This window comes from Hemicordylus capensis, chromosome 4, assembly GCF_027244095.1.
Source record: "Hemicordylus capensis ecotype Gifberg chromosome 4, rHemCap1.1.pri, whole genome shotgun sequence".
Taxonomy (NCBI): domain Eukaryota; kingdom Metazoa; phylum Chordata; class Lepidosauria; order Squamata; family Cordylidae; genus Hemicordylus; species Hemicordylus capensis.
In genome coordinates, this window is record NC_069660.1 from 114159200 (window position 1) to 114303378 (window position 144179).

The 144179-nt window shown below is 44.1% G+C and overlaps 3 long non-coding RNA genes across 4 annotated transcripts; 2 read left to right on the plus strand and 1 right to left on the minus strand.

Moving 5' to 3' along the window:
* Positions 1-25933: 25933 nt before the first annotated feature.
* Positions 25934-65121, minus strand: LOC128325387 (uncharacterized). 2 transcript variants are annotated; one of them, XR_008307415.1, is made up of 4 exons: positions 64994-65121; positions 64063-64108; positions 39647-39799; positions 25934-26371 (listed from the first exon to the last, which is right to left on the minus strand). It is a non-coding gene; the product is annotated as an uncharacterized LOC128325387 (long non-coding RNA). The 2 variants fall into 2 exon arrangements; XR_008307414.1 differs by lacking the exon at positions 64994-65121 and adding an exon at positions 64783-64886.
* On the plus strand, positions 41276-52070 carry LOC128325390 (uncharacterized). The gene is made up of 3 exons (XR_008307418.1): positions 41276-41364; positions 41492-41526; positions 52017-52070. It is a non-coding gene; the product is annotated as an uncharacterized LOC128325390 (long non-coding RNA).
* Positions 65122-65491: 370 nt separating the features above from the next.
* On the plus strand, positions 65492-86205 carry LOC128325388 (uncharacterized). The gene is made up of 4 exons (XR_008307416.1): positions 65492-65532; positions 67389-67579; positions 70792-70870; positions 85953-86205. It is a non-coding gene; the product is annotated as an uncharacterized LOC128325388 (long non-coding RNA).
* The last annotated feature ends 57974 nt before the right edge of the window (positions 86206-144179 follow it).

The following is a 144179-nucleotide window of genomic DNA, read 5'->3' on the forward strand; positions in this document are numbered from 1 at the left end:
GTGCCACATTTGGAAACTGTAGAAAATGAAACAAACCTACACCTATAAGCCACTGCTGTGGCAGGGGAAAGAGAGTTCATTATGGACATCACTCTCCCAGGAGTCCAGATGTCTGCCAGAATAAGCAGAGGAATCTGATGTGTTTTTGGAGCTAATTCCTGAATTTAGAACACTGTTGTGTGACAAACATCCACTATCCTTGTGTTAGGGTTGCCATATTCTGGCTCTCCAAATCTGGATACCCCAATCTGCATATTATGTAAAGTGGCTTGCAGATAATTTGCATATTGTGTAAATTAGCAGATGCACTTTCCAGTTGACTTGTATTTGGAGATCTACCAAGAATAGTTGGCTCTGGAGATCTACCAACAATAGTTCAGGTGGCCATTTTGGAGGGTCATGACCCAGTCATGCAGAGGCCCATTGGGCGTGTGTGGTGGCCTCCGAAATGGCCACGGCATCTGGGGTGAGGTCCAGAACAGGCTGAAGGCAGAATGAACAGGGAGATTAAAGGCACAATGGCTTTGGAGAAGCCCCCCAGAGGGGATAAGTACAATAATAATTATTATATATAATATCCCTCCCTGAGATGAACTTTGGGGCAGTGTACAAATTTGATTGATAAATAAATAAATAAATAAATAAATAACTATGTAGATAAAGCTCATGAACTCCCCGAACGGACGGTGGGGTTCGGTCAGATGTCGATCCGAACCAGGATGGGTTCTGCTCAACACTGAGCCATCAAACCGAACCTGTTTGCACATCCCTAATATTAACAGCAGCAATAGAACAGAACAATGTACAGCTTTTCAGTTATAGCTGCAATTCTATACACACTTACTTGAGAGAAGATCTGATTGAAACCAACATGCATAGAATGTAAAGGCAAAGTCCTTAAAGATTACAATACATAGCATGGTACGCAGGCAGTGATTTACATAAAAAGCAAGCTATCCTCTCAACTGCCTGATAGAGATCCCCTGCTGATTAAAAAAAAGAAAAAAAGGCAACATTCCTTAGGGGATTACTGTTCTTGTGAACCCCTCCCAGTTAGCCTCCTGTGCTTTACCTATCTTAAACCAAGCCCAGCAGATGAGCAGAATAGTGACCACACATTTTGCTCCATAACTCCACTTCTACACGGGCTAAAGCTTAGCTTTTTTTAAAAAAAAAAAAAGGAAGGAAGGTAGGAAGGAAGGAAGGAAGGAAGGAAGGAAGGAAGGAAGGAAGGTGACATCCTGGGGAGGCCAGATGGGCCAAGCAGCCTGGGTGATATGCTTAAAATCTGGGTACTACCCAGAAAATTGGGGGAGATGGCAACTGTACCTTGTGTTCACCCCCAATCTTTAGCATGCTGTGCATACAATGTTGAATTTCAGGCGTAGTGACAAAATTCATTCACCAATGACATGACTCCATGAGACTGGATGCTGATTATTACAATCTATGCTGGATACTGATTATTATAATCTATGTCATGCCAAAACACCACTGCTCAGCAGGAATACCATTCAGAAGCACACCACTGCCCATGGCAATAAACTCCCATGCCGGCTGAACCAGCTACACCCCATGACTTGAAAGCCTTCCTCCCAGCACATGGGTTCCCTCCATAGGGCAACCCATTGCAGTGTCTCAAAAGCCCTGCCAAATGGCCAGGCCTTCCTGAAAACCTTGAGACAAGAGGATATGATGGGGGAAAACATTTTTGCCATTGCATGTATACTTTAACATCCTTCCTTGGAGGAAGTGTGACATGTGATGCTAAAGCATACAGGCTCTGCCTGGTGCCCCCACTCAGCAAGCAGAATTGATATGGCCAGCCAGCACTTAGATTTCTTTCAGGATGGCCTTCATGGAGCTCACTAGGGCTCTAACGGGCTTCAGATTACTTTCTGGTGATCGAGATATCCCGCCCCCTCCGATTCAAGTTCAACACCAAAAGATCACAAGGTCATAGAAGGGTCCTGTGTGTATTCCAGGGTGAGTGGGACCTCCCCCCACCTCAACTCGGCCCTAACAACAGCAAAATGATGGAAGGCTATGCCACAATAATCCAGTTCAGCTGGTCCCACCAATAAATTTCATCTAAATAATGAGGCACTAACTTAAACTAACTTAAACAAAAACCCCAGGGCTCATTTAGGAAACACCCCCATTAGAGAAATCATAAAGTTGGATAAAAGAGGGCACTAGTGCGACCAAGACACTCTAGTGGCATCAGTTTCTTCAAATAGCTTAGCCCACACTACAGCCTCCACTTAACCACTAGTTTCAAGGTCCAAGAGAGGCAAAAAGCCCTTGGACCAGCAAACTAGATTCTGGAAAGCTGTCTTGAAAGCCCTCTAAGAGGTATTGTTCACTAGACCAGCCAAGGTAGTGACCAGACAACTAAGCAGGGCTCCCAACCACACTGGCATTGGGGCCCTTTGACGAAACACCCTGCTGGTGCTGCTTATTTATTTTATTTATTTAACATATTTTATACCACCCAAAATGCATGTCTCTGGGTGGTTTACAACCCACTCCTTATGCCCACTCCTTCTGGACTGCATACCCATTGGCTTTGGGCAAATCATGGGATAAGACACCTAGTTATTCTCACAGAAGACAGCATCCATGTAGCATCCACAGCCTGTAGTAAGTGGTGTATCTGCCTAGTATGTATGTTGAAACCCCAGACCCCAACCCTGGGCCCAGGTTTTGAGTATAATTATCTGCTGGAGGATTAACTTCAAAGACCCCCCCCCCCCCGCCACCAGTAGCACCTGACTCCTGCAAGCCCATCTTGGCTTAAATTTGGCCAACCCTTCCTGGTGATCTCTGTGAGGTTTTGGACACAGCCCTCCACTTCTTGGGTGCCATATCCAAGAGTTGCTAGGGACCCCAACTGTCCCAGCCAGAGCTAGTTACAATATAGGACCTGTTGTGTGTGCTGGTTCCTGAATGAGTGTGTATGTGCAAAAATCCATTCATACCCATTTTCCCCGCTTCTGGCAAAATCTCACTATAACTAGTCCTTTCCTCCTCAAAAAAACAAACGGGCCCTCCACTGAAGCCATCAAACAATGCTAGTGTTTTCCCCATGTCTGTACTGATTCTTCTGCAAAAGGTGTGATGCAATTTTTAAAAAGCAAATTGTCAAACAAACCAATCAATCTTGGCAGAATTAAAACCTGATCACTTAAGAGAAAGAGACCCAAGGAGAAACATGGTAGCACAATGGTCAGTCGGGACTAATATGAACAATTCTTTCTTGGTTCCTTTTAAAGAGCAACCAGCCTGAGAAGGCAGGTACCTTATTATCTGCCCAAATCAAGTCTTTACATGCCCTTAGGTAAAGCCTCAGAAGACTCCGTTTCAGTTCTGGGTCTCTAATGAACTGAGAGATGCAGGCCTCACAACTGCAAAGCCTTCAGAACTGATGTCAGTTCTCCCTGCTTCTCCTTGCCAACTTAATCATGGTGCCCAGGGGTCCTTTTTTCTTGTGTTGCCATAATAATTGTACTTTAGGATGGCACAATGTCAGAGAATATTTCCTGCTTAAAAAATCTGAAAGTAAAGATACATTTATTAGTTCTGTCTTGTTGTACTAATGGGTTTTAGCAGCTAAATACAAATTTGAGAAGCCATGTGATATGTTCTAGGTGGAGTATTCTAAAAGGAATCTATGGAAAACTTCTCAGTAACAAATACATTTATTTTCATATTTATTCTCATGTTTACACATGTGAATATGTAGGCAGTTAGCTCAGTTATTGTCTCTATGTGGGCTTCCTTGCCAAGAAGAATTTAGTCTGCTTAATAAAGGTTTATTTAGGACCACAAGAGAATTGTCCAATTTCAGCAAATGCTGTTACTTTTTAATCCATGCCAGTAGAAACAACATTAGCAGTGAGATTAGAAAACTAGGAAATCTGCCTGCACCCTTTTTAACCAAAGCCTTTAAAATAGTGATGCAAGCATTTTAAATAGAGTTAAGGGGAAACAATGACGTTATATCACTATAAGGATTATTACAGAGAAGTTATAGGAGCTGAGGAAACAGCCCAGTTCTGCCTTCACATATGGAAGAGAAGCAGTATAGTTAAAGTGGAATAAGGCAATTTTTTCAGCTCTTTTTCTTGTAAACAAAAATATGTTTTTTTTCCTTGTCAGAAATGGAACTCTGATTAAGTTTAGTTTCTCTTTCAAGCATGTAAGCATTTTCAGTGGATTTTGTTTCATGAAATGGTTGAATGCTTTCTGCTATTTTTGTTATTCCCATTCCTTGGCCATGTTGGTATAAGGATATACACAGGAGAAATAAAGACTTCCATTTGGGCATTCTAGCAGAGATATCTAAAAATGCCTTGACATCAGAAAAATACATTGTAACTGACACAGAACAAACTCAAATTGAAGATGGGTGCATTATCACTTACAATTTAGCTTCCCGCGTTTTGTTTACATCATGGATAATACACACTACTTTATGTTTATAATTTATGGCCAGTAGTCCCATTTCCATATGAAGCATGAAGTACTTGGTGCAAAACTAAGCTTATTATTCTCTGAGATGCTGAAAAATTCCTGACTTGCAATGTGTTAAATTCCGAGGATTTCCTATGGATTTCGGGGCAATCAGTGTCTTACCTCTAAGTCCACTGGTGGGCTATGTGAAATATTTTCCGGGAAGTGTGCAAGCAAATTCATAAATTTCACTCTAGCACAAAAGCTTAATGTTGTACTTGCCAATGAAGTATGTGCTAAACCTGTGTTAAAACAGCCTATCCAGTGATGAAAAACCCTCCTCCCTTCACTTTCTCTGGCCCCTACCTAACTGAATGAAAACACTCTAAGACTATTCACACGACATGAGCTGTCTGGGGTAACCCAGGCAGCTTTTTCTGTCTGGAGTGCCAGGAGCTCTCTGCTCCTAGGTGCTCTAGAATGTGGTAGCCCCCCCCCTTTTAAATCCAGGGTTTTACTGAGGTAAAACAAACCTGTGGTTCATTTTATCTCAGAAGGTGATCATGTGCACAATCACCCCTGGGTAAACTGGCTTCCACTTCGGCCTGCAGTGAGCTGGAGGGAGAAACAACTGCACTGAGAGTGGCAGCCGCTCCAATGAGAGCAGCCATTAGGCTCATGGCGTGGGCCACTCTGGGATGTGGGAGGAGGAAATCCTTCTGCTTCCAGCATTTGCCTTTACTGTGCCACCAGTCATATGGGCACACGGTGCGTTGAAGGCAAAAATGACAAAAGACAAAAATGAGAGGAGAGGAGAGGAGAGCTGGTCTTGTGGTAGCAAGCATGACTTGTCCCCTTAGCTAAGCAGGGTACGCCCTGGCTGCATATGAATGGGGGACTAGAAGTGTGAGCACTGTAAGATATTCCCCTTAGGGGACAAAGCAGCTTGGGAAGAGCAGAAGGTTCCAAGTTCCCTCCCTGGCATCTCCAAAATGGGACTCCTGCCTGCAACCTTGGAGAAGCTGCTGCCAGTCTGTGAAGACAATACTGAGCTAGATAGACCAATGGTCTAACTCCGTATATGGCTGCTTCCTATGTTTCTATATTCCTATGATAAAAGACAAAAATGACAACACTAGTCTGCCGGGAAAGGCAGGTGAACTCCTGCCTTCTCCACAGACCTCCCCAGTGTCGGCATGAGGTCACCTAAACGACTTCTCTGTTTTTCATCCTATACAGAACCCTTGGCTTTCCCTACCTTCATATTCTTTGTACAGTGTGATTTTGCAATAAGATAGGGATGTGCATGAAACGCAATTCATCATCTGAATCAGACCACATCCTTTTAAAATGCTGGGATTCAACATCCTGTTTAGCATGGAGGAGAGCAGGTCCATACCTGCTTCTCTAGTGTTTACTGCCATTTACTTAAGCGTGGTGCTCCCCCCAACTATCAATGCGTGCCAGCAGCACTCTCCTCCAGCTGCCCCTGAGCAGTACCAGCATGCACATGGCCACTGTGCATGTGCGGTGGCCATTTTTGTGACCAGGAGGGTTACAGACCATGTAAATGGCCATCACACATGTGCAGAGGCCATGTGCATGCTCATGTTGCGCCAGGGCAGCTGGGGGATAGCGCCGCCAGAGTGCGCTGATAGTTGGGGGGAGCACCACACTTAAGGAAATGACAGCGAGCACAAGAGGAGCAATTATGGACCTGCTTTCTTCCATGTTAAAGAGGATGTGGAATCCCCCTGTTTTAAAGGGATGTGGCACGATTCAGACTCTGAATTGCCTTTCATGCACATTCCTACAATAAAATAAATATTTATGTGCTTATCTATGAGCATTCAGGAATAGAACTATCCAGTTTGGGGGTTGTCAGCTAGTTCCCGATTTATTTAAAGAGAGTGTTGTATGGGGCAGCCATCCATTATGGTTGTCTACTCATTCTGGTCTGTTTTGAAGTTGAAATCTCACCTTTTGGAGACCAAACCAAGCAAAAAAGAACAGCTTAAGGCCAAGTAGTTTATTTCACACAGTAATCCATGTGGTAGCTTCTGTGTGGCACTTGAACCTTCAGGAGTTCAAACCTAAAAATATGGGATGATGAAAACAGATAGCTTCTGCATTGTTGTTAAAATGAAGAAGGCTTGCTCTGTTTGGTATCCAAATTAGGACATAGTGAACACCTCCTCCCTTTGCCACTTCTCTACTGAAAACTTGCCTCTTTTGACTATGAAAAACAGCAATGAATGAACATTTAGCACTGCCTTCAGCTTTGTAATGGAAGACTGAAATATTAAAAACAATGAATAAGCATTTCCTGCAATTAGATTTGAGGTAACACCAGAAATATCATAGTGGTCTAGCAGAAGTGATCTTATCAATGGCCAAAATGAGCTACACTCACCTTAGTTTTCTCAGTCAGCCATGTAGTATCTGCCTCCATTTTGTGTGCCTACTGCCTCCCTCTGTTGTTCCCTACTGCTATTGTCTGTAGCCTGCTGCTGCTTTAAGAGCTGTGAAGTGGGTAACGGTAGCACCAACGTCAAACACTAAATGAAAAGCCCCAGATCTTTCAAAATATTAATATTAATAAGGCAGGAGCCAATAAGTATGCTCACTTTTGTTTTTGCAAAGTGGGCAGTTCAAGGACCATCCTATAAACCAATCAGAGCATGGCTAGGCCAACTGACTCCTCAGGCAGTCAATCAGAGTGACCAGGGGGGCATCTTTTTCTTTTAGGTACTCAGACGAAACCAATCACCATTTTGGTTAAAGAGCATGCTGGCTGGCTGGCTCTTGGTAAGTCTGATTTTTTTGCTGGCTTCTTTGTGTTTGTTTGGAGGAATGCAGCCTCTGTTTTCTCTCCCTTGCTCTCTGATCTGATCTGTATGCAAAGCATTATGGCCCATTTCCAAAATGACATGCCATAAAACATTGGAAGGAACAGCAAACTGTAAGAATGGACTAATTAGATTAGAAACTTGCATAAGAAGGTAGAAAATTATTTCAGGGCATATGCATGAACTTCTGTCTAAACTGCATTTCAATTAATGGCAGAAATGGCTTTCTATGTGGGCATGGTGTATGTAGAGAAGGAATTGATTCTGTTGGAAGGATTATAATTTTTAAAAATCCATTTGCTGTGCAGAAGCTATGTTAAGCATGTTTTCACTGGATTGTGGCCAGTATCTTTAATATTAATATGTCCAATGGGAGTTAAAGTTTATTGGGCAAGGTTTAAGGAAGTGATCTCTATTAAAAAGAAATTGTTGCTTGCTAGGATGGACAACCAGGTTAAGTGGTGGGCACCCAAGGTGGGCAGAGAGTGGCACTCCGCTGTTCAACAGGTATGGAGTAGAGAGAGGGTGTCTCCATGCATCTTTGCTTCCCATGGTGTCCTCTAAGTTAAAGGAGTTGGTTCATATCTGTGACAAGCATCACTGAAAAACCAATGATGTACCTATTATTTATGTATGCATTTTCAAATAGGCAGGTCCTTGTAACTTCAGATTGCATCTGTTCTCCACTTTTGTAGCTTGTGTCTCTGCTTTCTCTGTGTTGTATATAAATTAGGGATGTGCGAATCTATTTGGATACAAATCGATTTGTACCCGAATCTCGCTGATTCGGGTGATTCGGAGAAAAAACGAATCACCCCTGTGGTCCATTGGCTAGATTCGGATACAAATCGAATCACGGCTGATTCGATTCGAATAGATTTGGGTTTCGGATCTGTCCTATTAATTCAACCAGATCCTCAGCTTTCATTTTTTTAAAAAAAGCTAAGCTCTAGCCCTTATAGAAGTGGAGTTATGGAGCAAAATTTGTGGTCACTATTTTTCAAGTGTTCGGATTCTTTGGTGTATAATAACTTTCACTCAATGAATCCTTATGAGGATTCATTACATACCTTCATTTCTTCTATTCATTTTGACTGTCTTTTAGACAGTGCCAATTGTCAACTGCCATGTGCCAACTACACCCCACTCCCACCCACAAGGCAATGGGGTACTACTCAGTTTAAGTAAAGTGCCTAATGGGTGGAGGCTACCACCCAAATTGCAGAGGAATTGGACAAAGGGCTGGTTTTTGGTGAATTCGTTTTCCATAGGAAATCATGTAGGTTTCAGCAGCCCCATAACTGTACTTGGGGGGTGCTGGGGTGGCCCAGAGTGAGTGGTGGTATAGTGTACAGAGGGTGCCAGCCACCCCCATGGGTTTCTAGCCCATGGGGTTCAGGGTTCTGTTGTTTCTGAGGTGTTCTGAGTGTAGATTCTCTGGTAGCCAATGAGATTTTCAATACAAACCATGAATCCACTCTCATTGGCTACCATAGAATCTACACTCAGACCACCTCAGAAACAACAGAACCCTGCACCCCATGGGTTAGCAACCCCATGGGAGTAGCTGGCACCCTATGTGCACTACACCTCCACTCACTCTGGGCCTCCCCAGTGCCCTCCAAGTGCACTAATGAGGCTGCTGAAACCTCCATTATACCTTATAGGGAAAAACCTTAAAGATGAGTAAACTTCAACTATTCACCAAAAACCAGCCCTTTGCCCAATCCCTCTGCAATTGGGGTGGTAGCCTCCACCCATTAGGCACTACCACCTCACCACACTCTTCCACCCCAGATCCCACTTTATGCCCCAAATCTGCCCCAAAGACACTAAACCTTCAACAATTCACCAAAAACCAGCCCTTTGTCCAATTCCTCTGCAATTTGGGTGGTAGCCTCCACCCATTAGGCACTTAACTTAAACTGAGCAGTACCCCACTGCCTTGTGGGTGGGAGTGGGGTGTAGTTGGCACATGGCAGTTGACAATTGGCACTGTCTAAAAGACAGTCAAAATGAATAGAAGAAATGAAGGTGTGTAATGAATCCTCATAAGGATTCATTGAGTGAAAGTTATTATACACCAAAAAATCCGAACACTTGAAAAATAGTGACCACAAATTTTGCTCCATAACTCCACTTCTATAAGGGCTAGAGCTTAGCTTTTTTTAAAATGAAAGCTGGGGATCTGGGGGAATTAATAGAACAGATCTGAAACCTGAATCGATTCAATTCAGATCAGCTGCAATTCAGATCCGAATTGAATCTGGGGTGATTCGGATGGGTTAGATTAGGATCCAAATCGAATCAGAGCTGTTCCGATTCAGTAACAGATCAAAACACAGAAAATCCGAATTGCACACCCCTAATATAAATTTATTTACTTTCACATATATAGGACCGGGTCTCATGATCCATGAGACCCGGTTTGGGGCATTGAGCGGGCTAAGCCCACTCTCCCTGCTCACAAGCGGGGAGGGAGCCCTGGGTACCCGGATCGGCTGCCCACACGATGGGGAGGGCTACAGGAGCGGGTTAGCCTGATTTTTGCTGATCATCAGAATAGCCCCATAGTCTGTGCTGCACATGGTTACATTCATCCTCCCGGCAGCCCTATGAGGAAGGTTATGCTGAGTTATAAGTGATTGTCCCAGAGTCACCCAGTGAGTTTCATGGCTGAATGGGGATTTGAACTCGGATTTCCCTAGTCCGGTCCAGCACACTAACCACAGCACCACTCTGGCTCAGAGTTCTTTCTTGTTATTTATTAGTAGTAGTATTCATTTTTTAAATAATCAGGCAGATAGAGCTGCCCTGGTGACTTCATAATGCATTTACTCTCCACAGAAGCAGCCTCTTGTAGCTGGTCTTTGCTTTACTTGTGGCTTGTACAGTTCTTTCGTGTGTGTGTGTGTGTGTGTGCGCTTGCGTTTTGGTTCTGCTGTGTTAGATACAAATCTACACACTACTGTAGTCCTCTTAAACACTCTCTGCTGATGAGCAATTGAGATGTGTGTGCTTGTGTGTGTTACCAGCCGCACTTATTTTACCCAGTTCCCAGAAGCCTCCGTTTGCAGTTGCATCCCCAGGCTTGGAGATTGCACATTGGATATGCTTAGAAGCTGCACGGCAAAGTGAGGTCTCAGTTTATAGTACACATGGGTACAGATCACTTAGTTGGCTATGGGCTAGTTGCCCCTAGATCTGGCTACAACCAGTGCAAATTGGAACGGGATCAGATCCACACCCCTTCCCTATTTGGGAGTCCCAGATAAGTAGACTCGAGAGTTAACTATAGTGAGTTAACGGGCATCCAAGGCCACTCTAAACTTAGAGTGAACCACCTTGTTCCCCTCCCTCCTTTCATAGGAATTAACCATGTGCTAATGAGCCGATTATGCCAAGCAGGAAGAAAGTAGATAAGACAGTGAAGTAATGTCCTCCCGGTCACAAAGGAAATGAGTCAGTGATGTTGAAATAGAGATGTACGCATTGAAATTATTGATAGGATTACTGGAGAGTCCTTCCCAGCATACTCTGATTTCCATCACAACCAGCCCTGCATACAGAAGGCAAAGCCCGCATTGTGACACCCAGGGAGTTCCATCAGTAATAATGCATTCTGCACAGGTCCACCTGGACAATTCTAGAAAACAAAGCATGACAGTAGGAATGTGCCTCCAAGACACGTTTTGGGATATAAATATCCCCAGTTCTATGACCCAGTGTGTTCCCTCATTCCTTTTACTTGGGACTCCACTGCAACATGCTCTCTTGTGCTCTACACTGGAGACTCCAACAAGAACCCCAACATACAATCTTGGTGCTCCCCTCTGCTTCTCACTCAGGACTCTAACCAGCAACCTTCATGCTCCCTCGTATGCTATACTTGGGACCCCACTGGGCATTCCATATGCTCTCTTGCAACCTACAAAGAGCTTGAAATCACTATATGGATTGGTCCTTGTGCCAAGCCCCCCAGCTTGCCTCACACCTATAGGAAACTGGACCCACGGAGAAGCCATTCTTGTGGGCATCCCTCCTTATACAAATCCTTGCACTCCTCTGGCTTTCCACCATGCTGAGAAGCGAGATTCTGCAGCCCAGAAATCTTGTCCAAATCAGCGGAATATGAGCCTTTGCCCCTCCTCGGGCCCCGAAACTCTCTGCTCCCCTTTCTTAAATCCAACCCCCTCTACATTTACCTCTCAAGCCTCTTTTCTCTTGCCCACCTGAGATCTCATACAAATTAGACTTTAAGCGAAAACACCTTGTTGCATTTGGTTTACCTGGAAACATACTTTGTTGCTCTTTTAGAAACACCTCATTGTAGTTAGTTTGCTTAGTAATATATTTTTATTGCTTTAGCCACACAATTCTCTTCCTGTACCTCCTCAAATAAATTCTTCTTTTTAATTTTGAAACTCTATCCTGTCTCAATCCAGTCATTTCTTGAGTCCAAACATTTGCACAAATTAAAACTGGTGGAGCTGACCCCTTTAACAGCTACTTCCCCACACAATCCAAACACTGGGGTGCTGACCAAACACCCCAGGGCCGGTTCCATTAACATGTTTGTGTTTGTATTTCGATCTCATTCATTAGCTACAAATCTGCACTTTGCCGGTTATTGTTAAGGCACCTGACTAGTCCTGCCTCCATCTCTGCAGCTGCCCACAATTGGCTCCACTTCTCACTATCTGTGGCTCCACACATCACCTGCCCTGCCTAGTGCCCTGTCCCCAGTCCCAGGAATCACCAGCCGCCACTGTGGTCTAGTACATCACTGTGTAGTAAATCAGCTGTAGCTTAGTGGTAGATCACTGTAGCGTAGTGGTAAATCCCAGATACGATCCCCAGCATCTTCAGGTAAGGCTCCAAAAGCTCCTGTTCTTGAAACCCTGGAGAGCTGCTTCCAGTCAGTGCAGACAATATTGAACTAGATGGACTAATGATCTGATATGGTATAAGACCACTTCCTATAAGAAATAGGACCTTGCTATACCTAATCTAAGCTATCTGAATTTGTACAGCAGATAATGATTCTAAAAATCTTAAATCCAAGTATTTCATTCTAACTGGCACATGGATTTACTGTAATTCAAGAAAAAAATTGTAAAAAATATTTATGAAAAACTTCCTGTTCCATCCTCTCAGAATTATTTAAAAAGCTTCAGCAAAAGTAAAGATAATTAAAAATAAATTTAAATGTTTTTAAGCCTCTTACACTTAAAACCAGATGTTGATTTAGCATTTCCAAACCTCCTGGAGAGGAGATGATAGTACCATAGTCATGTGATATACAGTAGGAGCAGCTGGTGATCTGAATATACATTTGTAAACATAATGCTTCATAGTTTTCATGAAATAGATTGCACTGGTTCATTATAAGTACTATATCTCCCTTGGGAATACTAGTAATTACATGCTAATTCATTTTAATGCTACCACATTATCTACTGATAACGGTGCAATTAACTCAGGACACTACCAAGGGGTGTGAAGAGGTCAGGAAAAAAATCAGAAGTTATTTCTGTAAGTAAAAAAAAGATCTTTAAATCAATGGAGTATTTTAAGAAGAGCCAATGGAGAGATTTAAAGGAAGGCATAATATACTGTACACTAGACTAGACTCTAAATTAAGGGTGGGGGGGAATACTGCAGGGAGTTTACAAATAAAATATAGCAGACAAGGCACAAAGCCCAATATTATTTAACTTTTTACTAGCAAAGCCATGACCAAATAATGCTGAAAGATTAAAGAATAAGGAAGCAGACTGCTAACATGCTACCGCCTGTTCCCCTTCTCAAGGGTGAGTAACACTGTCCAGCACCCCAAAAGTACCTGATAGTTTGGGGAGAAAGGCCTGCTTACCTTACTCACTATTTAGATGACTGCAAATGGAGTAACTCAACACTGGGAGAGAAAAGCAGAACTGTGCCAGTACTGCTCCACTCTGTACTGTACAAACACAGGTCATGTGTACAAATCACAATTGTTTTGTGGAGACTGGATGTGGATAGGGATGTGCAAATCAATTTGGGTACAAAATGATTTGTACCCAAATCTACCTATTTCGGGCTATTTGTAGACAAAATAAATCAACCCTGTGCTAGCTGGCCAGATTCTGGTCCAAAACAAATTACCCAGATTTCAGATCCGAAAAATCCATAGATCCAGACCTCCATTTTGTGACAATCTCTCTTGCTGCCTCCATTTTGTCTCCTACCCTCCCAAGCTAGGTAGGACTTAAAAAGTCCTACCCACCAAATGATTGGTGACTTACATTGTGCAACAGTTGGCTGATGATCCCCCCAAACCCCGGTTCCAGATTGGTCATTTCCATTCAAATCTTGGGTTGCCAAAGATGACTGACCCAGCATTGGCTAGGGAAAGGGTCAAAGAAAGGACAAGGGTGAGGGGAGTTCAAAGGGGGGGTTCCAAATGTATTTAAGGAGGCAGGCAGCCACCATTCTGCCTTTCTGCCTCGTGGGAGAAGAGAGAGCTTTGCTTTGCTTTGCTTTGCTTTGCTTTGCTTTGCTTTGCTTTGCTTTGCTTTGCTTTGCCTGCCTGCCTGCTGCTTGGAGTGGATTCTCTGCTTTTTGTTCCTAATTTTCTGATTGAGGAAAAGAGAAGAGAATTTTTTTCACCCCTTTCCTGCTGCTGAGAGAATCACTGCCTGCACCTGCTGTCTCTGCCAGCCAGCCCCAGAGCCCCTGTGGCCACTGGCCACGTGGCCAGCCCCACCCCCACACTTTTTTAATTTCCCAGGCTTTAGCCCCTGCCCCACAATCTGAAGAATGAAAGGCGAAGAAGAAGATTGAAGAAGACTGAACTAAAGAGAAGAGCCCAGAGACCATACAGAAGTGGACAACTGGACACAATGTTGGTGAAGTCCTAGACTGTGTGAGTACCACTCTCCTCCCCACCCCCCCGCAAAGATACGCACACATACTACATATACAGACACAAAGTATTGAATTGTGTATGTTGTGAATGTGGGTTTTTTTCTGGTTGGAGGGAGGTTTGACTTGGTTTTTATACAGGTTTACATTTTTAAAAGTTGTGTTTAGTTTAAAAGGAGTTTAAACAGCAGTTCTGTCTGTGGGAGGGATCCCCACATTAGCTAGGTACTTAGGTGGTTAGGAAAGGGAAGGGTTGTTGGAAATTCTCTGTGGTGAGAGAATCCCTTTTTCAATATAGCAGAGTGCACAGAGGCACAAACACAGCGGATTTAGTTATGCATGCATGTGTGCTAAGAGTAAAGTAACTTGGAGCCAATTGCTTGTTTCAAATCAATATAAAAGGTATTTATTAAGGAACTCCATTCTAGATAGGAAAGTGAGGATTTAGGATCTCTAATCTATCTATCTAAATGGATGCAGATGGATTCACCATCTTCTCTGCACATATGGTGCAGGGCAAGAGACTTGCCATGTTGCAAGGTCAACAGCCAGGTAGGAAGAGAGAGAAGGAGGAAGGAAGTTGAATCCCCTAAGATTAGCAATCTACATTTCAAAGGGATAGCATCAGAGCAGCAGGAAGTGATGACCAAATGTCTTTGACCTTCTAGCCCTCTGACTTACTAGTCTGTCCTCCACTGTCTGAGGCAAAGAGACAGCGCAAAGTCCTTTCCTTCCAACACCCCCTCTCGTTGTCTCGTGACTCAGTTCACAATATTCATTTTCTCTCTCAGCTTTTCAAAGCAGGGTCTTGGTAGTGGCTTAGTGAGTAAGTCTGCGAGCATTTCATTTGTCGGGCAGTAGAGCAACTTGATTAGTCCATCTTTCTGCAGACTTCTCACTACATGGTACTTCACATCAATATGTCTGGTACTCCTCTTTACATCTTCTTGTTTGGAGAGTTGAATGCAGCTTTGGTTGTCTTCATACACTGGTATGGGCTGTGGTACATCTGTACCTAGGTCCTTCAGTAGTTGACACAGCCATTGTATCTTGTGACAGCCCTGTGCAGCTGATACATATTCCGCTTCAGTGGTTGATGATGCTACTATGTCTTGGTTTCTGCTTGACCAGCTTATCGCTCCATCTCCATAGAAAATTATGTGACCACTGGTGGATTTCCTGTCTGTTATATCTCCACCCCAGTCTGCATCTACGTATGCTTCTAGTTTTGGTTCACTATTAGCTGGCAGCTTGAGCTTAAAGTGTGCAGTACCCTTTAGGTACCTAACAAGTCTTTTCATTGCATTCCAGTCCTTGACTGTTGGTGATGCAGTCTTTCTACAAAGTAAACCAACTGCTGTACTAATATCTGGCCTAGTGAGTGTACTAATGTATAAAAGCTTACCCAATGCTTCACAATATCTATGGTTGTCAGATAGTGGCTCAGTTTGATCTTCTTGCTTTATGTAGTTCACTTCCATTGGAGTTGGTGTAGGATTTGCATTTTCCAGTCTGAGCAAGTTTATCAAGTCTTTAATTTTCTGTTCTTGGTTGATCAGGAAACTTCCATCTTTCTCTCTTTGTACTTGAATGCCCAAGTAGTGTGCAATGTTGCCAAGTTGCTTGACTTCCACTTCTTTGTTCAGATGATCCATTATTTCCTTGCTGTCATCTGGATTTTCATAGGCAAAAATCAAATCATCAACATACGCCAAAATGTAAGTCCATTTCCCATCTCTGCATCTCGTGTACAGGCAGGGATCAGCTTCACTTCTTTTGAAGTTTGCTTGAAGCAGCATATCATTCAGTTTTATATTCCATGCTCTGGCAGCTTGTTTTAAACCATAAATGCTCTTTTGCAGTTTGCATACATAGTCCTCTTTGCCTTCCTGTAAGAAACCTGGTGGTTGTTGCATGTAAATGTCCTCTTCTAGTTCACCATGCAAGAATGCAGTTTTCACGTCTAGGTGCTCAACATGCATTCCTTTGCTAGCAGCAATACTTAACAGAGTCCTTACTGTGGTATGTTTAACCACTGGTGCAAAGGTTTCATCATAATCTTCTCCATATTTTTGTGAATATCCTTTTGCTACTAATCTGGCTTTGTAGCGCTGAATCTCACCATCAGCATCATGTTTGAGTTTGAAAACCCATTTGCAGCCAATAACTTTTCTTCCTTGTGGTAACTTAGTAAGAGTCCAGGTTTTGTTTTTCTGTAGAGCCTCAAGCTCTTCAATTGCAGCCTGTTTCCACTTCTGGGCTTCTGGTTGTGGTAGCTGGGATATTTCCTCCCATGATGAAGGTTCTGGTTGTTCCGCTGTTCTTGCGAGGTAGGACAGCCTCGGAGCTGGAACACCTCTGTTTGAGCGCGTTGATCGCCTCACCTCACCCTCTGTAGTCTCTTCTATCACCTCAGGTGCGTCTGGTGGATCGCTGGGGGTCTCTGTGTCAAGTGTGGTTGGATCTGGATCTGCTGTCTCCTCCTCCTCCTCAGTTCCTCTGAGATCAGGAAGCATAATCCAGTCATCAGGGTGCTTGGTCTGGTTGCTTGCTTCAGTGTAGGCCCCCTCTGAAGGTGTAGCTCTTTCATCCTCTTCAAAACACACTGCTCTGCTTATGGTTATCCTGTTGGTGTCAGGATCCAGAATTCTGTAGGCTTTGGATTGTGCTGCGTAGCCTACAAAAATCCCTTTTGTGGCCCTAGGCCCTAACTTAGTCCTTTTTTCCTTTGGGATGTATGAGTAAGCCGTGCTTCCAAAGACACGCAGATGCGTCATGGACGGCTTATGACCATGCCAAAGTTCATAAGGTGTTGTTTCAATAGGTTTTGTGTTCATTCTGTTGTGTATGTATGTAGCAGTCATGATGCCTTCTCCCCAGAATTTCTGTGGGAGGTGTGCGTCAGCAAGCATGCATCTTACCATGTCCAGTAGAGTTCTGTTCATTCTTTCTGCGATTCCATTTTGGGGCGGGCAGTAAGGCACCGTAGTTTGATGCACAATTCCATGTTCTCTCAAGAACTGCTGTGTAGCATTGGACATGTATTCTCCTCCATTGTCTGTGCGCAGGATCTTTGGCTTCGAGCCAAATTTGTTGCTTGCCATCGCCACATATTGTTTTAATTTCTCCAGCATCTCTGATTTTTCCTTCAGTAAATAAACACACGTGTATCGTGAGAAATCATCTGTTATAGTTAGAAAATATTTATGATTACCTATGGTTGCTGGTAGTGGTCCAGATATGTCACTGTGGATCAGATCCAAGGGTCCTTTCGTCTTCCTTTCACTCTGCTTTGGGAATGGCTTGTTTACTGCTTTGAACTCGAGACAAGAAACACAGTTAGTTACAGTGTCACATGGTACAAAATCAATGCCATTAGCTAATCCCTGTTCCTTCATGTTTTGAATTGATTCAAAACTTCTGTGTCCTAGTCTTCTGTGCCATAATTGTAAGCAGTTTCCATGCTGACACAACTTGGCTAGGTTCATTACATTAGGCTGGTATGCCTCAGGTCTGGACTGGGCTGGTCTTTCTCTGTCTGTAAATTGCTCTTCCACATGATAAAGACCTTGAAATTCCGAGCCCACAAGGCAAACTTTTCCATTCTGGGTAACAACACATTGTCCATTTTTAATATACAATTCACAGCCTTGTTGCTCTAGCTTGGATATTGAAATCAAGGAGCTTGAGAATTCAGGGATATACAAAACATCTCTCAGAAAAAATGGTTTAACAGATCCATCCAGCAATTTGCAATATAAAATTCCTTCGCCCTTTTTCTTTGCTTTAATTGTAGTATTATTGCCCAAATAAACGGTCTCTTCAGGAATATCAAACAGTTCAGTATAGAAACTTAGATTTTTAGAAATATGGACAGATGACCCAGAATCTAAAATCAGCTTTTCATTATTTTTCATTAAATTAACACTATAGTTCTTGTTGAAATGTCTGTCTGTATACTTGGAATCTCTATTTTCATTCTCCTTTGTTTGACTGATATTCCCAGACCTCCTGGTCTGATTCTTGGGACAATGCGCCACCCGGTGGCCAAATTCGTTACATAGGAAACACCTGAAGGCTTTGTTTCCAGCTGACCTCATTTCAGCACTGGCGGTCATGTGACCTCTCTCTCTGGGCTGAGTTTCTCTGGTGTAATCTGCTCTCTTTGTATGCAAATGTGAGGTGCCCATGCGGTTCCCTCTTGCAGCATTTCCTCCAGCATTCCCTCCCCATCTCGGGTTACGTCTGGAATGATCAATTGTTGCTTTAAGAGCAAAGTTGCTAGCCAGTTCACTTTCATAGCGTGAGTTTAAAAGGTTTCTTCGGTTAGCCTCCGAAGACAATGTTTCTACAGCCTTTTCAAAGTTTAGATTGGTGTGGGTTTCCAATTGCCCAATTATAGTGCTATAGGAAGCAGGCAAGCTCAAGAACAGAGTCTCCAGCTTTTGACTCTCTGTAAATTCCTCTCCTGCTTGTCTAAATTGAAAAAAGAAATCTTCCAAAGTCCCAATAAAAGTAGAGAAACAGTCCCCATCTTTATACTGAAGATCTTGCAATTTTCGGCGTAAATTAAACGTGTATGCCCATCCTTTCCTCATATGCATAGAATCTAGCTTGTTTAGCATCTCCTTTGAGGTTCCAAGATCACAAATAGCATAAAGGAAAGTTTTACTCACGGAAGCTGCAATCATCGCTTGTGATTTTCGGTCCTTAATTAGCCAGAGTTCCTTCTCCTTTTTCTCAGCATCCGAGGTTCCATCTGGCGGGGGGTCTCCCTGAGTAACTTGGTGGAGTCCCTCTGCTTTCAGTGCAATCCTCAGTCGAGTCTTCCATTCCAAGTAATTATCCGCTTCCAGGATGGTAAGCCTGAGTTTTCCCTCCAGGTATGCAGCCATGCTCACCGGCTCCAAAAGGCAGTTGCTGTAGATTAGCAATTCAAAGTGTCCACGCTAGATCTCAATGGATCTCCTGGAACAAACCTAACTCTCTAGTTGCAGCACACGCAGCTCAAAATACTGCTCCCATAACTGGCTGGAGCCCATAACCTGTTGGAAATTCTCTGTGGTGAGAGAATCCCTTTTTCAATATAGCAGAGTGCACAGAGGCACAAACACAGCGGATTTAGTTATGCATGCATGTGTGCTAAGAGTAAAGTAACTTGGAGCCAATTGCTTGTTTCAAATCAATATAAAAGGTATTTATTAAGGAACTCCATTCTAGATAGGAAAGTGAGGATTTAGGATCTCTAATCTATCTATCTAAATGGATGCAGATGGATTCACCATCTTCTCTGCACATATGGTGCAGGGCAAGAGACTTGCCATGTTGCAAGGTCAACAGCCAGGTAGGAAGAGAGAGAAGGAGGAAGGAAGTTGAATCCCCTAAGATTAGCAATCTACATTTCAAAGGGATAGCATCAGAGCAGCAGGAAGTGATGACCAAATGTCTTTGACCTTCTAGCCCTCTGACTTACTAGTCTGTCCTCCACTGTCTGAGGCAAAGAGACAGCGCAAAGTCCTTTCCTTCCAACAAGGGTAACCTAGCCTAGTAGTAGTTGTTGTTTTTAAATGTTTTTTTTCCAAAATCCCCCCACCCTAATAGTTTTTTTCAGTTTTTTAAAGATAAAAGCCTCCAGCCCTCTCTGCCCATTTTGTTACCCCACCATCTCAAACCTTAAAACAAATCACAAGCCTATTTTCTGCCCACCAGCCTACTGGCACTGGGTGGGCACACTCTCTGACCCCCTCTATGCCCTTGTTTCTCACCTACCTATCTCAAACCTTAAAACAAGCCACACAGATAGATTCTCTCCAGGGTTTATAGATTACTATGAACATATGTTTGCACAAAAGTAGAACCATTTTGCCATCACTCTGCATTGTGATGTGGGATTGGAAATACATGCACATATATGCAGCCAGCAGAGCATACTTTGCTGTGATGCTGCCCCCACCCTGCATTTTGAAAGCAGTTCTGATGTATTGCACAGAAGCCACTGCTTAACTCCAGAAGCACTACTGCTTGTGTGAATCTTGCGATAACCATTATCAGTGAGTTGAAGGAACTTTGTTTTGATCTCTCTGGTATTTTGGAAGGGGTATAAAGGAAACAATACACCTAACTTTAACTTTACTGTCATCACATTTTTGTGTGTGTGCGCACTTATTTTGATAAAGAACAAAATATAGCAAAGAAACAAGTATTTTGACAAAACTGCAAAGAGAAATGTGCAAACCTCTCCAGGTGTATAACTTTGCTAAAACAACCTTTGAAAAATAGCAGTGTGTGCTTTTGGAGAGGCTGAAAGAAGAAGGCATCACTCTAGTGGATGCTCAGCACCGTTTAGGCCCCCAGTCAACTCTGGCCACCTTCAGGCATAGCATGAAACCTCGAATAGACAAAGCTTTGGTTAATCTGTGAGCCTGAGAAACATCCCACATACGATCATTGGGACGCAATGTTGCAGCCTCTGGCTTATGGGCAGAGGAGACTCTAGGGCTTCCCGGTCCGCTGAGGCCGCACCCCAGTAAGCTTTGTAGTGTTCACACTGCCAGATGTGTCATCATATCATTAAGGTGTCAGGACATCAGTAAAGTGGCAACCATTGCCCATGATCTTCGAGGGGGCATGCCCAATGCGATCATGTTTTTTAGCATCGATTGGCTGCCTTCTGCAGGGAAAGGGCATTTAAACCCATTCCTTAAACGACTTGCACCGCTGCCCTTGCAATGGCCCTGCAACCATACAATCTCGCACAAACACAACTACTAGTATTGAGGGATGAAGAGAGGCACTAGTTTCCTGTTACTCCTGGAAGGGGTCATGCCGACTTCTTAGGAGGGAACATGTATATGAGGGCAGGCAAAGGATCCTGGGATTTGGTCCACTGTTGGGGTGTACACAAAACCGGTTTGCCCGGTTTGGTCTGAGTCCGAACTGGAATCAAACTGAACTGGGCATGTTCGGTTTTGTGGCACTGACCACCCCACTACTGCGACAAAGGATGCTCTTGGAATGGTAGACCCAGGCCAAGCAGTCCAGGAAGCCCCAACACACTTACACCCGTGTTGGCTTGCTGGCCAGGCATTGGCCCTCTCATGAGAGGACTGGTCCACTGGGGTGGACCAAAGGCTCCATGAGTATCAGGTCTCCACTGGACTGCATTCTCATGAGGTACACCATTCAACTCTAAGGGGCCCTGCTGTGTCCCCCCCCCCCGTATCTCCAGTTAATAATACAACTTATACTCCATACCTTTCCATCTCCACTCAACCCTTCAGGTCTCCTAAGGATTTCAGGCCACTCTGTGTGTCCAGGCAGTATTAGGTGGGCAGAGTAAGGAGACACTGGGGATAAATCATAGACCACATTGAGATGTCCCAGGCTGGGACCGGCACTGTGGCATATATAAATTGGTTCCCCAGGACTTCCCATGGCAGGGCACCTGCAGATTAGAGCAATCCCTGGGAAGCCAGTTGGCCATGCAGGGCAAGAAAACCACATGGGTATGTGTTGTGGGGAGACCAGACTGTCAGAAGAAGAGCTTGGGCTCCTGCATTGTACAGCTGCCAGGACTGGGAAAGGTTTTGTCCAGGTACCCTTCCACTGGGCCTGCAGGGATCTAGCAACCAGGCTGGGCATAAATAGCCCTCCAACCTGCATGCGTGTCTCTATGGCTTGTCTCTCTCATGAAGAAACCGGTACTTGGGAGAAGGGAACATACATTTATTGCACATTTTATTGTCACACTGGGCTTTCGAGCCTGTCCCTGCAAACCACCATCCAGGTATCACCACGATGGTTCTTCTCATGATGTATGACCAAGACTGCATGTTTTCACCCAAGGGGAAAGGGGCTGGCCCCCCTCCACCTCCAAACTTGTACAACAGAACAAGTTGTACAACTTGTTATATTGTAGAGCATAACCATTTAAGAATTCTAGGGACTATTTTTTAACCCACACTTTGGCTTATTCCTTTGAGGGTAGACTTTCCTTTGCCAGTGCAATGGTGCCACACCAGTCTGGGGCAACTCCAAGCCAGGGATCCAAGGCTGAACATTTGGATATACACACACACATGCTGGGCAGCCACACTTAATTAATGCACCTTTTATTAATAGCACACTTGATCAGGCATGCTATTAATGAAAGGGTTCCTTGCTGATGTGCCCCCTCCCCTTCCCCAGATGGAAGCTGTCAAAATGTCTTGTAAGAAACTGCAATTAAAGGTGCTGAATACCAGGCAAAGTATGTTTTTGAGGTTGCCCAAGTAACACAAGCAAATGGACAGATACAGACAGGAGATTTGTGGGGATACATGTTGTCTCTTTCGTATATAACTGGACAGTAGGAAGGTTTCCATGGTCAGGGTATCTGCTGGTTTCTGCACTAGGTCAGCACATTGGTATTTCTGCCAAGCAACATGGTATCACTCTCCGGTATGTGTGATCGGGAAACAACCGAGTTGCCCAGTTCCTCATGTCACCGGGGCTCCATGGGTTTGTGCACATACTTCTGCAGACCTTTATTGCCCTTGTCATTCCATCCTTTTTGTGCAGATTGTCAAAGGGGGGACCATGAGACACAGTGGAAAGCAGAGTTTCCCCAATGTGATTCTCTTCCTTTACATGCATTGAAGCTTGGAATGCAGCAACGCAACATCCCTGTTGCCGGGCAATGGCAGGAGGAGTGCGGAGACTGTGGATGGCAGGGCAACTGTTTGGAGAGTTGGCCAGTAAGAAGAGTAAGAGTTGGCATGGCAGGCATAGAGCTGAGATGTTTGTGGGCTGGTCTGAGCCACCCTCTCTATGGTTTCGGGTTTAGCCACAGCACAAAACCTGGTTATGATGGCAGAAGAATTCGGATGACACAATGCTGCCTTCAAACCTGAGGTTCTAGCAGCAAAACGCAATACAAACCAAAGGTTCAGATTATGGTTTAGGGTCAAAACCTTGGGTCAGTTGGGTTATGAAACCATGGTTTCACACATTCGGACAGCCACAAAATTGAACCTCTGGCACAGTTGTCTCCGGTTTGGCATTATGTCTGAAGGTGGCCTCTGTGTGGTCATAATAGGTGGCCTTAACATTATGTTCAAAACAGTTTTACATATAAGGTAGATTAATGGATGGATTATTGGGTGGACAGCAAATATTTTCCTAAGTTGTATCCAGTTCAAAGGCATGCCTTTTTATTTCCTACACTCACACCTACTGTAACATAGGAAAGAAAAAGACTGATACTCCTTACCTTTGTACCATAAAGATCAATATTCCAATATTAAGTGTGTGTTCAGACAACGTGTCCAAAGCCAAGCCTCTGGTTCCCAGAGTTCAGCAGAGAGCCTGACTTCCAGTAGGGGCTGTGATATGCCAACTTTGGTTATGTCATCCAAACCTGCCAGTTGCAGCATATTCAGCCTACAGCTGTCAGGTCTGGAACCCCTAGTAGGGCTGAATATGCTGATATTGCTGGGTTCAGATGCAGAGGCATAGCTGTAATTGGACAAGGGAGGACAAATGTCCCTGGGCCTCTGAGGGAGAAAGGGCCACTGACTAGGTGACACCTTGCTCGTTATTCTCCCCCTTGTGTCTCTCTGGAGAGAAAGTGGTGGGGCAAGGACCCAGCTTCACTTTTTGTCCCAGGTCCACTCCAATCTTGCTACACCCTTATTCAGATGACATGACCAATGTTGGCATATCAGGTGAACCCTACAGAAGTTGGGCTTGCTGCCAAACTCCAGGAACTGGATGCTTGGTTTTTGGTGCATCCTTAACCCACTCATAGTTCCTCCAACCTACTGATGATTGTGGCAAGCTTCACACATGCAGTGGAGTTTCTTTATTTAAACAGTGCTGCCTCTACAACATATCAAAAGCTGCTTCCAAGATGCACAGGCAGGGGAATCAAAAGGAGTTTTTGACAAGGCATAATATGTTCTGCCAGCTGCATATATGCATTTTTGGACAGAGAAATTTTCTTCAGAAAGTTAGTTTCTCCAATCAGACTAAATACAAAAAAGATGATAACAAAGATACATAAGTATGAGCTACTATTTGATTTCTTCCTTCCTTAATGTTACTGTTTCATTGTCCATGTGAACCACACAGGAGTTTAGCACAATGGTCTAGATGAAGTAATTAATCCTTAATTACGGCGGAAAGTCAATTGCGGTATCTATATTACTACCAAAGGAGTTCATGGTGATTAATGCCACTTAACAGATAGCAAAGGAATTAATATTGATTAGGTACTTATTTTAACATGTGGCCATTTACTGTAATTTATACCAGCTTCCGTTTTACAATTATTTTAGTACTGCTCTTGACCCAGTGCCAGTTAGTCTGAGATCTACAGCTGCCCTGGGAAGTTGACATGACATTTTTTTCAACACCACTGGCTATAACTCATGCTGCCCATTGACGGGCATTGTGTCTGAGTCAAAAGCCTGATAAGCACCTGTCCTCCCAGTAGATGGCAAGTTTGCTTCATAATATAGTTGTAGTCAGGGGAAGCTGCATCTTCAGTTGTTTTCTTTCTTAATGAAATCTAACTATACACACTGTAGCTTCCCAAACACTGTAGAGAAATCTGTGGCTAATAAGGGTAACACAGACAGTAATCCAGACAGTAAATACAGCTTCTACTTATCTGAATTAATTATAGTTACTGCAGTAAGCACAGTTTTCAATTAATTACAGTTATGTGCATTAAAAGTGAAGACCATAATGTCATAACGAAAATGTCATTACAGTGGGGAAATGCTGAGGTTCGTACACAAGGAAGTGTGTGAGTCTATATGAATGGTGATCATTGCTTTCTGTTGTAATAAAGGGATGTGGTGATGACCACTAGCTTGGATGGCTTTAAACAGGGCTTTGACAAATTCATGGAGGACAGGTCTATCAATAGCTACTAGTTTGGTGGCTTTAGGCCACCTCTAGTCTAGGAGGCAATATGTATCTAAATACCAGTTGCAGGGAAGCAACAGCGGAAGAGAGGGCATGCCCTCACCGCTTGACTGTGGGCTTCTCAGAACTTCTGATAGGCCACTGTGTGAAACAGGATCCTGGACTAGATAGGCCTTGGGTCTGATCCAGCAGGGCTATTCTTATGTTCTTATGTAAAGAATGTGAAGCTGGACTGACAGAATCTTAGCATTTTAGACCTAAAAGAACCATTGATTCGACAGATTCACTTCATTGTTGTCCTTTTCTTCTAGGTCCATAGACTTCATATTCGCATTATTGTTAAAGAAAATCTTGTTGCAGAAGTGTTGAGGAAATGTTCTTTTCTCAGTAAAGTATTGTGACCCCACAGTCAGGGTCATTGGGACTCAAGGATGGAAGGCGAATATTACCCCTAATTGTGAATTATGTAATTATGCAGTTATATGGGGGAAAGAAAAAAAGATCTAAATGTGCTCTTCAGTCTTTGTGTCCTATTTTTGTTGTCCCTTCGTACAGATGGGGAAAAAATACAGAAAAAGCCAAAGTGACCTTCATTACAAGAAAAGACAAAACCAAAAAGTGTAGGGCTTAATTTTTTTTTTTTTTTAGGATGACTAAAGGGGGAGCATGATCAAGTTCTATACAACCATGAATTGTGTAAAAAAAGAGGAGGACATGATAAAGACTTTATAAAATAGTGAATGGTGTCATGTTTCCCCCCTTTCTTTTAAAACTAGAAAGCAGTCACCCAATCAATTGGCAACAGAGCTGGGAAAACCAAAAGAAAACAGATTTAATATATCAAATTAATTTCCATAAGATGTGATGCTGGATTCTAGCTTAATTGGCTTTTGAGAGCTTCATAGTGGATAGGTCTTTCAAGTTTTCTGCACTAACAAGGGGTTGGATCAGAAGATTTCAAAATTCTATGATGCTATGAAATGGCCACAATGGACCTATTAATTGAACAAAAAGTACATGAGTAGAAGCAGTTTATCTCTGAGTACAAGATGCTCAGACAAACAGTGGTCTGCTAGACCTCCAGAATCCACTTATTGGTTTGCCAGCAGCATCTGGCTTTCCATTGTTGGAAACTGTCCACTGGATTGGATGTCCCTTGATCTGCTGCAGCAAGATGCTTCTTGTGTTCTTACAGCTATGGAAATGATCCAGACAGCTCCACCTCCGCGTACAGTAGGCTTGGATGATTTCTGGATTGGAAACAATGTTACAATGATACAATGTTCCAATGATAAGCAAAATGTTGTCCATGGGTCAGGTTATTAGTCCAAGCTAGAAATCCAGGCTATGTAACACCGTAGCATAGATAGCACTTATGAAAAACAGAGCAATCCAATTACCACATCAGAAGGAATGCAGTGCTCATTATATGTAAAAGAAATCCAAATCAGCCTTTTTGTAATGACTGGAGCATGAATCTTGCCAGGACATCACTCACTGTGGTAGAGAACAATGTTGACATTATGGGAGCGTTATTTAAAACATGAATTGGGCACCCTTGAAAGCACCAACTTATTTAGCGAAAAATTGGCACCATTGGGTTTTGTTAGACCACCGAACGTATTTCATCTGAAGTGAAGTGACTGCCCCCAGGGGAAATTACTTTCTGTGCAAACGCCCTGAGCTCAGAGGCTGGTTTCTCAAACAGAACTCTCTGAGCACTGTCATAACCACATCAATGTCTTCCTCAGGCAAGCAGCTGAAAACTATCAAGCATAGTAGGCAGTGAGTAACAAAAGATTGCAGAGACACCAGTCTACCTGAGAGAGTTCACGACAGGAGGAAAATGCTGCCAAATGAAACAGAGCTGCTTAGAAACCACTCTGACAAAAAGAAGGATGAAGGGTCATTTGGGCCCAGCTGTGGCCACATTATGCCGCAATTTTACTCTCAGGCTTGCCAAGGTACTTTCAGGCATTTTACAATCACCCTCCTGATAGAGGTTATTTTGGTGATTCTGCTGTTTGAGAGCTCTACATTGCTCCTTGTTGACTACTCATTAACCTCTTTGATAGCTCCTGGGATGTCATTCCAGAAAATTGTAGGGCTCTCACAGTTAACATATGGCAGAAATGTTGAGCCAGTATCAGGGAGCAGAACGACTGGACAGCTTCCTAGGAACAAAGTCATCACAGCAGGCTGATCCCATATGCATATATGTGGCTGGGATGTGGCAACGTTTGGTTTTCAAGTATTTTGGAACTACTTTTGCCTGTTGTGTGGATAGGCTTAGAAATCTTACTGTCTTTGGACTAGAAGCTTTAATGATGTATCTCCTTCACAAAGTATCTGAGTGCTAAAACAATGTTTTAAAAATAGTATTTTGAAAAACACCCTTACCCAGGTCCCAGAATGACTGCTGCCAGCTGGGAACCAGACTCTATCATGACTTATCTGTATAAAATCCACTATGTATATGGATCAGGTGCTTCAGTTTAACAGGGGGTAAAATGAGATATGAGTAAAAAGAGGGTAAAAGATAATTCAGAGACTTCCAGTAATATCCAACAATCAACTCTCAGCTTACAACAATTCTTTGCAACACTGAGTGTGAGCTTACAATTTAACATGTTAATGCTGAGATAAATTTTTCACGCTTTATTGGAAATGAATTATATGCGATTAATCCCTTTAATTCAACTTCATCCTCTACCCCGCACCCTGCCCCCACCTTGGATTGGATAGCATGTTTATGTAAATGACAGAACTAGTGCTTGTAGGACATGCATGTTTTATTCCATTGTGACTCAACACTCACACAGATACAATCTATTATATTAATTCTCCTGGGTGTGCCTTGGAATGTGTGTCCTAGAGCCCAGCTGATTGGCTGGGCGGTGGATGCGCCTGATTAGCTGAGGTGCACCCAGGAGGATTGGTCGACCTGGTGGTGGTGGGCCCGGCCGCGGAGGCCAGAGGCGGGCCTGGCTGCAGAGGCTAGGCCCGGGGGAGAAAGTGGGGGGGGAGAAGGGGGGGAGGAGAGGCGGCTGGGCCCAGAAGCGGAGACTGGGGCAGAAGGTGTGGGGGAAAGAGGTAACCGCCGGCCCCAAAGAGCGCACAGATGCTCTGTGTGGGGTCGGCTAGTTCCCTATATTACCTGTGACATGTAAGTGTGATTGGCAATCCACAGATCTTTTTACCTTCATTGACAGCAGAATCCATTATCAGATTACACTAACCTTAGCACCACACTAACCCCCCAACACATATTTACACAGTGGCATCCACAGTGAGTACAGTTGCTAGAACTATTTCATTTGAGGCAGAGAGATGAATATTATTTTAGTCATTATTATCACCTATGTGCAAAGAATGGAATATGTTTTATACCTCCACTTGTATAGTGGCTGACATCCTGTCTGTTGAAGCATGTGTGTAAACAGCAGCTTCACACATGTAGCTGCTGGACTGCCTGTAATTTCCCTTATGTGTGTGTTTTGGTGCCATAGAGCCAGCAGGCACTTCTCCCAATGTGCCCTCCTACTCTCCCAAAGCCCTCTGATGCAGCAGAAGCAGGTCGATACTCTCAGAATAGAGCATCTTATTTATTACATCTGCTGAAACTATACTCACACCCCTACACACAGTACACTGTAGAATGTATGAAAAATGCAATCTATATTTATCCTTCGTGTAAATGAAAGGCGTGCTCAAGGAAGGAGGCTATAACCCCATAACTTTGATGTTTATGTTCATGGAGGTCTGTATTATAAATAAAAATTGGGGAAAAGTTAAATAATATTTATCCCACAAGCAAACTGATGGATTCAATGAGCTTTGAGTGCATTCATATACACAAGAGATTTATTACCATATAAATGTTTTACTAAGTTATCGTTATTCATATTTATAGCCATTGTCTCAGAGTAAGGTACCTCATCAAAAACTCTTTATCTTATGAAAAATAGAACTAGTGATAAAATTACAGATACTTTTGATGTTTGGTTTTTGCAGTGGTGGTTTACATGGGATATAATCCAGAAAACAGTGGGATGTAGTCCAGAAAAATATAAGCAGCCATCACCTCTGTTGAAATAGTGGGCTTTCAATGGAATTTAGCAAAACATATGTTCCAAGTATCAGATCTGAATTACATATGTATGTGTGTTTGCCATGTATGCCTATATAACTTTAAAACATCTGTACAAAGACTGATCCTTCATGAAAAAGGCTAAAACCACAGAGGTCCTAATCCAACTGTGTATGCAGGAAACCACTGGGGTTATGCATATATGATTACTACTGGGGAGCATCCACAGTGGCATCAACAGAAGCACTTTTTGCAAAATGACTAGTAGAAGAGGAATTCCCCATTTGCATGTACTGTTTAGAGGTTTGTCTGACAAGTTACACAAGCAGTTTCCACTTTGAAGGTATGTATGTATATATGTATACACACACTTGTGCAATAAGTTGTGCAAAATGTAACACTAGCACAAAACAGAGGTGAATTTCATGCTACATCCTGATGCTAGTGCAACAGCATTTTTGCTAGCACAAGATTAGTCTGAATGCTACTCATAATTGATGAGATTTTTATCTCACTCTTCATCCATGGAGTCAGGGCAGTGTACAAAATTTTCTCCTTTCCCCCAATGTTTTATTCTCATAACCATCATTTCAGGCAGATTAGGCTGAGAGATAATGGGCAGCATCCAAACTAATACCACCCCCATATTAGAAGGAGGCATCAGGGATATACAGGAGGACTTCATTATTTGCAGGGGTTCTCTTCCACAGTTGTACAGAAATATGCCTCGTAAATATCGAGGTTTTATTTCAATGGGGAATTGGGGGTTAGGTTAGTTACCTCTGCTAACTGAGCAAAGAGACACCTTTTAAAAGTGGGGATTATTAGGGGTGTGCAATTCGGGTTTTCGGCGATTCGGTTTGGGATCCGAACCGAATCACCCCCGTTCTGAGGTTTTCTGAGTGTGGATTCTATGATAGCAAATTAGAGTGGATTCATGGTGTCTCACTGAAAATCTCATTTGCTATCATAGAATCCACACTCAGAAAACCTCTGAAACAACAGAACCCTGTACCCCATGGGTTAGAAACCCATGGGGGTGGTTGGCACCCTATGTGCACTACACCACCACTTGCTCTGGGCCACCCCAGCACCCCCTAAGTGCACTTATGGGGCTGATGAAAGCTCCATTATAACTTATTATGAGGAAAAACCTTAAAGACGCGAAAACTTCAACAATTAACCAAAAATCAGCCCTCTGCCCAAATCCTTTGAAAAAATTCAGGTAGCTTCCTTGCCCCAACCCGGCACTACCACCAACCCTACCCCACTCTAGGACACCCCTTTCCCCCCGACGTGAAGCAATATACCCTTCACGGGGAAAACCCTAAAGACGCGTAAATTTCAGAAATTCACCAAAAATCAGCCCTCTGCCCAATCACTCTGCAATTGGGGTGGTAGCCTCCAACCATTAGGCACTACCACCCCACCCCACCCTTTTGGCACAGATCCCACGTTATGCCCCTATCTGCCCCAAAGAAACTAGAACATCAGAAATTCACCAAAAATCAGCCCTTTGCCCAATCCGTCTGCAATTGGGGTGGTAACCGCCACTCATTAGGAACTACCACCCCACCCCACTATTTTGCCCCTGGCACCCGAAATTCGAGCAGATGTCACATCCAACCTTTTTGCATTGAAGTCAATGGGATGCAAAAAGGCGGGAAATTCAAATAGACGTCATAGCTCAAAACGGGGGGGGGGGGGGAAGAAGGCAAAAAAATGGAGGTCCAAATCACCCGAATTTTCGGGCCCGAAATTTGGGTGATTTGGCTCGTGCCCGCAATTTCTCGGATCTTTTCATGGGTGATTCGGTTTGGCCCCGAATCACCCGAAATTCGCTGTTTCGGGCACAGATCGTTCTGTGCCCGAAACGTTTTGCACATCCCTAGTGATTATCTTATATTTAGCAGGGGGAGAGCAACTGGCCCTATCCAACCCCAGCACAGTATCCCTCCAGTGAGTGTTGCTGGTGTGTGTCTTATGTTTCTTTTTAGATTATGAGCCCATTGGGGACAGGGAGCCATCTTGTTTGTTATTTCTCTATGTAAACCACTTTGGAAAGGTTTGTTGAAAAGTGGTATATAGATAATTTTTGTTGTTGTATATACATATTTGTTGTCGTAGTTGTCATCGTAGAAGATTCCCGGTTGCTGGGAAAATGTAGGAAAATGTAAAATTCTGGCCAAATTTTTTTTGGGGGGGACTGTGGGGGGAAACTCCTAACCATGCTTTGCTATTCCCTTGGAATGCCCCCAAATTGCCAGGTTTTTTTTGTTTTATTTTTAAAATGGGAGCCATTTTGTGGCTCCAAGAAACAAAATGGCAGCTGGAAATGACCTCCGCATTCATATGCAAGGTCAACGTGGGGTCTTTCGGGGTCTTTTTTGTGTATGCCGAGGTCAGGTGTCTTTTACCCAACTGTGGATACACAAATCTGTGGATAAGGAATCTGCAGATAACGAGGTTTCCCTATATTTTTAGGGGACCTTGGAGCAGCATAGGGCAGGGAGCGTTGGGGAAAATGATTGTGTGTGTGAAACATTACATGAGTCAGAATTAATCTGGATGCTGTTCAATGACTGGCTGAAGGTCACGAAGTAAGTTTCATGACTGAGTGCGAATTTAGTCTCCTACTCCTAATCTCACTTGCTAACTGCTAGCTCTCAATATGTCTCTGACAGATAATCCCCACTGATTGCATAGTAGGGTTGTGCACAAAACTGGTTGCCCAATTCAGTTTGAGTCCAAACCAGACTCAAGCCAGACTAGGCGTTCGGTTTTGGCACCACCTGTGCGTACCTCCCTGTTTCAGTTCGGGATGGTTTGCAAACTGTTTTTTTTTAACTTAAAAAATTAAATTCTACTTACTGCCACCCAGTCCGGGGGCTTAGATTCAGCTGTGTGTGTGCTGGGGGGGGGCTCCAGAAGTTCCCCTCCCCACCCAGACACCATTTACAGGTGAAACTCGGAAAATTAGAATATCGTGCAAAAGTCCATTAATTTCAGTAATGCAAATTAAAAGGTGAAACTGATATATGAGACAGACGCATTACATGCAAAGCAAGATAAGTCAAGCCTTAATTTGTTATAATTGTGATGATCATGGCGTACAGCTCATGAAAACCCCAAATCCACAATCCCAGAAAATTAGAATATTACATGGAACCCAGAAGACAAGGATTGTAGAATAGAACAATATCGGACCTCTGAAAAGTATAAGCATGCATATGTATTCAGTACTTGGTTTGGGCCCCTTTGGCAGCAATTACTGCCTCAATGCGGCGTGGCATGGATGCTTTCAGCCTGTGGCACTGATGAGGTATTATGGAAGACCAGGATGCTTCATTAGCGGCCTTCAGCTCTTCTGCATGGTTTGGTCTCATGTCTCTCATCCTTCTCTTGGCAATGCCCCATAGATTCTCTATGGGGTCAGGCCAGGCGGGTTTGCTGGCCAATTAAGCACAGTACACCGTATACTTTTCAGAGTTCCGATAGTGTTCTATTCTACAATCCTTGTCTTCTTGGTTCCATGTAATATTCTAATTTTCTGAGATTGTGGATTTGGGGTTTTCATGAGCTGTACGCCATGATCATCACAATTATAACAAATTAAGGCTTGACTTATCTCGCTTTGCATGTAATGCGTCTGTCTCATATATCAGTTTTCACCTTTTAATTTGCATTACTGACATTAATGGACTTTTGCACGATATTCTAATTTTCCGAGTTTCACCTGTATGTACAAATCACCCAGTTCGTGCAGTTTTCAGGTCTGCCCTCCATTGCGGCGACCATTTTGGAGGCCGGCACACATGCCCAATGGGCCTCTGTGTGGTCTGGGTTATGACCATCAGACAGTCAAACCTGATCTATATCTAACCTGTTGCGCATCCCTATTGCATAGTGGGCAGGGGGAAATAATTCTGCTCTTGAATATCCACAGCAGTTGAGTGTCTAGCTGGAGCCACAGATGCACAGTGCTGGCTCATGGATTGGGCACAAGAAGTGCTTACACAGCACTTGTTTATTTACACTGTTTCATATTCAGGGCGAGGTGGCCTTATATGTGTGAAATCTAATTTCTGCATGGGTATTGCTTCAAACTGGATGGGCTAACAGTGCACAGTTAGGAAACAGCATAAACTAGGTATATTTTGAGCTCAAATGAGTAAAATATCCAGTTTTACTCATCAAAACTCAAATGTTCGAAAACAGGGACTATAGTTTCATAAAGCTTTTGGTGACAAGCTAAAAAATTACTAACGATCTGCCCCTGAAATAGTTGAAGAGTGCAATTTACTTAACACCGTTGGGGGGAGGAGGTTGCTTGTCAGGACTGAATATTTAGGTTTCACACTCATCTGCACATCTTTGAAGTTAAAAAAATATATTACAAGAGAGCAGGGTTCTGCTATGCATCCAAAATTCATATAAGGTAATAGTTCCAGTCATAGATGATAAAGTGGACCATAAAACATATTCTGTTGACAGCCATCTTCAGAAACTTGCACAGGCTCTTGGAATGGATATAATTCACCCTGTTTCCTGTCTCTGTGGAATACAAAGTAAAATTTCAAGATTTTCCCCCCCGTTCCATACTGGGAACATGGAATTATGGTAAGAGCTCCATTTGGATGACAAAGATATTAATTCTTTCTAGCAAGCTAGCAGAATCTTCTGAGATGCTTTCATTGGGCATATATATTGGAGGATTGAGCAGCTGTGAAAATGCACAACATTGCTGCACTTCTATCTCTCCCTATAACTTGTCCATTTTCATGTGTCTTTGCATAATGCAAATACTAATATTTCCTTTCTTTTAAATATATTCCTGATTCTTATTTACTATGGAGCATCAAAAAAGGTATTATGTTTGCTCATATGATAAGTGTCCTACCCAGATTTAGGAGCTGTGCATACTCCGAATTTTCAATCATGTGTGAGTAAAAATCAAGGTAGGGGGCTGGTGAGTGTCTGCTAAGTGTCAGCTGGGTAGGATGGTCTTTCCACCTGCCTCCTTGAGAAGCTGGAAATGGAATTTGGGTAGGGCTAGTCCTACCCAGCTGACATCATCATCATCACCATCATCATCATTATTTCTTATTATTATTTCGATTTCTATGCCGCCCTTCCAAAAATAGCTCAGAGCAGTTTACACAGATAAATAATAAATAAATAAGATGGCTCCCTGTCCCCAAAGGGCTCACATTCTAAAAGGAAACAAGATAGACACCATCAACAGTCACTGGGAGTACTGTGCTGGGGGTGGATAGGGCCAGTTACTCCCCCGCTTCTAAATAAAGAGAATCACCACATTAAAAGGTGCCTCTTTGCCCAGTTAGCAGGGGTAACTTAGCAGATGATCATGCTCTTTGACTCTTACCTTGATTTTTACTCACACATGACCAAAAAGGGAGCATGCACAGCTTCTGAAACTGGGTCTGAAACTGGACCTACCAACTTGTCCTACCCAGTTAGCAGTGATGTGATCAAGCCTAATGCATTGCCACTGCTGTTTTTGGTTCCTCCTACTCTCCACCAGAGAGAAGCACCATGACACTTGACAAACCATCACTGAAACTTCTGTGTATGGTTCAAAAATGGTTCACAGTCAGAGATGGGCAGTATCTAAAATACAAGTATTTAAAATACTTTTGTATTTTGTATCTAAAATACTTTTCAGGAAAGTATTTTTTAATTTTGTATCTAAAATACATTTGCTCAAGTGTTTTTTTAATTTAAAACACTATGGGGCTATTCTGACGATCAGCAAAAATTGCAGCCAAGCCCGGTGGTTCTGGAGCGGCTAACCGACTCTGGAACCCCTGGTAAAAAGCAGGTTTGTGGAGCGAGCGCTCCGCAAACCTGCTTTTTATAATTGTGAGTAGCCCCTCGGCTGGAAGGCAAAAAGCCACCTCCAGGCTTGGGGGTCTCCCCAGAATGCCCTGCGCACTTGTGCAGGGCATACTGGGGCTTGTGGGGGCCGCATGGCCCCCGAGCTCCCCAGCCCCACCGGCTCCGTCTCGGAGCCGGCAATCGTGTGGGTGGCCAATCTGGCCACCCAGGGCTCCCTTCCCGCTCACCCCAAGAAACCTGGTCTCAATGATCGTGAGACCCGGCTCAATGAGGTCATTCACACAATTGAAAACTGTGTTCTACCTGGGTTTGGGAACTGTGTGTACTCCCAATTTTTGATTGTGTGGAAGCAAGGTTAGAGGAAAACCTGGGTAGAAGTGATTGTGTGGAAGCAAGGTAGGAGAAAAAGCTACCCAGGTTTTCCTCTAACCTTGCTTCCACACAATCAAAAATTGGGAGTACGCACAGTTCCCAAACCCAGGTAGAACACAGTTTTCGATTGTGTGAATGACCTCAGAGACTACCTCACAGGAGCAGATGACTCCAGATACAGAATCCCAAGTTTGTTTTCCCCCATGTTATCCTCACAACAATCCTTTGAGGTAGGCTAGGCTGATAAAGAGTGAGTGGCCAAAATCACTTAGTGAACTGACTGAGTGAGGGCTACATGACTGAATGAGGGCTTCAACCTGGGTCTTCAAGTTGTCATCCAACAATCTAATTACTACACTACATTGAGGAGATTCTCACGATCCACTAAAAGCGGGCTAAGGGAGCCTAGCCCACTTTTAGTGGATTGCGTGCTGCCACAGGAGGTGCATGGCTCCCGGCAGCAAACTCCACTAATTCCCCCTCCCCGTAGCCGAAGTTAGCGGAGTGAGCGCTCTGATAACTTTGGCTTTTGGACAGTGTGTTGCTGTGGCATGGTTCTGAGCTGCAGCAACTCATGAGTAGACCCTCAACCGGGATGCTAAAAAGCAGCCTCCCGGCTTGGGGGTCTCTCCAGCATGCCCTGCGTGCTTGCTGGAACTACCGGGGGCCATGCAGCCCCCGAACTCCCAAGCCCCTGCAGGCTCTGTGACAGAGCCAGCAGTCGTGTGGGCAGCTGCAGTGGCCACGCAGGCAAGGCTTGCTGCTTGTCTGCAGGGAGAATGGGCTTAGCCCACAAATCTTAGCCCACAAATCCTCTGGAGGCGGGTCCCATTGATCGTGAGACCCGCCTCATCGTCTTATTGGGCAGTTAGGATGTTCTTCATTTCCTGATTTTTAGGAGTATATACAAATAAATACTTTTGATTTGTATATAAACTACGAATATGACAAATATTTATATACCGCTTTTAAACAGAAGTTTCCAAAGTCGTTTAGATAGATAGATTAGATATCAGAAGTACCTTTTACCAACTACAGCTGGTATGCCAACTGCGACCCTACTTGGAGAAGTCAGACCTGACCTCAGTCACTCATGTGTTGGTAACATCCAGATTGGACTACTGCAATGCACTCTATGTGGGGCTGCCCTTGAAGATTGTTTGGAAGCTTCAGCTGGTTCAGAATGTTGCTGCAAGGATGCTCGTGGGTACAAGTCGCTTCACAAGTTTTACACCCATCCTGTGTCAACTTCATTGGCTACCGATCCACTTCCGGGCTAGATTCAAGGTGCTGGTATTGACCTTTAAAGCCCTACACGGCTGGGGCCGGGGTACCTGTTGGACCACATTCGCCCATATGAATCTGCCAGGATCCTCTGATCATCATCTCAGGCCCTACTCATGACTCCGCCACTAACATAGATCTGGTTGGCGGGGACTAGAGACAGGGCCCTTTCAGTTGTGGCCCCTCGGCTTTGGAACGCCCTCCATGAAGAGCTTCACCATGCTCCCTCTCTCAGTGTTTTTAAAAAACATCTTAAAACACACCTTTTTAAGGAGGCTTTTTAATGTCTTTATTTTGTTCTATCTGGTAGGTTCTTTAGCTTCTTCAGCTTTTTATAATTTTCAGTTTTAATTTGAATCTAATAATTGTTTTTAATCTGACTTAAAAAAAAAAATTATTAGTTGTACCTGTGCCTATGTTATTGTTGTAAGCTGCCCCGAGCAGTATTGCACTGGAGGGGTGAGGTATAAATATTTTAAATAAATAAGTAATAAAATAAATATAAAATAAAATGGCTCCCTGTCCACCAAAGGCTCACAATCTAAAAAAAGAAATATAAAACCACCAATAGCCAGTGGAGGAATGCTGTGCTGGGGATGGACAGGGCCAGTTGCTCTCCCTCTGCTAAATAAAGAGAATCACCACTTTAAAAAGGTGCTTCTTTGCTCTGTTAGCAGGGGTACTAGAAGCTTTCTTTAGCTTTCTTACTGAGTAACACCTTGGAGTTATTCTGACGATCAGTGGAAAGTGGGCTAAGGGTGCTTAGCCCGCTTTCCACCGATCGTGGGACTCACCGGGCTCGCAGCCAAGCCTGGTTGAGTCAAAGCAGGTCACCCGCTTATGTAGCCTTCCCCTAAGCCCAGCTTAGCAGAGCAAGCACTCTGCTAACCTGGGCTTCCTGATCATGAGTTGCTGCGGTGCAGCTCTGCACTGCAGCTACAAGTAGACCCCCAGAGGGGAGGGTGCCTCCCGGCTCCAGGGGTCTCTCCAGCATGCCCTGCGCACTCACGCAGGGCATGCTGGAGCTTCTGGGTCCCCCCAGCACCTGACGGCTCCGTTACAGAGCCGGCAGTCCTGTGGGCGACCGTTTTGGCCATCCAGAGCAGACTGTCTGCTTGTGTGTGGGGAGAGCGGGTTAAGCTCTCCCCACTCACCTTTACAAAGTGGGTCTCACTGATTGTGAGACCCGCCTCCTTGACTTTAGGGGAATCCTTCTGACTTCTCCAACACACAATCCCCATTGCTCTCTCTGTGCTTCAATAATTTAATAGAGAGAAGGGAGACAGGATTAATTGAGGTAAAAGGAATTGTTCTCAAATCATGATATGCTTTGACCTTATGATTGTTTCATCATAAATACAACTTGCTGCTCATATGACTAAACCACAGCTATTGGATTGCAGCCTTCATCATGACTATCAATTATTTCAATGGGTCTACTGGATTAACATTGGATACGTCCTGTTGTGTTTTTATTTCTGTTGACATACTTTCTGTATATTTTGCCCCCACCCCCAGAAAAAACCCTGCAGATGCCCATGGAGGATGGAGAGAATGGAGAAACATATACCAAAAACAAACAGGATATTATGTGGTTTTGGAATTATTGATCTGAGTGAGTGTTAGAAAAGCTGCAAATACTCCAGTTTTTGCAGGACAAATCCAAGCACATTAGTATCATGGATCGGTATCCCATTGTCCGATGGCTACTTTTTTAGATATGATACAAGTCTAACATCAAGTGGTCCTGTAGAATAGTTATTTTCCTTTGCTGGGATGATTCAGCCTCAGAAAGCACAACCTTTGTGACTTAATCTTTGAAAAACCTGTATTGCTTAAAGGAAATGGGGTTCTTTTTAAAAAAAATTGGTTTCTTTTTTTAAGGCATTGTATTTTAAGATGTATTTTAAAATAGTATTTTGTATTTACAATACTTTTTAGAAGTATTTTGCTCTTCTCTGTTCACAGTACAGTGTCGTTTGAAAGGAACCTACTAATATAAAATGAACAGCTGTAGCATATATCTGCAGTTCCTTCCTGTACATATTTATTAGTATTTATTTATGTATCATGTTTCTGTACCACCTGGTGTGTATCTCTAGGTAGTGTACACAATTCAAAACAACAAATATAAAACATTTAAAAACAATTAAAACAATTTTATGGAATAAAAAATTAAAACCATTTCATAGGATAAAAACAATTAAACAGTTTGATAGGGTACAGTCCAACTGGATCTGATGCAAGGATGACAGATATGCCTTTTATCATATCAGATTGGATCAGTGTGGGGTGGGGTGGGGTGGGGTGGGGGCCTTATCTGAGGGCTGCACAGCAGGGGGCTCTTTTCTTTCTTCAAAAGGTTGTTCCCAAAGTTTAAAAGCTCTGTTTTCTTTCTCATCAGCTTGCTCTGAATGCTAGAAGTAACAACACTGTCCTTGCCCTGGTGCTTACTGGGAAAAGTTGACTGCTCTAAAGGGTGTTGTCATATTGTTACCTCCGTGCACAGAGTGTTATGGCTGCTGGGGACTAAAGCACACTTTTTTACACTCATCTGCTGCAACCATTTTCTGGTTATGATCACTTTTTGTTATGAGGGTTTTGCTTTCTTAAAATGATTGAAAAACATGCATTTTCAAGCAAAGCCATTTCCTGCTAATAATACGCATTGTGATAGTCAGGGGTGTCACTATAATTGAGCAGCTGGGTTCAAAGAATCTGGGTCTCCCAGCTTCTGAGCCCCACCCCCAGCTCCACCCCTCCCTATATTCTCCATTATCTCCCTCACTTTGAGGGGCCGCCGAGGTGAAGGGAGAACACGGGCCTCATCTCCCCCAGCTATGCTCCTAGTGATGGTGTTGCCTCTCATTCTGAAGGCAAGAAACCAAATGGCTGCTTTCCTTAGCAATAAAGCACTTACCTTTGTGTTGTGATGTTAATATCTGAAACATGATGCTTCCATTTTTCTGAAGCAGTGCAACAAGATATGTTCCTTGCCATGTGTCATTCCATGTGTCAAAACTTTTGTTATGAGTTTATTTTCTTAGACTTGGTGGAAACTATTCTTTTTTTCCTTTAAAAAAAAAAAAAAGCTTTTCCAGATGATTCCCCAAATGAAGGTTGTTTTATTGTTGTCCATTTGTCTGAAGTTTCCTATTCAAATTGCTCTGTTTCCACGCTGAATATATTTCTCCAGGCAATGTAGAATTCTTTCCCCTACTCTCTCTAGAATTAAGCTTTGGCAAAGTTTTCTACAGAGCCAAAGAAAGGAAGTAAAAGAACTGGGTATTTGGAGATGCTGAAATAATTGCCTCATTTGTTGGATTGTTTGGTTTCCAACTGCCTCCATCCATTACTACAAATTCCTGTTCTAGAACAGACAGATACTTCTTACCCGACAGCTTAATGCTCATTCGTATATTTAAGAAGTGCACAAGTGCTTTGTCATGATTATCCCATCTATTACTGGAAAACGAGGAGAAGCAAGCAGCCCCATGAGATGCTGTTTCATCTTCTGCATCATTCACACCACTGAGTCTGGCCTTTGAGCTTTAGCCACCAACAGGGAGAAAATGAGTGCATCATAATAGGAAAAGCACAAGTGATGTCATAATTGCCAGCTGCAGAGGTGGGGGCAAGGTGTCATCCTTCAGCACTGTGGTGGGCACCTATCTACACTACAAACATGTATGTGTTTTATACTAGTCTTATCCTGGGAGTTCTAGGTTTATGCCCAGCCACTCTGGAGTTAATAACCTTTTTGTTTCCCACTGATCCCTATGAGGAAATGATCTGCAGGGGACCAAAGTTCAATTCTTGCACATAGGCCCCTTCAGAGCTCGTTACACCACTGCACCCAGGTGGGACTTGCTACCTTTGCAGAGTAATTATTTATCCTCTATATGTAATGGAACAAGAAGCCAATTTTAACTGAGAAACAAGGGTTTGATATTTATCACTAACTAAACATAGGCTTAGAAAACAATAAACAGACTAACAGTCTCTTATGCTGAGAAAGGGAGAACCTGTCAGTTTGAATTCAAAGCAACAAGTGAAGAGCAAACACTGTGACTTCACCTCACAAGCCTGTGCACTGATGCATGCAAATAGAGAAGCATGCCCCCTACAAATAACTGAGACCATGTCTATGGAAAATCCCAACAGTAGCTGCTTTTGGCCCTGTTATTGTGAATAGCACTTTGCATTTTAATGCCTGAATAGGGCTTATTAACAAAAATGTAAATAGAGAACACTCAGTCATATGAGCCTTCATCTGCAAACTGAAATAATACATTCCAGAAATAGTTTTGTCATATTATCTGTTCTTTATCAAAAATCTTTCCTGTTCTTAAAATATTATATTTTAAAAATGCATTTTTCAATTAAGAAAATGGTGCTATTCATAGTTTGAACCCGCTTAGTATAAGTTTTGTCTGAGAAATCAATACCTCCTAAAGAAGCTGCTATCTAAAGTACATCATAAGAACATAAGCCTTTTCCACTCAATCAGTTAAGAATTTTTAAATTTCAAATGTAACAGAAATTCTATTGTCAATAACCTCTCACAGTTCAGGTTACTGATATAGACAGTAGGCTTGAGGAAATTTAATAAGAAAAGCTAACAGAAGAAGAACAGAGGTATCCTTTTCTGCTATGAAATCATTTAACAATGAAACATCCTTCCCTATAAAATCTATGACTTTTTTCGAAAGAATAGTGTCATCATAGTTTCACATACAAAAAGTAATTCCTTTTTCTTTTTCAGATAAAAATAACAGTGTGAAGCTAGCAGTATTAGAGGTGAGAAATGCTAGGAGATTACAAATACCAATAAATAATAATAATAATATTGTTATTATTATTATTAATATTAATAAACTGCATTTCAACAAGAACATTCACAAAGTGGTTTACACAGAAAAGGAAGTAAGTTAGTTGGTTCCCTTTCACAAAAAGACTCGAAATCTAACAACAACAACAGCAGCATAAGGTAGACACCAGCAACAGCCATTAGGAAAAAAAAAAACTGTGCTGGGGTTGAACAGGCAGAGTTGCTGTCTCCGCTAATTATGGCTACAATCCTCCTCCTAATATTTATATTCCACTTTTCAACAGAAGTTCTCAAAATGGCTTACATAGAAAACTAAAATAAATAAATAAGGCTAGCTGGGCCAGGCATAAGGCATCTGCGCCTCTGCTGGCCCAGCCGGCCTGCTTCTTCCTTCCCACCCCGCTTCTCCACCCCCCCCCCGCCAGTCCGCGGTTTCTGGCTAGTTGGTGGGCCGGCTGGAAATTCGGCCCGCCATCTCCTCCCATCTGTCCACCAGCCAGCCAATTCCTGGCAGCTGGGCTGGCCCGCCGCCGCCTCTACCGCCCGGGCGCCCGCTGGTGGCTGGCATCCCTATTTTCTCCCTGTCCCCATCGCTAATCAATGGCTACTTGTGAACTCTCGCGAGAGCTGCCACACATGGAATTAGCAACAGGTACGCCTAGGATAAATAAATATATAGATTCTTCTCTGTCCCCAAAGGGTTCATAATCTAAAAAGAAACAAGGTAGACACCAACAACAGCCACTGGATGGATGCTGTGCTGTGGTTGGGTAGGGCCAGTTGCTCTCCCCCATTACATATGACAGAGCCAGCATGGTGTAGTGGTTAGAGTGCTGGACTAGGACCGGGGAGACCCAAGTTCAAATTCCCATTCAGCCATTATACTTACTGGGTGATTCTTGGCCAGTCACTTCTCTCTCAGCCTAACCTACTTCACAGGGTTGTTGTGAGGAGAAATGTAAGTATGTAGTACACCGCTCTGGGCTCCTTGGAGGAAGAGCGGGATATTTTAAAAATGTAAAATATAAGAGAATCACCCCTTTAAAAGGCAATTTATCAGGGAGTGAGCCCGATTAATCAAAATGCAGCTCACTTCTGACCAGAGAGGATTATACTGTAAACAGTTCTTAGCATGGCACGTGTTACTATGATAAATAGATACCGAATGACAAAGCTTGTTTTTGTAAACACTGGGGCTGTTGTATTGTGTCCTGTGTCCTGGAAGCACACTCTGAAGTCCTTCCCCTGTTGCCCATGGTTACAAAAACAAATGTGTAACCATCAACAACAGGGGCAGGGCTTCTGAGCACAATAACTCAGGAGTGGAGCTTCAGGGTATACTCTCAGGGAAATGGCACATGAGTATAGATTCCCAGTTTTTACAACACCCAAACAGTACTTAAATCTAGGTCAGAACCTCACCAATTCCTAGATTTAAAAAACCTCACCAGTTAAATATTGTGATATGAAATCATGTTTGTATATGCCATATACATGTCATATCATAAATGTAATGTTGAAATATAAGAAATTAAAAAGCCTTCTTTTGTATGAAAGAAAAAGACACATGCCCTAAATCTGGGCAGAAAAACCTACCTGTGGAAGAAGCCTAAATTTCTAGTCAATGTGGTTACATATGTGCACAGGCAATACACAGGCTTCTGCTCATGCACAACAGACATTTGTGTGGTGGTGCTGACCCCACAAATGCCTGCTGTTTGTGCACAGAGGCCAGAAGAGCACAATTTTGGAGTCCAAAATGGCACTTGGTATGTTTTTAGTGTTCCAAGTCGGGATGGGGTCATTCCATTCCAAGCTCTGAACACGTTGTTCACTTGAAGGGCATCCTGTTCCAATCGCAGAACATTCAAAACAGCCCAGTTCACCATCAGAACATTCTGACCGTGAACCATTCTGCACATCCATACATTTGAGGGGCTTGTACCAAGGTTTGCTTTTTTAAATGAAGCAGGTACAGGCCTCTTTCACACATAATGTCAAACCATAGGTTGACTAACCTGAATTAGTTCATTAAAAAAAAAAAAGTAACAACACGTAAGGAAAATACCCCCACACCACCCCCATCTAACTTCCCTCCCCTCCCCCACAATACTTTTGTTTTATTTTTCTATTTTCTATTTTTATCTCTATCCCTGTTGGCTTTTAGGAAACAACTAGAGACACATCTCTTCTTCAGCCAAGCTTTTTAGCTATTTGGTAGTTTTATGGGTATTATGAACTGTTTATATGTTTTAATTGTTTTGAACTTCTTGGTTTGTTCTATACTCATTGGGCAGTATACAAATATGTTAAATAAATACATATTTTTTTTAAATTTTTTTTTAAATATTTGCAATTATGTGCAATCCTTCAACAGTGATTCTAGAACAGGTTACATTTTTTTTTACTGCTTGATCTGAGGTAGCACTCGATACTAGGGATGTGCACGAACCTGTTCTTTTCTTAGAATGCTGAACAGGTTTGGAACCCTCGCATTCAAACCGGTTTGAATGCGGGGGTGGCTTTAAGGATGGGGGACGGTGCTCTTAGCTCCCTCCATCGCACTTTCCCCTCTGGAGCTCTGTGTAGAAACAGTTCAGTGGGGTGGCAGCGTACCTCCTTGCTGCCCCGTTGTTTTCATGACCGGAAGTGACTGCACGACATATGCTGCTACCCCACCAAACTATTTCTACACAGAGTGCTGGAGGGGAAAGCATGGTGGGGCGGGGGAGTGCACCCTCCTCTGTCCTTAAAGCCACCCCGCCTCACCATCGGCTTGAAGGGAGCCAGTTCTGTGCACATCTCTACTCAATACACATATCAAGGAGGATATGGTGTTGCTTTCTGCTGGTTTTAGCGCCATCCTGCTGCATATTTGACTGTTTGGGTTAATATTTTAATTGCTATATTTGGTTTTAATGTGCCTTTCATGCAAAATATTGAATATTTAAAATATTTTCATATTTTCAGTATCCGTATGCACTTTTGGTTGTGGGATTATTATATACCACTTTCCAATAAAATGTTCTGAAAGTGGTTGACATTGGAAAGATTTTTTTTAAGATTCCCTGTCCCCAAAGCCTACTGTCTTTACAGGATAAGAGCAAGAAGCAAGGATGAATTCAGATTTAAACAAATAAAACTTAGATAACAGGGAGTTATTTATTTACTTTTATTGTTTTGTTTTATTTTGAATTAAATAGTAGAATTGTAACATACACTTCTTTCTTTCCATATTTATGGTGTCTGTATGTGTGTACGTGCATGTGTGTGTATGTGCCTGGTATTATAGTGCCATATAATAAGGCACATGTGCACACACTGCCTTGATACTGCTGCCTAGAAGAAAACTCATTCCGCTCACTGATGAAAAAAAATTAGAGGGAACACTGCAGAGGCGTAGCTAGGGGAGAGTGGGCCCGTGTTCAGCACTCTCTCTGGCGGCCCCCCAGAGTGAGGGAGATAATGCAGAAAATAGGGAGGGGTAGAGCTGGAGGGCCCTCAGGAGCTGGGGGCCTGTGTTCTTTGAACCCTTTCGCTCAATTATAACTACGCCCCTGGAACACTGATCCCATATGTTGGCTGACAAGCCACACAGGCTTAAAAGTTTGGAACATGGTCTCTATTTTTCGAAGCAGCAAGGAAATTAATTGCACGCAAGGCTTCTTGCGCAGCACTGGACGGGATTTTCTCTTCCTCTCCTCCCTGCAAAAGCCTACTTTGGATGGCCATCATGGACATATTCCTGGATGCAAAATGGGCTTCTGTGGGGAAGAGAGAAAAGTGAAAATTGCTTTACCCTCTGCCTGCCCAATGCTACACGCAAGCCTTGAACACAATTAGTTTCCTGGCTGCTTGCAAGGATGGAGCTTTTGTCTTTGGCACACTTTTGCCATTATCTTCACCACACTTTTAGCAGTTGACATGGTCATTGTCAACACATGGTCAGTTTTAGAGAGTTTAGATAGGAGATTTCTACATCTACCCCAGTTACAGCGGATAAGGGGAGCACTACTAATTAATATTATCTGGAGACATGGAGTTGAAGTTCTAAATAAAGGTATTAGTGGGAGAAGGGGATGTTTTTCTGCTTGGCATCATTTCAGATTTGCCCGGGCAATTCTCTCCCCTCCCCTCTGATGGCCCTTCTCATGAGCTGTCTGAGGGTGTCTCTGTGGCCTTTCACTCTCATGCCTGGCCAGTGAGCCCTGGGTTGGGTGGCTGTATCCTTGAAGAAGGATTTCAGTCGACTCAAGAATGACCCTGGTGACTGGCCTTGATCATGAGTAAGCTGGGGGAGCAAGAACGCCTGAAAGGAGAAGGGTTTGGGCCTCTTCCCCAACCTTTCAGTGAGAAAGATAGAACTTGGCAGCTCCAGAATCCCTGCTTGTGGCAGCCCCTCAAACCCTGACAGGAGCCCCCCACCATATTTGCTCCCCAGCCAGAGAGGGGATGCCCTACTTATGTTGGCTATCCTTTGCCAGGGCATACCCACTTGCATGGATGGTATAGATACAGGGGTCAACAACAACAACAACTTTATTACAGCCAACGGCCTCTCATTGCAACAAAACCACACAGAGAACTATACATCTCATCACATCAGTAGTATCAAACGAAACTACAATAGGGACAATACAATAAAAGCTACAGTATCATACATAGGAAAGTTTCAAATAGGTAAAATCTGTTCACCCTCCTAATGTGCTATGCCCACGTCTACCCTCTCTACATATCTTATGCAAAGTTTACTTGCAATGCAAAAAAACTTGGCAACTCTTGCCGAGATGAAATCATCCGAGTCTGCAAGTAAAAGCTCCACTCTCTTCTGTCCTGAGGTCGATCTATGATCTCTTAGAAGGAGAGGAATTAATTCTTCTCTTAGATCCTCGTAAAAACAACAATTCAGCAAAACGTGTTCAGTAGATTCAACCTCTCCCGCTTGACACGGGCACAATCTCTGGAGATAGGGGATTTTCCAGAATCGCCCTTCCAGGACGGCAGAATGAAGGGCATTGAGTCTGGCCGCAGTCATTGCTCTACGATGATCAGCAAAAGATAACTTTATCAGGTATCTAGGCGGAAGCCGTCTACCAATTTGGGCTCCCATAAAAACCCCAGATCTTATTTTGCTAACATCCTCCTGTTTGGCAATGTCCATTATACATTGGTTTATGGCAACTGAGGCCTTCTCAAGGCCTATCCGTCTTATCACCGGAAATGAAAAACCCAACCTTCTTAATTTATTGTTGATGTCCTGTTTCCAGTGGGTCTTGAAAGAATCTTCCAAGACTAGCAGGACTAGCGGGGTATAGCTACAGGAGTCAAGCATGGCCCTTCAAAGCTCCTGGGCTCAGTCCAGTGTTGCACTGTATGCAGAATCCTGGGAGAGGAGAGCCTCAGTTTCCAGCTGCCCCAGGACACTGTACTTGCCCTTCAGGGCCATGGGCAGGGGCGCACATCCCCACATGGGCATGAAGGTTGGCAGGGTGTAGGGTTTGACAGCAGCCTGTTGGCAGATGCCAAGACCAGGACAGCACTCACCCAAGTACCCATCCCCATGGCTTTCCTGCATGGAGCATCCTGGCTCAGTATTGAGTACCCTTAGGCTGCTACCCTAGTGAGAGAGTGGTTGTGAGATAATGGTCTAATGTTACAGCATGGATCAAGAGTACTATCTAGTACAATTAGAGTACCATCTTGTGCATTTTACTTCAGTCCTTAGAGATGGTTCTTCTCATGAGGAAGAACCCTAGGCTGTGGCCCCCTTCTCCAACCTATATGTGAAAAAAAAAAGAACTTTGATGCTCCAAGTTCCCTGCTTGTGTCTGCTTCTGGGTCCCCCTCCCCTCCCCTCCCCACCCCAGCCATTTTCTCCCCTCCCAGTGCTGTGTTGGAATGCCTTGCTTATGTTGCCCCCTACAATGTTTGTGCTCGTGAACATACATCACTGTAGCTCTCTTATCAGTAAGCAAAGCACGTAGTGCACATCCTGACATCCCGTCCCCTTTCCCTACCACTTGCCAGGTTGGGCGGGGGGGGGGGGAGCAAGGGACAGAGTGGGAATCAGAGCTGCTCCCAAGTGACTGTGCAGCTTGACAGGCTGACATGTCTGCGTTGGGGAATGGTGGCATCCCTGTAGCCTGGCAACTCCATAGCTGCATAGGAGGAGTGGGGCTGGTTTTCCGAGAGGCTGCCAGTGAGACACACCAAAAACATGGAACAGCCATGTCCTTGGGCTGGCCTGCGCCCCTGCTTCTTTGACTGAGTTTTGAAAATTAGCACAAAACCGTGGTTATAGCTGTGCCAGCAGCTGGACATAACGCTTCAGTGGCAAAACAGCAGTTTTTGTGGCGAATCTTAGAAATAACCAAAGGTTCAAATTGGAGATTGGCAAGGCTAACTGGAGGTAGCTTTTGGCCCACAGTTTCACACATTCGGGCTTAATGGAGTTACAACCTCAACCATGATTAACTGCAGTTAGCCATTAAGTCTGAATGTGGCCAAAATGTTTGAAGTTTGTGTTTCCCTATTTTTTATTGTTCTGAATCCACTGGTATAACACAGCCATGTTATGTTGATTTATATAACTTATTCCACCTTAGTTTTACAGATCCCTAATCCAGCTGTGTCACTGCTCCCTGTAAAAACTATGAGAGACTTTGTTTCTCTCTTTCCAAATGGCACAGAAACAAAAAGGAAGGGAAGAACAAAGTTAGCTTCTTAGTGCTCCTTGTAGGCAGGTACAGATGGACAGCTGGGGTCAAAACTAAGTGTAACTATTTTGGATCAAAATAATAATAAAACTATTTTCAGAATAAGTTCTACTGACGTACTACAGATTATCATATCCTAATGCAATCAAATAACCTTTATATTAAAGCAAGCTTAGCATTCATTAAAATAAACCTTATACTTCTTTCAGGTCACTGTGACCATCCTTTCTGCTCTATTTCCTCCCTGCCATTATTTTTCTGTAATAGTTTTAACAATTATTTTTCATAATTCCCAGGTAGTCTGGATCCCTTGTATCCCTTGGCAACCATATTTAACACATTATGAACTTTTAAAAAACCTTGTGTAAGCATTTTTATTGATTCCATAGCTATTCTTCTTTTTCAATATTATTGAATACAAGTTAATATAAACTTCAATAAGCTTCTTTTATCTAAAGAAGCTTTTATCTAAAAAAGAAAAAAAGTTTAGTTCTATGCTTATCGTGTGTGTGTGTGTGTGTGTGTGTGTGTCTACACCCCACACACATTGCTTATTGTGTGGATGTATGTACACACACACACACACACACACACACACACACACACACACACACAAACACACACCCAGATTCAGGAGGCTCCAGATCCAAGATTCTGGTATTTCTTCATGCTGGGAAATTTTGCTTTCCTCTCTAGAGGAAATGCTTTTTTAATGCACCCCTCCCACCAAGATAGGTCATTTGTTATGTGTATGAAGAGTTGATGGCATTAAAGTATAACTGATATATTGGCGGTGGGGACTGTGAGCCTGTTCTCATGAGCAGACCAACCCAGGCGAGGGCAGCCCAGCCTGGATTAGGCTGCTTGTGTGCAGTACCAGGATACCTGTGCTGCTTAAGTGCCTATCCCTACTTTTAAATCTAGCTGCTAGCCAGGGTTAAGGGAGGTAGTACACCCTTAACCCTATGGCTAGGATCGTGTGTTTGCTCAGGCTGCAGGCAGCCCAAGAAGACACAGAGCCAGGTGCCCAGGCTGCCAATTTCTCAGGGTTATCTCCCAAAGCACTGTGCTCGTTGTGTGGTGCATTGTGGGATATCCCAAGGTCAGGGCACATTGTCCCAGCCTCCAGATCATCTGGAGGGTCATGCTCCTCAAAGCATCTTCTTGATTGTCTGGGGGGAAGGTGAGTTGGATCCTGCCTCCCCCCCCCCCCACTGCCCACCCAGTCGTATGAATAGCCTTTGTATGGTATAAACTGTATAATTGTATGGTATAAGAGGGTCGACCCCAAATATCTCTAAGTATCTCAAAACAAGACTAAGAAAACATTCTGCTGCAATACAGAGCGGTTGAGGCCCACTGTCAGTCATGGCTGAAAAATGGGCTCAGATGGACATAAGAACAGCCCTGCTGGATCAGGCCCAAGGCCTATCTAGTCCAGGATCCTGTTTCACAAAATGGCCCACCAGAAGCCTCTGAGAAGCCGCAGGCAAGAGGTGAGGGCATGCCCTCTCTCCTGTTGTTGCTCCCCTGCAACTGGTATTCATAAGCATCTTGCTTCTGAGGCAGGAGGTGGCCTATAGCCACCAAACTAGTAGCCCCTGATAGACCTGCCCTCCATGAATTTGTCCAAGCCCCTTTTAAAGTCATCTAAGCTAGTGGCCAGCACCACATCCCATGACAGAGAATTCCATAGATTAATTATGGGTTGTGTGAAAAAGTACTTCCTTTTGTTAGTCCTAAATTTCCTGGCCATCAGTTTCTTGGGATGATTCCTGGTTCTAGTGTTGTGAGAGAGGGAGAAAAATTTCTCTCTGTCCACTCTCTCTACTCCATGCATAATTTTATACACCTCTATCATATCTCCCCATGGTCGCCCATTTTCCATAAATAGTCCCAGATTCTGTAGCCTTGCCTCATACGGAAAGTGCTCCAGGCCCCTGATCATCTTGGTTGCCCTCTTCTGCACCTTTTTGAGTGTTATAATGCCCTTCTTCAGATATGGTGACCAGAACTGTATGCAGTACTCCAAATGTGGCCACACCATATATTTGTATAAGGACATTTTTATTTTCTATCCCCATCCTAATGATTCCTAGCATGGATTTTGCCTTTTTTTACAGCTGATGTGCACTGAGTTGACAATTTCAATGAGCTGTCCACCATGATCCCAGGATCTCTCTCCTTGGCAGTCACTGACAGCTCAGACCCCATCAGTGTATATGTGAAGTTGGGTTATTTTGTCCCAATATGCATCACTTTACACTTGCTCACACTGAACCTTATTTACCATTTTGGCTCCCCTTCAACCAATTTGGAGATATCCTTTGGGAGCTCTTCACAATCCATTTTTAATTTCACTACCCTAAACATTTCAGTGTCATCTGCAAATCTGGTCACTTGACTGCTTACCCTAAATTCTAGTTCAGTTCTAAATAAGTTAAAGAGCACCAGACAAAGGTTTGTTCACCAAATGTGAGTATCATGAATGATTCTGGATACACGTGTCACTGGAATGTTTGCCACTGAAAATTAGGTGTATAACTTATAGTATTCCTTATCAAGTGACATGAGGTGTCAGGTGGTGCAGGGCTCAATCTAATAATGTGATGATTAGACACTGGTTACCTGCTGCTAGTGAAATTAGGCAGGGCTGCTCAACTTTGACCCTCCAGCTGATTTTGGACTACAACTCCCATAATCCCCAGCCACAGTGGACAATAGTCAGGGATTATGGGAGTTGTAGGCCAACAGCTGCAAGAGGGCTGAAGTTGAGCAGTCCTGCACTAAAGGATAATCTGATGGTATTAATTGATATCAAGATATCCAAATCTGCTGCCTTTCCTAGTCTGGGAAACCTGTTATGGATGTGCACAAACAGGTTTGTGCACTCCCAGGTGGCAGGGTGGTTACTTTTAAGGAGCAGAGAGGGTGCCCACTCCCTGTCCCGCACCACTTTCCCACCGCTCCACCACCGGTGCTGTCTCCAAAAACGCTGGCATGGGGCTGCTGCGTACCTCCTTGCAACCCCAGCCAGTCAGCGTTGTACCAGAAGTACAATGCTGACTGGGACTGGACCTCTGGACTGGTTCGGTGGTCTATAAAAGGACCACTGAACTGGTTTGTGCACATCCCTACAACCTGTTGCTGAGGGACATCACCATATATTATTCATAGTCAGATAATTTTTAACATTGGCAAAATCATCTGCCTATCTACAGATGTATTAGCCAAGATGTATTAGCCAAGATGTATTAGCCATCCTTGGCTAATACATACAATCCATGGCTCTTGACTATAGAAAGTTCTAGGACCAACTTACACAACAGAGTTGTGCTGCAGTTATAACTTCTAAGTTCTGATAAAATTCAGTTTTGTAAAAAATAACAATAATTAATTAATTTTTTAAAAAGAATGGTAACATTGACTTAATTAGCTCCCTTAAAATTTGCAAACAAAAATAAGAACCTGGAAATGCAGGCAGATAAACATGAAAACTTTGGGATGCTGTGAAAAGAAACATTCATCTTGAATAGGCAGAATAATAAATGAAATCAAGAGTTTTAGATTGTGGAGATGGAATGGGAAAACTGTCAGAATATATTAGAGTTTCATGTAGCTGTCATGCATTTCCAGTGCAATGCTGCCTAGAGGCCCGTGCACAGACCGGTAAGTTCTTTTTTAAAAAAATGTGTACCTTGTTCAAATTTCAACTGTAATATTGACCCTTGATATATTTTCAGCACACCTTAGTAATGCTAGAACCCTGATCCCTTAGACATTGATAGCAAAGTTCCCGCTGTCTTCAGTGAATCAAGATTGCACTCTAGGAGCTCAAATGAGAACACCTCTTGTGTAAGTTCACTAAAATGAATTGAACTTGTCCAAGATCACGATTATGGATAGTCCTTAATGCCTCAATCTCTAACACAAAACAGGACAATATTTGGAGAACAAGTTGAGAGTATGCTGTAAACAGCCTTTGGACTGAAAACAAACAAACCAACCATATTTCCACCTTCCAGTTAGGAGTGTGCATGGACAGAAAAACGTGGTTCAGTTTTAATTTGAATAAATTTGAACCCAACTACATTTGGTCGAACTGACTGGCTTGTCTGTCCTTTCAATTGAACTGGTTCAGCGGTTTGGGTGGTAATACTTGTGAAGGGGAATATGAAGGGGAGCAGTGAGAAAGGTTGTTTAAGTTGCTTACCCAGCTTGCCGCCACTTGCCACCCCCATCAGCTTGATCACTCTTTAAACACAGGCCACCTGCATGGCAGAGGCATGGTTATGGCCTCTGCTCGTGGTGGGGGTGGCGGTGGGGTGAGTGGTGGAGAACAGCAGTGAGCCAGGTAAGACACTTAAACAACTTTTCTCACCACTCTCCTGCTCCCTCTCAATGCAGAACAAGTTCACATTGAACCAGGCTTGGTCCAGTTCGATCATGGACTGAACTTTGCCCTGGTTCCGTTTGTGATCAAACCACCAAACTAGCCCGGTTCAATGTAAACCAGTTCTACACTGAATGGTTCACGCACACCCCTGCTTTCAACCTCAAAAGTGTCTGAAGTGGCTAAACAAAAATAAAATGTTAGTTAATACAAAACCAGTTTAAAAAACCTATGACTTACCCCTCCAAAGTAAAATGTAAAAGTAGGCACAACAAACAAAAGCAGAAATGTTACACACAGGAGTATCAATAAATAGGATAAAAATGTAGTCAAAACAACTATATCAAAGTAAAACAAAAAACCACCCAGCCAATCAAATGAAAATTTAGGTAAAGGCTAAAAGAGTGGGACCATTCTTGTCCCTGGGAGGTACAATATTGTACAACTGGAGTGCCACTATCCAAAATTATAGATCTTGCCACCTTCTTCAATCTAATGGTGGGAGCACCTGGACAAAAGGGCTTTGATTATTATTATTATACTGCTTTTCAACAAAAATGTTCTCAAAGCAGCTATTCTCTATTCCATAAGGGCTCACAATCCAAAAACAAACACAAGGTAGAAGCTAGTGGCAGCCATTGGAGGGAGGCTGCACTAGTGGTGGAAAGGGGTAGTCGCACTTTTCTTGCTGAATATATTTTTAAAAACCAGTTTAAAAGGTGCCTTTTTGCCCAGTTAGAAGGAATCAGCTAGGAACAGGCAGTTTTATTGTCCCCAAGCCGTATAGAACTTAGTAGGCCAAAACCAGTACCTTGAATTGTACCTGGAAACAAACTGGAAGGCAATGAATATGTTTCTGTAGTGATGATGTATGCTCTTTCTGGCCTGTTCCAATCAGTAACCTGACTTCCGGATTCAGAAACAGTTAACAGTCTTCAAGGCCAGCCCCATCTATGACACATATAGATCTATAACAATCTATAACACATTGTGGTAGTCAAACCTGGATGCTACTAGGATGTGAATAACTGATACATGGCAATCTCTGCAGGAGAGGCATCATTATCTTAAACTGGTAAAAAGGCACTTGGTGCTACAGAAGCTACCTAAGCTTTCAAATAGGGGGTTGCTTTAACAGCACCCTTAAGCTGCAAACTTGGAGGGGAAGTGCAGTTCCACGCAAAACAAGCTGAATACCACATCCCGAATCCAGTGAACCATCCATCAACAGTCCCTATGTCCTGCCTAGATTGATTTTGTTTGTTAGCCCCCATCCAGTCCATTACTGACTCATAATTTAGTACTTCCTGTTGAAGAACAGTTTTATATATGTTAAACAGGAAGTAGTTCATACTCTACTAAAATTTACAACTAAATTATATTTAAACTTTACATACATTATGCATCATAAATAAATCATGTTTATATTATGCACAGATAATGTTTATGGGCATGTGCTTATTATGGATACAATATGCATTTTTACCTGGGCTTTTGCTGATTTTGGACAGAGAAGTATAGATGCATGAAGTAAATTATGGGGAAATTACAGGTAGTAATATGAGAAAGGGAACATGATTGGGTGATGCTAGAGCAGGGATTCTCAACGTTGGGTTCCCAGATGTTATTGGACTTCAACTCCCATAACCCCCAACCAAAGATCCCTGGGGCTAGGGATTATGGGAGTTGAAGTCCAATAACATCTGGGAACCTAATGTTGAGAATCCCTGTGCTAAAGAATCATGAAGGATACAGAAACTAGAGATTGGACTCACACACTCAAATATTTCTATGTGCATGTATTGTGTTGCATTAGGAACTGCAGATACAAACTGGTGTGATATCAGCTTCCAGATCATTTAATGCATTTCTTAGCACTGGATCAGGAACCACAATCTAGATTGTGTGTTCTAACCTACCTGTGAAAGAGTACTTGGATATAATCTGGAAGAGCTATAATGGATGCTCTTCACATCATTTCCAGTCCTACCATTCTATAGTCCTTTGATAAGATTATACTCATTCCATATATATTCAAGGAAGCTTTGTGGTTCATGCTTTTGGGGCCTACTGGATCGCTGTAGTTCCTGTAATTCTTGCTGTAGTATCTAATAGGAGGAGTTTTATTCCAGACACGTTAGGCATACCATTGTGTGGAGAGATCTACTTCTTCATGGGGAGGAGAGCTGGTCTTGTGGTAGTGAGCATGAATTATCCCCTTTGCTAAGAAGGGTCATCCTTGGTTTGCATGTAGATGGGTGACTACATATGAGTGCTGTAAGATATTTCTCTTAGGGGTTGGGTCCATAGCTCAATGGAAGAGCAGTCCCAGGTTCACTCCCTGGCATCTCCATGTAGGTCTGGGAAAGGTTCCTGCTTGAAACCTTGGAGAGCCACTGACAGTAGACAATACTGAGCTAGATGGCCCACTGGTCTGGTTTGGTATAAGGCTACTTCCTATGTTCCTATTAACTGTTCTCTGGCAGCTGAAATCAGCACTTTACTACTTCTTCAAAAGCACTATGTGTTATTTTCATTAAATGAGTCCAAAGACTTAAAAAAAAAACTTTTTAAAAGTTTTTTTTTAAATAGTCTTTCTCAAAGAAGTTAAAACATTATTGGCAACCACTACCAATATATTTCTCCACTATAACTTAGTCACCTTTACATTAAGTAGGCGGATTGTTTGACTTGGATAAAAGTGCAACCCTTCATTTTGCGTTACAGGAAAGATCTGCACCTGCAAATCCACTTGAGGGCAAACTTGTTCCTTGCGCCATTATCTTACCAAGAGCAAAGCATTACCTTCCATTGTAGATTTATTTTATACAGAAAATAATCCATCACCTTCTGAAAATAAATTAATCTCTTACTAAAAAGACCAATCACCATAGATCCAGATAAAGCGCATCCCACAATTAAATCAGGTACGTTGTGCATAGGGGTCAAATATTTCATATGCTAATTACAGCTCCACACTTCTATCAGAGTCCTGAGTCAAATTCATCTACTGTTAAGTCTTATCAATATTGAATAAAACAAATTGCATCTGAAATGAATGATGGACAAAAGTATAGCACACTATCTAAGAGATGACGGAAAGTTCTATAGTGTTTTCCATTACATAGAAATGTAATAGTTGCATTGTGAGTGGCAGTTTCCAGATTTAGCTGGAAAATCTGCCATATATAAACACAATGCTTCCATGTGCTTCTTCCTTGTGCATTTTCTTTCATGGGTCTTGTGTGTGTTATATACCACAGAATTCAAAAAGTTTTTAAAATGGATAATTCCCTACTTATAGGGAATACAGAATTTTGCACTTGGATTTACATTTGCAGATTTCGGAAGCAAGACAAATCTGAAGAAACACCCACCAAGTTCACAGTTGAGGTATGAGAACGCATACGTTCCACAGAATAATCGAACTGCATTCCCCAGCAAAAAGCAAAAGCAAAAGACAAAAACAAACAACCCCCCAAATAATCCTCAGAACAGATTATTTAGAAGCTTTATTGGCACTTAAAGACTTTGGTAGGGTGGAGGGGAGCTATGTAGTCCCCTATCCCTAAAAGAGAAGGTTCAGACAATTTTGAGTGCAGGTTAAATAATCTTCAGAGAGCTTCTCTGATTGTTGCCCATAGAGATGGCTTCAGATACTGGAATTTTGTTGTTGTTGGATATCTGCAGATTCTTTAGGATGCCACCTGGTTCAGAACATTAGTGCAACTAACTGTTTTGGGGGCCCCGTTCAGCTTGCACTCAGGCTGTTTCAAGTCGAACCCAGTTCATATTGAACCAGTTCTGCACACCCCTATCAGGAAGTAGCTGAAAATCTTGTGCCTTGCTGCAAGGTAAGATCACCTTCATACCACCCCGTATGGTCAACCCATATGATCTAGATCAAGGATCCTCAACTTTGGGTCCCCAGATGTTATTGGACTTCAACTCCCATAATCCCCAACCAAAGACCACTGGGACTGGGGATTATGAGAGCTGAAGTGCAATAACATCTGGGGACCCAACATTGAGAATCCCTGATCTAGATTACAGAGCAAATAATTGATTGATTTGATAATAGAAAACTCAATTATTTCCATTTTGTTAGAGCAGGTCAGTAAACTTCCTTGCTCCTTTTTGCTTCTCTTTGTTAATTATTGAGAGTTAATGTATAAGAATGAAGAAGCTGCATGCACAACTGATGCATATGAGTGAGGAACGAGGAAGAATGAAGGTGTATTTGGCATGTACACTTTCTAATCTCTGTGGCGTGTATGTCTTTGTTCTGTACCAGTCTTTTAAAGAGCAGTTTTGTGAAACTACCCACTGCAGACTACTTTAGGACGATTAGGGTTCTAGAGATAAACGGTTTATGAAGTAAACCATGGCTTCACCAGGTCCATGAAGAAACCACTTGCTGCAGCCATGTACTTTGAAGCGTGCCTGCCTTTGGAGATTCTTGGGGTTTTCTTCTTCAGAAAAACACCCATTAAACTTAATTACAAAGAGAAACCTATTTTGGTTATACAAATAATATCCCCATGTAGCCTAGTTTAAAATAATTGCCTACATCTCTTTTGTTCCAAAGGGAAAACACAGACTAAGAGAACTGCTGACTTATTTAAAATGTATTTAATTATATTATTATGTTATCCTTTGCTTTGAGCCTTTTTTGTTCTCTAGGTTACATTTTCAATCAAATGAAAAGTATGATCTTGGTTTAAAAAAAGGAAAAGATTCCTGTGGAAGTGCATTTGTAACTAACTTTCCCAAAATGGTTGAATGGCTATTAATTTACCGAAAGACTAATGAGACTCCTCCCTCCCTGCCCATTTTTGCTACCTTTAGGAGTGAATGATTTTTTCCCCTAGCAAGAAGAGGACCTCCCATCTGTGGTTTTTGCTGTTGACAACTTAGGGGTGAGAGGCTATCAAAGCATCTGACATGAAAGGAAAGATACATTTGACTCAAAGGAGTTATTATTGTGACATGGAGTCATACAACAAATAGATGGAGATAAAGTCACTGTATTATTTGTGACAGCATGTATTGAAACAAGTGGGTACCCATGGCTAACCTTATTTCAATGCTGTTCTACTCTGTCACAAATAATCCAATAAAATTCATCTGTTTGTTCTATGCCCAACAGGCTTTTCGGCTTAAATCCCTCTTGAAAACGCACAGCACACTCTTTGTTACAACATTACTCACTGCTAAGCATTTTATGTAACAATGTCATTGGAAAGGCATTACAACATTTGCTGCAGTGGTGATTTTGGGTGACAATGTTGATAGGGATGGGAAATAGGATGATGATATTAACAGTTGCTCACCAAGGCCCAACAAAGTTATATAGCCAAAGAAGGACACAGTATTGGGTATTACTCATCCTAGGATGATTCCTTATCATATCCAGATCGACTGTATGCTTTTTACAAACAGTACACATGGCTCTGAGAGGTACTACTGCATCTTTTTCATATAAAGATTAATGGAATCTAAGTAATCCAAATGAATTGCATAACGTCTCAAAACACCCAACTCAGTAAATACTAGGGATATGCATGAAATGAATTTTGTGCTTCATTTTGAGCTTGAAACAAAATGCTCAAAACATTTTTTCAAAACAGTGGCAGAGCTGGTTGTTTTGATAAAACAGACTTGAAAAATTTTGAGGGTTTTTTGTTTGTTTGTTTGTTGTTGGTTTTTTTTTTTGGCCACAGGGAACAATGGGGAACTCTAAACACCCCTTTGTTCCCCATGGGTAGCTCCTAGGGACACCGAAGTGAGTTGGGTGATAGGGCATGATGGGTGCTACCTACCAACCAGCCCACAAAAGAAATGGGCAAGTGGGTGATTTTAAACAAATGTTTAACCTTTCCCCATAGGATCCTATGGGTTTTTTGGGGGGAGAAATTGTTAAGAAGTGCCTACTTACCCTTTTTTGTGTGTGGGTTGGTGGTTGGTAGCAACCATCATGCCCTACCACCCAACCCACTTTGGTGTCCCTAAGAAATACCCATGGGGAACAATGGGGTATTTCAAGTTCCCCATTGTTCCCTATGGCTAGAACAAGAAGAGTGTGTAATTTTGCAACCCTGCCTTGAAAAACACTGCAGAAGCACACAGTAAAAGGGCATCTGTCCCTCCTGACACAGAACACACATTTCAAAGGCAGTCAAAAAATGGCAAAAAAAATCCCTGACCCAGGATCCACAGCCAACCACAGTGCCTGCGCTGCAGTGACATCATTGGCACAAGTTGTTCTCCCACACACAGTTATGACTATTTGCTTCTTAGCACTGCAACAGCTGCCACAGCAGCACTCAGCAGCAACCATGGCCATATGCTCAGCTAGAGCAACTTCAGCCACATTTTGATAGAGTACACCTTGCAATGAAGATTGCAGAGCAGATCAGAGATGTGAGTGAAGCACAAGGTAGTTTCAAGACCAGACATGGAGCTCCTCACAGCAATCATCAAGAAATATTACATACATACACAGACATGCGCGCACACAGTCAATTTTTCACCTCAACACTATCTCACAAACAAAACAAACCACAACTCAAGGAAGGCAGGCAGGCACCCAAGTTCTGCCTTTGTCAATCGAGATCCAGCAAAACCAGAGAATTATAGCAACAATAGCACAGCATATTATACTCAGTACTAAGAAAAGAAAACCACAAACTCAAACCTTCCTTCCTCCTGTCCTGATGTATCCTCTTTTCCAAGGGAGGCATAAGGGTGCTCTCTTTCTGCCTCCAAGTCCCTTTGAGTACATTTTGAAATTCCCTCCAAAAGTGTTCCCTTCTCCCTCCTCCCAGCCAATGGGGACACAGTTGCCCATGAAAACACTTGATTTGGATGCTAACAAGCCCATCAAGAAGCAAGGAAATCAATCGGAAGTCAGTACCAGAAAACCAATCAGCAAGGGAAATGCAGTCTGCCAAAAAGGTGCTCAAAACACTTTAAATGTTTCAAGTCAAAATGGGGCTGTTCCATTTCGAGCTGAAAACAGGACCGTTTATTTTAAGGGGTGTTTTGTTTCATGCCTGAAATATTCAAAATGGCCCATTTCAAGCGTGAAATGTTTTGAGCTTGAAATGTTTTGCACATCCCTAGTAAATACTAGCTCAAAGGTTTTTTAAATGTTTATGTAGCTAATATCTGGCTGAGCCAAAACAGTTAGCATATACCCAGGGAATAAAGTTGTGAGGAAAGTGGTGTAACAAGCTCTGAATGGGCCTGTGTACAAGAATTGAACACAGACCCCATCAGATAATTTTCCCATAGGGATCAATGGGAAATAAAAATGTTTATACCTCCTGAATGGCTGGGCAGAAAGCTAGAACCTCCGGGATATGACTAGTATAATACACATACATGTTTGTAGTGTAAATAGGTGCCCACTAGCTACATCTCCTCCCAGTCCTGAAGGGTGACACTTTGCCTCCACCACTGCAGCTGGCAATTATGACATCACCTGTAGTTTAGGAACATAGGAAGCTGCCATATACTGATCCAGACCATTGCTCTATCTAGCTCAGTATTGTCTTCACAGACTGCCAGTGGCTTCTCCAAGGTTGCAGGCAGGAATCTCTCTCAGCCCTATCTTGGAGAAGCCAGGGAGGGAACTTGGGACCTTCTGCTCTTCCCAGAGCGGCTCTATCCCCTGAGGGGAATATCTTACAATGCTCACACATCAGGTCTCCCATTCATATGCAACCAGGACAGACCCTGCTTAGCTATGGGGACAAGTCATGCTTGCTACCACAAGACCAGCTCTCCTAATAGTTTCTCTATTATGATGTGCTCATTTTCTCCTTGGTGATGCTGAAGCTCAAAGGCCAGGATCAGTGATGTGGAGGATGCAGGAAAAGAAGAAGCATCTCACAGGGGCAGCTTGCTTCTCCTATCCCAAGAATAGATGGGATAATCATGACAAAGCAGGTGTGCTCCTTTTAGATATACAAATGAGTGGTAAGGCTGTCAGGTAAGTAGTAGCTTTCTCTTCTAGAACAGGAATTTGTAGTAATGGATGGAGACAGTTTGAAACCAAACAATGCAACAAATGAGGCAAGTATTTCGACATCTCCAAATGCCCATTTCTTTCACTTCCTTTCTTTGGCTCTGTAAATAACTTTTGACAAAGCTTAATAATAGAGAACGTAGGGGAAAAGATATTACATAGCCTAGAGAAGTATCTTCACCCTGGAAATAGACCAATTTGAATAGGAAACTACAACAAAATGGGCAACAATAAGACAGCCCTCATATGGGAATTAGGGGTGTGCATGAACAAAAATCACGTATCTGTGTGGTTTACAATAAAACATCACAGACTAAAATAATTTAAAACAATGATAGATTCTATAACACTAATTAAAAGAAAGAAATTCAGCATGGTGTTCCTACATGTTTATAGCATTAAATGTGTGGATGTTCAAGAAGAGCAGGCCACTTATGGATTTGTAATGCCTTAACAAAAGTTCATTAAGAATCCCAAATAGGCTGGTATCTTTGAACTTCCACACATTTGATGAGCAACTTCCGTATGAACTTTGAAAACTTTATGCCCACCCATTCTGGAGTTATAACATGGGGTGCAAAAACTGGGGTATTGCTGCTTTTATATAAAGGAAGGAGCAGTTTCTTCCAAATGAGGATAGAAAGATGGACAGAGTTGGGGATTGAACTCCAAAATGTTTTGTAACTGCCCTAAAACAAAGCAGTTATGACATTGTTTAAACACACATTTAAACAGTTTTAGAAACTAAAAAAAATAATATCATCAATGAGTGAACCAAATGGCAGCAACATTGTTTAATGAGCATTGCCACCTACAAATTACAAATACTGTCTATGAAAGCTATTTAGAGTAGGAAAAGAGAAATCCTCACCAGTTTGCCAAATAAGGTGATATAATACCAAAATCCTATTCACAAAATGGCAGACTGGTCCTACCTGCAGCATAGTCAGGAGATTGCAGTGTATCCAGTGAGAAAAAAGGCATAAGAGAGGTATTTACTTCCAATCTGGCTACAGCCACTAGGACTGTTTCTGAAAATCTCATCAGATTTCTCCTCAGATTTGGAGTTTTGTATGTTTGGGTCTTATTTCTAAAGCAGAACTTATTCATTGGAAATCTCCATTGTTCCTTTGTTTCAATTTCAAATTGTGCATGTCTTTATGTAATTGCATCAAATTACATCATGACACTTTTTGTGCAGTATTTTAATGATGTATGCGAGCACTTGAATGCATTGATCTAGCACTGCAAAAAAGCATATGATGTTATGGTGCATACAGCTTCATCAAGGTTCTTCTGTATGCTGTTATACCAATGCAATGATAAAACCTCATGCAAGAAAAAGAAAAAGAAAAAAAGAATCATGTTGGGCCCAACTGAGCCAAATCAGGCCTCTCACTTTGAGGCTGAAGAGACCTTCAAAGCTTCTTAACAGCTGTAACACTCAGTAGAGTAGCACTTTCTGACAGTTTAACAAAAGTGAATTTAAGATTTCCAATAAAATATTTCCTCAGAATATTATCATTGCTACGGAAGTCTGTTTTAGAATCACCTCAACAAAATGCTTTATCTTTCAGTGTTCAAAACAGCAGTTATTAGAAAGTTGTGAACACTTCTAAAAGACAAGGTTATTTTAATCTACTAGGCTTTGCATAAGTCAACTCTATTTTCTACCAAAGCAGTCAGTCAAACTTGTTTAAGAGTATTTTGCATTTTCAGTGGCAATTTTTCATTAGATTATTTTCTGTAGAAGAGGAGGCAGAATTGACTAAGGCTGCGATCCTAATTCCCCCCTCCTGGCAGTGGGGGAGGTGATGGCGGTGGGAGGGTAGTTAGAGCTGATTACAAAACAGCTCCTCATAGGAGTCTAGCAGAACACTACCCTTTCTCACCATGACACTGGCATGCTGAGCACAATCCTGTCATCCTGGCATGCTGCACTGTAGACAGGCAATTTACCTCTTAGCAAATGTCCTTCTGTACCTGACATGAGATCATCCACTTGTCTCCAAGGCATAGGCTACTCGTAGCAGGAGGAGGACAGGCTACATGAGGGGATGTGAGGAGAAGAGAGCTGCCAGATTGTCCTGTACAAAGCATGGGTGTCTGCTTGAGGTAAATAACTTGGAGTCCACTACTGGCATGAGGCTCATTCCATACAGTATAGCATAAAGAGGGAGAGTAGGGTTCTGCTTGACTCCAAAGAGGTGGTGCATTCTGTATGCACAGACATACAATTAGGGAAGAAGGATCATAGCCTTAGTCCATCTGGTATCTTCATTACTTACACTGAAGGCAGCCTAGATAGTTTTGCTGTCAATTCACGTTTTACATACTGATATTTCTTTAAACTCTTCTTTGGGTCTTAAGGACATTTAAAATTCAGATGTCTAGCAAATACTTTCTCATCTGATATTTTCACATTTAATCAGGCTGTAAACTGGGGTATGTTAAAAAGTGTAGAAACATGATAGTAAGAAGTTGAGTGAGCAGATGTATATTTACTTTTAAAAGTTTATATATTTTAAAAAGTTACAACCTGGTACATTTTCACTTAATTTAGTTCTGTTCTGTATTACTGAATTCAATGAAGTTAAAATGACCTTAAGATTTTCAATAGCATTTCATTTGGAAAATGGTTGAAAAAATGTAGACCATCATAGTAGTTCAGTCTTTATGATGTAGATCATCATAGTAATTTAGTCAGAACAGTGGTATACCACTCACTGTTTAAAAGAACCCCACAGAATAAACCTATAGTAGAGATACCATTAGTGAAAAATTAAAGCTCAGTGTCACATTTTACAATTTTTATCTGATTATTAAAACTTTACATTTCCTGTCTAGGATACCTAATTACATAAAAAGCATTATATCATGGCATGCTCAATAAAATAACAAAGTATTATAATGGCATGTTCAGTAAAAAGATACATTATCCAGCAATTTGAATGGGAAATTTCCATAATTATAGGGCATAATATCCAGTGTAACTGGTCTACTAATAATTAACAAAGAAAACAAAATTTCCATAGGATTCAAATTGCATTCCAATTATTGGATATTCATACCTGTGCCTTGGTTTTTTTATTAAAAGATCTAAAATTGATCTACCACATTGATGAAAACTCTTAGCCTGAAAAGGGCATAGAAAACTATCTGCATAATATATATACACAATCATTTCCTCAACTTTAAATAAAATTAAAATGCTCTGGCTGGAATAGTCTTCCTAGAACATGAGCTCCATGACTGGTGCTGGAGAGATCATTGGACTGAGACCAATGAAATGTGAGTTCAAAAGTCTCCACTAAACCACAACACTTGCTGGGTAACTTGGGCCAGAAACCAGCTCTTGTCCTACCTTATAGGGTTGGAAGACTCGGGGTGGGCATGCATGCCACTCCAGGCTGTTTGGAGACAGAACAAGATAAAAAATGTAACAAACTCTAAGAACGTAAAGAAAGCTTTGCGGGATCAGACCAAAGGTTCATCCAGATCAGTTACAGGGAAGCAATAGCAGGGAAGGGGCTTGCCCTCAACTCCTGCTTGTGGGCATCCCACCACCCTTCACAGCCTCCTCGTGCTCTTTCCCAGTCTCCCCGCCCTCCCCACAGACCCTCCTGGTATTCCCTCCACTTGCCCAATGCTGGGTCAAGAATTAAGGAACCCCACAAGCCCTCCAAACACAATATTGCCTGGAGCAATTGCCCCAGGATCTTCTGCTTCCTCATTGTGGAGTCAGGGAATGGCCTTCTAACATATCCAAAAGCACAGCTCTAGAAACTAGTGAGCTCTGTGAGTGGCCAAATGCCTTGCAGCATTTTGAAGTGGTGGAAACTTGTGTATATGCAGGTGCCACCTGAAAGTGGATACTCCAGGCACCAACCCTGCCCCCCCCACCATCAGTTGGTCTTCTTAGCCTGGACTGCACGGAGTGGGGAGAAGAGGGCTGAGACTGCAGGAAGGGGTAGAAATGGAGGCAGTGCTGATAGATGAAGGGATAGAGGCAACTGAGGGGAAGAAGAGGCATGGGAACTTGAGAGAGAGAGAAGGCATTGCTACTTTCTACATTGACACCTACAATGAACCAGTCCCAGGGCATGATTCCTTTGCTTGCAGCCAACCAAGGGGCAAATTTAGCATTAAATTGGCACTAAATAGCCAGCTACCATGTGCTGGTGTGAATGATGGAGATTTTGTTGTGAGAAGTAAACAACTTTATAGATTTTAGAAAACCATGGGCTGCTGATTGTTCCCCACAACTTTTAAAATTAACTTAGAGTTGAACTCACCTGCTGATCACTCCACTGACTGTTAGCTATGCCTATTGTTAATCTTAGCTCTGACGACCATTAGCTGTCTTGCACTCCATCCCATCAGCACCTGTGGGCACCAGTCAACACTGGCCTCAGTGTTCTCCATCTCTAAAGAGGAACTGTGAACGAGCAATTAATTAGTTGGCTGGTGTATTTTTTTAAGGTGAGATCATGAACTCCCTGATCTGTAGTTCCCAGAAGCAGGTTTTTCTTCTGTAGTGAACTGAGGATTTGATATGAGTTTCATCATTAAGTGATCATTAATTACATGGCTGCATTTGCACATAGCACAGAACTATGGGTCCAATGGACTCGGGTGGGTGCAAGGGTACAGTTGCACCCCCTGTGAATTAATGTTGAGTCTCTTGGAGATTGGCAGTAGTAGAGAGTAAAAAAAGGGTTAACTTTTCTCCCAGCCCTATTGGTTCTCCTGGAGTCTTGTGCTCCTCCTCCTCTTGGAATTTGCATATAACTGCAGAGCCAAGGAATCTGGCTGTTGGGCTTCCTCCAAGAAGGTAAGTAAAATATTTTGTAAAAACCAACCCTTTGCTGTTTGTTTGGTTTGTGTGTGATTTATTCCCCATGGTCAAACTACATTGTTTCTCTCTCCCTGCATGCCCACCATGAACTCTGTGTGTGTTGTGATTGCGAGGGAAGTCCCATCCCATGTGTGTGAGAGAGTTTTAAGCTTTAAATTAAAAAAATAATAATTCAAAACTGTTCTAGTGCAAACTTTTAAGAAAAAAACTCCCTATCCCAACAGTATACTTGTGAGGAAATTAGCCAGTGCAAAAGTATTAAAAGCTTTGAAAAGAATGGGGAGTGGGGGGAATGCTCTGACAAAATGGATCTGTTTTTGTTTCTGAAATAACACTGCTTATAACTCTAATCTGGTCTTTGCATGTGGGTTTCTTTTTCTCCCCCCGCCCCACCCTTATTAAAAAAAAATTATATGCTGCTTTTTTAGCAGCAGAGTTCTCAAAATGGCTTGAATAGCAAAATATGAGAAAATGGTTCTCTTAACATGTTTCCCCTTTTAAACATTACTATTTTATTTTATTTTGCTTTGTGCTTGTAACATGCTGCCCCACCAAAAGTCTATTTTTGAACACTTGCTTTAAAATAAGGCTTTGCAAATCAGTTCACAAGAAACTAATTTTTAAAACTCCCTTGCCCATGAAATGATTGGTTGTCTTTAAATTCTGCAAAGTTGGGGTAACTGCATATATAACATTCTGCTGTCCTAATTGAAATCAAAATGGTGGCTTTTCATTCTGCAGTGTATAGACATACATTATACATTGTATATATACTGCAGTATATAGACATACACACTATAGTTGGAATGAGAGAGAGGAGGAGGAAGACAGAAGGTGGTGAGAGGTGGGTGCAAGGCTATGTGTGGTGGCTCCCCAGAGGTGCATTATTTAATAATTTAAATAATTAAATAAGGTTTTAATTTCTCTCTAAAATGAGAGAAAGAGCAGAGAGGAGGAGGAGGAAGACAGAAGGTGGTGAATGCAAGACTATGTGTGGCTCCCCAGGGGTGCATCAGAATCTAATCTGGCCCACCATCAGATTTGAACTTGACACCCCCTGGCATAGTGCATTTGCAAGAGAGAGAAAATCCAAGCCCCAATATTTTTATATGGGGGGAAATTCTAGGGATGTGCACGAACCGGTTCAGAGGCGATGTTGGAGGCCTCCAAACCGGTTCGGAAACGGACCGGTCCGGCAATCCGGCACTGAGGGGAGGGTCTACCTTTAAGGGTGTGGGGGTATAACTTACCCCTCCCGCCGCTCTTCCCCCTCTGGCGCTGCGTTTAAAATGGAAGTTTTTGGGGCAGCAGCGTTCCTCCCTGCCGCCCCTGCCTCCGTCATTGCCCGGAAGAAGCTGTAATAGAAGCACACATGTGTGCGTCGTGGCGTGCCTGTGCTTGTTGCCGGCGCGCGTGCACCACATTCGTCACACGCAGCGTGCGTGTGATGTATGCGGTGTGCGTGCACACGGTGGTGACAGGCGTGCGCGCCGCACGCATGCGTGCTTCTATTACAGCTTTTTCCGGGCAACGACGGAGGCAGGGGCGGCATGGAGGAACGCTGCCACCCCGAAAACTTCAATTTTAAACACAGCGCCGGAGGGGGAACAGCGGTGGGAGGGGTAAGTTCTACCCCCCCACCCTTAAAGGTAGACCCCCCCATGCCGGTCCGGACTGGTCCGGACCCATTAACATCCCTAGGAAATTCCTGTTGCACCCCCTGTAATTTCCTGCTGGATCCACCCCTGAATGGACTCACAGTTCTGCCCGCCAACTCCCACCTCCGCCCCTGCTTTTGTGCTTACCTTCCTGCATTTGTATGAAACCCACAGGAACTGACCTGTAGTCAGGGAGACTGCAGAGAGGAGGGGAACATGGCTGTGCTGCAGGCTTCCTTCTGGCATGAAGGACAGCCCCAATAGCCAATCACAGCTGAAGGAGCTTTCTCTCTCAACTCTGGTTACAGCTAACACAGCCTGCAGTTTCAGCATTTGGATATAATGCTGGTGGCTGCAAAGCTCAGGTAAGAGCAGCGAAACTCACTACAGACCAAGGGTTCACATTGGAGTTTGGGAAGGGAAACTCAGGTCACTTTTCTGATGGTACAAGGGTTTCACGAATTCAAATGTACAAGAAAGTCAACCTCAAGTTCATTCATCTCCAGTTTCCCCCACGTGTGAATAGAGCCTATATATCACTTTATTAGTATGTAAATTTGGTTTGGGCAAAGAAAATGTCAAAATGGAACCAGTTAGTTTGTTAAACAGTGAAGCACTATCTGAAGAGCAATTATAGTCCTCAGAACCTCATGTACCATTAGCCTTGTTTTTTCTGATTATATTCAGAGCTGAGCTGTTTTGAGTGTGTGTGAGAGAGAAATGTTGCATGTCTGATGAGAAAGCAGTGATCAAACCACTAAAGAAATCGCATGAAAGTATTTATTGTTTCTCCAAAGCCTAATCCCAGTTCAAACAGAGCTGTTTATAAGCCCCCAAACACTAGGCCAAGGTGCCAGTCACATGGTCTGACAGAGAGTATATGAAAGGGTTATGGTTTGGCTCAGTTGTTTGGAGAGCTTCCCCAAACTTGGTCAGACCAAATCAGGCACTGAACAACTTCTTTGCACTGAGCTATCACACCTGTTATTCCTGTACAACCACAGTACATTCTGTGTTATGATTGTGTAGAAGATTTTACACTGTCAATTTATTTTGCATTGCAAGTTTATAATGGGAAAATCCAATAATTACCTAATCCTCCTTGCTTGTAGATATATATTGTTAGAAATTATTAAACTATGTAAATTAGCAAAGCAAATATGAAGGAAAACAATGATCGCATGTAGCATAGCTAATTGGCTACAATCCTACAGCTCTGTACCTTCCTTCTGCTTCTCTGCCTGGGCTATACTGCTTGCTCATTCTCTAGATTTGTGGCTATATTTCTACCATACTGATAGTAATAATCACCAAGAAGGGCAAATCCAAATACACTAAGGGAATAATAAACTAATAATAATGCTTTAATGAGTGTTTTGGGGATTGTTACAAAGCAGCCATAGAGAAAAAGCTGATGGTGCAGAATCTTAGAGAGGAGCAAAGTAATATTAGACAGTTGAGGAGGAATTCCCAAGCTCTGAAATGGTTTGCAGCGTGGCTCTAGGGCTTCACGGTCACTTGCGTCTTCACTATGGTGACAGGTTTGTAGACAGGGAACACTTGAGGAGAAACTCTCCAATTAAATTTTATGTGGGGAGAGGAAAGATACTTCGGGGGAGAAAAATATTTGGGGGGATTGAAGATAGGGGTTATTCATTTGGAGGGGGAGTTCCGTTAAATGAGGGGAGCGACTACTCAAATACTTAGTGGGAGATCTGTGTTCCTGGGTGGTGGTGTGGTGGGAGGAGAAAGGATTGATGCTAACTAACATAATACTTGCTGGAAGGCAATGGAAGCCCACTAACCTCAGTAAAAGAATATCTTAGAAGATGTAGTAACTTGTGCTCTTACCAGGTAGGGAGCATTTTTGCAAGAAATAATTAATTTGTGAATATATAAGAAAATTGTTATCTTGCATTCACTCTTCCACCTTGAAAAACCAGTCATAAGATCCTGAAAGTCAAAACTTGCTGCTTAGTTCTAGGGTAATTTATGATATAGGAAAGACTTTATATTAAACTTCAACTCATAATCTAAGTGTTAACTACAATCCTGTGCACAGTCAGGTTGCTTAAATCACTTAGAGGTCAATTGGCTTTAAGCAGATTAATGGTGTGCAGGACTGCAGCCTTTGTTCTTTAACACAGCTGTTTTGCTATCTCCTATTTAGGGTTAACTTGGTAAAAAAATAGTTTGTGTATATAACAAATATAGTTAGGTCAATTTACAGCTCAAGAACAAAAACATGCATCCATCCTTAGTGTGTGTGTGCGCGCTTGCATGCATGTGTGCGTATGCATGATAAGAGCATTTAATATATATTCCACTAATACCAGCAGTACCAGTGATACTACTTCCAATAGCACCATTTACAACAAAATTGAGATGACCAGACATGTCATTTCCCCCCAGGACATGAGAATGTCCCTTTCATTATTACATAGGAAGCCACTCCTCAACTTAACTCCAGTTTCAGATGGATGTTGAAATTGTGCCCTCCAACCATTTCTGATACTGTTCGAGCTGAAACTTCACTTTGCTTATCAGAAGGAAATCCAAAATAACATTTTCAAAATGAAGTAACCTTGCCAAGTTCCTGAGCATATCTAATTTCAAATTTCTAGGCATGAGATACGAATTACTGGATGTCCCAGTGAGAGTCACACTACAGCACTAAAATAATGTGACACAGAATACTCCTGTTCACAAAACAAGCTGCTTCTCCATGATAAACTCTTTGAAAGGCAGTTACTCCTTCACAGCATAAGTACAAGTTGAATATTAAAGGTTGGGGAGATTCGGTGGTTTTTTGAGGGGGTGGGTGGGTTGGTTTTTCTTTTAATATAAAATGAAATTGCACAGGAAGGGATAGAACCAGGAATTTCACTTTAGGGACTGTTTTGCGTATAAATCTCTGTAGTTTTTGAACAAATGTAATTGGTGGGAAGCTTAATTATAATTTCCATAAAAATAAATTCTCGAGAAATAATTCTGTGTGTTTGTGTAAATCAGTTTCTTCATCTGTATGGCTGAATAAAGTCACTGGCATTTGGGTGTTTTTCCAGGAACCAAGCTAAAAACATCACAGCCTCCTTTTTTCTGCTCAGAAAGGCTGACTGGGACATAGGATTCTGTGAACTATCTAGTCCTTTGGAAGCTAATTACACTCAGCTCCCTCTTTGCCCTCTTCCCTATTATCAAGTTTTTAAAAAATCAGACTTGGGATGCATCTTTGAGATTAGCACACTACTTAGTTTAAGGGGAAAGAAGCAAGTTATAATTAGGCCTTAGTCTGTCTGGTTTGTTATTTATTATTTATATTGATACCCTGCTCTTTCTTCAAGGAAGTCATGGCTGGATCATAGGTACAGGTATGTTTCAACCATCTACAGATAGAACTTTCAGAACTTTTCACAGCAACTCAAACTGTGCTTTTTACTGGAATCATTCCACACATTCTCCTTCTGGTTTCCAGGTCTACACTGGTCAGGTGATGTTCCAATGTTATGAAGTCCTAAGGTCACATGCTACACATTGTGTTAAGACTCTCATTATAACCCTCTTCATACATTTTCAGAAAGAAGCTGTATGCCCACCAAACGTCCCAGCTGGTATGTCACTCACGGTCGTAGCATTTGTCTGATGAGGCGAATACTGTAAGTGTGAGTAAGGGTGTTTCTGTGATCAGCATGTTGAACATTCATATGTCAGGAGAGAAGCATGTCACTGGATTGCCCCTCCCCCAACATATTCACTTTAATCTTCTGGCTAAGCTGAGGCTCTTCAGCTGTCTCTGGACAACTACAGTCATCCCTAGCCAAGCGTGGGTTTCCCAATTGTGGTTCTAAGTATCCGCAGCTGGAAAATTACGGCAGGTCTTGCCAACCACAACCTGAGTATCCACAGTCTGGTGAGGTTTTTTCATAATTTGGGGGGATTTTGCAATGGGAGGGCTTGAGGTGATTTGGGGGGCTTGGGGTGAGTTTTGGGGTAATTTCCAGGTGTTCAGGAGTGATTTCCCCCCCTATTTTTAACAGTAGTTTGCTGACTTTTCGCAATTCCCCTAACCCCCTGTTTCCCATTGGTTTTAATGCCTTGTCAACCATGAATTTGCCAACCGCGAGGTCTTCCCAGAATGGAACCCTCGCGGTTGGTGAGGGATGACTGTACTATTACTACAGTCACAAACGTGTATATACCACTTTTGAACAAAAGTGCTCAAAGCGGTTCAAAAATCAGGTGTGCACAGAGCTCCCAAATCAGTGTAGGAGGCTTCTTCTATTCTAATGTCAGTCATGTGAACTGCCTTATTGGAGGGCAGAGGTAACCCACCTGGGCTCTGCATCTGTTGTTCAATTCCAATTATCAGCAGCTGCCTCCTCCGCAATGTGACCACTCCCAAAAGCTGAGTGACTCACCTGCAGCTAATCCCCACCCATTGTGTCTTTAGGCACAACTAAAAGTGCCCTGTCAAAACCAAACCCCTATTCAGTCAGAAATCAAACTGTAGGAAAAACTAGCCCTATCCCCTTGTCCTTTCCCCCTTGCTTTCTTGTTTATTTGCTTGCCTGCCTGCTTGCTTCTTTAGGAAAGAAAAAGAAGTTTGCTGCCTCCCCTGGTCTGACCCTTGTCTTCTCAGGAGCGGCTTCCAAATTCTCAGGAACATTAGTCTTTTTCAGGGGCTTCTACAGTTACTGAAAAGATTACAATTCCCAAGAAACCTTGCACCTTTCCTAGTAAAAAAAGTAAGGGGAAGGGAAGTGGAAGCACTGAAGCCTTGGATTCCACTTCAAATCAGGCTGCATTAAATCAGCTTGGGCCCTCAAAGCACCAATTCAAATTGAGGGGCCCTTGATGGGAACTTGCGAATTGAATCTGAGGAGCTTTGTGCACTCCTAAGACAGGTAGCCACTAGCTGTCCCATAGTATGAGCTTTTGGATCCTGGAATGATCTTAAGCTGCCTTGACACTACAGCTCATAGAACTCTGCTATTAGCTTGCAACACAAAGTTTGCAACTCTAATAAACTGAAACTTTGCACTTTCTAATGCTCTCATTCTTTGGAGCTTAACAGATTTTGAAAGGGATGGGTAGGCATTACTTTTCCTAGTTCAAGGATGGCAAAACGGAGGTTGTGAGTAGCTAAGTGACTCACTCAAAAGGCACACAGTGGGAAATGATTCCAGGCAGCTTACTTGCCGTCCCCTTGCTCAAAGCATTATAGCACTACTCAGTTCCATTAGAAGATACTATTAGATGTCAGAAAGGAACAACAAGAGTGGAACAGCTCTCCTCCTATTCACGTGCAAGGCATACAGAGTCAACCTCCTTCATTTGCTCCTTCCTCAGGGGGTCCATCATCTCTTACCTCCTGTTTGGCAGACCCTACACTAAGTAATGTTGCACAGTTGGAAAAGAAAAGGGGAAAAGCTGGAGAGGCAAAAGACTGCTGTACTTCTAAAGAAAGGACGACTATCCCTCCTTTTAAAAAAAATTGTTCATACTCTTAATTTTGGAAGGATTTTTCTCATGTTCTTTGTCAAAACAAAATCTATTGATAATGAAGCAGGAAAAAAGGCAAAAAAGAGAGAAATATTTGCTTCCTAGGAGAAGACGGGAACTGTTTTTATGAGTAACTTCAGTCCATATTTAAAACAGAATAAAGCAGAATAGCTTATATAAATCTTTTTTCCCCACAAGGAGAGAGGTTACCACCCAAAAAAGCATTTTGCCTCCATCTCATGGGTGTCTATCCCTAAACAGCTGTTCTTCCTAAAAACAATGGCCAGAGGATCCTACTTGCTTCACAAAATGGTGGTAGGGATGTGCACAAGTTGCGATTTGAACAGCGATTCACAGCACATCCCTGGCACCTTTAAAAGAGAGGAGAGCAGGTCCATATCTGCATGGATTAAAAGAGAGGAGAGCAGGTCCATATCTGCATGGAGCCCATGTTTCTGCCGCCAGCGGCACACAATGAGAGCGGGGGGTGGTGGTGCTGTGGGCGCACAATGAGAGCTGGGGGGAGCGCTGCCGATACAGGAAGTGGTGGCGAGTGGTGGAGGAATAGGTATGGACCTGCTCTCCTCTCTTTGAAGGATGCTGGGGATTTGCCAAATTTCCCAAATTTCTGTTCAAATCGCGATTCATGCACATCCCTAAATGGTGGCAATATTGCCAGCAGCCTGCAAAGGAAGGAAGAAAGAGCAACTACTTTTCATCAACAGCAGTTATTGTTTCCTATTCAACAGCCCCTATTATAGCTATAGTCACTTCTGTCAAATATAATCCTAATGTAACAATGACAGAGAATACAAAGGCACCTCAGATAATTGGGAAGAAGTGGTTCACCTACCATATTTATTGTATGCTAGAAGGAGTTTAGTGGCATCTAATTTACGGACATCATACATTTCATTATTTATTTATTTAATCATATATCTCTACTGCCTGACATGTGTATCCCTAGGCGATGTACATAAATTAAAATACAACAAATATAAAAACAGGATGAAATTATAAAAACAAGTATGACATAAAACTGATTTAAATTTAAAGCCTGAGAAATCAGGTGCATTTTAAAAACATCCAGAGATGGAGAAATTCTAATTTTAACAGGGACTGCATTCCAGAGTACTGGAGCAGCCACAGAGAAGGAACAGTCCTGAGTAGCCACCAGATGGGCAGGTAGAAGCTGTAACCTGACCTCCCTAGATGATCTTAATAGGTGGAAGGTCACATGACAAAGAAGATGCTCTATTAAATACCCTGGACCCAAGCTGTTAAGGGCTTTATAGGTAATAACCAGCACTTTGTATTTTGCTTGGAAACATAGCAGCAGCCAGTGAGTTCTTTTAAGATCGATAATATCCCAGAGACCAGTTCGGCTGCCACATTCTGTTGCAACTGTAGTTCCTGGACTACATACATGTCAGCCCCATGTAGACTGCATTACAGTAGTCAGACCTGGAAGTTACCAGCATATGTACCACTGTTTTAAGGTCATTTTTCTCCAGAAATGGGCGGAGCTGACGTATCAGCCTAAATGGATAAAAAGTGCCCTTGGCCGTTGCCTCAGCCTGAGAGACCAAAGAGAGTTTGGAATCCCAGAGCACTCCCAAGCTGCATACTTTTTCTTTCTGGGGGAGTGTAAACCCATACAGAACAGGCAAATCTAAACCATCTCTAGAGTTCTGACCCCGCCCCCTACAGTCAGTACCTCCATCTCATTTGGATACAATTTCTGTTGTTTATCCCTCATCCAGCCCTTTACTGCCTCCAGGCAGGCATTTAGGGAAGTTATGCCATTACCTGATGAAGTTGATAAGGAGAAATAGATTTGGGTGTCCTATTGATAACATCCTGCACCAAATCTCCTGATGATCTCTCCTCGTGGTTTCATGTAGATGTTAAAAAGCATTGGAGACAGTACGTAGCCTTGTGGAACTCCATACATTACCTCCCACTTTGCAGAGCAATAATCTCCAAGCAACACCATCTGGAATTTGCTAGAGAAGTAGGAAAGGAACCGCTGTAAAACACCAGCCCCACCCAATCCCACTTCCCTCAGGCTACCCAGAAGGATACCATCATTGATGATATTGAAATCTGCTGACAGATCCAAAAGGATTAACAGAGTCACACTCCTCTGTCAATACCCACTTGGAGATCATCCATCTGGCTGACCAAGGCAGTATCTGCTCCATGGCCCAACCAAAAGCCAACTTAAAATGGGTCTACATAATCTGCTTGCTCCAAGACTGCCTGTAGCTGAGAGGCTACCAACCTCTCAATCACCTTGTCTATCTATGGAATATTGGAGCTAGGTCTATAATTGACTAACTCTGAGGGATTCAGTGCACATTTCTTCAAGTAAGGTCTAACAATCACCTTCTTAAGGCAAGGAGGCATCCTGCCCTCAGAGAGACATAATACATACCAGACCTTATCTGACAGTAGTACTGGCAGATGAAATGAGCTGTGTTGGACAAGGGTCAAGAGAACAACTGGTAGGTCGTACAGTCCAAAGCAGCTTGTCCACATCCTTTGGAGTCATAAACTGTAAATAATCCAATCTTATCCTTTAAGAGGAGTTTCTGAACACCTCCCCAGTAGACTCTGTAATAAATGTGGAATCCAGTTTAGCCCAAATACAAGATATTTTATCTGCAAAAAAAGTAATTAAAAATGCCACAGCAGGTGATCAAAGGTTCCAAGTTTGAGTTCAAGAGGGAGGGGGCATGTACTAGCCTTTTCACAATCCTAAATAACTCTGCTGGACATGAACTTGTGGAAGCAATGTGGACAGAAAATAAGTGCTTCTTTGCCACCTGTATTGCCAGAGCATAGGTTATCAAATCTGCTCTGTGTTATAATCTATCAGATTCACATCATAACTTCCTCCATTTGCACTCTAGTCATCTACCTCGCCACTTCAGCTCCCATAATTCTTCCAAATACCACAGTGCCAATTTTGAACCAGGTCACAGAGAATGCTTAGGAGCGATTGTGTCAACTGCGTGAGAAAAGTGAGATTGTTTATTCCATGTTTGCACCTAAGCATTGAAAGAATCATCAGCAGAGTCAACTCTAAACCTTTCCAAGGCTTCTTGAAATCCCACTGGAGCCAATAACCTTCTCAGGTAGACCAGCCTAATAGGTCCTTCACTCCTAAAGAGATGGGTTGCAGTTGCATAGCCTGCCTTATCTCATTTTCTCACATAGTTGCTACTGGATTCTGTTTAATATAATATAGTTCAGTAATTAAATACAAACATTTGCTCACTGCAATATTTTCATGGCATCTATGAATTATTTTGTTCATAAAATGTTGTCATGTAATGGAAATTTGGGAAAACAAGTTACTTGTGACACCCCCATCATCTCGCTTCAGTTTCTTCCTGCCTTCAGGGGCGTAACTAATGGTAAGGCAGGCAGGGCACGTGCCCTGGGTGCCAGTTGCAGGGGGGCGCAATGTGCAAAATTATTTTTGAAAAATTAATTAATTATTATTATTTTTTTTAAAAAAAAAAAAATTTAATTCCCCACCCCTAGCGGGGGTGCTACTGCACTGCCAGACGGGTCCGCTGCTTACCACTGCCACCGTGCCACCGCAGCCCATCCCCCTCCACTTGCGCAAGATCGACACCCCTTTCCTGCTCTGCCGATAGACGAGGTGCATTGGGACCTTTCATGACGGAAGGAGCCAGTTATGATGGTAGAGACTCTCTCCGCCTGTTTCTCCACCCCTCTCACCGCATCCCTCCAACCGGCTTGTGGGAGCGGCTGCTGGAGTCTGGGCAGCCGGAGTGCACACACACCCCCCCCGCAAGCGCTGAGGAGGAGGAGGAGGAGGGGGGACCCTTCTCTAGGGGCTGTGTGCTCTCGGCAGGATGCTGTTGCGCCAGCTACTGCCCGCTAGGCTGCGTTCATGTGCAACCTCCCCCCCACCAGCTGGGGCTAGCGAGCAAGATTGGCTGCTGGGCTCCCAGCCCTTGCTCCTTTCCTTGCCCAAGAGCAAGGCTGTGCTGCTGGCTGTTTCCCTCCTTCCCTCCCCGTGGCTTGGTATAGCGACAGAGGGTGGGTTAGCCGGTGCAAGGCTGGAAACCAGCTGGGGACGGCACGGATGTCGGTCTCCAGGTGCTGCGGAGGCGACGGCGGTAGACCTAAGCATCCTTTGCAGGGCTGGAATTGGAAAGGTAAACGTGTGTGTGTGTGTGTGTTTGTGTGTTGTGCATGTAAGTAAAGTACGAACATCCCCGGCAGGGGGTCAGGCGGCGTTCACATACACAGCCAATGCTGAGCGGCAGGAGGTGCTAAACTCCGCCTCCTTTAGGCTGCATGGGAGAATGTTGGTTGACCCCGAGGCCGTTGCTATTATTAAGACTTCTTAACGCTGAGCTGGTGCTGCTGGAAGCAGGCGCTTATTTCTGGTCTACTGCTGCCTTTCTTGATTGGCCTCGCCCAAAGGAAAGGGGAAGGCGGCATTTGCGCGTCGTTTGCCTTTCCATCGGTGTCTGGAGTTTTAAGTCAGACAAAGCGGATGGCCATGGAAGGATTGGCATCTGGCTTCCATTAGCTTGGGTAAGGTTTGTTCCTCTGAGTTGTTCTGGCCACTGGTAGAGTGGAAGGAGACTTCACAACATTTTCCCCCATAGCGGAAAGATGTGCTGCAGTTTACCCCTAGCCCTGCCCGCTTCCAACGGGTTGTTTGAGTCACAGCTCGCAAAGGAAACAGTAGCTAACTTCAAAGTCTTGCTTTAATAGCTCCTCTCCTGGCTGGAGATAAAGAGAGTGCTGCATTTTGTATTGCAAATGCCTCTCCCCCGCCCCTTAGTAGTGCTAGATTTGGAAGGACTGAGGCTGTAAAAACTCCAAGCGTGGCAAGGGCTTATCCTTTGCATGTTGTTGTTTACGCGGAAGTAAAGATTTTTTTGTCGAGGGGACTACGACATATACTACCAAGTAAGTGTGGGACACATATTGCCAAGAAATAGGTATGCAGCTTTAGTGTGCTGCCTCTTCTCATCATGACTCCCTAGAGAGTTTTCTTGAGTTGTTTGGATGCAGCCCTCCTCCGCAGCACCTCTGCTCTGCAGGAAGCGAGTGTCTCTTCCCCACCCCACCCCTTTCTAGCCTCTGTGTGTGTGTGTGTGTGTGTGTGTGTGTGTGTGTGTGAGTGTGAGTGTGAGTGATTGCAGCCCCGAGTCCTGCTCCCTGCTGCACCTTGGCTCTTAGAGCCGTCCGTTCAAGCAGGGAGGAGGATTGCACTCTCTGCAGCATGCTGAGGCTGGTGCTTGGCTTGTGCTTCCTCCGGGGTGGAGAGGAGCCCCTCGTCTTTCCTTTGCTCACTTGTATATACCCCATGTAATGTAAAGCAGTGCTGGACTAGGACCGGGGATGCGGGGGGGGGCGCAATTCAGTGCTTGCCCTGGGTGCTATTTTCTCTGGATACACCTCTGCCTGCCTTCTAATGTCTCCTAATGAATCTCAGTGTTGTATTTAATGCTCTAAAACTCTTTTTCTTTTTTCTTTTCTTTTCTGCATTTTGTTGTATGTACATGCATACATACATATATACATAATTTTTTTATGTTGCTCCAAGGAGCATTATATGGGTTTGCACGAACTGGTTGCAACAGTTCAGTTCAAATTCAGTCCAAACTGGTCCAGTATCCAAACCAGTTCAGTCAAACTGATCAGCTGGATCAATCGATTCAATGAACCAGCTCAAACTGATTCAGAGCAGTCCGCGATCAAACTTCTTGAACTGGCCCATTTCATGGCAGTCCAGTTTGCAATCGAACCAGTTCTGCACATCTCTACTCAAAAACTATTGTGGTATTTTCCCCCATTCATCTTCACAATATCCCTGTGATAGAGAGAGAGTTAGACTGGGTCATAGTATCCTACCTTGCAGGACATTTGTGAGGATAACAGGGTAATGGGTACCCAAGCCTTCTTATCACATAAAGCATTTCTTCACGCTTGCAGTGTCTGCAGATAAATTCTGTAAGCATGTTCAACATGGGAGTGAGGCTTTGGAACATGTCAGTGGTGTACAGTACATGGGTACATCCTCCTTTTTTAATGTCTGAAGAGGGCTAATTACTACTCTTGACGTGGAGCAGTTATTTGTTATTTGTTAATTCAACCACAAGGTTGCATTAGCTTTTTAAGGAGCTGCATCATACTGCTGGCTTATCTTTAAGTTGTGGTGTAGGTACACTTAGATTCTTTTCACCTAGATCCTTTTCACAAGTCAGTTCTGTACTTTGCATTTGAGTTTTCATTCTTAAATGAAACATTTCCCATTTATCTCATTGGGTTTGGATCAATGATCAAGTGTCAAGATAGTTTTGAATCTTGATTTTGTATTCTAAGATGCCTTGTGTCATCTGCAGATTTCACAATCATGCCCTCTAATTCATCACCCAAGTAGTCATTTATAAAAATGATGAACAGCAAAGGGCCCAGAAGAGAGCCCTGTGGGACATGGAGCTATTAATAAGATCTAGTTGGGTATGATAGTTCAACTAGCTGTGAATCCAACATTATTACCATCTATCTTACATTTTACTATCTTGTCAACAAGCATATCATGATACACTTTCTGAAATACTTTGCTGTAATCAAGATATGCTATGTCCATATGTTTCCACAGTATATCCACATGTTTTCCTATTAAACTAGTAAAACTAGTACCTCGTCCAAAAATGAATTAAAATGAGCATGGCATGACTGGTTTGGGACAAACCCATGCTGACTCCTAGGAGTCGTAATCTTTTCTCAGTTCTTTTCTTTTCTCAGTGTTCACAACTGACTACTTAATCTGTTCTAGTATCTTGTCAGGTATCAATGTCAAGCTGACCTATCTGTAACTTCCTGGCTCCTCCATTTTCTCTTTCTTAAAGGTAGTAACCAATTTGTCATCTGTATTGGGTCTATTCCTTTTGAACAAGTTATACAATTCTACTACTGTATTCCAATCATGAGTCCCATTCCATCAAGTTTCAGCAATATATATGAACCATATTTATCTTCCTGTTTCAAGATTCCAAATTTTTCCTGTTTGTTCCCCAGACACTGTGTGTGAGAATGTAGGCATTGGACATCTTGGGTATCAACTGCTACTGGTTTCCCCTGCTATAGTTTCTTGTGAATTTCTCAGCACCCCTTTTGCCATTCCGATTCTGCCTTTGTCAATATTAAAATGGCTTGTGACCTCTGTTGCCAGATTTGGCTTTTTAAAAACCAAATTTTGGGTTACTGCCCATTTGACTCATGAGTATACCCCTGAGGTTCTGGCTTAGAATATTATCAGGCAAATTATCCTTACATTTTATTGTAAAATCTCTGCGGACTCACCCTTCATATTATTTTTAGTAACCTTTAGGGCATACCCATTTTATAATTTAGAGTAAGGAAGGGGAGAAAACCAAAACAAAACATGTCTTCATGAAATGTGGTTATCATTCCAACGTTATATGCATAATAAATCCCTAAAAAGATATCTTTTTCATCCTGAAAGCTTGTGTAACATAACATACTGCCTGGCCCACTAAACAGTGTAAAAGTCTATCTTGCTTAGTTTATTTTAGAACTTTAATTCACACTGAGCTCGGCGCTCCATTTTGTCCCAGTGGGCAAGCTTTATTTTTAAACCTCCTTCTCACACTTATTAATATAATTCCCTCCACACCAGGAAGCCAGCCTTGGGGGAAGCCCGATTCTTTTGCTAATAATTTTGTCTTTTGCAGTTCTTAAACAAGTTCTGAATTACAATTGATTGCTAAGGAGCTTAGGTTTTGTACACTTAAAAAAAATCCATGTAAAATATTGTAGTAACAGAGAAGTGAAACTGTTAATTATTAACAGATCTAGGATTTACTGGTGGATGTAACCAGGGCATTAAAAACTGTATTATGCAAAGATTTGTCTACATTCTTGCAGCAAGCAAGCATAACGGCTTCTGCACAGGGAGGATACTATAACAATAAGGAATATGCTATAAGGAGTAGTGGTCAGCTGCTGTCTCAGCATGTTCTGTGATCTTGAGCATTACATTTTTCATATGTGAATGCCACAGGGTTATATCAAAATATAACCTGCATTTTTCTCTAGGTAGCTGCAAGGCTGACTTCAATAAAACAAGCAGTTCACTGAAAAAGGAAGAAAACCCCACTTTCTAAAACAGTTTGGTTCAGCTCCTTGATATCTCAGTAATATTGCTCCCACTGAATGGTAAAAAAAGAAGATTAAAAACACCAGAACAACAAAAAAAATCTAACAGTGACAAAAAGCACAAACCAGGTAGTAAAATGTGTAAGAAGAAGTACTTTTGTTTTGTCCAACTTTTATAGCAACCTCTGGCTTGCTATTCAAGTCATTTCCCTGCTGCACCACTAGGTGGCTAGGGTAGCAAGCATGAATTGTCCCCTTTGCTAAGCAGGGTCCACCTGGGTTTTCATTTGAGTGGGAGACTTCATGTGAGCACTGTAAGATATTCCTGTTAGGGGATGCAACTGCTCTAGGAAGAACATCTGCATGCAGAAGGTTCCAAGTTCTCTCCCTGGCATCTCCAGATAGGACTGAGAGGGACTTCTGCCCGTAACCTCAGAGAAACTGCTGCCGATCTAGGTAGACAACAAGATAGCCACAGATGGACCAATGGTTAGATGGGCCAATGGTCTGACTTGGTGTAAGGCAGCTTCCTATGTTCCTAGTCTGGCTTAAGGTAATAGTCTTGCTGCAGATGTGGAGTAATAACTATACTGTTGTTCCTTCTTTTTTGATCTGTGCAACTTGTGACCAAGCAAGCCATGTACTCTGGCTTGCTGGATGCGTGACAGTTTCCCTCTTTTTGCAATCCCAATAACATAGCAAAACCAGATTTATGGAGGTTTATGGTGAGATACAATACATGTTATAGTCTGAGCTTGGTTTGGAGAGTTGTTAGATGACAAGAGCTTCAATAAGAGAAGACTGCTAAGCCTGCAAGCTGGGGATTTGCATGAGCACAAATCCACCAGAAGCCTCTTTTCCATTTCTCCTGGGCAGCTACTTCAACTAAAGAGAAGTCAGTCTGAAACTCACTGTCCCAAACTGAAACAGAAACTGGCTTCTACTTTCCATACTTCCAATATATTGTTGAGACAGGCACCAGCTGTTGTGGTCGTCTGAATGTGTGAAGCGGCAGTTTTGTCACCCAACCATGGCTCCATTTTAGCTTGAAAACCTGAATTTGAACCCTCTGTTTGTAGTGCGTTTCACTGCTGAAATGACAGCTTTGCCATCCACGATTGGCACTAGCACCACCATGGAAAGCAGCCAGGCTGGGGATGGAATCAGGAAGGTTTGTTCAAAGTTGTGGACGAAAGCAGAGTTGGGGGTGTTCATGGGCCTCTGGACCTCTGGCCATGTCCAGTCACAACTGCAGCAGCTGTTCAGGAATAAGACCACCTTCAAATGGATCTCTAGGCAGAGGACACAGAGGGGCTTCCAATGCACTTGGGGCACAGTGTGAGGAAAGACTGCAGTTTCTGAAGAAGAAGTGTAAGGAGGTGACCACCCACAATAAAATGTCAGGAGTGGAGCCAAGGACCATGCCACACGATGAACAGCTGGCTTCAGTGCTCCTGAATCGGAGAGACTTAATACCTGGGAGCACAGCTGGGAGTGGACATCCCATCACACAGAAGAAGCAAATGGCAGCAGATGGCACCACTGAGACCAGCCCCTGACACCCCCAAGCCCTCAAGCTGGGGCGGGGGGGGGGGGGCGGTTCCGAAGCCCTTCAGGTCCGGGCTCCAAAATTACCTAGGTGTGCCCCTGTGGCTACCACTTCATCAATCACTGCCTCCTCTGCCTGTCCAGGTAGAGCCACAGCCATGGTGCCACATAATATTATGTCAACATTACAGGCTCAGGCCACAGAGGTTGTAAGTTGCTCAGTGCTGGCAAGCCAGTTACTTAGGTCTCCCCTTTCTGTGGAGCACATGTGTGAAGCTACTGCCACTGAAGCGTCCTGTGAAGAGAAAGTGTACAATGCAAAGGTGCTTGTGCAGGTTGTGGATGTCCAGAGACAGACACTGTCCACCTATGGTTTGATGCTACATCCAAATGGGGTCATACACTCTCATTTTATTTTCCTATCAGTTCTTTAGAATGCCCAAAGTAATTGAGACAAGGCCCTTCTCCATCCTCTGGGAATTTCCTGCTCTCTTATGCCTCTTGGCAGACCCTCTGCAATGATCTGGCTGTTGTACAGGCACTGGTGCTTGAGGGAGGCATCTGTGGCTATCTTGAAGCCCTTTGGATCCAACCCTATGGTTTGAGAATGTCCAGTTTTCAGTACCTGTGTGAGTCTTCTCTTGGTCATCGCTGCCCGAGTGATATTCTGCAAACTGCATTCCAGACATCCTCAAATGCATAAATGTAATGTCTCTACCAGTCCACAAGGTGGAGAGCGGGTGGCGGTGGGTGGGTTCGGCATTCCCCAAGCAACAATAGTTGTTCTAAATGCTAGAAGAAGAAGAAATCTCAGACACAGATACCTTCTTTAGGCAAAATATTGGATCCTGTACAGCACTCTGCAAGATAAACTGAAAAGGTCTTTGGGCAATAAAGTGATGTTGTTTCAAAAGGAAACTTGATATGAAACAACCACTTGCAAAACATGCCTCAGAGTGTCATACCGTGTTTCCCCGAAAATAAGACACTGTCTTATATTTATTTTTCCTCAAGAAGACACACTATGGCTTATTTTCAGGGGATGTCTTATTTTTATTAAGTGTGGTACAACAATCTACATTTATTCAATTATAGTTAAGTCATCTTCTTCTGGAACATCGTCATAACTTTCCAAACCCGGAAGTCCATCCTGAATTTCTTTAGACTCCATTTCCTTTAGAACCATTGGCCCCAATCTTTCATGTCGAGCAATAGAGTTCTCATTAAATGAGCAGCTCTTATCCATGTAACCTGCTCAGAGTGCATTGGCAACAACACTGTCAGTGATTTTATCCCATGAATTCTTCACCCAGATCACGACCTCTTGCAGGCTAGGTTTCACAAAGTTTCCACGCTGATTTCTTGACATTCTATTTTCAATGTAGTCGTTAATTTCAATACGCAAATGGTCTTTGAATGGCTTGTTTACTGCAATATCAAGAGTCTGCAGATAGGCAGTCATTCCTGCAGGAATCATTATTTGATCTATTCTTCTCTCTGCAAGGAAGTTCTTCATGTCTTTAGCACGGTGAGTGCTGGCTGAATCCCAGACTAGCAGACCTCTTTGGCCACCTCGCAAAACAAGTGGCAGCATTAAATCAAGCCACCTCCTTATAACTGCTTGTGTGCACCAGGCTTTTTCGGATTCAAGAACATAAATGCCGGAAACACGTTCAATCTTATCTTTCTTGCCCTTAGTGATGATAACAGGTGTGGCTTTCTTTCCATCCAGACAAATTGCCAAAATACAGGTAACATGTGTACTTTCGTGACCAGTGGAGGGAACGTAGATTGAGGAGGCACCCCTCTGTTCTATTGTCGTTTGGGCTCCTTGACCCACATATCCTTGACCCGTATGTGTAAGAAGGGAACCCTTACATTGGATCCTGTGTCTTCTACTTCTGAATTCCTCTGAAGGAACACATAGCAAGCATATTTAACAGCGCTGCACCAGAATCCCAAATGCTTTCTGTTTGCCACCTAACTTTAAAAACTCCAGCCCAATACTTTCTGTCTGATTTCACACATGTAAAAGACATGTATTTTGACCCTGTTTGAATATTACACTTTGAGCCGGGTCTCATGACCCGTGAGACCCAGTTCTGCAGGGTGAGCGGGGAGGGAGCCCTGGGCAGCCGGATCGGCCACCCACATGATTGCTGGCTCCATGACAGAGCCGGTGGGGGCTGGGGAGCTTGGGGGCCATGCGGCCCCCGCAAGCCCCAGTATGCCCTGCACAAGCACGCAGGGCATATGAGGGAGATCCCCGAGCTGTGAGGCTGCTTTTAAGTCTCCCGGTTGGGGGTCTACTCGTGAGTAGGCACAGTGCAAAGCCGCACCGCGGCTACTCACAATTCTAAAACCCAGGTTTGTGGAGCACTCACTCTGCAAACCTGGTTTTTAACCAGGGGGTCCCGAGCGGGTTACCTGTTCTGGAACCACCAGGCTCGTAGCCGAGCCTGGTGGTTCTCACATATAGCAAAAATCGGGCTCGGCTCTCCTAGCCCAATTTTTGCTAATCGTGTGAATGGCCCCATTGTCTTTTGGCCACAAGCACCTTAATGGTGTGCCATATCGCGGTGTTTAATGGCGGTGTTTAATTTTGTACACCGCCTAGAGATGTACATATCAGGCAGTATAAAAATATGATGAATAAATAATAAATAAATCAATCTCATGTTGAGTGCTGTGATTTATATGCTGTGGAGTTTAATGAGCTCGGATTGACCCATGCAAGAATATTTCAGGACTATTATCTGATCAGCCAAAGAGCCTATTTTCCCTCATTGTAAATGATAATGCTTATGTCATTAGCTGGTCTGTTTTAAACCTCAGCAGAAACTCTTATCATCATCTCCTTAAGTCAAGAATTATTTTCCTCTCTTTTTAAACTACCTGCTTCCTTTGTATATCTAGCACTGTGATGCTAACTGGCTCTTTTTGGTCACTGCCACCTCAGTAAAAAAAAAGGTAATGTGTCACATTTTTGACGTCTGACCTTCAGTACCTATTTACTACTGCATGGCAACATGTTGGGTTCTACTACTTCATTTCCTGCCTTCTGCTGTAATTGCTTTCTCTTGTTCACAACCTGGTAAATAATATATGTTCACATTAGAGTGTTTGTCCCTTTGGGGGAAACTTCTGTTCACCTCACTCCCCCCCCCCAACATGCTCCTGTGTGTGACACTATGAGATAAACAGTGTAAACAAGCAGATTTCAGATGGAATGATGGCCATTGCTCAAAGCCACAGTCTATTTGTACTCCTGGTTTACAGAAAATGAGATGATCTCCATCTGCAGCACTTGATAATTACAATGCTGCTTTCTGTTCTCTCATTCCATAAACATAAAGCGCATTGGGATGAATGCTTACATGCATTTTACAAATTGGGACACTGGAGTCCATGTAGTCTAGGCACCTGTTTACACAGTGAGTTAAGCAGAAATAGTGGCCTGTTATTTTAAGATAACCTACTTCAGCATTTCATTATTTTCACATTCAGAACCTGAAGTCAGTTGAATAAGTGAAGCCTGAGAAGATCAGCAACTCTGGACTTACCTTCCCATGATCTCAGGATAAGTCATTATGTAACTGAAAAAAGGGCTGTTATCTCTGAAGGTTGGAAGTCATAACAGGTGGAGAAACACTGTGACTTGTAAATGATGCAAGAGAGTCAGCAAGGGAATGTGGCTGAAACACTCTGGATTCCTTGCCTGTACTTCTTAGGAATACAACCTCTGAATGCTGATTAAATAAACAGGCCCCAGGTAATAATGCTGCCCTTGTGTGAGAATCTTGCTTCCATGCAGTTATTTTCCCCACTCTGCCCCTTCTCTCTGCTGCCTCCAGAATAGATCTTTCAGTGCCCCCCAGCCCTCAGGAACATTTTTTTTCAGGGCTTCAGGGACAACAGAAGGAAGAGGGGATCAGAACCATTTTTGGATGCAAACATTCTAGCATGTGAGCCGTGGTAGTCTGGATGCTACTCGGTGGGGCTGTTCACATGAGCAGCCCTACCTGGGCTTGCACAACCCTACATTTGCACAGCCCTACCCAGGCTTTCACAGCTCCCTTTGTCCTTGCACGGGCGTGTATGTGGAAGGGAGGGAGGGTAGATACTGGGATGGACCTTTCAACCCGGTGTCTACCCTCCCTCCCTTCCACACACACGCCCGTGCAGGACAGGTCCGGATCTGTCCTGGTGCTGTATGCAGATCTGCAGGTACAGGAATTGACATGAGGGGGAGCCCCCATTCTCCTGTCAACCCCATGGACAGCAGGGTGGCCATTCTTGGGTGATGGCAAGGGAATATATACATGTACACATGGGTTGGCATGCTGCCAGGGGGCACGGTTTCACAGCAGCTTCTCTGCAGTCCCCAAGACAAGGAGAGCAATCTCCGGGATACTACTCCCTGCAGCTGCCATCCAGAAAATATCCTTGCTCTATTTAGAGCACCCATGGCCTGACAACCCTGTGAGGGAGATGTTGGTGGCAGAAAGGAATGTTTTTCCATCTTGCAATATTTCAGATTTGTCTGGGAAATTCTCTCCCCTCACCTCTGATGGTCCTTCTCCTGAGTTGTCTGGGGGTGACCCTGTGGCCTTTCACTCTCATGCCTGGCCATTGAGACCTGGGTTAGGCAGCTGTATCCTTGAAAAAGGATCTTAGTTGACCCAAGACTGACCCTGGTGCCTTGATAATGAGCAAGCTTGTGGAGGCATGAATCCCCCAAAAGCGAAGGGGTTGGGCCCCGTTTCCTCAACCTTTCTGTGAAAAGAATAGAACATAGCTGCTTGGGAATCCCCTCTGGTGAGCTGTCTTTCAAACCCTGCCAAGAGCACCCCCACCCAAACCATTTGAATGGACGGTGTGGACAACAGGCTACAGCATGGACCCTATAATCCATTTAAAATTCCTGGGTTTGGTACAGCATGCCGCCGTATGCAGATCACCGGCATGGGTATCTCCAGAAGAGGGAAGCCCTGGATTCCAGTTGCCCCAGGATGGCGGCATGGGCAGGAGTGCACATCTCCACGTTGGCGGGTGGTCTGGCAGGGTGGAGGGTATGACAGTGGATTGCTGGCAGTTGCTGAGAACAGGACAGCATTCGCCCAAGTGCCTCCCTATGGCTTTTCTGCATGGAGCATCTTCCCTCGCTGCCCTTAGTCTGCCACTCTTGTGAAAGAGCAGTCCATGGGATAATGTGCTAAGTCTCCAGTATAAAGAGGGCCATTCTTGTATTACACGAGTACCACCTTGTACATTTGCAATTAGTGCCCACACTAATTGCAGACAGTTCTTCTCATGAGTAAGGCTAGGGAGCAAATATCCCCACCCTGTGAAGGAGCTGCCCCCCCTCCCCTAACCTGTCTGTGAAAAAAATAGAACTTTGCCACTCTGCCTTTTACACTTGACCCAGCCCCCCCCCCCCCCCACCCCGGCAAGATATTCCCCTCCTGGCACTGTGATGGGGTACCCTGCTTACGTTGCCACTTGTCGTGTTTGTGCTTAAGAACATACATGGCTTTTGCTCTCTTCTTGGAGAGAAAAGCACTGAATGCCCGTCCTGTTATCCCGTGCCCTCTCCTACTGCTTGCCGGGTGGGGCAGTGGGGGGGGGGATTCAGGGACAGAGTGGGAATTGGGCATTATGGAGTTACAACCTCGGCACAATTTAACTGTGGTTAGCCGTTATGTCTGAATGCAGACATCTAAGACCTATTACTATACTGAGTGTGTCAAAAGGTAATAAAGCAACTGATTTCTGGTCTACCCCTAGAGATTCTCTGATGCTGCATCACTTCCCCTGAAATTCTCTAGTGTTACATCACTTCCTCTGTTATTCTCCAGTGTTACATTATGTTTCTTCTGGGTTTACAGGGAATATTTCCTGGTTACTCTTGTATTTGGGCTGACTTTGATTCAGACCCCACAATTATTGCAGAGTCTAATGTGGAGGTGTCCAGCAACTCCTCTTATGTGCTCAGGCTGAATCTTTTTCAGTTTGTGACTCTTGATGATGTGGACAAGCTGCTTGGAATGGTTTGGCCTCCCACCAGTTCTCTCTCCCCTTGTTTGACATGGCTTCTACTACATGGCAGGAGGTTGTTGTTGTAGAAAGCCTGGTAGAGATTATAAATGCTTCTCTGAGGGAGGGCAAGATGTCTTCTTGTCTTAGGGCTGCAATTATTAGACCTCTTCTGAAGAAGCCTGCATTGGTTCCTTCAGAGTTAAGCAACTATAGGCCTGTCTCCAACCTTCCATGCTTGGGCAAGGCAATTGAGAGGGTGGTGGCCTCCCAGCTCCAGACAATCTTGGAGGAAACTGATTATCTAGACCCATTTCAAAATGGTTTTTGGGTGGGCTTCAGGCTATGGGGTGGCTATGGGACTTGGTTGGCCTGATGGATGATCTCCAGCTGGGAACTGATTTTGGGAGTGTGACTCTGTTGGTCCTTTTGGATCTCTTGGTGGCTTTCAGTACTATTGACCATAGTATCTTTCCGGACTATCTGAGAGGGTTGGAAGGCACTGCTTTGCAGTGGTTCCACTCCTACCGCTCAGGCAGATTCCAGACAGTGTCGCTTGGAGGCTGTTGTTCTTCAAAACGTGATTTTTTTTATGGCGTTGCCCAGGACGCCATACTGTCTCCAATGCTTTTTAACATCTACATGAAACTGTTGGGAGAGATCATCAGGAGATTTGGGGCAAAGTGTTATCAGTATGCTGATGAAACGCAAATCTATTTTCCCCTGTCAACATCATCAGGAGGGCATAATCTCCCTAAATGACTGCCTGGAGACAGTGATGGGCTGGATAAGAGATAAACTGAGGCTGAATCCAGATAACATGGAGGTACTTATTGTGCAGAGTTGGAACTCAGGAGACAATTTTGATCTGCCAGTTCTGGATGGGGTCACACTACCCCAGAAGGAACAAGTATGCAGTTTGGGAGTGCTTCTGGGTCCAAACCTCTCCTGGAGTCTCAGGTTGAGGCAGTGGCCGGAGGTGCTTTCTATCAGCTTTGGCTAATACACCAGCTGCATCTATTTTTTGGGATAAACAGCCTCATAACAGTAATACATATGCTGGTAACCTCCAGATTTGACTACTACAATGTGCGCTATGTGGGGCTTTCTTTGTATGTAGTCCGGAAACTGCAGTTCGTACAGAATGTGGCATCTTGGTTGGTCTCTGGGTCATCTTGGAGAGACCATATTACTCCTATGTTAAAAGAACAACACTGACTACCAATAAGTGGCCGAGCAAAATATAAGGTGCTGGTTATAACCTATAAAGCCTTAAACAGCTTAGCCCAGGATATTAAAGAAAATGTCTTATTCACTATGAGCCCCATTGCCCATTGAGATCATCCAGAGAGGTGTGTCTGCAGTTGTCAACAGCTCATCTGGTGGCTACACAGAGACGGGCCTTCTCTGTTGCTGCCCCGAAGCTTTGGAATGCACTCCCCGCTGAAACAAAAGCCTCCCCATCTCTGAGAACTTTAAAAAAGACATTAAAGACATGTTTTTTCACCCACGCTTTTTAACTAGACTCGTGGTTTTAAATCATTTTAAATTTTTCATTTCTGTTTTAATTTGTTTTATGTTCTTGTAGACCTCCCTGAAACAGAACTTTGGAGTGGTGTACAATATTACAAACGCACAATCAAATACATAATTTTAAATCAAAGACTGGTTGGAAGAAACCCCAATCCCAACCCTGACATCCTGAAGGGTCCAAAGGACCTCAAACTGACATTTTTGTGAACATATGAGATTGGTTCGGACCTGATCCTGACATTTGCAAATGTGTACCGGCCTATCAACTGTTATTGCAGAGTAAGTATTTGCAGAAGCTTGATTGACAGATAGCAGGAGCAGCTGTAGGGAGCTCCCTGTAGGAAAGAGACAGAAACACTGCTTAAAATTCAGGAGAGAAGACAGTTAGTGAGAGAGGAAGAAAAAGTTCGAGATACAGTTGGAGGACAATTGGTCAGATAGTTAAGAGGAGAGAGAGAGAGGGAGAGAGAGAGAGAGAGAGAGAGAGAGCTAGAGCTGAAGGCTTGGAGGAAAAAAACTTGTACTGATCAGGAAAGACTTCGAAGAGGAGAAAAGCAAGCCTTAAGTAGAAGCAGGGGGAAAATCTGCTCTCTATAAGAAAACAGTGAGGCTATGCTCACCATCAGGCGAAATCGGGCTAGCCCAATTTCACCTGACCGTGACAACTAGCGGGCTCGCAGGTGAGTGCTCTGCTAACCCAGGCTCTACGATCGTGAGTTGCTGCAGTGTGACTCCATGCCACTGTAACTCATGAGTAGACCCCCTGACCGGGAGGCTTAAAAGCAGCCTCCTGGCTTGGGGATCTCTCCAGCATGCCCTGCAAAATCGTGCAGGCCATGCTGGAGCTTCAGGGGGCTGTGCGTAACCGAGCCAGCAGTCATGTGGGCAGCCAGTTTGGCTGCCCGGAGCAGACTGCTTGGTCATCTGCGAGGAAAGCTGGCTAAGCCCGCTCTCCCCATTAACCCTCTCCAGGCGGCTCCCACTGATTGTGGGAACCACCTCAGTGCCTGTGTAAAGACCTAAGGCATCAGAAAGGAGGCAGGTCAGAAACAAAATATCCAGGCAAGGCAACCCAACTCCAAGGTGGAGAAAGATAATAAAGAGACAAGTATGACTGTTTGTTATCAGAGAAATAGTGACACCTCTGTAAATTGTAAATTTGAAGTTTTGACAGTACCTTGGAGCCAATATGCTTCTTTACAATGAAACCTCATAACCACAATAAAACTTGTTATTTTATTCTCAAGGAATAAGAACATGTTATTTCCTCTCCTACATCACCAGAAGAGATACCCTGCACTACCACACAACAAACTAGGGAGGGGGGAGGTGATTTTTGGTCTCAGATTCTGCCAGAACAGATCTGAGTGAAATAATCTTTCTCATGGAATGTTTCTACTTGACTGCCTGAAAGATATGTGGATCCTTGCTCAAAGCTCTAGGCAAGAATCCACATCCAAAGGCAGTCAAGTAGACACACACACCTCACAGTTACCAGTTGCTCAAGTAAACTATTTGCTAGGGGTGTGCAATTTGGGTTTTCGGTGATTCGGTTCGGGACCCGAACGGAATCACCCCCGTTCTGTTCTGTGCCCGAATCTGGGCTACCCGAATCACCCCTGATTCGGTTCGGATTCGGATTAAATCTGAATCTGAATCTGAATCAATTCAGGTAAGAACAACGGGTCCCAGGGGCAAAATAGTGGGGGGAGTGGTAGTTCCCAATGGTTGGAGGCTACCACCCAAATTTCAGGGGAATTGGGCAAAGGGCTGATTTTTGGGGAATTCTTGAAGTTTTAGAGTCTTTGGGGCAGATTGGGGGCATAGCGTGGGATCTGGGCAAAAAGAGTGGTGTGGGGTGGTAGTGCCTAATGGGTGGAGGCTACCACCCCAATTTCAGAGTGATTGGGCAGAGGGCTGATTTTTGGGGAATTGTTGAAGTTTACACATCTTTAAGGTTTTTCTCCATAGAGAAGCATTGAGGTGTCAGCAAATGTATAGCTTCACGCAGGGGGCAAAGGGGTGACCTAGAGCAGTGTGGGGTTGGTGGTAGTGCCAGGTAGGGTCAAGGAATCTACCTGAATTTTTTCAAAGGATTTGGGCAGAGGGCTGATTTTGGGGGAATTGTTAAAGTTTACACGTCTTTAAGGTTTTTCCTCATAGGGTATACATGGAGCTTTCAGCAGCCCCATAAGTGCACTTGGGGGGTGCTGGGGTGGCCCAGAGCGAGTGGTGGTGTAGTGCACATAGGGTGCCAACCACCCCCATGGGTTTCTAACCCATGGGGTACAGGGTTCTGTTGTTTCTGAGGTATTCTGAGTGTGGATTCTATGCTAGCAAATTAGAGTGGATTCATGGTGTTTCATTGAAAATCTCATTAGCTATCATAGAATCCACACTCAGAATACCTCTGAAACAACAGAACCCTGTACCCCATGGGTTAGAAACCCATGGGGGTGGTTGGCACCCTATGTGCACTACACTACAACTCGCTCTGGGCCACCCCAGCACCCCCCAAGTGCACTTATGTGGCTGCTGAAAGCCTCCCTATGAGGAAAAACCTTAAAGACGTGTAAACTTTAACAATTCCCCCAAAATCAGCCCTCTGCCCAATCACTCTGAAATTGGGGTGGTAGCCTCCACCCTTTAGGCACTACCACCCCACCCCACCCTTTTTGCCCAGATCCCATGCTATGCCCCCGAACTGCCCCAAAGACACTAAAACTTCAAGAATTCCCCAAAAATCAGCCCTTTGCCCAATTCCCCTGAAATTTGGGTGGTAGCCTCCATCCATTAGGCACTACCACCCCACCCCACTATTTTGCCCCTGGGACCCAAAATTTGAGCTGACGTCACATCAGACCTTTCTGCATTCAAATCAATGGAGGCAAAAAGGCGGGAAATTCAAAGAGACGTCATCCCGAATCACCCGAATTTTTTGGGAACCAATCAGGGGTGATTTGGCTCAGCCCCGAAAAATATCGGGGGACATCGGGGGTGATTCAGTTCAGACCCGAATCACCCGAAATTGCTCGTTTCGGGCACAGATCGATCTGTGCCCGAAATTTTTCCACATCCCTACTATTTGCTACAAATATAGCAGAAAGGGAAAACCTTCAGAATGAGCAAATGACTAAGCTGGCTAATGTACTTCTCAGTACTAAAGATAGTAACCTATTAAACTGAGGGCCTATTCAAACGACCAGAGAAACAGAGGGTAGGCTTATCTGAGGTTAACCTCAGAAGCCAAGAATCATACCGCAGATTATCCAGCAGCTGCTGTTCTATTGCCTCTGCCTGCAATCCCCTTCCCTCTTCCTCTTCCGCTAAGCGTGTCACTTGCCTACTTGCCTGACAACCATTGGCCCTGATCCAAGAGGGGACATGTTTGCAGGAGGAGTTGAGTGCAAACCCCAGGTCCCTACATTCAAATGACACAATGGGGTCAGCAAAGTTCTGGTTCCAGCAAGCTACCTAACCAAACCAAAGGTTTAATCCTTGGTTTGAAGGTGGCAATTTAACCACGGTTGTGGGATTTTCCTGCATTTGGACTATGAGGCACACCGACCTCAGGTGAATGTAACTGAGGGTTGCTGTGTGATCCGAACTGGGCCACAGTGAAATTGAATTCCGGACAGCTTGTTTCCAAATAGTTATGTTTAGCATCACATCCAAATTAACATACACACACCCTATTTCAATTATTCATCTTTAGTATGGCACTAGAAACTGTTTGGAGATAAGTTTGGTGAAACTTGGTTAACAGCACTTAGTTGCCAATAAACATGATAACTATGATGATAGCAATGTTGACAAGAAGCTACAGGATACATTATAAATATAGTTTTAACTTTCCAGAGGGGAAAGAAGACTTGGTTTAGTAACTAGAAGAAAGGATGAAGAACTGTTTATCCTAGAACATTTGATTTTCATTCACACTGATTTCTCTCCTGTTTCGTCCAATTATGGTATCAATTGACTTAAATAGGTATTAAGGTTGTTCACACAACCCTGTAAGTGGGGCGGGGGGAGGCCAGATTGCACCTAACTTCCTCTAAGATGATCCTGTTCTTTCTTTTGGCTGCACAGCTCGCGTGCCCACACAAGCTGTGCTCCTGGGAGCCATGCAACCCTCTGGAGGCTGGGGGAACAAAGCCTGGCCTCCAGAAATCCCACAATGCACCATCCAAGAAGCGTGGAGCATTGGGGGATTTCTCCACTGCTGGGCACTATAGCAACCCAATTCTGTGGCTGCTTGGACTGCAGGCAACCTGAGCAGCCACATGACTGGGGACTGAGGTAAAAGGGCATGCTTGCACCCTTCTACCTCAGTAAAAGCCCAGGTAAGAAACTCAGGCTACTCGGAGTGGTAACTCCGGAATCAGGCATGATCCCAACAATCCACATGAGCAGCACAATTCAGATGGCCTTTGGGTGCACGAAAGTCTGCGCAGGGGAAGAGGGTGGGGAGCTTTAAGAGTGATCTATTTTTATGAAGAAAGAATGTCGGGCCATGGGTGCTCCAAGTATAGCTGTGTTGCTGTGTTTTGGGAAGCAGTGGGCAGGGGTATCTCAGATACTGCTTTCCTGATACTGAGGATGGTGGCCAAGGTGCCTCCGAAACAAGCCCCATGCCTGACATGCCTACAATTTTTAATGAATTTTAAAATATTTGTCATTACTGCCCATAATTCCCTATGTGGAGTGCTTAGGGCCAAAAACACTGGGGTGGGGCACCCACCCAGGGGTGCCCACCACACACCAATTCCCAAGACAATTTGGTGCTCCTAGTAGTAATGGTGAATTTTAAAAAAATATTCCCCATAGGATATAATGTAGATTGGGGCAGCCCCAAACCCCTACTCTGGGGGGTGTCAGGGCATCCCAAAGTGGGTCTGGGGCCATGGCAGAAATGGCCTCAATCCATCCCAGACATCCCCAAATTGATAGGAGTGATTGCTCTTTATTTATGAATTTCTATAGATTTTTAAATATCTCATTGGAAAGCATTGAATGTGTGTCACTGGGTGAAAGGTTATAGACCATCAATTCCAATGAGATATTATTTAATCTGGAGAGGGTTAATGGGGAGAGCGGGCTTAGCCCACTCTCCTCTCAGACAACCAAGCAGTCTTCTCCAGGCAGCCAAACCGGCCGCCCACATGATTGCCGGCTCCGTTACAGAGACGGGGGTGGGCGATTTTGCAGAAGAAATTGCCTGCTGCATTGGCGCCACTGCCTGGGATGCCATGCTGCTGGACTGGGAAGAGGAAAGGGAAGGGGTATTTGATGCCACCTGGCTACCCATGCTGCTGCTGGATGTGGGTTGCTCGGGGGGAGTCGCAACCGCACCACCACCACCCCCCTGGTCCTAATGACCTTCTCCTCCCTAACTTTCTAGACCAGGAGGTCCCTCCACCCGGGCAAGTTGCCGGCACTCACGACATTGCCCTTGATGGTTGGGTAGCAGAGACAAGCGAGGACATACTCCTCCCTGCTACCTAACTCACCAACAAGCTGCTTGGCCAACCCAGACTTCAGCCTTCCAGCTAGAGCACGACCCTCTGGCATGGTCAGAGATGTCTGGAGTTCGCCCATCAGCTTCTCCAGACCCAGAGCTGTGGGCAGTGCCTGGCTCAAGGGAGTGGTGTCGGCACACAAGCCCTTTGTGGCAAGCTGAAAGGGCTCAAGTGCTGACACCGCCTCAGACATGTGCTTCCACTCTGCATTTGAGAGGTCACACACAGCCAAGGAGTCATCCCTCGCGAGGGCACCAAGGGCTCTCTCCTGCAGGCACTGGAAAACGAGGAAGGTGGAGTTCCACCGTGTCTCTACATCCGTTGTGAAGCAAGCACCTGGACTTTCTCACTGCGGTGGAAATGGCCAGCCCGCTTGCGAGTCTTCTCGACAAGCATGGCTGTGGCAGCAGAACCTTGTGGGGGGTGGCCCTGATCCTTGGACACCTTCAGCTCCCTGAGGCCGAGGGCATCCCTGACAGCCAGGTGGAGCGTGTGTGCCATACACCATATCTTCACACAGCCCATGACTGTTTCGACGGCGGCAGTCACGTTGGAGCCATTGTCCGTAACAATGAAGCCCCAGGAGAGGTGTGGACACCCACCAATCCACTCCTCTATCTGACGGCCGAGTACAGCCACCACCTCTTCCATGGTGTACCTCGTGTCCATGGTCTCCACATGCAAAACGGCCCACCTGTGCCGTAGTGCAGTGGGAGACGTGCTGGAGCTAGAGGCAGCACCCATGGAGGTCCCCTCTCTCTCTGGGCCCCACCAGTGGGCATTGAGGGCCAGGAAAGCAGCGTGCATTCCACTGACACTGGTCCAGACGTCAGTCATGAAATGCACGCTGGTGCCAGCAGGTGCCGCCCGGAGCCTGGCTGACACATGCTCCCTGCACTGGCAGTACAGGGAGGGGACCACGTTCTGCTGAACGTGGTCCTTGAGGGGATCGTGTAGTCGGGAGCAAGGTACTGGAAAATCCAGTGGAAGCTGGAGTTCTCGACCACCTGAAAAGCTTGGTCATCGGTGGATATCATCTACTCTATGAGTTGGGTGAGGTGACAATGGTCCACCTGACCTGCATGCTTGCTGCCAGACAACTGTGTCCACTGCTGGACTGGCAGTGTTGCCTGCTTTTTTTTTTGGCAGGGTACACCACCCTTGTCTGCACTAGTTTCAGGCACAGGTGGCGCTCTAGCACTCCCCTGCCCCTGGCCAACAGGGTGCCAGCTCACAAACAGTCGCACAGTCAGCAGCCTACCAGAGTGCAAGACTCATTCAGGCCAATCACAGGATCAATAGCCCAGACAATGAAAAGTCTGCAAATTGAGCACAACAAGGCTCTCAAAATGGAGGACAGAAGGAAGCAAAGCTAACAATCACAAAATGGAGGACAGGAACACAGCAGAGACACAACAGACCCTAGGGAGTCCATGGCACCTTCAGACTGGTTTGGATGCATTTAAACCGGTTTGAATCCAACCGGTCTGGATTTGGCTCGAACTCGGACCAGAAGGGCGAAACCAGAGCCCTGTCTGGTCCAAGTTTGAACTTTCGAATTGAACCGGTTCATACTCGAACCATTCTGCACATCCCTACTGTGCACAGGTGTGCTCCTGCCTGAGGCCCCTGCAGTCAACCCCACTGCCCTGGGGCTGGGGGGAAAGAAGAAAGTGCCCTCTCCCACGATTCCCCACACCCACTTATCTGCATATGGCACACAGACAGAGCAGATCCAGAATTTTTAAGTGTGTAAAAATGTACATTCCTTGTGTCCACTCCATGGCCAGGCTATGACACATGGGGTTAGAAGATCTCCTCTGGGATGTGTTTTAGGATCTCCTCTGGCTCATGGGGTTTGAGGATCATGGGGTTTGAGGATCTCCTCTTGGATCTTCAGGGGGATTTGGTGGGGGAGATAGTGGAGAATTATTTCCATTTTTAACAGAGAAGTTGGGGGCCCCAATATAGCTGGGCCCCCTTGGGTTCATTGGTGGTTAAATGGGTGGCTCAACTTGTGAGCTCACAGTCCACGGGTGGGGATCACCTATGACAGGAACAGCAAATGCAGCCTAATCCCCAGTAGACTGTCTCTCACATGAGAGTGTGAGCCCTCTGGGCAGCAAGTTGCTTGCAGTAGGTTTGTAACGCATCTGCCTGGTCTGTTCTGCTGGGGTTTCTCTTTGCAACATCTTCCCTGGCCATGGTGGGACAGATCCACCCCCGCAGCATCCTTCTCCTCCCCATCTGCATAGCTCATGCTAACAAATGTGGATTTTCCCTTCCCTCCCACAAAAAAACAGAATTAACCCCCCCCACCACCAAATCAACGGGGAAATGGTGCTTTTGTGTGGGGCTCAAAAAATGCTTGATCACACTCATCACACCCCCTTTGAGATCGTGGCCAATCACGGCCACCCTGAAGCCCCGATGATGCTTTGCCCACAGTCTGGCCATGGAGTTTGCTGGGATGGGTCTTGAAGGCCGAGCAGCAAGGAGGGGCTACCCTCTCCCGCAACTGGAGTTTGGCTGGCCGTGATTTGGTGGACATATATGGCATGCTTTGGAATTAAGACGTGGAGCCCTAGCCAGGTTTAACTGCAGTTAGCTGTTACATCTGAATGAGGCCAAGTGTGGAAGATCTCAACAGCAGGGTATTTGACCAGATGTTTTTGAGCATCCTTCTGCTCTCATGATTTTATAGAAATGACTACAGTCTGGACTGGATATGCAAAGCAGATGACATTTCCCTAGAGATATCATGCACACTAATAAAGCATTGTAGCAAGCCTGGCACCACAGCAAATTGCCTTTTCTTCCTAAAATGTAACATCTTTGCCCCATTATTAGAGGCAGTAAGTCCAAGGACAAAGGGTTAGCCACTTGGTAATCGTATCATGCAGTGTCTGCAAAATATTCCCTGCAGTGTAGGATTGTTCAAAGCTACACATGCCGCATGTTGCTTGCTGAGCAAGAAAACTAGCTGCCATTCACAGAGGTAGACTGAAAAGAAAAAAGAAATGCAGTGACCTGTTAACAGGGTAGCGGCATGTGGTCTCTCCAGGCTACAAGTCCATATTTGAGAGATCAGCTGCATCTTTTCCAGACCTGATACACTTTAAACTCTATTGATTGGATTCAGTGGTCATACTTGGCCCAGGAGAAGGAACTTTCTCTTAGCCACTTTGTAGGTCTTCCCTGTTGCAGACAGATCTTTGCCAAGTAAGCGATGTCTTCTTTTATTTGTTCTGAGGGTAATTCAACAGCAGACTTGTTCCCCAACAATTCTTCCACCCTTGTCTGGACTTTTGACCATACAAGCAAGTTTATCTGCAGCTTAATATCTAAGGATCCAAACCTTATTCATACACTGTGTTTGGAGGCATTAGTAGCCCCTCTGGTGATAGAGTTCAGAAGGGTTAGATTGTTTATCTACCCCACCTGCAGCAGAAGTGCACAAGTAAGAAGAGCACTGCTAATTAATATTGTCTGGATACATGGAGTTTAAATTCTAAGTAAGGTAGACAGAAAGCCTACGTGCCTAGCTCCTCACTACATCAGAAGAGGGAGAGGGGGAAGATGGAAGTATTTTTCTCAGGTGAGAGAATGTCTAGCAAAGGGGAATCAGGACAGAGTTACTGTAGTCAGAGTGCTATGAGTTGATGCCTTCAGGAGATACATCTCCAACGTTCTGAAGGTACTTTGCCTGCAAAGGGCAGGCTGATATGTGTTTGGGTTTCCAAGAAGGAGGCACACCTCCCTTTTCACATTGGCTGGTTGCTTTGTTTCTGCAATGACTTTGCTCCATCTGAGAAAGGGAAAAAAATACAGACACAGTGGCAATCAGATGTGTATTTTTGCTCATTTCCCTTTTCCTTGCGGGTGATGCTTCAAGTGCCTCCAAGCAATCAGGAGTCAGAATAGATTGACTGCTAGCTATTCTAGCCAGTCATCCAAAACCGGAGGCTAAACCAGCGGGGAGGAAGGGCTGAAGAACGCAAGGAAATTGCCTGTCTCTTTTTTTCCCCAGTTAGGCTAACTGTAGGTCTCCCTTCCTGACAAACATTTGTCTTGATTCATTTCTGTTTTGATTGTTTTGACTCTGCTTCAGTCAGAAGCATCACCCCTTGCACCTTTACTGACCAACTGTCCCTCGTATTTGGTAGCCAGAATATTTTGTTAATGAGACTGCTCCGGGGTGTTGGCTATGCACCCTGACTAACTTTTGGGCTTGTTGGGGAACCAGCGGGTCTAGAGTGAGCAGCTCATTACAGAATACATTTGTCTAAAGCTTCAGGCTTGGAAATGACTGACAGAGAGTTGAGGTCAAAATATAAGCAGGTTTATTTAGGGTTTTAGGGGTTCAGAAAGGAAATCTTGATTAATAAGCAATACAATATTAAATAAAATTAACAAGATGGGTAATACCAACAATACTGAATTGAAGCTCACAAAGAGGCATTTTAGCTTGAGGTTCAAATTACAGTCCACTCAAGGCTGGACAGAGAAATGGGCTTTAGAGAACTGCTTAAGACTTAAAAGAGAGCAGGGAGGGAGCAAAAGAGTTTGGAGCAGAGGTTGGTTAGTATACCTGGATCCTTTCCAATGATGTGTTGGACACTTATTGCTCAGCTAATGCTGAGGTACTTCTTTCTCCAAAAACAAGCAGGAAAATGAGATGCAAGAGTGGGGACCCATGTGCCACTCACAAGTCAGGAACTCCAGTAGGAGTCTAAAGGTGGCAGAGCTTGTGGTAGCTGGTCTTGTGGTAGCAAGCATGACTTGTCTCCTTAGCTAAGCAGGATCCACCCTGGTTGCTTATGAATGGGAGACTAGAAGTGTGAGCACTGTAGGATATTCCCCTCAGGGGATGGAGCCGCTCTGGGAAGAGCAGAAGGTCCCAAGTTCCCTCCCTGGCTTTTCCAAGATAGGGCTGAGAGAGATTCCTGCCTGCAACCTTGGAGAAGCTGCTGCCAGTCTGTGAAGACAATACTGAGCTAGATGGACCAATGGCCAGCTTCCTATGTTCCTATCCCAAGAGACCAGTTCCCTAATGCAGCCAAGCATCCTGCAAAGATAGAGCCCTGGGTGCGATGCAGAGGCCAATTGGGCATGTGTAGCGGCCTCCAAAATGGCTACCACCATGGCGGTGAGGCCTGGAACGGGCTGAAGACTGCCCAAACTAGGTCAGTTGGAACTTAATGGACACTGGCAGGGGTAGGGGGAAACTTTGGAGACACACACACAGAGACACACGGCTGCACGGAAGCCCCCGAACAGGGAGGCAGTGATTTATATATCTTTTTTAAAAAAATAACGGACTCCTGAACCTGAACCAGGGGTTATTCATTCCATGTTTGGGCTGAACAGGGGCTGGTTCATTTCAAGGCTGGTTCAGTATCAAACCACTGAACTGGCTCTGTTTAGGGATGTGCAAAAAGATTCAACATCGAACCTGTTCGACATCAAACCTGTTCGGTTCGACAGTTTGGGGTTGAACCGAACCATCTACTCAGTGGCGTATCGGTGGGAAACGGCGCCTAGGACAAGCTCTGGCTGGCCCTGAAATGCTGCCCCCCGCCCCCCTGGCAGCCCCCACATACCTGTGAGGGCGCAGCGGCGCCCCCCAGGTGGCAGATCACGGTGGCGGCGATTCGGCGGCGGGCGTGCCGTGGGTGTGTGGCACGGCGGTGGTGGTGTGGGCGGCGGCGGGTTGCCCGGCGAGTGCGTCGGCGGCTGGCTGGCGGCGATGGGCTGTAGCGCGGCCTGAGCGGCGGCGGATCACCCGCCGAGGAGTTCAAGCAGAGCGACGCCGAGCCTGCCTTCTGGCCGGGCGTCGCTTCCCAACTGCGCCTGCGCAGTTCATTCTGTGAACTGCGCAGGCGCTCCTGCACAGTTGGGAAGCGACGCCGGGCCAGAAGGCAGGCTCGGCGTCGCTCTGCTTGAACGGTCTGCGGAGGTTCCCCCTTCACCCTGCCAGCCTCCCTTACAGCCCAAACCAGCCCGTTTGGCCGGCTCTTTGTTCAGGCCTGCCATTTTGGAGGCCGCTGCACCTGTGCAATTGACCTCTGCATGGCCTGGATCATGCAGAGGCCAATTACAGGCATGGCGGCCTCCAAAATGGCCACCATGCCGGAGGGGGAAGGCCCGAATGGACCAATAAGCCAGCCTAAGGGGGCCAGTTTGGGCTGTAAGGGAGACCGGTGGGGGAGAGGGGACCTCCATGGACCCCCCACCCGCCACCTCCAACAACTCCACTGAAGCGGGTAAGTAACAAAAAATAATATATTTTTAAAAAAATGTTCTCGAAACCCGCCAGACTGAACCGGGGGGGTGGGTTTGAGGGGGTGCTGGACCGAACTGGCCCTGTCCAGTTCGAGTCCGGTCCAGACTCGAACTGAACCGGGCCAGCTGGTTCAGTGCACACCACTAGCCCTGTTCGATGTCGAACCGGCCCTGTTCAATGTTCGCACATCCCTACTGGGAGCTCCCAAACAGGCTATTCTCTTAACAATTTCAAAACCTGCTTATGCATATCTTGATCTCAGTTGGGAAGGGAAGATGTAAATTCTTTACTTGAAGACTACATCAGGTGTACAGCAGATAGACTGGTAATGTACTATGAATGACAGGACCATTTTACAGTCTCTTCTTTATAATGAGAAGTTTGTATATAATGTAGAAGAAATGGGAGTAACCTGTTAATTGGGACAGTGAGGCTCTTCTGAAATACATAGACTGAAAGGAACAATCAGCCAGCTTCAGCAGGAATTGCTTCTTTCATGATGCCTACCTTAATTCACAAAGTCATAAGGATTTATTAATTGTCTTATTTGGAGCCAAGGACACAAGTACCTGGCTGAAAAAAGCAAAGCATACTTTAGAAAATCATGCTTTATGTTATGTAATGAGCAAGAGTAATTTAACATTCTCCAGCAAACTGGCAGTGTCTTGTCTTGTTCTGTTCTTTTCTGTTCAATTCTGTTTGGTATTTAAGAAGGTGATGTTTCTTGTTAAATAATGTGGGGTTTTTTTGGTAGATTTATTATTTTACAATAGTTTGCATAATTCATATTGTTTCATTTGCAATTTAAGTGATGCTTTTATTCTGATGAGACCTCTGGAGGTGGTTTTGACATTCAAAAAGTGATGTGAAGATATTCCAATTGATTAAAGCTGTCAAATGACACCCTAATTGTTTAAATGCAATTGCTGCAGCCTCTTGCAATGAGCATATGTTTTATACATGCTGAGTATTTCTGCTTAGAATGTTTTTTTTTTAATTAACATTAATCAGATTGACTAAAATACTTGCAAGATTGTTATTAGCAATAGAAATAGCACTTACATTTATATACCGCTCTATAGCTGGAAGCTCTCTAAGCGGTTTACAATGATTTAGCATATTGCCCCCCAACATTCTGGGTACTCATTTTACCAACCTCGGAAGCATGGAAGGCTGAGTCAACCTTGAGCCCCTTGGTCAGGATCGAACTTGTAACCTTCTGGTTACAGGGCGGCAGTTTTTACCACTGCGCCACCAGGGGCTCTCTTAAAACGAGCTTAGACATTCCCTATCTTGGAAGCTTTGTGTTGCACATACATGAGAAGTCAAAGCATGCTTACCTATTTCTTTTTCCAAAGCATAAGTTGCTGATAGGGATGTGTATTAATTTAAAAATTAACAGGAAAACAACATGAATGAGCCCCATTCATTGTATTTGTTTAAGTTATTAAAAAGAATGCCGATTCAAATAAATGAGTTCTGAATGCAGTGGTGGAAAGGCAAAGGTAAAGTGTGCTGTTGAGTTGGTGTTGACTCCTGGTGACCACAGAGCCCTGTGGTTTTCTTTGGTAGGAGGGGTTTACCATTGCCACACAATGGTAAATGCCATTTACCATTTACCACACAGTATGAGATGATGCCTTTTAGGATCTTCCTATAGTGCTGCTGCCTGATATAGGTGTTTCCCATAGTCTGGGGAAAATAACAGCGGGGATTCGAATCGGCAACCTCTGGCTTGCTATTCAAGTCATTTCCCCGCTGCACCACTCGGTGTCTGCAATGGTGGTACCAGAAGAAAAATTGAGGGGGAAGCACAAAAGGGGGAAAGTGAATTTATGGATGAGTAGTTGTCAAGGTCTCTCTGCACGATTGACCCTCCTTTGGTTTACCCTCCTCCATAGATGCCTCAAAGGAACTAAAAACCAATTACCTAAGTGGGAAGTCAGATAAGGCTCCATGAATGCGCATTCGCTCCTTATCAAAAGAAGACTAGAGTGGACAATAGGAACTCAGAGATGTACCCATTAAAACACTGATTAGTTTACTAGGTGTTTCTGACAGAAAAGAGTTCCCGTTTGCATCTCCCATCACTCAATTTGCATTGACCTGTTCACACATTGTGTTGTAGCTTAGCACAACCAGCAAACAATGGGATCGTTTGAGATCCCTTGGAACTGCCCTAGTCAAGGAAAAGGGTCAACCAGAATGTCCCCTCAGGACACGTTTTGGGCTTTAACTGCCCCTGGATCCTTGAGTCAGTGTGTTCCATACGGGGTTCCACTTGGCTTCCAGGGTGCACCCCTTAGTCTCCCGTGCTACCCACTTGGTTACCACCTTGTGGTTACCCATCACTTTGACCAAGTTTCATTGGCCCTGTCTCAGAGCGTGTGATGGATATTAACACTTGCTATACCACTTAGCTGTGTTTTGCTCTGCAGGCCACCATTGCTTCAAAGCCCTAGATTGGCACCCTTGTCAGATCCAATCTGCACTACCCTCCTTGCTAACACCTGGAGCTGGTTGCACAAGAACAGACACCCTTTGGATCCACCGCCCAGAGCCTCTGGATGGGGCGGTTTATAAATGTAATAAATAAAAAATAATTAATCCTTGCTGTCTAACTTCCTTGATTCTTCTCTACTTTTGATGTAAACCTCCCTAAGCCATTTTTGGAAGGGCAGTATATAAATCATATAAATAAATAAATACTTGCTGCTCCCCAGTCTACCCCCAAGGAAAGAGGTCTGAACAGAACATACTTTATTTCGGTCATTGACCAGAAACATCATCACACACAACAGAATGTAATTTGCATAAAATATAACAAAACTTAGCCACTGTGTTGGTGTATTTATGATTAAAATTTGACAATAAAATTTTTAAGAGTGACTCATCTGGATAACCAGGAAACATCACAAGATACGGCAAGATCAGTGTTGATCGATCATTCCTGTAGAGGTCACAATGTAAAATAACATGTCCAGTAGTCTCAATATCGCCTGAACCGCAAGGGCAAAGTCGGGATGCGTAAGGAACCCCCCTAAACCTCCCTTGGAGCACCGCTGTAGGGAGCGCATTTAATCGAGCTAAAGATAGCGCCCGTCTGAACTTGGAAAAAGAAATATTATTTAAGTATGCAGCGGGTTTTGTGTTAAAAAGCTGATCTCCAAGGTAAACACCTTTTGGGATTTTGGCAACTTCTAACTAAATCAGAGTCAGAAATACGTTGTTTAATAGACTTCCTAGCACAATCATAACCCAAACTAATAAGCATATCCAGTGAAAACCCATAAGATTGGGATTTTGTTTTAACAAGACGCTTCCAGGTAGAATCAAAATTGTCAGTTAATACCAAGGGGGCAAGTCCAGATTGAGAAAAGACTAATTTTAACCAAAATGCAAAAATGCATTTCCAATACTCTGCTTCCAAGGAGCCAAGGCCCAACTCGCGCCTAATAACAGCATTAGGAACACATCTGGGAAGCTGCAATATAGATCTAATAAACTTTGTTTGGATAGCTTCCAGTGTGATGAAATTGCCAAAAGGGCCCAACTGAGCACCATATAATAATAAAGGGTAGACCTTGGCACAAAATAGTTTAAGAGCGGCTGGAATACAAAGAGCCCCCTTTGTAAAATAAAAGGATCTGATTAGGTGGGCTGAGGCTTGGGCGTTCTGCACAATATAATTTAGATGTGCCTGGCGCTGACCCAAGGAGTGGAAAACCACGCCCAGGTACTTAAAGATTTCAACTTGTTCCAAGTGATGACCATTCATTCACCATATGTGGCGTTTGGGGCGCTTGGCAAAAACTAACACTTTAGTTTTTTGATAGTTTACTTCGATAAGCTCTTCAGCACAATAGGAGCTGAGTAATGAAAGGGCCCGTCTCAATCCTATGGTCCTTATGTCAGGGACATAAGGACCATATCATCGGCATACAGCAAAATGGAAAGATGTTTATGGGCCAGTTTTGGGGGGTGGATCGAGGGGACACTTATGATGGAAATAATAGAGTTGATATATATATTAAATAGAATGGGGGCCAAAATACAGCCCTGCCTTACCCCTCTGGAAGTAGGAATTTCAGCCGAGACTTGGCCCTGTGCGCTCAGGCAGACTCTTAGGCGGGTGTTCTCATGAAGCTTGTAAATCAGCACTAACAAGCGTTTATCCAAAGATAACTCATGCAGCTTTGCCCATAGTCTTTCTCTGGAGATCGAATCGAAAGCGGCTTTCAGATCTATAAAGGCCGTGTACAGGGCAGAGCCTGGCTTACTAGAATATTTCTCTACTAGGTGCTGTAGTATAAATGCTTGCTCCGTAGTGTACCGCCCTTGGCGAAAGCCTGCCTGTTCAGGGGCGAGAACATTATGGGCTTCCACCCAGTTGGTAAGCTTAGCCAAAAGGTGTCTGGCATATAATTTTGAGATAATACTTAATAGACTTATAGGTTGATAGTCCGATGGATCAGTTCAACACCCTTTTTTATAGATAGGAACTATTATCACTACACCCCAATCTGAGGGGACTTTAGCAGTTCTATCTATGTATGTGAACAGGGAGGCCAGGACAGGCACCCACCAATCCAGGTTTTGATGTATGATCTCAATATTAATACAATCGCTGCCCGGGGCTTTAGCAGGTTTAACTGATTTGATCAGCTCTTCAATTTCTGCACAAGTTACAGAGGGCCAGCTGGGAAGAGAAGAAATATCTACATCCAAGCTATAGTTTGAAGAATCGACCCGCCTATATAAGGAGTGGAAATGGCGCTCCCAAACCTCATGAGGAATGAGGGGAGAAGAGACCATCGAGGATCTTACCTGCGGTGTCATCACCAGGCACCAAAATCTAGACTGATTTTTCAAATTAGCGGCAGCAATCAATTCAGACCACTTCAATTGTGTATGTTGTAGTCTCTTTGACTTTAACAACTTTTTATAAGATTGCTTCATTGAGGAGAGGACCTGGGGTCCAGGTCTAAAAACACCCTGGACATAAGATTCAAAGGCTGAAATAAGCTCCTTTTTGCTGTTCAGCACTCCTGGTCGAACCAGGGGCGTGAAAAAGACCTGTGCCTCTTGCATGGTGATGAGCAAGGTTTAGCAAGCAGGGGAGCAAGAAGGCTGATTAATTTAGCATAATGTTCTAACATAGATGACTCATGAGGCTGGGAGCCCCCTGTTCTGAGCAACTCCCGGAGCATCAGAATCTTATCTGAGTTAAGAAACAATCTAGCCTGGTTTGATAGTGGAATAGACCACTTCGCAGCTTGAGAAAGAACATCACAGTCTGTGTAAAGTGCAAGCCTGCTTACTATCCTGGGAATGTCTTCCCCAGCGATATTCAAATATAAAGGAAGGTGGTCACTCTCAGGGCGGGTAATGACACAGAACTTTCTTATATAAGGTACCAAGTTATGGGATACTGTGGAATAATCTATAAATGACGGTCTAAAACCCACCCAGTGTGTGTATTCTGCGGGGAAGTCCGAAGGGACTGCCCCGTTTAGCATATGTAGATCCAAGTTATGGAGTAGTTTTGCAAGATTTAAACCATCAGCATTGGCCCCAGTATCTTTAGAACATCTGGCCAATAAAGGGAAAGGGGGCTCCACCACAGGAGAGAGGCAGTGAAATTTATCATAAAGATCATTATCATCAGCTCCAACATGGGCATTAAAGTCACCTGCAAGAAGCAAATCATGATGGTTAATCTGAATATCAGCTATTAGCATCTCAAGTTTTAGCCAAGCCTCCATGGTTATCGCCCGGGGTCCTGTCGGAGGTATATAAACATTTATTAAGGCTAACTCTGATTTCCCAAAATTGAGTAAAACAGCTATGGCACATGGATTAGGAGGACCCAAGAGGCTTGGTTTACACTGAAGAGCCTGGGAGACAAAGATCACAAGACCTCCCTTCGGCCTGCCCCTGCCACTCCCAGTGCTGGCCGGGGATGAAAAGGAAGTATAACCAGGGAGTGACAAATCTCCCTTGACCCAGGTTTCCTGCAGCATCAATATGTCATGGCAACTAATAAAGGCCAAGAAATCTGGGTCACATACTCTGCAGTTCCAACCGCGCGTATTCCAGCAAACCACCGATAAATGCTCCGGGTCAGTCAAGAGTCAGTCCGCCCCTTTATTCCTGGGATTAGTTTCCAGTTCACATGGAATGTCTTTAGGCAGTTGAGGCTCAGGTCGAGCAAAGTCAACAGGGGGTTGAGTCATGGGCAATATGTCACAAGCACCCGCCAGAGTCCTTGGGTCCTGCCCCCGTGCAGGCAATGTGACGCAAACACACGCCTGAAGCCCTAAGTCCTGCTGGAGCGGTACCTCCACTGGGTCCACAGCGTCGGTAAGTGCAGATGGACTCTGAGAGGCCGGGAACTGGGAAAGCTGAATCTGGTCTGGGGTCAAGCTGTTGTCCACCTCCTCCATAGTGAGAACAACCGGAGGGCTATAGGGTTTAGACGTAGAGACTGGAACAATATTGAGTCTTTCTGAAACTTGCGGAGAAGAAGAAGGACTGTGATCCAAAGCAGAGAAGATTGAGCCAAAATGAGGGTCAGTGGTTAGGCCAGCCCACCAATCCGAAGCAAGCTGGCCATTATCTTGCAGGGCTTGGCGTGCTAAATTGACAATGTCCGTCCTCACGCTAGGCACTGGGGTTGTCGAAGTGTTCGGCTCCTCTAGGGTAATTAGATTGCCCTCAATACACTGAGAGGATATGTGATCAATATTCTGAAGTGCTACTTGGCAGTGATTGCCTAGGTCAACCAGGCCAGTGGCTACTTCGGTCAGAGAGGTAGAGACATCTACTAGGCCAAGAGAGTGGTAAGAGGGAGTAGCTTCAGCAGCCAGTGCCAAGGAAGCACACGATGCATTTGGCAGCTTTGAGTTCTCAGTCTCTGGCCGAAATACTTGACGTAAGGGGTTGCTGACATTATTAGAGCTGAGCTGACCTTGACAGCTGAAGCACGTTGATGACTCATCTCCCTCTATTACCTTGTTATGATTTCTGAGAACTCGTCTGCAAGGCTGAAGTGAAGGAGCCATTAATGAGAGGCTAGACTCTCTCTCAATTAAAGGATTCACTATAGCATTTTTAAAACATCTTTGTGGTGAGATGCCAAATTTAGCTAAATATTTTTTCTTCTGTAAAAGTATTCTTGAGATTTCTGAGGTCCTAAACGTAAGTAAAAGCCTCTGAATGCATTGTCCGCTTGGCAGATATTCGTATTTCACCAGCTCATGATTTGCAATAGATCTAGAAGTTAGAAGGTGTAATGAGCGAAGGATAACAGATTTGTGTGTCCAGTTGTAGTAATTGCAAGGTAAGCAAGCAATTCCAAGTAAGACCTGGTTTGGTTGAAGTCTACAGCTCATTCTGTTTTTCACTGGGGATGGGAAAACAAAACGACCAAGCAGCCTATTAGGCGAAGAACTTGCTTTCGCTTTCTGGTTATCTTCGATAAGAGAAGGGGAGGGAGCGTGGCTCTGGTCTACAACGAGCTTGGTAAGGTCAAAAAATTTTGTCTCTAGATTCTTAAGGCTCTGCATAATAATTTTGAGCGTAACAGCAGTAAGTGAGCAGAATTGAGCAAGTGAACCATTTGGTCTAAGCACTGGTCTGAATGCTGAAGAGACTTTTGCAGGTTGTCTTGAAGCCCCATAGAAGATTTTTCACATTGTTTCCCAGGTATTGCTCCCTCAGAGGGAGTGATCTCTGTATTCTCTAGAAAGTCAAATTTATTTTGCAAGGGAATAGTAGACAAAACACTCACAGGAGCCAGGAATGAGTCCATCTTCGCTTGCTTAGAACGTCTTGCATCCACCGGAGATAGGGGAGAGAGACTAATTCTGCCTCTCTTTTTCTTACCCATGTTAGAGGGCCTAAGATTAAGAGCTTATCTAGTTCACGTAACTACTGACAGAAGAAAAAAAAACAAAAATTAAAATTAAAGGTTAAAAATTAAAAGGCCTCTACAGGAAAAAGACGGAGCCTGAAAGGTCTGTTGATCATTCCCAAGCCACAAAGGTCCATCTGCTACTGAGGGAAGAAACAAGGTTGTATGATAACTGCTGCAGCCCAATCTGGGCTACCTCTATCCATGTCACTTCTCCCTTGAATCCTTTTTCTCTGAGCCTCCTTTCTCTAGCCAGCCTAGAAGCAACATCAATTCAGACATTAAGCTAAATTTCTTTTTAGCAGATGTATGGTTAATCTTGTAACATATATTTAGTAATAATATTGCTTTTAAAGTAAAGTTAAGTTGTGCCATTGAGTTGGTGTCGACTCCTGGCGGCTACAGAGCCATGTGGTTTCCTTTGGTAGAATACAGGAGGGGTTTACCATTGCCATCTCCTTCACAGTATGAGATGATGCCTTCTTTCAGCATCTTCCTATATCTCTGCTGCCCAATATAGGTCTTTCCCATAGTCTGGGAAACATACTAGCAGGGATTCGAATGAGCAACCTCTTGCTCCCTAGGCAAGTTACTTCCCCACTGCAGAACTCCTTTGTACTCCTCACTCTCAAACAAAACCTTCTCTGTTTTTGAACATCTCTCTCTCAGCCAGTCACTTCGCATTAAATTTATTCTGACATGGAATTTTCCACTCTGAGCTAATTTCCCCACACAGAGCCTGAACACTATTTTGAAGGAAGTTTACCAATCACCCCGGGGCAGTTTGATTAACAGGGTGCAGGGAGTGCCATTTGTCAAGGGAGTGGGGGGCACTTGCCCATCCATGCTTCCTCCCTCTGGAGCCATCCTTGTCTGAATGAAAGATCCATTTGGAACTTGCCTGTTTTATTTAGAACTCATTTGTATCATCCAGAACCATAGTAGGTCACTAAAAGGTTACAAAGAGGGGTAAATAAAGAGTAGAAAATTGGACATATTGGAAAGGTGTCCAATATTGGAGCTAAACAAAACAAATTAGCAATGTCTCCAAGGAAGTCTATGAGAATCCAACAAATCTTCCTTCCACATCACCTGACCGCAAATCCTCCCATCACTGTTGCAGAGGCATTGCTAGGTACTCAAAAGATTTTGGGCCCAGGCCCTCAGTCCTCTCCTTTGTAATTCAATCATGCCCCCCAAGAATAATTACATTTTTTAAAAAGTCTCTAATATAATTCAGCACATATGAAGGTGGAAGCAGCAGTGAGTTAGGTGAGGCTAGGAGCTTCTCCCTCCTATGCTCTGTGCAGGTGCCTCCCCTGCTTCACTTCCTTTCTGGAAGAGGTCAGCTTCTGCTAGAGAAGCAAGCAGAGGTGGGCATAAATGAGGATTGTAGACAGAGCTCTATCTGACATGTTGGAGAGGCAAATGCAGCAGCAGAAGGCTATTCAGGAGGAAGCTCTGGTAGGTGCAGTTGGGGTAGAGAGAAAACTCCCCAGTGTCATGGATATTTAAAGTAAAATAGCCTCTTGCTCCAAACAGCTGGTTTGGGCTGCAAGGAAGCCCGGCGGGGGGAGGGGAAACCTCCACAGACCCTCCTGCAGCCTTCAACAACTCCCCCGAAGGGGGTGACACACTAAAAAAAAAAGTTTTTTACAAAGTCCACGAACCCGCCCCCCCCGACCGGACCAAACCGGAGGGGGGGGGGTTTCGAGGGGGTATCAGACCAAACCGGCCCAGTCTGGTTCGAGTCAGGTCCAGACTTGAACCAAACCAGGCCAGCTGGTTCCGTGCACATCTCTACTGCCTTTTAGGCTTGACCATCAACAGTAAAGGATCCAGCAGTCAAGAAATATACCACAGACTAGCAGTTTGTAGGGTTGCAATGAAGGCCTTGGAAAGGATTTTTAGATGCTGTGATGTGTCTATACTTACAAAGATTAGAAATGTTCGGACAATGGTTTTCCCCATGTCACTCTATGGATGTGAATGCTGGACTTTGAAGAAGCAAGATAGAAAAAGCATTGACGCTTTTGAACTTTGGTGCTGGAGAAAACTTTTGAGGGTACAATGGACAGCCAGGAAAACAAACAAATGAATCATAGAACAAATCAATCCAGAGTTTTCACTCTAGGCACAAATGACCAGGCTCAAACTATCATATTTGGGACACATTATGCGAAGACCCAGCTCCCTTGAGAAGTCTATAATGCTGGGGAAAGTTGAAGGAAAGAGAAGAAGAAGACGACCAGCAGCAAGGTGGATGGACTCAATTATGACAGCAATGAACGCACCACTGAGAGACATTAAAGGCCAAGTTGAAGACAGATCAACCTGGAGAGAATCTATCTATGTAGTCTCTAAGAGTCAACACCGACTTGACAGCACTTAATCATCAATCAATGTCATCTTTTAGAGGCAATCCATAAGAAAGGGGAGCAGTGGCTGAAAGAGAAAGGCTCTGTTGAGGGTTGTTAGTTTTACCCCCAATAGGTATACAGCAGAGCACTAGGAAGAGAGCACACACTCTAGTTACAGAATAGGTAGAAGAGGATGGTTTAGTTGTTGCAGCTATTAAAAGAAAACACATGGAGATTCTTGTAGAGCCAAATATTAAGTATTTATTGGGACCTAATCCTAATTTAAAGGACTACATAATGAATAGGTAAGGAGAGAGAGAGAGAGAGAGAGAGAGATGTTTCCATCTACTCTCTAAGAGGAAAGGAAGGATTGTGACTCTGCACAGGAAGTGCTGAAGAGTCAGATCAGGGGTTATAGAGTAGGGACAGATAAGAAGACCCTTACTCACTGTCTCTACTCCCAATGCCTGTAGTGGTCATTAGGATAATTGGTGCAAAATGTTGATGCACTGTAACTCCTTCTCCACCAGGCTCAACCACTCAGACAGCAGAGAGTAGAAGCTAGCCACCATGTATGACTCAAAGCGGTAGGTGAGTGCAGCATTAGGCTTATTACCAGCTAATGGGGAGGATCTGCAGGGCACAGAGGAAAGGGGGCATGCAAGAGGAGAACAAAAATGCTGAATCCATTGAGGTTATCATTACTGGCCTTTTAGTTTAGTGGGTACACAGAATAAAGGTCTTGTCAGACGTCGTCCTTGTAGCAAGAATCTGCTACAAGGACTGCACCTGTCCAGTCATTAGCATGCCCAATGGGCATGTTTTTGGTGACTGAGGACATTCTAACACCACCCCTCAGTTTAGAATTGCCAGCTTCAACGCACTTGATTCTGTGTGTGTCTGTGGGGCTGGGCATATATGGACCATGGACCAAAGGCTAGCCAAAGCATGCCTGCCATTCTCCCTGCTGGGAAAACTAACCTTTACAACTCTGGAGCAAAAGGTGAAATGTCAGCCATGCATTGCTTGGCTGTTCTGCTGCTTTTGCCTGCCTTGCTTACCTGCCTGCTTGCTCGTTCCTCTGCTGCCAGAGCCTACTTCTGCCCCAGCTTGTTCAGCTGCTCTCTCCTCCACTACCTGGCCAAAGACTGCTGTCACCTCTGCTGCCAAAGCCTGAGTTCACTCAAGTCCGCCCACCTCTGCTTTGCCACATGTCCGCTCTGCTGCTTAAGCCTGGCACAAAGGTCTGCTTGCCTGATCACACTGGTGCTTCCATGCCTGTCTGTTTCCAAAGCCTGCTTCCATCCCAGTCTGGCCAGCTGGTCTCTGCCACCTTGCCAGCTCTACCTGGTGCCAACATCTACCAACTCACTTACACCTCTATAACCATCCCAGTCTTCTGCCAAAGAACATCTTCCACTCTGCTGTCAGTCTGGCACCTAAGTTTGTTCTACTGCTATCCTGGCACCTTTTGCTGCTGCTTAGGACTGGATGACATCCAAGTTGCTCAGTTTTTCCTTCCTGGCCCAATTCACCTCTGCTTAGGACTGGTTGACACTTAAGACTAGCCTGCTTAAGACTAGCTCGTCTGCCGTTCAAAACTGGCCCAGAAAGCTGGTCTGCTTTGAAATTGCTCCATTTGCTGATGAAGGCTCTGGCTAGCACCCAAGTCTTATTCACTGCTCACTTCTTCTGCCTGGTATATTCTGCTTCTGCTAAGACTGGCTGGCACCTAATTCTGCCTTTTCCACCACTGCATAAAATGCTGCTGCTGCTGCTGCTGTTGCCTGGCTGTGTCTGTTTGTAGGGAGTCCCTATCAGACTGGTATAAATTTGAGAAGTTTATACGAGTATATACGCTTAATAGCACAGATAGGCTTTGGCCAGCCTGAGGAGTGAGTTATCTATGTGAGTGGAGGTTTGTATTTTCATATTGGGATATTTTCCCTAGCAGCGTTCTGTTTGTTGGGACTCATGCTCGGCTGATTGTACTCATGTTTGATATCCAATAGGCTGATGAAGCAAATTTTGCGAAACGGCTTTTTTGAATATCCGGAGAGAGCCCTGTATTTGATTGGATACACATATCTCTACATATGAAGTTTGCATTCTTCTACAACGGCATGTGGAGGCTGAGTCTGAAATTTATGGAACCTACATTCCACTGAGGCTATGTTTACTGCTGGACTCTTATTTGGAACTTGTATTTCTCCTCCTTTGCACAGATGCACAGACGATGCCACTCACAATATCATCTGGCAACCGGGCTCAGACATTACTTTCGTTTTGTCCCTCAGTACTGGCTGTTATTGGTTTCTAATTGTTCATTGTTATTCTGTTGTATTTTCTTGGTAATTTCTTCATGCTTTTTGAGTTTTACAGATGTTCACAGGTTTGAGGTTATTTACCCCAGATTTCTAGTTTTTGAGTTCTTTTGTCATTCTTGGTCCTTTAAGTTATATTTTTTTGATGTCAGCCAGTTAGGGATAGTTTACTTAGAGCCCTGCCTACCTCATTTAGTTCTTTAGCAGCCCCACGTATGCCTTGTTTCAGAGTACCTCCACAAATGGTTATGACCATTATTATTTAAGTTTGACCAATATTAATTGGTTTTCATTATGAGTGGTTATTTATGGTTCCGTTATTAATTTTCTTACCATAGTCTCATTGGATATCCGTATATATTTTCACTTGTTTATTGCAATATATGATCTTTTATACATTTTTGCTTTAGTCACAAATAGGTTCCCCCCCCCCCCGTTTTTCTCAGTTGTATCCTTGTGACTGCCCTCGTTTCTGTCCTTGTTTTTGAAAATATGATGGCCATATGATGGAGAGCACAAAGTTACAATCAACTGGACAGCAGTTGGATCTCCTGTTGAAAGCAAGGGAATGCTCATAGCATGTGCTCTTTTCAAGTTTGCCTCTAAAATGGGAAACTTTTTCCCAGTGTGCTCCCTTCCAGTGTGCCAGTGTATACCCCTTCCAGGACACAGTCCATCTGCTCACTGCTCTAGCTTCACCCACCAGTCCCTTTGCCAGTGGTGCCACTGCTTTGCCAATTTTAACAAAATTAAAACTATTGACTGTTACCAGGCATATATATACAACATAAAATAACTAAAAGATACACAATCGATCTCATAAAGCCCCATGACGAGAGGTCATTTTCATAGCCCCATATAAAAATTTAGCAACCAGTTTAGTAATACTCTCATTAACATCAGCGAGACATAAATTAAGATAAAATGAGTCAGGCCTGCCTGGAAACTGATCAAATAAGGGGGTCAGTAATTCTTTCCTTGAGTTACGGAACAGAGGGCGGTACAGTAGTACATGAGCAACTGTTTCTAAGCAGCCCTCACCACAAGAACATAGCCCCGATACAGGGGCATCCTTGCAAAATCTCCTAAGGAGCAAGGCAGAGGGTAGAACATTCAGCCTGGCTCTTGCAAAGGCTGACCTCAGTTTGACCAGATGAAGCATGGAAAGATATTTGGCTGGATGATTACGAGCAGGAAGGGATATACCAAGATATATGGGAGAGCAATATCTATTCGCTAGGGAGACAAGGAGTTGATACTCAATGTCTCTAAGACGTTGGATCATAATAGCCTTGGCGCTTGTAAGAGAGAGGGACAACCTTGGATTGAGAGATTGCTAAGGGCTTATGTTGTCCCTATAATATTTGGTTTATTTCCAAATGTACAGGTTTGGCATCTGATGGAAATAAACAACATGTAAAGGTAAAGTGTGCCATCAAGTTGATTTAGACTCCTGGCGCCAACAGAGCCCTGTGGGTTTTTTTGGTAGAATACAGGAGGGGTTTACTATTGCGGTTTACTATTGCCTCCTCCCATGTAGTATGAGATGATGCCTTTCAGCATCTTCCTATATTGCTGCTGCCCGATATAGTACCAGCAGGGATTCAAACCAGCAACTTTCTGCTTGTTAGTCAAGCATTTCCCAGTAGGGATGTGCATGAGCTATTCATGCCGTGTGGGGCAGGGAGCAGTTCCTTTAAAAAGCAGTTAAGGAGCTCCTTACCTGCTCATCCCCACCCCAACACATTTCCATTTCTGGCACCCTCTCTCCAAATGTCCGTGTGGGGCTGCTATGCTGTTCCCTGCAACCTCTTTGTGGAGGCTGCATGGAACAGTGCCACTGCCCTACGCGGCTGCTTGTGGAGCGGGCATCAGCAGTGGAAAATTGGCAGGGCAGGAACGAGCAGGTAAGGAGCTCCTTACCTGCTTTTTAAGGGAACAGCTTCCCACACCATCGAGCTGGTTTGGATGCCGGTGGCCAAGATGGTTCAAACACCAACACCTGAGCTGATTCCATGCTTCCCAGAAGAGAAGAACCGGCTCGTGCACATCCCTTTAAGGCAGTAACAGATCACATCCGATTCCCAGAGAGGCACCCTTACACCCTAAATGGCCTTTTCCTAACTCTGTCTAAGTTCTCCATTCAGTATCTGTCTCATGAAAAAGACTGCTTGTCTATGTTCCAAGCTGTTTGTTTTGTTCCCTAACACCCACCTACCAGTACCTAAATAGGGACAGAATGCAAGCCACCTTTCATGAACCTTCCAGGGAAAACTCCAATTAAGGAAGCATCCTGGACCATCAAGCAATGTTAGCACTTTTATCAGATCCTGGATCCTGTCCAGGCATTAGCCCTGCTCAATTGTGATTTAGATTGCGTACAGGGGAATGGGGCTATGCTGATTAGCCATGCTCCCAGCACTGAAGTGCTCCATTACCACACGCCTGGCTCTTCTTGGGTACAGTGTTTGCAGAGGTGCAAAGCAGCCAGCATTCCAGATCATGGGGAGAAATTCTTTTAAAAGTAAAATTACAAGAACAGGAAGAATAGGGGAGGGACATGTTTAGGGAATGCATCATTGTCAGGGGTAGATCTAATCAATGCACTCCTGTTTGCCCTGTACTTGGGTGCCCAGTGCCCAGTTTTAATAATGTCCACATAAGGCCATAGCCTCAGTCTATGAGCCCCTGGTGGCGCAGTGGTAAAACTGCCGCCCTGTAACCAGAAGGTTACAAGTTCGATCCTGACCAGGGGCTCAAGGTTGACTCAGCCTTCCATCCTTCCGAGGTCGGTAAAATGAGTACCCAGAATGTTGGGGGCAATATGCTAAATCATTGTAAACCGCTTAGAGAGCTCCGGCTATAGAGCGGTATATAAATGTAAGTGCTATTGCTATACAACAAGGTTATGTCTATTGCCAAACTGATTCACAATAATGAGACCTAAATCTTATGACAATAGGATTAGCAGCCTCAGTTGGACTCTTTCCTGCCCCCACGGATAAGCAGAACTACTTTATTGTAATCAGTAGAAAGCCAGGTGGTTGACTATCCTGTACTGCGGAATGCCTGAGTTATATCCTTGTCTCTAGGGCTCAGAGGAGAGCTGCAAGACGATCTGTAAACTCTCTCATTTGAAAGTTTGTGTGACTGTCAGCTAGGCGACAAAGTGCAGTTCTGATCACTAGCCTCTTAAATGGGGAACTTTGAGAAGTACCTGCCACCCTGCTCATTAGCACCACAATGTCCCATTTGGGGGGTTAGGCTTTTTTTTGTTTTGTTTTGTTAGGCTATTCCATTGGGGTCCTTCAAAGAGCTCATGAATCTGTGTGGCTTTCTTCCATTGAACTGTTTACATGTCAGCCTGGGAAGCAAGTGCATGATGCCAGTCAAGCTGTCCTTGCTGGGGAATAATTTCCTTTAAACTCTTTGGCAAGAAACATTTCTCAGCTAGCTCCTCTTCACTTCAGGCCCCCATCTTCTAGCCCTGTTGATACGCTTACTAACAAGGCAAATGATGATTGACAAATGTTATATAACAGCTACCACCAGAGGATAGGTCACACAGCCAACAACGCTGGACTCTCTCTCCCTTTTGCCATCTAGTTTGTGTGATTTCCAGCTTACTAAGGTCTGATGAAGCATTATTATGAGGGCAGCTGAGAGCAGTATAATTAACATTCACGAAGTTAATTGTTTCACTAGCAAAAAATTATATTGCTTCCTTGTTGTCAGCAATTCATTCTCAGTCTGTTTCAGTGCCATACTGTGTGCTAAGGGACCTGTCTGTGTCACAAATAACTTTGCAACAATGGTTGTCAACAAGGTTAAGAATTAATTACAATATATCACACTGACTGTTCAACAAGAAGACAACAAGCTTGGATAGCTTTATCACATGGCTGGGCTGAGTTACAATACTGAATGGAGCAATGGATTGCCAGGTAGAAGACAGAAGGCAAGAAAACCTTCCAGCCTTTTTAATGTCCACCAAGAGCTATAGAAATCTACTTTCAGGTAGGGGTGTGTCCGAACCGGTTCGGAGGCCATTCTAAAGGCCTCTGGACTGCCGGACCGGTTCGGACCGGGCTGGTTCGGGTCCGGGTGGGGGGTATTTCTTTAAGGGCGGGAGGGCTTGCTTACCCCTCCCGCCTCTTTGCCCCCGCCAGAGGCCGTATTTAACAGAGTAACGGGGGCGCTGGAAACCAGCCGCCCCCTCCGCCCCCCCCCGCCGCGAGCAGATTAGGGGAACTACCACTGCCGCCGCTGTCGCCCGCCCGCCCACCAGCCCTCCCTCCCAGCCGCCCGCCCGAGTCCTCACCCGATGGCTGTTTTAAACAAAGAGAGGAGCTCGCGAACAGAGCTCCTCTCGCTTTGAAGTCCTGCAGGCGACTGAAGGAGGCAGGCTTTGCGCGCGCGCATGCGCGCACCGCAAAGCACACCGATCGCCGGAGGCCTGGTCTACCCGCTGGGAAAAGGCCGGGTAGACCGGGCCTCCAATCGCTGGCGGTTAGACCGGGCCTCCGGCGATTGGCGTGCTTTGCGTGACGGAGCCAGCAGGGGGTGGGGGGAGTGGGGGCTGCATGGCCCCTGCAAGCCGCAGTATGCCCTGCGCGAGTGCGCAGGGCATACTGGGGAGACCCCCGGAGCTGGGAGTCTACTCGTGAGTAGGTGCGGCGCGAAGGCACACCGCGGCTACTTACAATCCTAAAAAGCAGGTTTGCTGGAGCTCTTGCTCCGCAAACCTGCTTTTTAGCAGGGGTTCTCGAGTGGGTTACCCGCTTAAGAACCACCGGGCTTGGATGCGAGCCCAGTGGTTCTCACGGTCAACAAAAATCGGGCTAGCCTCTGCTAGCCTGATTTTTGTTGATTGTGAGAATCGCCCCAGTGTGGATAGAGAGAGGATTCCCTTGCTCACTATCTGCACCCCTAGTGTCCCTAGTGGTTAATAGGGTTGCTGGTGCTAAAAGTCAATGCCACCCGGCGCTGCATCTCCAACATCCTGCACAATTCCCAAAGTTACCAGAAATAGTGTCTGCTAGGAAACTCCCAATAAGAAGAATGCATTACTTGACTTTGAACCCAGGACAAGCAGTTCATCAAGTGAGACCTTTTGATCAAGGGCTAAATCAACTCTCCAGTCATGTAAGGCTGTTAACTTCCCCAGAGGTCTACTGCAGAAGCCAAAATGTGCAATTTGAAGCCATGGAATGGTGATCACACTATGTAACTCCAAGCCAGATTGCCACTCCATAAACTCTTTGCAAGTTAACCCAAAGATCTAAAGTCACCAGTTTTGCTTCGAAATATATTAGGGATGTGTGTTTCGTTTCGGATACAAAACATTTTGTGCACAAAACAGGCCGTTTCATCTGTTTTGTAGCCAAAACAAAACACCCAATGCTCAAAACAGAAAATTTTGTAGCCAAAACAAAACATCCCTGTTTCGGATACAAAATGTTTTGTTGTTTCGGCTGTTTTGGAACTCCATTTTGCAGTCACAAAAAGTCCTTCTCCTTCAGTCTCCATTTTGAGTTTTGACATCTGTTTGAATTTCTAGTCCTTCCAGCCTGCAGATTGGCCAGCGAAAGCATGGGCTGATCTGCTGGCAATTGCCTCCTTATTCCTTTTAAGCAAATTTAAGGGTAAATTTTACCCTCATTGGCTAGTGGGGCAGTGTGCATTTACCCACATTGGCCAGTGGGGCAGTGTGCATTTCATTGTTGTTGTTTCACACTGTTGTGTGTAGATCAATTGCATTTTGGGCGGAGGGGGGGATGTGGATGTGCATGACCTTTGGAAATCTGCCTGATTTTTTCCAAAGCTCTGCTGTTGTTGATGTGTGATGTTGATGTTATTTGGGGTGGATTCGGGGCAGAAAGGGGCTTTGGGGGCAGAAGAGTGGTTCAGGTAGTAGTGCCCCAATGGGTGCCTGCTGCCACCCAGATTCCAAAGGAATTGGAAAAGGGCTGATTTTTAAAGAATTTCTGAAGTTGACATGTCTTTGGGGCAGATTTGGGGCAGAAAGGGGGCCTGAGGGACAAAACAGTGGGTTAGGTGGCAGTGCCCCAAGGGGTGCCTGCCACAACCCAGATTCCAAAGGAATAGGGCAAAGGGTTGATTTCTTAGGAATTGTTGAAGTTTACGCTTCTTTAAGGTCCCCCCCCCGCAGGGAATAAAGGAGGTTTCAGAAGACCCATAACTCCACCTTGGGGGCACTGGAGTAGCTGGGAGCAAGTGGTGGTGTAGTGCACACAGGGTGCCAACCACCCTGGGTTCTGTTGTTTCTGAGGTGTTCTGAGTATAGATTCTCTGGTAGCATATGAGATTTTCAATGACAAACCATGAATCCACTCTCATATGCTACAAAAGATTCTGAATCTACACTCAAACATCTCAGAAACAACAGAACCCAGTACTCCATGGGTTAGCAACCCATGGGCGTGGTTGGCACCCTATGTGCTCTACACCACCACTCATTCTGGGCCAACCTGGTGCCCCCCAAGTGCAGTTATGGGGCAGGAATTATGGAGGTCCATCATTCCCTATGGGGAAGAACTTTACAGATGCACAAACTCCATTACATCTTTAAAAATCAGCCCTCTGCCCAATTCCTTTGAAATAATTCTGGCAGCTTCCTTGCCCCCACTGGGCACTACCACCCACCCTACTCTGCTCTGGGCCACCCCTTTCCCCCCAACATGAAGCTATACTTTTGCTGAAACCTCAATTCTTCCCTATGGGAAAAAACCTATACTTCAAGAATTCACCAAAATCAGCCCGTTGCCAAATTCCTCTGAAATTTGAGTGGTAGTTTCCACCCATTGGGCACTACCACCCCCACCCACTATTTTTCCCCCAGGGCCATTTTTCAAAATCCAAAACGTTTCAGATTTGGATTTTGCAATTTCGAACAAAGAACAAAATGGGGGTGTTTCAGATTCGGGCCAAAAACAAAACAGAAAAAAACAAACAAACGTACAACCCTAAAATATATATGATCAGCTGAGCTTTGGACATGTTGGAGCCATTTCTATCCCTGGAAGGTGTGAGAGTTCTCTAGGCCTATGAAGTTCAAAAGGGCATCTGCTTGGAAACCTTCTTTCTTCCAGTAGATTCTGAGGCTATTCTCATGATGGGGGAAACTGGGCTAAGGGAGCCCAGCCCGGTTTCTCCCCATTGTGAGAACCACTAGGCTCACGCTCGAGCCCGGTAGTTCAACGGTGGCTAGCCTGCCAAATTAGCCCTCCCCTTAAATGAGGTTAGTGGAGTGAGCGCTCCACTAACCCCGTTTCCAAGATTGTGAGATGCCACTGCACGGCTCCACACCACGGTGACAGGTGAGTAGACCCACAGCTGGAAGGCTACAAGTCTTCCGGCCTCGGGGGTCTCCCCCGAGTGCCTCATGCACTCATGCAGGGCATCCTGGTACTTCCAGGGGCTGGATGGCCCCCAATCCCCACCACCCCTACCGGCTCTGTGACGGAGCCGGTAATTATGTTGGTGGCTGATTCGGCCGCCCAGGGCGAGCTCCCTGATCATCTGCAGGGAGATCAGGCTAAGCCCGCTCTCCCTGAAGAGCCCAGTTAGGCTCTACACATGGATCATGTGTGGAGCCTCACTAGTTGCTAGATCCTTGCTGCTTGCCATTTGTGATTTGCTGCTTACTTATTTGTGCAGCAAATCTGCTGAGCCATTCTGCATGGAGGCAACATGGGGTGGTGAGGCAGGCAAAAGGAAAATTGCACAGCGACTTTTATCTCTTTACCCTGACCCTCTCCAGCCATCACGACTTATTGCAGCCTGCCATTTGTGTTCTTAGTGTATTTTTTGTTCCTTAATAGCAAAGCTAGCAATGACGATAAAGTTGTTTATAATCAAATGTAAGTTCCACTTGTTCAGGCCTCAGTGAAATAATTAATGTTATATGTAGTAAATAATTAGCTGCCTAATACCTTTCTTTAGCTGGACTTATTGGTTGCTGGGTGTCTTAACCACATGGAGTACTTCAAGCAATGTTTCTATTTAAAAAATGAAACTAAAATCATTTTAACGCAAAAGGAAAGGTTACAGGAGACCCACATTATCTGTGGTTTCACAGACTGCAATTTCATGTATCTGTGGATGGGTATTTGAGACTCTAGTTGCTTTATCCATGGCATGAAATATAGGCAATTTTTGCCTATCTATGCTTCTTGACTGACTTCTGGTGTCATTTCCAGTTGACACCAGTAGAGGGGGAGGTTTGGCAAGTGACGGGGAGCAAGCCAGTGCCTGCCCACAGGACTGAAGAAGCAGCAGCAGCCCTGGGCTCTCAGCGATGAGAAACATGGAGCTGTAAGATTCGAGGCAGCTAAGTGAGCCCTGCCTGCATAGAAGCAGGAGACGGCAAGCAGAGGCTGAGGATCATCTGTAATGGGGAGGCTTCACAATGATCGGTTATTAATGGTGTGCCAGGATTTACCCCATCATTCGCCAACCCTCCCTCCCCCCACTCACTGCTTTGGCAGCTAGTTATAAGGACATTACTGTGCGACACAGCAACATAATTATAATCTGCCATGAAAGCAGTAGATGGCGGCAGCAAGGAATGCTGACCCATTTGCCCTCCCTCCTCCTCACTGATACCTCGGCTGCTTTTGTGGCAACCTATAATGAAGTCATTATAGCTCACCACCACCCAAAGACAGTGAGTGGAGGTGGCGAGAAGGGCGAGAGTGCACTCCCCGCCACTCACCCACGCTCCTTCCTAGCTGCCACCACTTTTGCAATGAGCTATAATGACATTGCCGCATTGTGGGGCATTGTCATTAAAACTCACCGCAAAAGCAGCCAATGATGAGGTGACAGCCAGGAGGGATGGCAGGTGATGGGTAGTGTGTGCTTGCCTGCTCACTCAGCCTGCTCACTTGGCTGCCTAGGTCCATGAAAAGTGAGTGAATGAGTGAGAGAGCAAGCGGTGCGGGGGCATAGGGGGCACAGAGGCAGACTTCGCCTGGGGCAACTCTGAGCTTTCGGCTGGTCTAGGCTGTCTTTTGGGCAAATCCAGTTCTCAGCAACAAGCTTCAACATCTCAGCATTTCCTGATAATTTATGTTTATAATTTCATTTGAAGAGACCAGCTAGGAATCAATTGAGATGTCTTATCTTTATTGTTCAGCAATCAATATGCGGATTCTGGGATGCGGACAGCCTTTTAGTGATCTACAAAGGAAGATAATTGCATAAAAACAGTAGGAACTCTAATCTTTTCTTTGGTTTCCACTAAAAAGACTTCTCCCATTTTAAAGGGAATGATAATATTTGCTCAGAACTTAGCATAGGCAAGGGCTGCACAACTTCATCCCTCCAGCTGTTGATGGACTACAACTCCCATCATCCTTTATCTCAGTGGCCATTGATCAGGGATGATGAGAGTTGTATTCAGGAGGTTGCTTGCTGGTCTTGAAGAGAGAGGATGCAACAAGCTTGTATTTCTCTCCTAAAGAAGATATCAAGCAAGGGAACACAGCAAGAAAATAAAATGAATAAATAAATCCCCAAGAAAACAAGAGGAGAAGGAGAAGCTAAATCTGTTCAGGCTGGGAATCTCGTAGCGTTTGATTTCTGGCTAGCTGGAAGTGTTTGTGTCTTTGACAGAGGCGAAGCCTGAGTGGGGAATTCATTCCAGGTGAGGGCTCCAGCTTGTGGGAGGGCTCACATTCCTGAGCTGAGTCAGTTTGTCTGCTAGTGTTGAATACAAGGCTTGGACCAGAGGAGCTTTTCTCCCAGGAGCTTTGCAAACAGATAATGAAGGAGTTTTGCAAGGGTTTAGTGGGAGATTGACAGGAAACTGTATGGGGAGGCACACAAATAGTGTCCCTTCATCACAGGGGAGACACCAAGTGCAAGAATAAGGTGAGTACTGCCCAACCCTTGTGATTTCCGTGGAGGACAAAACTAAAAACCATTAATTAGCTGACAACTATACCCAGTACTTAGCTGCAAGCCCCATATACACTAAATAGCCAATAAAAGTAACTATGAAGGTGGAATGCCAGCAGGGGAGGGGCTGCTTCACACATGAATGACTATCTGCCTGAGGAGCAGGCAGATGCTCCTCCTCCAGGGGGTGGGGGCCTCTTAGTAGTGGGTGATTTGATCATTAGGGACATAGAAAGATGGGTCTGTAGACCTCATGGTTATTTGCCTGCCTGGTGTGAAGGTTGTGGATGTCACTCTGCATCTAGGTAGGCTGTTAGGCAGTGCTGGGGAGGAGTCAGCTGTCGTGGTGCACATTGGCACCAATGATGTTGGCAAATGCAGTTGTGAGGTCCTGGAAGCCAAATCTAGGCTGCTAGGCAGCATACTGAAGTCCAAGACCCCCAGGGTAGCGTTCTCTGAAATGCTACCTGTTCTACGCGCACGGACAGAGAGACAGGCAGAGCTGAGGGGTCTCAATGTGTGGATGAAACAGTGGTGCTGGGAAGAATGGTTTAGATTCATTAGGCACTGGGATACATTTTGGAGAAAGCGAAGCCTGTACAAAAGGGACAGGCTCCACTTGAACCGAGTGGCGCTTAAAATCAAGAAGGTCACAGAGCAGCTTTTAAAATGATGCCTGGGGGATTGCCAGCAGGAACTGGGTGGTATCCGATTCAGCCAGCAAAATCCCCTAAGGTGTGAGGGTGAACATGTTTCGGATAAACCAGAAGGGGACAGAGTAGAGCTTGGAGTTGAGCAGAAGGAACACAGAGCAGCTTGCCAAATAGGTTAAATGATGGTAAGGGGGAGAGCACACGGCAACACTGTGTGAGGGACCCAGCATAAAGGTGTCTAAATACCAATAAAAGAAGCCTCTGAGCCAAGATGGGTGAGCTGGAATACTTGGTTACTAATGAAAACATAGATATAGTGGCTGTAACAGAAACCTGGTGGAATGGTGAGAACCAGTAGGACATGATTATTTCTGGATATAAAATCTATAGAAAGGACAGGGAGGGGAGGAGTGGCACTGTATATCAAAGAAAGGATAGATTCCAATAAGCTTGAAAACCTAGGTGTACCGGAGTCCTCCACAGAATCATTATAGGTAACATTATGAGGACTGAAAGGAAATGTGTTGCTGGGGACATGCTAGTGCCCTCTGGATCAAAGCACCAAGAGTGCCCTGGAGCTGGAGAAACAAATGAGAGATGTCAAAGAGAGAGAGGGCAGTAATAATGGGTGATTTCAACTACCCACACATGGAGCTGGGTCTCACGATCAGTGAGACCCGGTTTGGAACGGTAAGCGGGGAGAGTGGGCTAAGCCCGCTCTCCGTGCAGACGAGCAGGGTGGGAGCCCTGGGTGGCCAGATGGGGCGCCCACACAACTGCCAGCTCCGTGATGGAGCCGGCAGGGGCTGGGGAGTTCGGGGGCCGCGCAGCCCCCAGAAGCTTCAGTATGCCCTGCGCAAGTGCACAGGGCATAGTGGAGAGACCCCAGAGCCGCAGATAGTCACGATTTTTAAAACTGGGTTTGCGGAGCGCTTGCTCTGCAAACCTCCGCAAGGTTTAAGGGGAGGGTTACTTTGGCGGGTTAATCACCTGGAGGCCACCGGGCTCACCTGCGAGCCCGGTGGTTCCCACGGTCAGGAGAAATAAGGCTAGGTTCCCCTAGGCCGATTTCTCCTGATCGTGGGAATAGCCTCATAGACTGGGTAAATTCACATTCAGGTAATTACAGAGAGGCCACATTTCTAGACGTGCTAAATTACTGTGCCTTAGAACAGCTAGTTGCGGAACCAACCAGAGAGATGGCGACTTTGGATTTAATCTTGAGTGGTGCCCAGGACCTGGTGAGAGATATCAGAGTTGCAGTACCATTGGGTAGCAGTGACCATAGTGTGATCCAATTCAGCATATATGCAAGTGGAGAATTGTCAAGAAAGTCCAACACAGATGTGTTGGACTTCAGAAGAGGAAACTTCTCAAAAATGAAGGGACTGGTAAGAAGGAAGCTGAAAGAGAAAGTCAGGAGGATCCAGAAAGCATGGAGGAAAGGTACCACCAAGTCCAGAAGGACGCCAGCATGGCTAACAAGTAAATCAGGGAAGCTATAAAAGGGAAGAAGACTTCCTTCAGAAAATGGAAGTCCTGCCCAAATGAAGAGAACAGGAAGGAACATAAACTCTGGAAAAAGAAATGCAAGGAGATAAGGGATTCAAAGAGAGAGTTTGAGGAGCATATAGCTAGAAGTGTCAAGGGGAATAACAAAAGCTTCTTTAAATAAATCAGAAGTAGAAAACCTCCCACGGAGGTGGTTGAACCCTTAGATTACAAGGGTGTGAAAGGGATTATTCAGGAGGATAAGGAGATTGCAGAGAAGTTGAATGAGTTTGTTGCATCTGTCTTCAGATGCATCCCTGAGGAGGAGGATGACCATATACCCTCTCCAGAATTGAGCTTTTCAGGTTTAGCAGCTGAGGAACTGAGCCAATTTGAGGTGACAAGGGAAGATGTTCTAAACTATCTTGAAAAACTAAATATTAACAAATTGCCAGGGCCAGATGGCACCCACCCCAAGAGTTCTGAAGGAACTCAAATGTGAAATTGCTGATCTCCTAGCAAAAATATATATCTTGTCCCTACATTCAGACTCTGTACCAGAGGGAAAGTAGCCAATTTGACTCCATTTTTCAAGAAGGGATCCAGGGGGCATCCAAGAAATTACAGGCCAGTCAGCTTAACAATCAGTACTCTGTACTACTACAATCAGTATTCTGTAGTACAATCAGGCTCTGTACTACTGGAAAGTAGCCAATTTGACTCCAGTTTCAAGAAGGGATCCAGGTGGGATCCAGGAAATTACAGGCCAGTCAGCTTAACTTCGATGCTGGGTAAATTGATGGAAAGCATACTTAAGGACAAAATGGTTAAACAGATAGAAGAACAGGCCTTGTTGAAGGAGAACCAGCATGGCCTCTGCAAGGGAAAGTGTTGTCTCACTAACCTTTTGGAGTTCTTTCAGAATGTCAGTAGGCATGTGGATAAAGTTGATTTGGTTGACATAGTATACTTGGACATCCAAAAAGCTTTTGATAAAGTTCCCCACCAAAGGCTCTTGAGTAAACTTAGCAGTCATGGAATAAGGGAACAGGTTCATGTGTGGATCGGTAACTGGTTGAAAGACAGGAAACAGAGAATAGGAATGAATGGACAGTTTTCACAATGGAGGTAGGAAGGAAGTGGGGTCCCCCAGAGATCAGTACTGGGACCAGTGCTCTTTAACTTGTTCATAAACAATCTAGAAGTTGGGGTGACCAGCGAAGTGGCCAAATTTGCAGATGACACTAAACTATTTAGGGTAGTAAAATCCACAACAGATTGTGAGGAACTCCAAAAAGATCTCTCCAAACAAGGGGACTGGGTGACAAAATGGCAAATGTGGTTCAATGTAAGCAAGTGTAAAGTGATGCACATTGGGGCAAAAAACAACAACTTCACATATACGCTGATGGTATCTGAGCTGTCAGTTACTGACCAGGAGAGAGATCTTGGGGTCGTGGTAGACACAGCTCATTGAAAGTGTCATCTCAGTGTGCAGCATCTGTGAAAAAGGCTAATTCCATGCTAGGAATCATTAGGAGGGGGTGGGGTTGAAAATAAAAATGCTAATAATATAATGCCCTTATACAAATCTATGGTGCGGCCACATCTGGAGTACTGTGTACAGCTTTGGTCACCATATCTTAAAAACGATATTGTAGAACTGAAAAAGGTGCAGAAGAGGGCAACCAAAATGATCAGGGGCCTGGATCATTTCTTCCTTATGAGGCTAGGCTACAGCATCTGGGGCTCTTTATCTTGGAAAAGAGGTGACTAAGGGGAGACATGATTGAGGTGTATACAATTATGCATGGAGTGGAGAGGGTGGATAGAGAGAATTTTTTCTCCCTCTCTCACAACACTAGAACCAGGGATCACCCCATGAAACTGAAGGTCGGGAAATTTAGGACAGACAAGAGGAAGTACTTTTTCCACACAGCGCATAATTAATCTATGGAATTCTGTGCCATGGGATGTGGTGATGGCCACCAGCTTGGATGGTTTTAAAAGGGGCTTAGACAGATTCATGGTGGACAGGTCTATCAGTGGCTACTGGTCTGGTGGCTGTGGCCATTTCCAGCCTCAGAGGCATGATGCCTCTAAATACCAGTTGCAGGGGAGAGGGCATGCACATACCTCTTGCCTGTGGGCTTCCCAGAGGCATCTGGTGGGCCATGGTGTAAAACAGGATGCTGGACTAGATGGGCCTTGTGCCTGATCCAGCAGGGCTGTTCTTATGTTCTTATGATTGAACTTGTGCAGCCCTGGTTCATGATATTTTACGAAGATATTATAAAATTATAAAATTGTGGATAATTATAAAATTATCCATAAAATTTATGATATTTTATGAAGATTTATGTGAAATACCTTCGGATGTTCTTGGCCCCCGTCATGTTGATCTATTATTTTTGATATGCTTTTTTCCTGATAATTGTTTGCCTTACTTCTGACCAATCCTTCTTGAATTAACCCATCTTTAATTCTTCATTTTCTATTGTGAAAAAGGATTTGCCCCAGAAAGAGAAACATTTGTCAGGTAGTTGTTTTAAATTCACAATCTAAAGGTTACTCAAGTTGGTTAATTCCTACCATTTATGAGCCCAATTTTCAGAAAAGACCAGACTTCAGTAAATGTTTGACAGAACATCAGCTAGGGGCGTAACTACCATTAGGCAAGGGGAGGTGGCTGCCTGGGGCCCCCACGCCTCGAGGGCCCCCCCAGAGGCAAGTCACATGACACCCCAACACCCGCAGAGCTTCGGTGCCGTGGAAAAGCCAACCCCAAGTTCGGAGCAAAGGCTTCATGCATGCAGCAAAGTCCCTGTCTGCAGAAGCAACTCTGAGCCGGGAGCGCTCTTCCCCATGGGAGGGTGGAGGGACGGGGTTAAAGCGAGGGAGTGGAGTTTTCTAGAGAAGCTGGCATAATGGGGATGTGAGTGTGAGTGCACTATATATTATGAAGTGTGTGTGTATCAGCGAGGGGCCCATTTTAAAATTTTGTCTCTGGGCCCACTCCAGCCTTGTTACGCCCCTGACGTCAGCTTTATTGCTCAGAAAAAGACAGTAAGAGGAGTACGTACATAGCTGGCTGTCTGAGGTCTGGCCACAGTGCCGCCAATTGTAAGGAAAGCAACAATACTCAGTTAAAGCTTCTCATTTCAAGAAGTATGGATGGAATGTATAACTAGTGGTTGATATCCAGAGATGTGCACTAGTGGTCCCCATGGTCATCACATCATTCTTCACACTGCCATGGATTCCTTAACATTAATGGGTATTCTGAGAAAAAGTGGCAGCTGCCACTAGGTGGCATGTTCTTGTACTGGTAAGGAAATACTTTTAGAAGAGAGAAAATATCCACAGCACTGCTGTTGCTACTAGCACTAACTGATACACAAACACACCACTTTCTCCCAGTTTTGTGTCCTCAGCTTTGCTGCACTGCTAAATTCAGTGTGAATTTTGAAACACCAGACTTCCAGATTGACCATAAGAAACATAGTTTTATTTAAGCAACCAGCAAGTTAGTGGTAGATAGAACCAGTCCTTCTGTAATATTCTGGAAATCAATATTAGAAGGCCGCATTCTATTTTATTGCGACCTTTACCCTCAATCCACTTGTTGTGAGTAGGGCTGGTTGTGGATACTTATATAAATAAAAATTGTGTTCTTATTGCTTACGTCCTATCCCAGACTCCCTCTCATTGTAAACAAGTTATGAGGCGAAGTCAGGATGAGCCCCCATTCAAATCCTGGGTGTTTTGTTGTTGTTGTTTTGACATGGAAGGCTATTCCTTGCATGTCAAAACAAAAACAATATTGAATGGTAGTTTTTTTTAAATAATGCACTATCATAAAAGGAGCCTCTGAGCATTTTAAAGGTTGCTTTGATAAGGATTACAAGAGCAGCCAGTTTTGTAGACTAGAACCTTGTGCGTGGCTAAATCACAGACTATTTGTCTTGACAAGAGTGACACATTTTCTGTATTTCATCCAACACAATAGATGAAGGGCTGGCCTTATTCAGATATGTACATTTTTCTCTGCACAACATTTTGTAACCTTCCTAGAAGACACATTCACAGAGAACCTAGAACACAGCTGACTCCACCCGTTTCTGCAGTCACAACAGCTGCATCATCATCATCATCATCTGCCACAATATTACTGAACTCATTTCTCAGAGACTGTTTATATTTGTAGAGGGAATTAGCCATGTAGTCAGTCATATGAATGAGTCTTTGAGGTCAGTCAGGGTGCTTTGTACAGATAAACCTTGAGGGCCTAATCTGATGTTCTCTTTAGCAGTTGCTCTTTCCAGTGCCTGATGATAATGCTGAAAGTTTGATCAGATGGGATAAGGTGCCATACTGGCATTACTCTCCTTCATTCTCCTTGGGTGCTGGGACAGTGCTGGAAACTGTGGCATGACCTCCTCTTCCCACGTGATCTCAGACTTCAGATGTAATCAAACAGCGTGGCATGGAGCCATGCTGTGTAGCAGCTCCAGCACCACTAAAGGTAACAAAAAAGAAGCCCCTAGATATCTGAACCAGCCCTTGAACACACACAAGTTCTATGGGGTTTCAGCTATTTTCCAGCAAGCCTTTGTAATTTGTTACTAAGAAACCAGCTTTCTCACCATACATTCAAAACAGTGAAACAGTAATAAAGTAAAATGGCACTCACATTATTCCATTTTTCCAGTGACAATTTCCATTTTGATTTCTACAATATTATTATTTTTGAATGCATTTTAAAGGGCTGATTGTCAAAGTGGAGAGTAATTGATAATTAAAGCAAATGTCAATGTATTCTTCTCTTACTTTCCCCCCTCCTCAGCAACTCCTTCTAGAGTTTGGAAATGAGTTATATATTGTGAGCTTCCGAATAAAGAAAAATCATTTTTGAATAGGGTCATATTTCCAAATCCTTTCCCTTGTGGTTCTCATTAAAAGGTCAGCTGTATTTATTAGTTACTTTTCTGTGCTTTGAGACACCATTCTTTTCCTAATATGTAGAATAGCAGAAGTTAGCTGGTGTTTCTACTGACAGCAGATGACAGAAATATTTCTGTTTGAAATAAGAACCAGTTTATATCATTGGTGCTAAAGTAAAGTAAAGTGTGCTGTCGAGTCGATGTTGACTCCTGGCAACCACAGAGCCCTGTGGTTGTCTTTAATAGAATATAGGAGGCGTTTACCATTGCCATATCCTGCACAGTATGAGATGATGCCTTTCAGCATATTCCTATATTGCTGCTGTTCGATATAGGTGTTTCCCATAGTCTGGGAAACATACCAGAGGGGATTCGAACCTGCAACCTCTGGCTTGCTAATTAAGTCATTTCTCCACTGTGTACTGTGGCTATCATTGGTGCTGCTGTGCTGCTTGGATATTTTCTAAACTATGGATATGCAATTTGATTTGACCTTGAATGATTCAGGTTGAATCAGGGCAATTTGGTGACTTGACCTCTAATTGAATCACCCTCAAAATAAATGGCCCGATTTGGGGTCCTCCATGGTGGGCAGATGTGCCAAGTCTGGAGTGGAGGGCTGTTCCACCAACCCCTATGAGTAGACAAGCTATCCCTGGAAAATGCCACTTTCAGGCCCATTTTCCCAGCAAAATGGGCCTCAATTCACCCAAATTGATTCAGGTAATTCGAGGGTGATTTGTTGAGACAGAGGGCCAAAGTCCTAATGTTTGAATAGGTATCTCCTGCATTCAGCTGGCTGACATGATGCACAGCATCTCATGGTCATGATAACATGATGTGCAGCATCTTGTTGACACTGCAAGCTGCACTGGGGATGCTGAGGATGTGTAAAGCAGCCCCGATGCTGCTGAGGGCAAGTGGTTGCACAAGCAGCACTGCTGCAGTTACTCCCATTTGTCACAATGGGAGTAACTATGGCAGTATGACTTGTGCAACTGCTCATCCTCAACAGCATCAGGACTGCCTTACACATCTGCAGCAGACCTGGGCAGTTTACAGTGTCAATGAGGTGCTCAGCATAACGTCAGCCACTGGGTTCAGTTTTGAGTACCTCATATTAAAAGGACATTGATAAACTGGAACAGATTCAGAGGAGGACAACAAAGATGGTGAGTGGTCTGGAAGCCAAAAGGTATGAGGAGCAGTTGAAGGAGTTGGACACTTTTAGACTGGAGAAGATTAAGGGGTGATACGGTAACTGTCTTTAATTATGTGAAGGGCTGTCACATAGAAGATGGTGTAGATTTGTTCTCTTTTGCTCCTGAGGGCAAAATACGTGGGTTGCAATCACATAGAAGCAGATTTAGGTGAGCCATTGGGGTATTTCTTTACTGTAGGAGTTGTTTGACAATGAAGCAGTCTGCCTTGTGTAGTAGTGAGCTCTCCTTCGGTAGAAGTTTCCAAACAGAAAACATGGTTTCAAGCAGAGGCTGAACAGCCTTCTGTCAGATTTTCCCCAAATCGTTTCTTTTAGCCAACAAAATTAAATGCTGTGGCATTTCATTCAGTTGAGTCCACAACCACTGTCACTTAATCACATTGAAACGTAGTTGCTGTGCTCTTATTTCTAGTGGGGTAATTTAGTAATATGACTATTCCATCTCCTGGTTCTCACCTGTCTATTCTTCATCAGCTTCCTTTTCTTTGGAGCTGAACCTCAATCCTTCTTTTAATTTTTAAAATATACCTTAATTTCCCCCCTCAGCTTTCAGGGGTATGTCCCCCTATTGGCCAGATCTCTAGTTCTGTCTTGGACCCAGAAGCATGCTTTTACCCCTGGACTTCTGGGCTGAAGTCAAAGGCCTCCACATGCCCTGGGGCCCCCCAAATCCTTTTTATTCTGTCCCGGGGTGGTGTGGACATGTTAAAATTTTTATTTAAAATACTGTGGGAGTGGGTGGGCGTGGGGCTTCAAAAGACTTGAGGTCCAGGCTCCAAAATTACCTAGGTGCACCTCTGCTTGGGCCATACTCCCCCCACCTGCCCCAACAACAAGATCTACACTAATTCCAAGAGCTTCCGATAATCTCTATTTTTATCATAGAGGAGTTGTCCTGATTATGACACAACTTTTTAGGAATAGTGCCCATTACTGAAAAGTCATATGCCAGTACTGTATTTTGTTCCTTAAATTCCATATGCATATAAAGTATATGCTCTCCTGAAGTATATATTCATCCTGAAGGAGATCTGGTCTTGTGGTAACAAGCATGACTTGTCCCCTAAGCCAAGCAGGGTCCACCATGGTTGCTTATGAATGGGAGTCTAGAAGTGTAAGCATTGTAAGATATTTCTCTTAGAGGATGGAGCCACTCTGGGAAGAGCAGAAGGTTCCGAGTTCCCTCCCTGGCATCTCCAAGATAAGGCTGAGAGAGATTCCTGCCTGCAACCTTGGAGAATCTGCTGCCAGTCTGAGAAGACAATACTGAGCTAGATGGACCAGTGGTCTGATTCAGTGAGGCTATTCTCACGATGGGGGAAAACTGGGCTAAAGGAGCCCAGCCTGGTTTTCCCCCATTGTGAGAACCACCAGGCTCACGGGCAAACCCAGTGGCTCTCTGGCAGCTAGCCCACCAAAGTAGCCCTCCCCTCAAATGAGGTTAGCAGAGCAAGCACTCCGCTAACCCCATTTGGGCGACCATGAGTTGCCATGGCACAGCTCCACGGTGCAGCGACTTGCGAGGAGACCCCAACCTGATGGCTAAAGCAAGCCTCCCAATCTTGGGGGTCTCCCCAGCATGCCCTGCACACTTAGATGGGGCATCCTGGCACTTCTGGGGGCCAGGCAGCCCCCGATCCTCGTAGCCCCTACTGGCTCCATGACAGAGCCAGTAGTCATGTTGGTGGCAGATTCGGCCGCCCAGGGCTCCACAGGTGATCATGTGCAGGGATTGCAGGCTAAGCCCGCTCTCCCCGCCGCACCCTCCCAGGCTCTACACACCGCTCATGTGTACAGCCTCAGTATATGGCAGCTTCCTATGTTCCTATAAGGCTTAAAAGCCCATAGAAAAATAGATTTTGGAAATCTTTCAATAAACCATTTCAAAGACACAATTATGAAGTTAATTTATATATATATATATTGAATGTGTAATTTTCCTTTTAATTTTCTCCTATATCTAATGCATCAAGGTTTTATTTCACATGGAATGTACTGCTTAGGGAATGACAAATCGATAAATTTGTCCCATCTAATAAAAATCAGGGTTTCCACAGGCATTTTGAATTAAGTAAGAATAGCACTTAAAAAACAAACTCATAGATGTCTTCCTTTTCTTGATAAAAGAAAAGAAAAGCTTTATTCCTTGAAAAATATAGCTTCATGTCCAAAAATGTATGCCCAGGAACGATATTGTCTCTTGAAAAGACAACGTGAACGAATTCTATCTTCTGGATGTACATTGTTAAAAATGTAGGTGGGTCAGGATTCTTTTTGTCAGATTGTCTATGCCAGCAGAGCACCGGACAAAACTCCTGGCTTCAGGGAACCTTTCCATTTGAGTTGTCTCCAGAGGAATCTTTGTAGATTTTTCATGGAATTTTTGCTTGTTACAAAAGGCTCTCAGAAGTGTCCTAGGATGCATACTCAGATCATGCAGGATTCTGGCAAGTCTCACTGTAGCCCCAAGTGAACTGAAAATGAACACATCCAAAATTTGGTAGTGATGGCAAAGTTGTCTTTCAGGAAAATATGTCAGCCATTACCATTATCTGGAGAGGAGAGCTGGTCTTGTGGTAGCAAGCATGACTTGTCCCCATAGGTAAGCAGGGTTTGCCCTGGTTGCATATGAATGGGAGACTTGATGTGTGAGCACTGAAAGAGATTCCCCTCAGGGGATGGAGCCTCTCTGGGAAGAGCAGAAGGTTTAGAGTTCCCTCTCTGGCTTCTCCAAGATAGGGCTGAGAGAGATTCCTGCCTGTAACCTTGGAGAAGCTGCTGTCAGTCTGTGCAGACAATACTGAGCTAGTCTGACTCAGTATATGGCAGCTTCCTATGTTCCCGTGTACTAGTGGAAGCTGGTAGAGGCTGGGGCAGGCATGTGCAGCAGAGAAATAAACCTTTAACTCCCACTAAACATTCCCACTACTGCCTAATGTTCCACGTGACTAATGAACCAAGCACTCTGCCCATCTGCTGGCTGCTGTGCACATGCATCAGCCAGCTGAGTGTCAGGGGAAGGATGTGCAGCTCATTGGCCCTGCAGGATGTTGGTCAGTGGTGGAGGAAGCATTTACAGGGTATTAAAGGTATACTCCACCTTCTGCTCCTCACTCCCTGCCCCAACCTCCATCAGTGCCCATTACTGATCTTCTCACTGAGGAACCCTTCATGAGCTTCCAAGAGACTAGAGGTTTCCCTGAAGAACAGACAGCTTACAAACCATTTGCCTATCCCTGTGCCAAGGCTTATTTGGGTTTGCTTGCCCCTTCAGGCTTTGTGCACTCTTCCCATTCCTATATTTTTGCTTGTGATGCTTTCTGATCTGGGTGTCAGGGACTATACAACAAGTCCCACGATTATTAACTCTTTTTAAAAGGTCCTAATTGGTCTCAGAAGTACTGTTACTACTAGCATAAGTGCTGTGTTACATTTTGAATTTTAAAAAAGAGATGAAGACAGCAACTTCAAAGTTCCATGGAGACGTTGTTCACTGAAGTGATGATATACACTAGGAGTGGCCAACCTGAAGCTCTGCAGTTGTTGTTGGACTACAACACTCACCATCTGAGACACAATTATTTGTAGCCAGGGATAATAGGAGTTCTAGTCCAAGAACAGCTGGAGAACCTCAGGCTGGCCTCCCCTGATATGTACCTCCATCACATGAACAATATCCAGCATGAAGGTCACTTGAAACTAAGATTGGATGATGCTGTTTCATGTTGTGACTCATTCATATGCAGTGCCTTGACATGCAGATCTGTATTTATTTTATTGTTAGATTTCTATACCGCCTTTCACTATACTTCCTTTCACTTTGTACGCTGCCTAGAGATGTCTATATCAGGCAGTATAGAAATGTTATTTCTTGTTTACACAGTCAGACAGGTGTTATTGACTGGTTTGTTTTATCCAGACATCAAGTCCTTCCCAAGGAACTGGGATGGCTGATTTTTATCATCAATACTGTTGGTTATTATAGATATCATCGCAAAATATAGGCTGTTCCCAGTAAATCTGCTTTTTGTAATTGGCTGATGGTGATTTCTGTGGCCCCTATGGTGTTGAGGTGCTCTTCAAGTTGTTTTGGAATTGCACCTAGGGTGCCAATTACCACTGGGATTATTTTGGTCTTTTTCTGCAACAGCCTTTCAATTTCAATTTGTAGTTCTTTGTATTTGGTGATTTTTTCTATTTCTTTTTCTTCTGTTCTGCTATCCCCTGGTATTGCTATGTCGATTATATTGACTTGTTTTTCTTTCTTCTCGACTACAGTTATATCTGGTATATTGTGTGGCAGATGTTTGTCTGTTTGTAGTCGGAAGTCCCATAATATTTTTGCATCTTCAACTATTTTTTCTACAACTTTTTCAATTTTATGGTCCCACCAATGTTCGGCTACAGGTAGCTTGTATTTTTTGCAGATGTTCCAGTGTATCATCCTTGCTACTTTGTCATGCCTTTGTTTGTAGCCAGTCTGTGCGATCTTTTTACAACAGCTGATTAGGTGGTCCACTGTTTCATCTGCTTATTTACAAAGGCGGCACTTGCTGTTTGTGGTTGACTTTTCTACTTTTGCCCTTATTGCATTTGTTCTTAGTGCCTGTTCTTGTGCAGCCAGTATTAAACCCTCTGTTTCTTTCTTCAAGTTGCCATTCTTAAGACATTGCCAGGTCTTGGTGATGTCTGATTTTCTACTTATATTGTGCAAATATTGACCATGCAGTGGCTTCTTTTTCCATTTTTCTGCTCGGTTCTTGACTTGTTCTTTCTTGTAGGCCTGCTTTGTTTCATTGGTGTCGTTCTTGACCATTTGAAGTGCATCTTCTTCACTGTCCTTGATATATTCTGCAAGGTCTCTTTTCTCCTCCTCTACTGTTTGATGGACTTGCAGCATTCCTCTTCCATCTGAGCTGCGAGGGAGGTATAGCCTATCGACATCACTGCGGGGGTGCAGAGCATGATTGATGGTCATTCTTTTCCTGGTCTTACGATCTAGCGTCTCTAGCTCTGTCTGGGTCCAGTCTATTATTCCTGCAGTGTATCTGATAACAGGTATAGCCCAGGTGTTTGTGGCTTGTATGGTGTTCCCACCATTAAGTTTGGACTTTAGGATTTTTCTAACTCTCATGATGTATTCACTTCCAATTTTTCTTTGGAAAAATTTTGCGATATAGCAAACTCCATTGCTATATCGCTACTGAATTTACGGACAGTGTTTCGCAGTGATTCGATTTCTGACTGGGGCTTTGCTTACAACTTCAGATCATCCATGTACAGCAGATGGTTGATTTTACTTGATGTTTTAGATGTTTGGTATCCGAGGCCTGTTTTGTTTAGCATTTGTGAAAGTGGAGTCATGGCGATTACAAACAACAGAGGGGATAGTGAGTCCCCTTGGAAAATGCCTCTTCTAATGCTAACCTGTCCAAGTGTCTCACCATTGATTGTGAACTGTACATGCTCATTGTTTTTTTTAATAAATATCTGAATATTTTTGCTGACACCAGTTATTTCTAAACATTTTAGTATCCATGTGTGAGGCAATGAGTAAAAGGCTTTCTTGTAGTCAATCCATGCAACACTTAGATTGGTTTTTCTTCTCTTGCAATTTTCTAAAATCATTTTGTCAATCAGCAGCTGGTCTTTTGTGCCTCTGGGTGTTCGGACAATTTCCTTCCTGTTCAACTGGAAGCTGTTTGTTAGTTAATAAGTGTTGCATCACTTCATCTGCTATTATTCCAATTAATAATTTGAACATGGTTGGCAGACAGGTTATCAGTCTATAATTACTTGGAAGTGCACCTTTTGCTGGGTCTTTCATTATGAGATGAGTTTTCCCATTTCTTAGCCATTGTTCAATATCACCTCCTTGCAAAAGGTGATTGAACTGTTTTGATAGTTGTTTATGAAGGCTTGTTAGGTGTTTAAGCCAAAAGCCATGTAGTTCATCGTCGCCTGGTGCAGTCCAATTTTTAATTTTCTTTGCTCTTTCACTTATTAATTCTGGTGTTATTAGATCTTGCATTTGTTGGTTACATTTTTTGAACTCTTTCACCCATCCTGCTTTTTTATTATAATCTATTGGATTGTCCCATAATTTCCCCCAGAATTGCACTGTTTCTTCTTTATTTGGTGTTTCTATGTTTCTTGCAGTTTCTCCTTCTATGCTTTGGTAGAAACGTCTCTGATTTGACTGGAATTGGAGATTCTGCCTGTGTTGTGTAATTCTGGCTTCCTATCTGCTAATCTTCTTTGACACTGCTGTTATTTGCTGCTTTATTATTTCCAGGACTTCTCTAATTTTCCTTGAATCTAGGTGGTATTTTTGGATCAGATACTGTGGTGTTTTCAGTCTTCAGCTTTTTGTCTTTTCATATCTTTTAATTTACTAGCATCCAATCTAAGCCTGGAGATTTTATTTTCTAATCTAATCTTCCATTTAGATGACGTACTACTTTCTTTTTTGACAGGTCCATTGATCTTATATCCGAGCTCTTGTGTTGTTATTGTTGCTGCACTGTACATTAGTTGGTTTGTTTCTTGCAAATTCTTGGTTGTTATTTCTGCAAGTGCAGCATTGACATCTTTTAATGCCTGAGCAAGTTGTTTTTTGGCAACTGTTTTTAGCGCTGGAAGTCAAACCCTGGTGGTTGTTTGGTTCATGTGCTCAGTTATTTTTGCTTTAGTTCTTTTTGCTTTTCTGTTAAATGGCATTCGGGTTTTTGAGGTGAAGGCAAAGGGGAGGTTGCCTGGTTTTGATTTTGAAACAGTTCAGCAACAGTGACATCCTCTTTTTCCAACACCTCCTCCACCTGTGCCTGAGCAACTTCTTCAATTGGTGGTAATTCTTCTTCCATATCTTGAGCCTGTGTTGATCTTTGCAGTTCTTCCAGCTCAACTTCTGTGAATACTTTATTTCTTATTATGAATCTTCTCTGGTCTGCTAGCCTTTGTTCTGTTATTTCTGTATCTGGACGCTTCTCTTTCCAAATTTGGTACATTCTTTTTAAATAACTTCTTCTAGTTGGACTAGACTTGTAATAGCAGATCATTATTGCCTTGTTGGCGTTTTTCGTATATTTTTTTCGGTTAAGCGATGTTGACTTCCAGTAACCTTGCAGTCTCCAGCCCTGGTTGCTCAACTGAAGATTCTGAGTCCTGTAGCCCACTTGCCACCAGATGTCCAGGGACTCCAGCACCTGTTGCGGTCCTTGTTGACCTGGGCAACGACCGATCCGGTATAGATTTTTTAAAGTTACGTCTCACCATATTGTTGATGAGAGAGGCACTCTTCGTCTGGCTCCTCTGGTGAGACCTGTCTAGTATGGTTGGACCTCTGGCATAGCTCTCACCTTCCTCAGAGCACACAAGCCCCACAACCACACCAAGGTAGTGCCTCACTGGGGATCATTATTATTATTATTATTATTATTTTGATTTCACCCTTCCAAAAATGGCTCAGGGTGGTTTACACAGAGAAAAAAAAAATAAATAAATAAGAAAGATGGCTCCCTGTCCGCAAAGGGTTCACGATCCAAAAAGAAACATAAGATAGACACCAGCAACAGTCACTGGAGGTACTGTGCTGAGGGTGGATAGGGCCAGTTACTCTCCCCCTGCTAAATAAAGAGAATCACCATGTTAAAAGGTGCCTCTTTGCCAAGTTAGCAGGGGTATGATAGATAGATAGATGTGATTTGCAAAACATCTAAAACATTATAAGACTAATAAACAGTTACACAATAAAAATCTTCTTCTGTCATATACTTTTCTCCACATTGCCCCAAGACATTTAGGTCAGTGCTTTGTTGCAGTGGCTGTCTGAAGGCATATCCATATGGCTAACTGCTCCATATGAATAGCTTGAGGATGCCACTATGCAAAATGCTTTTCAAAGGCTTTTTGGTCTTTATGCACAGCAGTTCTTTGTCATAATTTGAGAGGCAATAATTTTTATCAGCAGCTGTGGAATCATCCCAATTATTTCTTCATTTTGACAATAGGGCTTTCATACAGCGAGGCCTGCATTCTTCCATTGTGGAGATGTAGTTCAAACTAGGTGTCAGTAGCTATCTGTAGATACAAATCTAAGTGCGAGTGAGTTTTTAAAATAGAGAAGAATTATATAACTCAATGAGGGAATATGTATCACTGCAGGATGCATGTAAGTGCCCAGGCATGGCTCAAAACAGTCAGAAGAAATCCAAAAATAAGCAGTCATCTGGCTAGCTGTTGTCTGAGACATTGCTTGAAGGCATTTGCAGGCAAAGAACTTTGGAGAGAAATATATCATTAGGGGTTTTCTATTTTAAAAAAAGAGTAGGAAATGTTTGTCAGACATATATTGCAAGCACACACGCAATATACTGACATGACTTGCTTTCCAGAATAAAGGTCTACTCTGCTTCCTCGACAACTTACTCACTTGGACAAGTAATGATTTTAATTATTAAAATATTTTTATTTTGATAATTATGCTTAGGTTATGTACTTTTGTAAGCATGCAAAGCACTTTGTAATCAATATTTCATGAATCCATGCAGCAGCCAGAAGTGGGTTATTAGATTAAGTTCTGATTTATCAGATTATTTATTTATTGTATAGTGGAAATATATAAATACAGCAGAGTAATGACCCAGATTTATCAGATTATTTAAATCCACAACTTCTGACACAATGGCCAGGTTCACACATACAGAATAAATGCAGTTGTAGCTGGCCACAGTTGTAACTGCAGTATGCCTGTATGTGTGAAACTGTGGTTCTGGGCTGAAAGCTAACTTCATTTTGCCTCTCCGAACTGCAATTGGAACCTTCAATTTTCTCTAAGCTTCACCGCCAACAACTGCAGTTTTGTCACTGAAGCATTACACCCAACTGCTGTCTCAGTTATAACTGTGTTTTCATGCCCATTTCCAAACCGCAATCATAGAGGCGGTGGTACAGACCTGCCTGAGGAAGTGGCTGCTCCATGCTTTCAGCACTTCAGGAAACCAGCCACACCCCTCCTGTCAGCCTTACAGTTATGCAGTTGCCAGGATGCAAGGATGCTGCCACATCCTCTTCTAGACTGGCCAGCCTGTCGTGCTGTACAGCCACTTGGGGTGTGTGTGTGTTTGTACCTCTGACTCCCACTCTGTCCCTTGCTCCTGACACCTGGCAAGCCGTAGGGCATGGGATGACAGGATGGGCACTCAGTGCTTTGCTCCATAAGAAGGGAGTAGCAGTCATGTATGTCCACAAGCACAAACGCTCCAAGTGGCAGCACAAACAGGGCATTTCATCATGGCACCAGGAGGGGGGCAAATGGCCGGGGGGGGGAGTACGAAAGGCAGAACCAAGCAGGGATGCTGGAGCAGCCAAGTTCTATTTTTTACACAGAAAGGGTGGGGAAGGGCAGCCCAGTCCCTTCCTCTTTTGAGGGGTGTTCATGCACCCCAGGCTTACTCATGAGAAGGGATGGGTGGCTGGATTGGCAATGCACCTCCATCAAAGGCTATGCCAAAAACCACAAATCTCTTGATTTGAGTGCCAGGCCACGGGCACACCCCCAGACAACTCATGAGAAGGACCATCAGAGGGGAAGGGAGAGAACTGCTGAGTGAGAACTCTACTGATGTCTGACAGCAAAACATCCCCGTCTCCCATGGATAGCTCTCTCACAAGAGTGTCAGACCATTGGGACTCTAAGTAGAGCAAGGTTGCTTTTTGGATGGCAGCCATTGGGAGTGATGTCCTGGAGACAGTTCTCCATGTCTTGGTACCACAGGCAAGCTGCTGCAAAAATGTGCCCCCCTCCAACCCATGTGGAGATATGTTACCCCCTGCCTTCACACACACACACACCCCATGGGCAGCTCCACCATCCTGGAGGAGCTGGAAATCAGAGCTTTCTACTCCTGGGAACCCCTGCACCTGGAAATCTGCATACGGTGCCATGCCGGACTGGATCTGGGAATTTTGAATGGGTTTATGGGTCCATGCCACAGCCCCTGGTCCATACCATCCATGAAATTGGTTTGAGTGGGTGTGGTATTGGCAGGCTTTGAAAGGCAGTCTCCCAACAGGGATTCAACTTCTTTTTCACTGAGAGGTTTTGGGGGGTTTGTGCCCCCCAGGCTTACTCATGATCAAAGTTGGTCACCAGGGTCAGTCTTGGGTCAACAAAGATCCTATTTCAAGGATCTAGCCATCTGGCCCGGGGCTCACTGGCCAGGCATGAGAGGAAAAGGCTATGGGAACACCCCTAGACAACTTATGAGAAGAACCATGGGGGAAGGAGAGAAATGCCCAGACAAATCATAACTGGTTCAAGAGCTCAATACATCCCCTTTTCCCAACAATATCATTCTCACAAGAGTGCCAGGCAGTGGTGGCTCTGAATAGAGCCAGGTTGCTGAGTGCAAGTGAGCCTCAGGGAGGGCTACCCCGGAGACTGCTCTCCTTGTCTTGGGGACTGCAGACAGGCTCATGAAAAACCATGCCCCCTGCCAGCCCATGTGTACATGTGCATCCTTGCCAGCACCAGTGGCCACCCCGTGTGGAGCCCGCATTCTCTGGGTTGGCCAGAGAATGGGTGCTCTCCTCTCCTGCGATTACCTGTGCACGCAGATCTGCATATGGCACACAGACCGAACAGGACCCAGGATCATGATTGGGTTTAAAGGTCCACCCCAATGCCCCTCCCCTCCCATCTGGGCAATGACATGTGGAGCATCTAGATGCTGGATGCATTTGGATGCATATGAAAGTCTGCACAGAGGAGGAGTGAGGGAAGTTGGGGGAGGGGTTTCTGTTCTATCTTTTACAAAGAAAAGGTAAGGAAGTGAGGCCCAACCAGTTCCCCAGGGTGGGGTGAGGATTTACAACCCTGGCTTACTCATGAGCAGGGGCAGCAGGGTAAGAATTGCCCCAATTAGATTTAGATCGTCCTTGTCCCCTTTGATACTGTAACTCCATAACATATTCTGTTATCTGGAGGGACACAGCAAATGTAAGGATTTTAGTGCTCTGCCACACACCCAGTGAACATCACAGTTGTGTCAGGACCTAAATGCATCTAGATTAGCTCAGTGCATGAGCTAGCTAGGTAGCCTCTTTTAAAAGTCCAGTCAGGTCAGTTCACTTCGACATTTATTTATTTATTTATTTATTTATTTATTTATTTATTTATTTAATATATTCCTATACCGCCCAAAACTCATGAGTCTGGGCGGTTTACAACAAACAAACAAACAAAAAGTTAAAACATTAGTTAAAATAAATGATAACAGAAAACTTAAAACAGTAGTTAAAACAAAATAAATGATATAGTAAAAGTTAAAACATTACAGTTTACATTTTAAAGCATTTTAAAATGATGTTAAAACTGTTAAAACAATATTTATTTATTTGTTTGTTTGTTTGTTTATATTATTATTTTGATTTCGTTAGCAGGAGTGTTACTTACTTATAACATTACTTACTTATCACATTTTTATATCACGCAAAACGCGGTATAAAACATTTTTATATTTTATTAT